We start from the raw sequence: 121,896 nt of genomic DNA on the forward strand, positions 1-121,896 counted from the left end.
GAACGCCGCCAGCTCGAGGAGGAGCTACCAAAAGGCCAATTAATGATAAAGGATGCTGTTAGAGACCCGAATTCCACAGGGCTTAAGTATTAAGCCCCAAAGAAATCAAGGTCCCGGCCATTCTCCTGGCGCTCAGCAATCTCGTTTATTATTTCTCTACAAAGATCTACCACTCTATTTCTCCAGTGTCGCCTGTACCTGACCCACAGTCTCCTGCTCAGTAAGCCATCCTGGTTTGAAACGGGCTTCTCTTTCTCCTGCCCATGCAGGCTTTGGGTCTTCGCAATGACAGCTGGGAATTTGCAAGACCCCCTCCACTGGACTCTCTCACACCACACATTACTCTCCTTGGAACTACTTGTTTATCAGAAGTGTCCTGCTGCCGAGTCTTCTCCTCTTTGGATTAAGACTGAGAGAAGGAATCACATTTTCTCTTTACATTTCTTGCAGGGCCTCACATGGGAGACACCCAGGTTAGATACACTGAGGGACCTGGTAGTTTTATAGTCGGAGTTAGATGACCAAGCAACACCCCTCCCCCACCACACGCCAAGCACAAATTGCGCCCGCCCTTCCTTCAGATGTTCCTGGCATCTTATAACTCGCCCAAAGCCAGATTTATTGCTCCTGCTGTAAAGTGTATCTTCTCTAAGCCTCACTTAAAAGCTACCACTTGGCAGAAGATCAAGTTAGAAGTGCAGGCTAGCAGGTGATGGTGAGGACAGGGAGGGACGGGGCGGGTAGGGTGGAGCAAATAGTTGAAGCTCCGAGAGTTGCCAGCTCAATATTTAACCTAACTCGCAATTTGCTGTGACAATTATGCCACGAACAGAACACCACTACTATGCAAGAATGTTGCTCTCTAATTAAGAGGGCTCTGCATTTCCTAGTCACCCGCACTTTAATAACACACAAAATGAGTCTTGGCTCCGGGAGCTAAAGGTTCCATTAGGAGCACGTGCAGCATATGGCTGTGCACATAGGTTGTGAGTGATGCAGCCCAGTTAAGCCTGCTAACACCTTCAATTCGTCCTCAGATAGAGCCCAGAGAGCTCGGCTCAGGCCCTCACGCCATGAGCCCCATTTGACTGACAGGCATCTTCCCAGAAAGCTTGTGCGTGCCTACACTGCAAATGGCCCTGCTTTCCCACAGCCGGGCTTTCAACCAGGAAGGCTTGGCGTGGGTCTGATCCTTCAAGAGTAACTTTAATAAGGATTTTCACAGAAAGAAAAGTCCATGAGAACAAATCTCCTCTTAAGAGTGTGAGACAGGAATGGGAGCACAAGCCAACAGCCCAATTGCTAGGCTAAGTCGAATATGAGACAAAAGAATATTAATATCTTTCCTACGAAGGAGGATGGTGCCATCTTCTGAATTGATGGGAGTTTTGAAACATGGCTAAGCTGGGCAAACCATTTTAGTTTTTCTTTTCTTAATTAGTGGCTCATTTATGGACGGCTTGCTGCCTGGAGAGCCCATCAGAAGAGAGCTCACTTATAGAGATGTATCCTATAAAACTCTGCACATTTTAAACAAACAGAGCAGGCAGCCAGGGATAGAAGTGGTGGTGATTGGGGTGGGGGTGGAGAGCAAGAGAACAATCATATCTACAGAAGGCTAGCCCTGTACTCCAAGCCTACGTTTAGGGGAGATCAGCTTCCCAAGACAAGCCCATAAGCCTCTAAAATTTTAGGCCAATAGAAATGACCTCTGTACCACAGCTGACTGGAGATATAAATAAACCTCATCATGAGTGGTAGTGTCAATGGTGAGACCAAATGAGAGTCCAATCGGAGTTTCAGTTTTCCTTTCTAAGTCAGGTTGCTCTGGACGCACCTGGAGGTAGGGCATTCGTGAGTAGCTCCTCGGCTCCCTGCAGTGAGAGGCTCCTGTTTTCACAGGCAGCAGCCCATGGGTTGGTTACCTAACCACCAAAAGGAAGCTGCACGGCACACAAGTTAAATATAGGCTGGGTTATCTGCATTTTACAAGCTTCGAGCAAGCTATCTGAAGAAGCTGTCATTTTTAATGACGGCACAAACTTCCAATTACCGACCCAGTAATCCACGAGGGAGCAGGGAGTTTTGGAAAAACGGCTCACCATTATTAAAAGTTTACACAATCATTTTTGAGTTGACTATAAATATTTCACACGAGGCAGGTGGGATTAGGGCCTTTTGGGTGGTTTACTTGAGGCTGCAACAAAGAATGTTTCCTTGAGAATTATACATTCCGAGGTTTGTCAACAGCTGAGGAGTAGCAGTGGTTCCTGGTAATGCAGAAAGGTGATGAAATGGTCAGGTAAGATTGGCTGGTTCCAAGTATCAAATATTCTCCCAAGACCAGCTTCAAGTCACAACTCAAATGACAAATCTTTAAAGGGCCTGAAGAGTTAATATCAATAAGGCTACCCATGGACGAGCACTCCTCACTCACATAGGGACCATCTACCTTCAACACTGTCTCCCAACATGGTTGGGATGCTTTAACAATCAGTGTGGGGTAAGTTAGTTGTGGGTCTCTCCATGTAGACCCAAGTCATGACTGCAGCTTATGTTTTAGCCCCCACCCCCACCCCACTTGAGTCCTTGTTTGTTTTTTTTTTAAGATTTATTTATTATATATGAGTACACTGTAGCTGTCTTCAGACACACCAGAGGAGGGTATCAGATCCCATTACAGATGGTTGTGAGCCACCATGTGGTTGCTGGGAATTGAACTCAGGACCTCTGGAAGAGCAGTCAGTGCTCTAACCACTGAGCCACCTCTCCAGCCTTCCAGTCCTTGTTGACGTCAATCTCCAGTGACCTGGATGCCAACTGAATTTGGATTTTACTGTGATGACTACTGAGTCCTGCTCCGAGTTTTGGGGGACAAGGTGTCTTGATTTAACTGGGCGTGGCGCTGCATGACAGCAATCGCCACACTGGGAGAGGCAGAGGCAGGAAGATGGTGGCATGTTTTGAGGCCAGGCAAGGCTACACAGCAAGAAGGTATCTCGAAGCCAAAAACAGCTTTCTTGATCCAAATCCTGTCGGAGGGTGTGAGGCCTTGGAGGTCAGAGCAAGGTGGTCAAGGAAGACCACTGCCTCTGTCCTTTACTCCACTACTTAATCAGAACCACATCACGGATATCGCTAGATTTTAGGCCTCGGGGGCTGCAGCGTGCATCCAAGAGCTAAGTGGGATAAACTCAAGGGTGGCCCTGAAGACTCCTTCCCCATCCTCCCTGCACTTCTCCATTTACCTGTTCCAAGGATCTGCTTGAATTACCTGCTCGCCTTTGCTGGGCCACAGGCTTAGCGGTTTAGCACTGGGCAGGGCAACAGAGACCCTCAAAGAACAGGAGCACCTGAATGTACTTTCAGCCCTGCAAAGCACCGCTCGGGCCCAGCGGAACCCAGGCGTATGCTAATGAGCCAAAAAGTAGAAGCAGCTGGGAAGAGTGATTCAGCCCCATAAATTTACACATCCACACAGCCAAACCCACTTGAAGAGATCCAAAGCCACTTTTATTGAAATAGCAAAGACGCCTATTCTGGAGTGCTAAGTGTTACAGGAGGGTATGTAAGAGATAATCTCATGTCTTTGATGTGGTGCTAGGGTGATAACCCAGGACCTCATTGCATGCCTGCCAAGGCTACTACCAAGCCACACCCACAACCTCTATTTATACACACCTATGTGTGGAGGTAGGAATAAGAAACGTCCCCTGAAGCCTCACACATCTGCACACATGGTGCCTGGTTGGTGGCACCCTTTGGGGAGGCTGTAGGGTGGAGTCTTGCAGGCCCAAGTATGTCACTGGGCGTGGGACTTGCTCCTCTTCCGGTTAGTTAACTCCGCTTCCTTTGTGTGTGCAGCCAAGATGTGATCTCTGAGGTTCCTGACGCCATGTTTCCCCTCCCATTGTGGACACTTGGCTCTCTAGAACCATAAGCCACAGACTCTTATGTCAGTGGCTTTCAGTTGCGGCATCTTATCACAGCAATGAAAAGAAACTTGTGTGGCAGCCAGCTAGGCAAGGGCTGTGGCCGGCTGTTTGAGATCATGGGTGAGTTTGATTAATTTTATTCACTCACTCACTCACTCACTCACTCACTCACTCATTCATTCATGCGGTAGTGGGAACTGAACCATGTTGTCACTGACACGTGTCTCAGTCCTCCTTGTATCATCTGTTCACTTAAGACAAGGTCTCACTGAGTCACCCAGACTGGTCTTGAGCTTTCGATCCTCCTGCCTCTGCCACAAGGACACAGGATCCCTGGGGTATGGGACAGGGCTAGCAGGTTTTGTTTTCTCTTATCTTTCCAGTGACTGGATTACTTGTGTATAAAAATCGATGGCCTTACTGACTCCCTTCCCTTTAATGAACATGTATTTAGCATCAACTTAATAAATTCACTTGGTAAAGCCATGTTCCCACCCCTTGAATAAAAATAAAACACCAGGGGTTGGGGATTTAGCTCAGTGGTAGAGCTTGCTAGACAAGTGCAAGGCCCTGGGTTTGGTCCCCAGCTCTGGGGGAAAAAACAAACAAACAAACAAACAAACAAAACCCACACCAGAACTCGTTCTCCTAGAGCAGTGGTTCTCAACCTTCCCCTTCCTAGTGCTGGGACCCTTTAATACAGTTCCTCATGTTGTAGTGACCCCCACCATAGAATTATTTCATTGCTACTTTGTAACTGCAACTGTTGCTATGAATTGTGATGTAAATATCTGCACTGCAACCGGTCTTAGGCGACCCCGGTGAAAGGGTCTTTTGACTCCAAAATGACCTGGTCTTGGAGAAAACAATTATTTTCAAATGTGCTTTATAAAAAGCCAAGAGTCAGTGGCTTATCAAGGCTACTACCTACAGAGTAGATTAGGACTGAGGTTACTCAACCCCACTAGGAAGGAAAGGAGAGGGACACTCACTCACACAAACCTGACTTTGAGACGAAGAACAATCAGCCTAAGAGCGACAGAGCAGCCCTTTTAACAAGTAAAGCAGAGAGAGGCAAGTTCCTTTTTCTATAAATAAATCCTTGGCGGGCGGACCACTAAAGGAACACAAGTCAATATAAACCTTTAGACATGGGGCTGCCAAACTTCACTTTTCGACAGTATATTAATTATGTAGTCAATAGCCATGGGTTTCATTAGCGTATTAAATACCACGATCAATATTATTTATACTTTTCGAAGACAGGCCACTCAAGAAAAAAATGGTGGGGGGGGAAGGAGGGGGAACAATTTGACCCTGTAGTTCAAAAAAAAGTCAGAATAGCACACTAGAGATTAGCAAGGGTTTAATGGAAGGCATAAAACACTGGAAATATGGACAGAAATCAGATCCCTGCCTTCATTTTTCTGCCTCTTTTACAATGAGACTGAAGGGAATTCAGAGACTATTTAAAATAAAGGCAAAATGATTAGAGCCCCTCCCCCAACTGCTTAATGCTGGTGTCATGGTGGATGCAGAACAAGCATTGATCTCTAAGTGATAGATGAGAATCAGAGAATCAGAACAGAACAGCGTTTCAAGGCAAAATGTGTCCAAGAGAATTCAAAGAGCGGCGGGCCAGAATCTACCTAGGCAGTCCTTTGAGACCCGAATCCCTCACAGGCGTTAACAGTGGAACGGATTTCCAAGGCAGCCCTGCTGGTGATCTGATTTTTTGAGTACGGAAATCTGTTAAGCACTGTCCCATGGGGGAACCCATCTCTTCTACTCCCCATGGGTTTCTACAGGAAGCTGTGCTAGTTTTGCTCAAGTGGCTGGTGAGGAGGTATGGGGACTGGTTCAGTGACCTCAGATGACATTGCTACTTACTAGCTCTCCTGAACCAGAGGAGGACGGAATGCTGTGAGCAGGAGATATCAAAGACCAACAGTTACTGGACTGAAAGCTAGATCACCATCTCTAACCCGCAATTTGTCAATCTCGAATAGCACTGTGATTTTCTAGTCAATGCTTTGTAAGCAAGGTCAGATAGAGGCTCCATAAAAATTGTCCTGGCTTCCACCAGAGAATCAAGTGTAACTCAATTCCTATCTCCTGAGATTAGGGAAGGGTAAGGAAGGCTGTGTCTCCTAAACCAGTGAGCCTCAAAGTCTGTCTGTCTGTCCTCAGCAAGGTGAGCCATCCACCTAGAAAGATTCCAACAGCTAAGAGTCAGAGATGTAATGCTGGGTTGTAACACTGACAGCTGGGAGCCAGAAACAGGAGGATCAGGACTTCAAGGTAGCTTGGGCTAAAAGATACAACCTTTAAGCTACCCACTTTAAGACTTTGCCTCAACAAAACAAGCCGGGCATGATGGTGGATTCCTGCATTTCTAGTGGATAGGAGGCAAAGGAAAGAACCTAGACCTGAGACCTGCTTGGGTTACACAGGGAAGACTGTATCTCAAAAACAGGACCTCCAAGGAGAAAAGACAGGGTGTGTCAACCTAAAACCACAGAACTGGATTTAATCTGGGAGACTGGTCTATAAGGACTGTTCCAGAGACTTGATCAAATGAAGACAGACAGACAGACACACACTCATACCCGAGAGGTCGAAAGTGAGCCAAACACTAATATTCACCGTGGTCCCTCTGGACAGCAGATACAATGTGACTGGCTGCTGTGGCAAGAGCTGTTACCACCCCCTCCCTTTTCCATCATGACGGATGATACCCTCAAACTGTGAGCCAGTAGAGGCCATTCCTCCGGTAACTTGCTTTTGACAGGTTTTCTGTCATAGCAACAAGAAAAGGAACTAATCACAGGGTGCCGTGATTCCTTGGCTCCACAAAGCCACCACGAGCTTCTGTGCACACATTACAAGCCAGGCCTGCAGCTGCAGGGGACCTGCAACGCTGCCTGGATCCCGGCAGAGATGTTCTGCAGATGCCAAGAGGTGGGCTGCAGCAACCAGAGATAATTAATATGATTAGGAACACACTGAGCAAGCATGCTCTTGCTGAATGAGAAGCCTTGCAGCATAATGACTGTTTTCTTTCTCGCTCACTGTCTCCACGTTTCAAAGCTGGCTTGGTGTTAGACTGCCGTGTAAACATCAGTACAACCCCAGAGGGCTAGGGCGTCAGCATTCCTGGGCTCGATGGCTTTTCCTTTTGTGTTTTCATTTAAAGATGCATTTTAGGGTTACAAACATTAGTATGAATGATCTCCAGGCCTCAGTCTAATCTCTGAGTTTGTAATGAGTTAACATCTTTCCCTAGTGAATATTTATTATGAAGGCTAATTAATTGCTTTCCAGTTACAAGAACCCTTTACAGTCAAAGAAAGTAGGATCACAGATACACTGTTTATTCAAATAAAGCAAGGGAAACAAAGGGCGTCTTTCTTAAACTCTCTCTATTTAACAGAGCTCTAATAAAGGTCCAGGGCCATCTGGTAACCAAACCGAACATTAACTGAGGAAACCGCAGCAGTGCTCTGCCGTGGCCTGGATGTCCCAGTCCCTCCTCTGTCTCTGGCTTTGCCGGATTTACCAAGATCCTGTTATCTTCACACAGGAACTATATTACCAGTAACCGACCCCACCCTGTGGATAATGAGGTAAATTATGCAATTTGGGGTTTGCTTTTCCCCAAGGGGACAGCAAGTCAATGCTTATCAGCCATCCTCAGAAGAGACAATTTTGATTAATATCAGATGCATCTGACTCAGTCTATTAAACCCATTAGACCCTGAAGGATATTCAGATATTAATGATAGGCCTTTGATTAATAATTCCACCCTTCTGCCATTCCAAGCATTAACAAGCATGTGGTACCTCTGCAAAATGGAGCCTTTGATTCTAGGCAGACACACCCTCTAAACACCTGGGTTCTTCCCCGCTCTTACTGCCTCCAGGAGGAACCCAAGACAAAAAGGTGCCACCACTGGAAAAGCAAACTTCAGGTCATATAATTCACCTCATTATCCAGAGTGGGGTCAGTGACCTGTGACATAATTCCTGCGTGACCGACAAAGCTGGAGACAGGAGGGACTGCTGCTACGCTACCTGCCAGCCGAGAGCTGGCACTTCATGAAGGTCTAGACACAGCCCTCTAAGCTCGCTGCCTTTTGCCTATCAAGGAGTCCCAAAAGGGGTGCAGACAGGTTGCCAGTCTCTCCTGAGGATCTTCATTGTCATTGTGGGGCTGTCATATAGGGTGGGGGTGGGAAGGAAGCCATTCTATTTCCGTTCTTTCCTCTCCATCCACCAGCAGTACTTGCTCACATCAAATGTTCTTCCTGATGTTCATGATCAGCCTTTTGCTATAGTCTCTGTAGTCCACGGGCTTCACGTCTATCACAGTGGCCTTAATTCGAGATTCATCCTTTGAAAAGAAAGAAGCTGTTTGTGAGTGGCAGAGCCTGGTGTGGAGCAGTGGAGATAACCTTCTTGGCTTCAGATAGTCCAGCAGGAAGAAGGGAAGTTTAGAACTTCCCAGAGAGAAAGTGCTGTGAATTCCTGGAGATAGGCCAGATCCCCTTCCACAGAGCCTTTCCCCATCCTAGGCACCCTATGCTCAGACCTAGCAATCATCCTGGAGTAGGCTCTGTCTTTATATGGGTGCAATGGGGGCCCAGAGCAGACAGATAACTTGCCCTAAAAGATCGCCTTCATCCAGAAAAGCATCTGTGGTAGCAGGGACTCTGGCTTCTGCTCCAGCTCTGGGCAAGGCTGCCTCTCTGTTCTTCACCTGCCCACACCAGGAGAGAGGAAAACCCTACGATCTCCCTTAGTCCACCTGACTTTCTGACACCATCACAATAATGCTCATTTAACACAACAACCGAAGTATCTATTCACAGGTACTAAGCTGATAATTCAGAATGTGCAAACTTTGTGGCTACAGGAGAGTTGGCAGAACTCCTCCTCAGCTTGTCTCCAGGAACTCAACAGTGTCTTTGAGGCAGAACACGATCCCTAGAGGCACATACGTCTAGCTGGGTGCCATGCGCTTAGTAATTACTAAATGTACTGATGTTTACAAGTATGGTTAGAGCCAGACCTCCTGGGTTGGCCTCTTGGCTCTGCTACTTCCTGGCTTTAGGCTCAGAGTCACTCTGTACACCTCTGTCTCTCCATCGGAAAAATTGGGCAACAGCAGCTCCAACACAGAAGGTGCTATGAGGGTCAACAGAGGACAGATAGCTGGGGCAGGACAGACCGTCCCGAAAGCAGGGTTGATCATGACCATGCAGCTCTGTGATGTCAGGACTAATTTAAACACTTGTCAGAGTTCTTTTACCAGCATGTGGTGTTTGTTTAATACTCTGAGTTTTAGAACCTAAACTGTGGGAAATGAGAGTCCACACACATCATTTTCTGAAAGAAAACAGACAACGAAGATCTCTGAAGGCTGTAATAGAGAAGGCTGGATGGTCTCCTTCAAGTCGGCTTCCACACCACCCCAGTGCAGGCAGTGAGCGGACCTGCCACAGGCCTCACAGCTTTAGGTAAGCCCTGACACTAACATTGAGGTGCTGCTGTGGGCACAAACAGCAAGGTCCCATCACAGCCTCTATCCCAGCGACCTGATTTATTACTTACATTGTAGGTCTCCAGCTTGACTCTGATTCTGAATGTAAATGATCGGAAGTTGGCATTCTGGAAAACCTCTTCAAACGCCTGCTCGTTCTGTAAAAACAACACATGGGGACTACTGGAAAACACCCATTAGACTGCTGAAGAGACTGAGGGGTGAAATCACGTAGGATTGACTGATTTGTAGGTGTTGTTTTATCCCACAAAACTGTTTAAGGAGAACTTTATTAAAGAATGAAACTCCTTACAGAGGAGTACTATTTTCCTTTCAGTATGAACAGGGCTGTACCTGGGAACCCCACCGCCAGCGGACACCCAATTCCAAGGATAATCAAGTTTGCTATGTAAACTGGTTGTTTACACAGACGCATGCACATCCTCCTGCATGCTGAGTCAGCTCTAGATTATTTCTAATACCAAACATAAATACCAGGCGAGCACACAGGGATTGGCCAGTGAACAGCCATGAGGAAAAATAATCTGCACAGGTCAATAATGTGCAATCTACTCCCCAAACATTTCTGACCCTCAGCTGGCTGAATTTGTGGATACGGAGAACAGACTATACTAAACCCACAGAAGCAGAGCCCTGGCTGCCAGTGCCAGCGAACGGAGCACTGCTGCTCAATGGGCAGAGCTCCATGACAGGAAAGGGGAAACATTTTAGAGATGGGAAGTGGAGCCAGAGGCCTGACGACGTGAATATGGCTAATGCCAATATGTATATTCATCCAAAAATGGTTTAAAAAATCCCCACATATAATGTGTGTCATCCCCCCACCCCGCCCCCGGGGCTGGGGACCGAACCCAGGACCTTGCACTTCCTAGGCAAGCGCTCTACCACTGAGCCAAATCCCCAACCCCTAGATAATGTTTTCTTTTTTTTTTTCCCCCGGAGCTGGGGACCGAACCCAGGGCCTTGCAGTTGCTAGGCAAGCGCTCTACCACTGAGCCAAATCCCCAACCCCTACATAATGTTTTCTTTTTTTTTTTTTCCCCCGGAGCTGGGGACCGAACCCAGGGCCTTGCAGTTGCTAGGCAAGCGCTCTACCACTGAGCCAAATCCCCAACCCCTACATAATGTTTTCTTCCCCCCCCCCCCCCCCCCCCCGGAGCTGGGGACTGAACCCAGGGCCTTGCGGTTGCTAGGCAAGCGCTCTACCACTGAGCCAAATCCCCAACCCCTACATAATGTTTTCTCCCCCCCCCCCCCCCCCCCCGGAGCTGGGGACCGAACCCAGGGCCTTGCAGTTGCTAGGCAAGCGCTCTACCACTGAGCCAAATCCCCAACCCCTACATAATGTTTTCTTTTTTTTTTTTCCCCCCCGGAGCTGGGGACCGAACCCAGGGCCTTGCAGTTGCTAGGCAAGCGCTCTACCACTGAGCCAAATCCCCAACCCCTATAATGGTTTTTTATGTGTCTTTTTTCTTCTTTTTTTTCGGAGCTGGGGATGGAACCCAGGGCAAGTGCTCTAACACTGAGCTAAATCCCAACCCCTTTATGTGTCTTTTTATCCCAATTAAAATTTTTAAATACTCTTAGGAACACATTTCTACAATTTGGAATACTTGTGGGGGGAGATATCTGAGCCCCAGCATATCTCCCCAGTGTGAATTAGGAAATGGGTGGGGGAGGCTGGAGAGATGGCTTAGAGGTTAAAAGCACATATTGCTCTTGCAAAGGAAGATGGCCCTTTCCTGGTACCAACTTGGTCGCTCACAACCACCTGGAACTCCAGTTCCAGGGATCTGACAGCATCTCCCGGCCTCCTCAGGCACCAGGCAGGAAAGTGGTCCTATATACCTGCAGGCAAACCACTCGCACGGAAATTAAAAAATAATTAAGTAGTCGCTGGGCCTGGAGGGGCAAGTCTCTAACTCCAGCACGGGGAAACAGGAGATTTGTCAGCTCCAGGTCTTCATAGTAAAAACACTTGTCTCAAAGTAAAACAAAACAAAACAAAAAAGTTAAAAACAAACAAAAAAATCTAAGTAAAATAATTGGAAGAGGCTGGGGAGAGCTGCCTTGACGGTGCATAGGTGCAAAACTGTATTCTGGAGGCTAAAGCAAGAGGATTACAGCCTGGGAAGCCAGCCTCAGCTACACAGGCTGGTCTTGGGCTACAGCATGAGACCCCTGCCTCAAAACAAAAATGTTCACATTATCATATACTTAAGGCTACAAATGCCTTCCTCTTTCCAATCCTTAAATGCTAGTGGATTTTGCTTTTTGAGACAGGGTTTCTCTGTGTTAGCCCTGGCTATCCTGGAACTAACTCTGTAGACCAGGCTGGCCTCTAACTCACAGAGATGTAATTCTTTTTTAAGGTTGGATTTTTCTTTGGAGGTGTGTGGGGTGATACCACTGGGACCTCGGCCCTCCTGTACCATGTTCACTAAGTTGCAGGTTGGCCTTTAACTTGGCTTTCTCCTGCCTCAGACTGCTGAGGCAAAAACCAAACCAAACTAAACCAAGCAAACAAACAAACAAACAAACAAACAAACAAAAAAAAAACCCACACCAAAAAAGTATGAAGTTCAATTTTACATAAAACTAACAGTTCATATAAGCTAAGTACCATGCAGATCACACGGGTATGGAAACAGCTTCATCGTAGACTTCTGTCATTTGAGAAAAGTCATTCTTTGGACTTTTAACATATAAACAAAATAATATGTTAAATCTTAAAACATAAACCAGATACCTCTACTTTTTGGGATCAGGGAGGCAGGGTCGCACGCTGCCCCCAGAACAGCATGGTTCCTGAGGGAAGTCCTGTGCGTCCTCATTCACCAGAACCAAGAACAGCCAACATAAAAAACCCTGTACGGCTGCCCAAGCCTGAGAATCTGATATGAAAATAGAGGGCCAGCAAAACAGATAAAAGGTAGGCTGCTCTTTAACAGTCAATCCCAGTTATCTCTGAGAAAGGACTTCTCGGGACTATTTTCTCAGACCCGTGGATGATCTAAAATAGGAGGGGAGGGCAGAACCAAACAGAACAGAGGGCAGAAAGAGGAAGGAAAGCACGCAAAACAAATGGCAAAACCTTCTTTTATGGCCTTTACAAGCCCCCAACCAATGTGGAGGAAACAGGAGAAGGGGCACTGTATATATAGATACAAATTCCCACGGCCCAGAAAACACGGCTTTACTAACTAGTCTTTTTTCTTTAAACTCAGCAAGTATCTTTCTTATGGTCGGCATAATCCTTACTCTGCATTAAATAAATCTAACACATAAGAAGGCAAATGCAGTAAAGGTGAAATCAGTTATTTTTTAACTGTTTGTTTTGATTGTGTGGTGTGCACGCCAGGCTCACACATGGAGGTCAGAGGACAACTTCACGAAGTGGGTCCTCTCCTTCCATGTCCCAGGGGTCCCAGGGTCCCAGGGATGAACTCGTGTGGTTAGACTTGCTTGCCAAGGGCTTCCCTCACTGAGCTGCCTCAAGGGTCCCAACTCATCTGTTCACTACCTATGTAGTTTTGAGACAGGGTCTTGCTATGCAGTCCAGGCTTTGAACTCACTCTGTACACTAGCCTGGCCTGGAGGTTTGAGTCATCCTCCTGCCTCAGCCCAAGTGCCAGGACAACAGGCAGGAACCATCACTGCAGCAGATAAAATGAAGCCTTCCCCTTAAACCAAAGTTCTTCCTGTGACCTTCACCTGAGAACCGGAAACCAGTGCCTGGATGTGCACTTATACATCTTATTTACTCCAAGGTTTGACTCCACTTTCTGAAAAGGTGTTTATTAGGCTGAGCACACCCACCCCAAGCCATTTCAAACACCTTGTAGCTCCAGAGTGACTGGAAGAAAGCGCACCAGCTCTGATGCATGAGAGACATCGATGGCGGCTGGTGCTTCTGTGCAATGTGCTCTACGGTCCCCAAGGCCATCACCTCACAGGACACACACAGAGGACACAGGTTAAGTTCTCACTCAGTGCAGTGAGAGCGCAGACACCACACCCAAAGCAAGCATGCAACAGCTCAGTGGCACCAGGCAAGCACATCACCATGCTGACAAACACGCAGCCAACCTTCTCTTTGAGTTCCCCAAGGTACACAGTGTTCTGTCCAAGAATGGCCTCCGCGGACTCCTGGAAACACGTCACCCACTGATTCTCCTGAAAATCTGCAATATTTACCTAAAAAGACCACAGCTCTATTATTTCAGCGAGTAAATAACAAAAGGAAGACACAACAAGGAGGGGGGATTATCTTTTCCCACTTAAAGTAATTCCAAGGAGAAAAGGTGTTGCATCATACACAGGCCCATCTCTGTGCTTTGGTTAACAGTCCCCTCATATGAGAAGGTTCACTTTTAGTACAGTATCCAATACATCACAGGGGCTACTCGATACTTTTATCATAAAGCGGGCTGTGTGTCAGGTGCTTCTGACCAAGCGTAGGCTATGGAATGCTCTGAGCACACTTGGGAGGCTATGCTGGGCTAGCATTGTTAAGTGCAGGTAATGCTATGCCAGTCTTATGCCATAGGAAGAAGTTTAAAATGTGGTCTAGCTCAGTCTGTTGGAGATGTGAGTTTAGACCTCAGGAGCTAGGCCAACTCAACTCCCACAGACATAGAAGCACCAGTTAGAGCGGTTCCTTCTTAATGCAAAAGGCTTCACACTGCAAGTTTTTAAATGAGCCTCCATGGTAATAATGGGTTCCTTTCTTTTTATTTTACTGATTTGTTCTCTCCCCTCCTTCACCACGCTTGACATCTTTTAGTTTTTGAGACAGTGTTGTCCAGCAGGGCAAAGCCTTCCTTATTTACAATTTGTCCAGTCCAAATTCATCTGTGACTTCCTCACCACCAACCACACCCTCCAGTGTCATGCCTATGACAGTCAGTCCATGAACACCATAAGGCTTCTCATGATCCACTCTACTCACCGATAAGATCATGCGGTATTTGAAATTGGGAAATTCCCGGTCGCACTTCTCACAGCGGTACAACCCATTCTGCTGGTCAATCACTTTCTTATTGCAGTCCTGGGTCGGGCAGGCCTGGTACATACAGTTCTCTTTGCGAAGAAACACCACTGTTGCCACAGTGCTGAAATAGTCCGCCTGCAGGAGAAAAGGGAGCCGGCATCAGCGGGCTACACAGGTCTGGAACAAGTGACTCAGAGCCGCTCCTCCTTCTAGTGGTGAGTGTGTGCATATTCTAGTCCCATACTCACCGAGCGATTACAGAGTCGCTAACGCTGTGGTTTCAGAAATCACACGTGCTACACGCAAACCCACAGAGGTTACAAACCAGCAGTCAGGCACAGCATTTCCCCTTGTTGGAGACGGCAGCTCACTAGCTAGCCTTGAACTCAGAGAGGTCAGTCTGCCTCTGTCTCTAGAGTGCTTAGCCATAACACCTGGCCACTTAATTCTTTTTACAGTTATTACATACATGTATCCGTGTATATGATGTCCACAAGTATATGAATGCAAGTATGCATGTGTGCACAGGTCAGAGGACAACTTTCAGGAGTCAGTTCTCTTCTTCCACTGTGGGTTTCAGGGAACTCAGGTTTCCAAGATAGCAGAAAAAGTGCCTTTAACAGCTGAGTTATCTTGACACAGAATATTTAAAAATTATTTTTCAAAATTACATTTATTCAATGTGTATATAGTGGTTTTGCATGTATTCATATATACCATAGCATGTGTGTGAGGGCCAGCAGACCAGAGGACAACTTGGTGATCTCCCTTCACCAGGTGAGTGCGGGAGAGCGAACTCAGGCTGTCAGGCTCAGGGGCAGGCACTTTACACTGAGTCACCTTGCTGGCCAAGCACATCATTCCTTACACAGGGATTTCTACCCTTATCCTGAGGGATCGGTAAGCCTTTCCCCAGACCAGCCAGAAAACCCTTTAGGCCCAACGAGCCCTTCAGTCAGTCTCTACTGCCACTCCTCAACCAGCTGCTGTGGGTCAGGACAACCCGAAGACAACATGAAGACAGAAGGTGAACCAGCAAACTCTTACTGGTGGTGACAGACAGCGAGTCACAGCCCTGACAGCGCCTGAACTAAGTAAGTTTGAGAGAATGCAAACATACCCATGACTAAGACCTTCTAAATGGAAAATCCCTGGTAAGTAACCAGCAAGGAACTAAGTCACGGCAGGGGAGATACCTGCTTTTCGATGAACCTTTCACAGAAGCTCTTGTTTTTGTTTATACTCAGTCATGGCAAGTAAACTGCAAAATGCAGGTAGATCCTGAATTCAGAGATAGGCTACCCACTCCCCCAGCCCACGGCCAGGTTCCCACTGTGTAGCCCTGGCTGTCGGTAGAGCTCTCTATACAGACTGAGCTGATATCAAACTCGGAGACCCACTGCCTCCCAAAGTGTTGGGATTAAAGGCATTTGCCACTATGCCTGGCTTACACTGGTTCTTCCAGAGGAGCAAAACCAATTATGGCCATTTAAAGAGACTATGTTAGAAACCAGTTTAGACAGCTTTAGGGCTGTGGGTGTAGCTCAGTGGAAGAGTTTGCTTAGCATGCACGAGCTGTTGGTTTTAACCCTCAGCTCGACAGAACTGAATACATAAGAAGGCTTAGGGGTGGGGATGGAGAGATGAATTAGAGGGTAAGAGCATTGGCTGCTTATGCAGAGACACAAGATCAACTTCCCAGCACCTACATGGTGGCTCACAAACATCTATAACTCCAGTTCCAGGGGATCTGATGTCCTCCTCCTGACATCCTTGGGCACCTGCCACTCATTTAAGCTCACATGCAGGGCCTCAGGCCACTCTGCCGGCTTAAGCGAAGGTGCTGGCTGTCAAGCTGGATGGACTTGAGGTTGGTCCTTGGGACCCACAAGGGCGAGTTTGATTTCTATACACCGAGGTGAAACACTCATGCCTTATCCTACAGTTTTAAAGAGAAAACTGTAGAGAAATAAATTTTAGGAGAGTGCCTAAAGAGCTTCTCTGCATTTCCCGGTTAGACTCAGACTCAGCCTGCTCCCAAGTCTGAGAGCAGACAGGTATTCTGTATTCCTGGTCCTGGCTGTCTACTGGCTGTCTTTAGTTTAAGAGAGCAACTAGGTGAGAAGAAAACAGGAATCTAGCCGACGTTTAATTCTCAGGATGTCCTGTAATAGCATTATAAGTTGCTGTGGATGACAGTGATGGATCGGGCGCACAGTGAAATGAGACAGTGAGGAAGAAAACCTATATTGTACACTATGGCAATAACGGGGCAGCAGCAAGCGGTATTCAGAGTACAATAGAAATAAATGATTCAAACATCCAAGAGAACGCGGTTTGACCAGGTAGGAAGAGGATCACTAAGAACACATTTAAATGGAAGCTGCAACGGAAATGGAATACCAGAGCCAGCCCATGGCAGGGCGGCAGCATGAGAACGGTCTGTTCAAAATCCAACATGGACCTGAGGCCGGCACACACTATCCTGCAAAGCCTGGTTATCACCACCTCCTCAGTATCCAAGAGCTCTCCACACCAGTCCTGCCTCACACCAGCGGCTACAATACATCCCCCGGCACGCATGGTCTCTACACCGGCCATGACTGAAGAGCAGTAACATGGTGCTCTGGAGCGGGCCTCTGGGGTCCCAGTAAGAGCACAGCCCTGAACCAGCACCAGACAATGGGTATAAAGCTCAGCCCTGGCGTTTTCTAGGCCTCTGTGGAGTAAGGGTGTGAGGTACCTTGTCGCCCTGGCCCAGGTTCTCGGATTTAGCTTCATACAAAGTTTTCCAGTTGGTGTTGCTCCCTCCGGTCCCTCCACTCCTGAGATCAGAGATGGAAACTCCATCTAAGGCTTGTCCTTCTGAGTCAAACCTAGGGAGAAAAAAGATATTGCTGATAGGAACTTTACATCCTTCTCAAATGTGTTGTTTGAATACACCAGCTACAAGCTCTGTCCCTCAGCTCTCACCTGGGTCCCAGCACACCCAGTCCACTAAAGAAACGAAATGCCAAAGTACCACAGACCCCTGCTCCAAACTGACAGCCATGAACAAAGTCGGCAACAGCAGGCAACACTGGCAGTCCCCCAGACTTCGAGCCTTCACCCCAATCACCAAAATGCATCAGATGAAAAGGGACATTTTTGTTTAATGAGTCTGCCAAAAATGTTTTCATGGGAGAAAATCTTTTAAGCCTAATCAGTTATAGAATTCAATGTACTTCATCAGAAGGCATTATCTGCTGTGTTAGAGATCTGCATTCTCAGCGAGGATTTGTTTATGGAAATATCAAGGTTAAATTCATTTATATGAAATTATTATTAAAATTGATTATACTTCTTGACCATCTATTGGCTAATCTGAAGGAAACGAGGCCAGGGAGAAGGTAGCAAGGACAGGGTAGTGGCAGAGAACAGTGTGCCTGAGATTAAAGACGCCATCAACTATATGAGTGGTAGGTAATTAAAGCTCCCCCCACAGGACTGACTCCCTAAAAAGAGACTACCCAACAGAGTGGCTGCTGCCCTAGGCCACAATCACCTTCTCATTCTGTCAGGTAAGCAGCCACATCCACCAGAGGACAAGGTCCATAAATCTGTTTCACCACAACTAGCCACACAAGTTTAAGGCTTCAAAAACTTCACACAGGCATTTGCCACCAAAGACAGCTCATAAGGAGTCAACAGAGCCAGGAGACAGGCAGCCGCTCTTACAGTAAAAATCCGCTCTGTCAGTGCCAGGATCTAAACATCTCCAATCCTTGTCTGGGTGGGGTGTGTGCACTGAACTCGTAGATCAATGACGGTATTCTGTTCAGGGGACAGACATGCCTGTTTGTGTTTTCTGTGATCACAGTTACTGACAGTGAAATATTAACTCCTTAATGCGGGCACACAATTAACCTGGAGTTGTGCTCAGAGCCTGGGAGGGAAACCAACCAACGAACCAGACCAATACCATGGTTGTCTCTGGTCATCCTAGGGAATTGTCATACGATGCAATGCTAGCTATCAGCAGTTACACAGACGGACCGACACCACTGAGCATGACATGTGACAGACACCCCAGACGCTCTAAGTATTAATTATTGTTATTGGTTTATATCAGACTCAAAACAAAAACGAGGAGTATGAAATATGAGCTCTTTTTCTCGAGTCCCCTAAACTCTAAGGCACAGCTGGAAACCATACATGTCCACCCTGTGACTACAGCTATTCAGTTTCCTTAAGCTCGGGTTAGGTAAATTACTTTCACCACCTCGATCCTCCCACACGACACTCTGAGGATGGAGTGCTCTTCCAAGGCAGAGTTTAATGCCTTAAAAAGCTCGGTATGGTGTGGAGATTCTAACAAGCTCTCCTCATCCCTTGAGTGCCTTGGGACTAACAATGTAAAGGCAACAAAGAGCCCATTGTTCTCACTGTGCAACAGCCGAGTCAGTGACTGCACAACAGAAGATGTGACCAGCTCCAGAGCCTCACCAGAGTAAGACGGTACATTCTACCCCCACATCAGCTGCCCACAGCGCAAACCGGAGATGCTCTCAGCACTGCTCTCCAGCACGCAGCTGTTAAAACCTTGTCTACCTGGTGGGATCAAGGTCAGCACGCAGCACTTAAGTTCTAATTGCTTTCTCTGACTCTCTAGGTTCATCAGGGGATCGTGGGCTTGTCGGTGTAAGAGGGCTTTCAGGCCACCATCTCCGAAGACATAATGCCTCCAAGAAATATAGGAACCACTTCACTCAATAGCAAAGGCTTGGCAAAAATAGCTTGGCAGAAGCCCACATGCTGACACTATCTAGCTCTCACCAAAGCCTGAACACAAATAACCCCTTAGCTGAGTTCCAAAAACCTACCATCCACGGAGCTTATAGGCCTCTGGGATGTCAGGATTCACAAGGACAGTGCTAGATGATAGGACAGAGAGGCTCCGCCCACCAAAGTCGGACACTCGGGCTCCTTTGATGGCCATCACAGGCTGCCTAGAACCGTCAAACTTGTCAGCCTGCAAAGCAAACACAAACATCATCGGCAAGAACAATGTACCGGATGGTTTTATGGAGAACAGTCAACGAATACAGGGTGAATACAGACAGACTCAGACTCAAGAATCTGCTTAGACTTTGAGGGAAGCTAATCTGTCTCTATATTCCTGAGTGAGCCAGAGTAAGGAGCACTGCACTATGGGAAGCTGCAATCATCTCATACAAGTGGAGGACTTCAAATGCTTGCTGGACAGCACTACTCTCTGAGCTAAAGTCCCACAGCTCAGGAAGACGAGAACCCCACCCCAGGGTTCTGCTCAGTGCAAGGACTCACGTCTTCTCCCCACAGCGTCGCAGTCACCACTTTCCCTGACATGTCCATCAAACAGATATTTCTCTTAGCAACTTCTCTGTTGTTAGACTTCACTGTGATTTTAGTCGCATCTTCATAGCTCTTGCAGATTCCAATTATGTCTGAAACAAAGAACACTTTGTAACAGCTCTCATCAAGGATCCTCTTAAAACATGGCCAAGGGATGAAAGGCAAGCACGCTAGTTGCGATCACCCCAAACACTGGAGACAAAATCACCTCTCTCTACCCTCACCCCTGGACGCACCTACAAGTGAGTCTTTAGACTTGCTCTCTAGGTCACCGATCCCTGTGAAGTCAAACTGAACTGTGGGTAAGTGATGGCCATCTTCGCAGGGAAGGACAGACGTCTCATTATTGAAGGTCATCTCATAGTCATTTTTAACAGCTGAGAACTGTTTGTTAGCGATTTTCAGAGTGCCCTTGGAGAAGTAATACACCTGCAAGAGAGGCCAAGTCAGGGACGCTAGTCAGCCATCAAACCCGTCCCCACGATGCAGCTTTCCGACTGTGCTCATGGCCCTCACTGTTCAGCTTGTCAGCTCAGACTCCACACTGTCTTACCTTGTTCACTTCAATAAGGGGAAAGAACTTGTCCACCTGCTCATTGAAAGCCGTAGCTCTGATTTCACCCTGCAAAAGCAAGGGAGAGCACATCACAACTGCATTGCTTGGCCCTCGCTCTGAACAGCGAGAGCAGGCCATTTTGACAATTAGCATCTTTGGAGCAACAGCCCAAGTATCAAGAGACCCTCCCAGGGCTGCACACATCCCAGAAACCCACACGCAGTTAACACTTTGAAGCCATCAGCTCTGGTAAAACAAGAGAGGCTCAGCTACTTCAGATACCTGATATATATATATATATATATATATATATATATATATATGTATGTATGTATGTATGTATGTATGTATGTATGTATGTATCTCCATCCATCCCTATGGTTACGACTTAACCATCCATGTTAAAACATACAGTAAGGAAGCTTGTAAGATAGTTTGGTAGATAAGGTGCTTACTGTGCAAATCTGGCCACCCTAGTTCAGTCCTTGGAGCCCACGTGAATGTAGAAGGCAATCACCCCACCAAGCTGTTCTCCAGCCTTTGCACATGCGTGTGTGCACACACACTAAAATAATTTACATTTTATCAAAACATTTTTGGAAGAAATAGTTTGATATTCCGATAATGAAAACATAAGGTTCTGGATCCTGAGTGACGGGCTGGAAGCCCACAGGAAGGCGGGCTGAACTCCAATGATTCAGCAGTCTTCCTCACGCCTGCAACCTAAGTGACGGCTTACTTCACAGTCAGGAGCTGGTGCCAAAAATGTTCCAACAAGTCATGCTTTCAAGCTGATTTCACTGTTACTTTTCTGTCAGGCAATATGTTACAGATGGATAAGAAACTTAACTAAATGGCTAAAATCTTACCCAGACAAGCTGCAGGAAATTAGTGTCTGATACTGGTGTCTGCCATGCCACAGCATAACAGGCAGAGGAAGAGGAAGAAGAGGAAGAGGAGGAAGAGGAGGGGAGAAGGAGGGGGAGGAGGAGGAAGAAGAGGGGGGAGAAGAGGAAGAGGAAGAGGAGGAGGAAGGAGAAGAGGAGGAAGAAGCTCCAAAGCTTTGACCTCACTGGCGTCACTGTTTCTTTTATGCCTGGGGTCTTTGCCTGCATATATATATATACACACACACACACACACGCACGCACACACACACACATATATGCATCACTTGAGTGCCTGGTGCCTGAGGGAGACCAGGAGAGGAGCTGGATCACTGAAACTTAAGTCACAGATGGTTATGAGCTACTGTGTTGGTACTGAGAATTGAACCTAGGTTCTCTCAAAGAGCAGCCAGTACTCTTTTTTTTTGGAGCTGGGGACCGGACCCAGGGCCTTGCGCCAAGCACTCTACCACTGAGCTAAATCCCCAACCCTGCAGCCAGTACTCTTAACTGCTGAGTCATCTCTCTGGGCCCTGCATTTGCTTTAAGTAAAGCACAGTGAGTATAAACCGGCAGAAGCCATCGCAGACTAGTTAAAGCTGCATAGCTGCCGCCTGCTTCTGCTGGAGGCAAACGCCCTGCTCTGCAGGTATCACCCCAGGGCTTCGACTGTGCCCCCAGCAATGTAATTAGACTGCAGTCTCTCCAGACAGAGACTATCTACAGTATACTGATGTCTTCTATTGTTACAGATGCTCTCCTGTGGGAGCATTTTATCTGACATCTAGCCCTGTGTCCCAGAGAGCATCAAAGGTCTCCAACAGAAGGAAAGCCACGATGACCACCATGTTTCTTTCTGAGCCCCAAGTCAAGGAGGCCAGCAGCTCCCGAACGGAGGAATGGCACATACTCACACTTTCATCCACAAGTTCTATAGAGAAGAGCTTTCCTTCCCCACGGGAATTGCTCCAGGTACGGATCTGACTTTTGTTGGTGACACGGGCACAAATCGTCCACCTAAAAACCAAACAGCTAACATTAGTGTTTGGAGTCTCTCTCATGTGGAATGAAGGTGAGCAGGAAATCCTCTTCCTGTGGCCTTTCTTCTCTTCTGCAGTCTGTCAATGCTCGCTGCATTTTAATCCAGCTAATTAAAACCCCAAGGTGACATACAGGTTTGACAGTTTACAGAATAAGCAAACAGTAAAATATACCAGGTAGTTTAACACTAACTCATTCTCCTGTCAAATAACTAAATTTATAAGCCCTCTCCCTTCCTCAAAAAACATCACCAAGGCAACAATACCCCTTTAATGAAAGGTTCCAAGGGAAAAAATGCAGTTATACCAGCAATTATATTTTGCTACTATTTCCAATTACAGGAGCTGACACAATCACTATCAATGTCTGCCACATTTCTAGTGCATCCCAAATATAAACACAGGGCTACAAAGCATGGTACCCATGGGCCACCAAAAGGAAGCACCCCAAAATGGTATGACTGTTGAGAGGCTACCAAAAGTGGAGTCCCCAGACCCAAAACCTTGGCCTAGTGCCTACCCTGAGAACAAAACTTGGGGACACTGGTTTCCTTACTTAGAATTTTACAGGGGAGATTATCTCCTCTATTCTACCAAGTATTGCAGGATAAGTAAGATCATAGCTTAAAGAATTCTACAGAAAAAAAAAAAAAGCCCACTAATGTTCACTGTTTTAATTAATTTTTAATGGAAAAAAGTAATATCAAAGAAATCCATGTCTATGGCATATTAATGTGGTTAATACAAATAGGACAGATTATCTTAGCCAAATTAAACCATGGTAACAAGTTTTGGACTAAAAGTCATCTATTTATATGAGATGAAATGCACGCACACACATCCCTTTTTATTCTTAAGCCTACCAAATAACTTTTTAAGCAGTAAATAATTTTAACCTCTAAATTTTAAAAACCAGTGAAACCTCTACAGGCTACAGTAGGACGCCATTTTTGTCAGTCTTCTGGATAAAAATATTAAAGGCTGTCATAATTTGTATTCTTCTTAGAAAATTAAGAAACACACCCTATGCGGTGGTGACCCGAGTTTACACGTAAGTCACACATGAGCACACAGTAACTTCCTAGACCATTTGTACCGAGTCCCACACTCGTCCAGTGCAATAACTCACTTGGATTGGTAAGGGGTGAGGCTGGCGATGGGTACCACTTTGGACTGTGTCCCACTTGTAGGCTGCAGCAGGCCAGTTCCAGCAGGCTTTCCAAACGGCTTTGAGGCCCCGTATGCCTTAGCTACAGTGGAACCTATATAACACAAGAGAAAAAGGACAGTCATTTCCTTTTATTTCTAAGCGCAGGTGCACGCGCCATGGCACGCATCTGGAGGTCAGATGATAATCTCAAAAGGCCACCTTTTGTGAGACAGGCTCCCTTTGTTGTCTTTCCACCACACTTGCCAGGTTAGTGGGCACAAGCGCCCAAGGACTGCCCTGTCTCCACCTCTGACCTCCTAAGGGCACAGTCATTAGAGCTGCTCTACTGCATCTGGCTTTACGTGGGCTCTCAGGATTTGAACGCAGAGCCCCATAGCTGTATAGCCAATTTTATATTCACCAAGCCATCTGCCCTGCTGGACAACCATTTTTTATTTAACTCTCATAAGTTTAGAGTTAATTCTCACTGTGAACATGCCACAGGAAGGCTGGGAGCTGAGGAGCCATGAAGGACACTTATAGCAGTGTCATCTCAACCCTGTCACAGGGAAGGAGCCACTAGGATGGAATCTATAGGGGGGTTCAGCTGGGGTCAGAGACGAAGAACAGTTTTTGGTCAAACAGGGTGGGAGCCTAGTACTGCAACCCCCTCACTTCCTTTGGTCCAAGCTACACGGCTGTTCTCCACACAGCCGCTCTCCACACAGCCGCTCTCCACAGGCCGAGAGCACAAAGCAAAGCCTATCGGCAAGTGAGGTCCTTTACGGGCACACGGTTTACTATGGAGCTTCAGCTTGCAATTCACCAAGTTCTGACTTCAAATTTACCACCTTTATACCAAAATGTCGTTCAAAACGATTTTACTTTTCACTCGTGTGTCTGTGAGTGTATGCCATGTGTGTGGCTGCCTCAGAGGTTCTAAGATCCTCTGGAGCTGGTGGCTGTGAGCCACCTGGCATGGACGCTGGGAATCAAACTCAGGTCCTTTACAAAAGCAGTGTATGCTCCTAACTACTAAGTCACCTCATCTTTCCACTAGGTAGCCGTGGCTGGCTCAAGTGCTGGGCTAAAGGTAAGTACTACTATGCTTGGCTCTTTAAGATTATTTTTTTAAATATAGTCAAGCATGGTGGCACACACCTTTAGCCCCAACACTCAGGAGTCAAAATAAGGCAGATATTTGAGTTCAAGCCCTGCAACCTTGAGCCCCTGGGCAGCACAGTAGAGCTGTCCCTGATGGCATGCACGAGCATGGGTCAGCCGGCCCAGGGGCACTGGCCCAGGACCTGTCTGACCTTTGCTGGATCCAGCATTGGATAAGCTAGCCATGGCATTGAGTGCTTGTTCTGGGGGCCTGGGTGCTGACCGTGCCAACTCAGTTACAACCCAGGCCCAAATTCAGGGCTTTGAGTTGGTCCACCCCAACATCTACCCTATCAATGAACCACTAGAGCATGTGAAGGGGAGTGTCTTACATATTCAAAACTATAGGCTCTCCATGATACAGGACAACAGGCTATCTGAGGAGTCCCAGTGAGGGTTCAGTATTGATAGTGTAGCAGAAGCCAGAGACCTCAAACCAGACCAACGACTTCACTGCAGTGAACATTTGTGAGTGAAGACGTGTGGACGAAAGGGTGCACTCTGGGATACACTGTCACATGCTACAGCTTGCATAGTCACATTTTTTTCTTTTAGCAGAGGTTGCAAGGGTGGAGGGCAGGTACAAGGGAGATGAGTGGGAGCGGTGCATGATGTGAAATTCACAAAGAACCAGTAAGTTAAAAAAGGAAAGAGATGAAAACATAGGAGCCACGGCCAATAACCCTGGCTGGCACTGTGGAGGCAGGTGGGTCTCCATGCCAAAGGAGTGCTCTGTCTAAGGAGGGATGAGAAAAGTGCTACTCGAGCTATAAAGGCAAATGAGAAACGTGGAGAAAGAAGCCAAATGTAACAAGTGCATGGTAGGTGGAAAAAGGTGGAAATTTTAAAAAAATTCACAAAAGGCACAGAATGTAAGGTAAAAACGAGCAACTACCAGACAGAGTATTAAGTAAGAGGAGCACATCTTTGGGTCAGGACAGTGTATTTTAACTAACTACCTTCATAAAATATATTCTACAGTAATTGGAATTACTCTTTGCAATTCTACCATGAATGGAATTTTTTTGTTTTATTTTTGTTTTTTGATATAGTATAGTATCATGTAATCCAAGCTGGCCTTGAACCTGCCATGTAGTGGATGATGGATGACCTTAAACTTCCAATTCCCCAGCCTCTACCTCCCAAGGGCTGGCCTAGGCTACTCTGCCTGACTCATGAAGAGAATTTTGAAACTGATCAGTCTCAGTAAATTTCAAACATTATTCCAATCTTGACCCATAACTGCAATACTCTTACGTCACATCTTACCCACTCCCAAGCTCCCATTCTGCGGTTGGGGCTTGCTGGCTGGTGGTGTCGCTGCAGAGGCTGGGGCAGAGACTGCTTGCTGCTGCGCATGTCCTGGAGATTAAAACAGGCCAATTCAGTGCAAACCCAGTCAAGAGATTTCAACACCAGCAGTAAATACCTTAGGAAACCCCACCTTCAGCTCTTGGAGGAACAGAATGCACCAGAGTGCAGTCCCTGCGTCTGCAAAGGACTCACTCTTTTGTCTGTGTACAGTAAAGGTTGGTTCCATTTAACTTTCAACTGTTCAGAATTGGCAGCTCTGAGTTTTAATGAGGTTCTCCCTAAAGCCTTGCCCAGTTCTCCTTCAAGAACCCGCAGTAAAGCCACTGGGCTGAATCTGTGATACTACCACTATTTCCATAGCAACAAATCGATGTCATCAACAGGACGGTGTGTTCATGGCAGGATCCATCAGAAGAGAAAGCAGGGTGGTAAAGAAAACCTAAAAGCAGTTCAATTGTCTCTCAAGTGCTTTGGCTTCAAAGGGAAAGGAGACATTTAGAAAGGATTCTACCCTTTCCCCCAAACAAAGCAACCTTATTTTGTAACTGACAGCTGGTGGAAAATAGGAGTTGAAAGAGTCTCAGGTACCGTGAAGTGCTAGGGAACTGTCACAGCAGGGAGAGATGAGAACAGAGTTCAGAGGAGCCGTGTCAAGGCAACAGGGAGATAAAAAGGAGGGGAAACGAACACGTCTCTCAAGCAGAAAATAAGAAACGCCACACAGTCAGAGCACGTATTTACCCTTCACCCTTTATACAAATGTTTACGAAGTTGAAGAATGTTAACATTGTAAATTGCCTACCACTATGTTTTAAAATAACGAGTTTATGGGGTTGATTTCATTTCTGTGATTGGCTCTGCAGGCTGAAGCCAGTCTCATCTGGATGCTCACCTAGAGCGCTTGCAGATTACAAAGGCAGTAAAAAAATATGTCCCAGAGCTCCCTAAACACTAAAACTGGTACGCACAGGCAGGAAATCTCCCTTGCCGCTGAGGCTCCTTCTCCAACTGTAAGTTCTACTCCTGCTGGGCTTCCTGAGGTCCTAACTCACGGGGCATGTTACATACCCATTTATTGCATTTTTGGAAAAATCACTCTTAAGTAGCTCAGGGAAATGAGATGTAACTGTGTCATCAGAGACAAATACATTTAGCCTTAAGTTTAAAAGATTAAACAGAACTGATTATGCTATAGTTCTTCTATAGAGAGAAAAACCGAGACACCTGTCTACATAGGGAGGGGCACAGGTAATGAAACCTTGCCTTTATAGCTCAGTCTTTCCATCACCATTGAAGCCATGGTCACCCATTCCAGTTTCAGTCTTAAATGAAGCTGTTTTAAAACCAGCAAGGGAAAAGTAAGTTGCTCAGTGGATAACACTGAAGGGAAGTAGTTAGAAAAGGGTGGACATTCGCCTGCTTCATAAGAACATTTTAAAAAGTAACCTATCTTCCAGCTAAATTCTCTTCTTCTGTAAAAAAGAATGTGCATTTGCTCGCGTGTGTGCCTCATGAATGTGCCTATGTGGAGGTCAGAGAACATCCTGAGGGAGTCAGTTCTTCCCTTCTGCCATAGAGTCCTAGGGATGGAACAAAGGCATCCGGCTTGGGGACAGATGCTTTACCTGCTGAGCTATTTGACAAGCCTTTCTCTCTCTCCTTTTCTACAGTCTCCAAATTACCTAAAGTACAAGTCTCATTTTCAGAGCCATTTCTGCTGCCACATATGCCTGACTGAACTGGACATGGTCACTGGACACACATTCAATTTCTATAAAGATAACTGAGAACTGAGGGCCGAGGAGACGGTTCAGTTGGTAGAGTAAGCACAAAGACCCGAGCTTAGTCCTTCCATGGGCGGCTGGCGAGGTGAGGACAGGCTAGGGAGCAGTAGTCGGGCAGCCCAACCGATGAGCTCCAGGTTCTGTGAAATAGCCTGTGACCATAGAGGATACTGGACATGGATCTTTGGCTCCCTTGACCCAACAGGTACAGACACACATACAAAGATAACTGACCCGAGGAAGCAATGTGGAGCGTCAGAGACAGAAAGTAAAATAGAGTAACCAGGGATGGGCAGAGGTGGCAACTGGAGTGTGGAGTGCATCTGTGGCTTCACTCAGGAAGGACTAAACCACGCGCCTGATTTGCCTGATTTAAAGTCACTGTGCTGTGCCTGTGAGACGGTAAATGGTCCAGTGCAGCAGCACCTGCGTGTAGCCACAGCTACCCAGGAGGCTGAGCCAGAAAAATCATTTGAAGCTGGAGGTCAAGGCCAGCATAGACAGACTCCCTTCTCAAAGTTAAACAGTAACTGTGTATTTCGCTACAATTAAAACATGTATACAACACACGTGGCTTTTCTAACATGTAATTTTCATATGAATTAATTATAATCTTTAGCTGAACATAATAGGATAAGTATCCGACTGATAACAATCTGAGGCTGGGGTGCAGCTCATTGGTAGAGTACCTGCCTAGTATGTGCTAAGCCCGGGCAGGGCCTTGCCTGTAATCCTAGCACTCAGGGGGTAGAGGTAGGAGGAGGACCAGAAATTCAAGGTGTTCCTCCTCAGCTAACGAGGAGTCTGAAGCCAGCCTGGGATTCATGAAACAACAGTATCACAACTACTGGTTTTTTTTGGCATGTTCACTCTGGACCAGGAACAAGAGTTAAGTGCATTATTCCAGTAACTGTCCACACAATGATGGAGACAGCATCTTTAAACACAGCCGAGAAGAGAAAACCTGATATTACTCAGCTCTGTCTGGCTAAGATCATGTACTTCATCATCATGGAGTTAATTTGTAAACAACCAATCCTGGCAGCAATAACTCTAATTATATAGAACATAAGATGTGGTAATTAGGAAAAGCTACTAATCCACTTAATAGAGTAACCTTTATCTCTTGCAAATCTGGTACAAGAGACAGTCCTGAATCAAACGATGGCAAGAATTCCAGAGCATTCTAAATAGCAGCACGTGCCCTTCAATTACCGCGTTGTAACGCAGCAGCTGCCACAAGACCTCAAATCAATCAGTCTACAGCTAAAGAGAAATCCTTCTAAAGCCAAAACTCTTCTACAAAGCAGTAATGTGGGCTCCATTTATAAAAACCTGTTCTGGGTCACCTGCAAATCAAGCCACTCTAGGGAGCTAGATCCTAATTCTTAGGCTCTGCTGGCTACACACTGGCTGGAGCCAGGAGGGAACTAGATTACAGCAGGCTCCGCCCCTCAGGTGACCATGATCATGGAGCTATTTATCATCCTTACACATTAAGGCAAGAGAGCTGTGGGCAGAGAGAAATTCACAAACAAACCCAACTTCCCAAGCAAGCATACGTTCTTAACAAACACAAAGAATAAATAGGCCTGCCATGCTGGTGCACACCTGTAACCCCAGCGTGTGAGAGGCAGAGGCAGGCGGATCTCTGCCAGGAGTTCCAGGCCAGCCTGGTCTATATAGTTACAGGCTATACAGCGAGGCCCTGCCTCAACTCCAAACCACTGAAAACAAATAGAAATATGGATCAATACAGTACTTCTAAGTTCCTACTGTCAGAAAATGGACACAGTTAAGCTGGGTATAATTCCAATATGAATAATACACTACACAGTACTTAGTCTAAGCAAACTATTCTCACCAATAGTGCAAATACACAGGACACACCCACAACACACCCACCCACCCACCACACACACACACTTGCAAGTATGAAGGATTGAAAGTCACCCATGTCTATAGTATGTGCAGCATGAACTGTTTGTAGTTCTATTTCGAACACTGAATCATCTATCTTTGCTCAATAGAGCAGCAGTAGTAAAATATACATTTGCATTTCAATGCATGCTGGACCTCCTACTGCTCTGGGCTGTTGGGTCACTAATGGCCTTCTGATACATAAGAGGTTCTGGACTAGATTCCAGGGGCCGTAAGCCTAACTCTGGTTCTCGGCCTACTCAGAAACCTTTGCCGTGGGGAAGCGCACTGCAACTGTCTCTACAACTAAGACACTGCCACGGTGGTTCAAGCCACAACAATACTGCTTTGGTGACAATGCCAAAAAATATCAAAAAAAGCATAGAGCTCACATCTGAGTCAAAGGACAACACTCCCTATTTTTTGAAGAACTCACAGAAATCAAGAAGAAAAACAAACAAACTAACAAACAGCACAGAAGAAGCCAACAAGTCCACTTCAGAGACCAAAAAACAAAAGCAAAAGCAAAGGGCTCTTAAACATCTCCAAGGACTGACCTCACTCGGATTACAAACTACAGCCCGTATCGTGACACTCCTCTTTACCCCCAATTCCTGAAGACACAGAAGACGCGGCTGGCATGGCTGGGGGACGCTGCAGCAAGCATAGATTAGAGTACCTAACTGTCTGCCGATCACAGGCGCATTCCCAGTTAACCCAGCGGTCATTTCCGCAAAAACACGCACTCTGTCACATTCTGGCCTACCCAGAAAGTGAAGCACGGCTGCTTCCTGTTGGTCTTTTCCCTCTGGCAGTGCTGGGTTCAAACCAGCGTCAAGCAAACATTTAATAGTCAGAGCACGGAGACAGGAGGGTCTAACCACAGAGTTGGTTAAATAACAACAGAGCAGCTGCACAGGAACTGATGAGGGGGTAGAGGGGAGGGAGAAAGGAGAGGGAAGGAGCTGGGGAGGGAGAGGCTGTAAACACCCCCCCCCCCGCCCCCTCATTCAGGATGCAGAGGTGGGTGAACAAGTTTCAGGCTCACCCAGGGCACAAGGTGAAGACTTTATTTCACAAAAATAATTTTTTTTCTTTTCTTTTTTTCGGAGCTGGGGACCGAACCCAGGGCCTTGCGCTTGCTAGGCAAGCGCTCTACCACTGAGCTAAATCCCCAACCCCAAAAATAATTTTTTTAAAGAGGACAGAAAAAAGACAGGGTGGAGAACTAGCTATCTTTTAGGTAAACCATGTCGGGTACAGGAGGAGCATGTGCATTTGGCAAATAGCTCGGGTGGGATAACGAAACCTTAAAGTGTGTTATTTCTAAAGGTAGTGCACCCACTGCCCGCTGTAGTTTTGATGACAAAGTCAAAATTTTATCAGTGCTACTCAAAAATTAAAACAAACACTAATGGTTGTTAAAGAAACAGGGCTGGGGAGACGATGGCTCAGTGGTTAAGAGCACAATGCCATAAGGAGGCTCACAACCATCTGCGCCTCCAAATCCAGGGGAGCCAACGCCCTCTTCTGGCCCCCAAGAGCACTGCATGCACATGGTCCGATCATATACATGCCCACAAAACACTCACACAGAGTTAAATACAAAATGCTATAAAAACCAGATAGAGGATCATCTTAAGATCCTTTCATCTTTTGAGTCAGGGTTTCTCTGTGTAGCCCTGGCTACTCTGGAACTTGCTCTGTAGATCAGGCTGTCCTCCAACTCAGAGATCTGCCTGCCTCTGCCTCCCCAGTGCTAGAATTAAAGGTGTGTGACATCCACATATTACATATATATTATATGTATATAGTATATGTATATATTATATATGTAATATGTGTGGTGATATATGTATATATATATCATATACATATATTCCTTTTTTAAAAGCTTTTTGTTAAGTTTCAATTAAAAAACTACATAGTTTTATAGGCAAACATGATAGTTAAAAGTACCATTATGAAATAAATATCTAATATATACATAAATACACATACATATCATTCTGCAATAGATTTACTCATGCAACTTACAAACTTAAACACAATTTTCACAATAACAAAAAGCTTTGAAATGAAGACTTCTGAAGACATCAGAAACCTGCCCTCGACATCCCAAATGATGGTTTCGTCTCTTTGTGTAAGGTTCATCAGTGTTGGCGAGTGTCCAAGTCTGTACAGAGGATCTCTTCTCTACCACCTCCCGCTTGTTCCCCTTGAGGCAGGGTTTCTCTCTGGACCCAGGGCTCCTGTTCCTTGGCTGGGCTACAAGCCAGCAAGTTCCAGCAATCCTCCTGGCTACTTTTTTTGAAGCCAATGTTATAAGTGTGTGTGAGCACCAGGCTTGTTACATGGCTGCTGGAACTCTGGTCTTCAATATTAGGCATCAAGAGCTCTTAACTGCTAAGCCATCTTTCTACCCTGATTAGAATTTCTTTTTTTTTTTTTCTTTTTTCTTTTTTTCGGAGCTGGGGACCGAACCCAGGGCCTTGCGCTTGCTAGGCAAGCGCTCTACCACTGAGCTAAATCCCCAACCCCATGATTAGAATTTCTTGAAGCAACAGAAACTTACAGATGGTCAGACTGCGCCTGCATGCGCGCGCGCGCGCACACACACACACACACACACACACACACACACACACACACAAGTGACCATTGTGAAAAGGGAAGTGGGGTGGGGAACTGTAAAAAATGAGGGGTCAGGAAGGATTGAACACAGTGTCCTCTGGCAAGACAGGGCCTCTGCCCTCATCAACTCTTGGTGGCTATGGCTTCCTACACAAAACTGTTGTGGTTTGCCCTGAAGTTTATCTGTATTTTGATGCTAATTCCACAGCCCCAAGGACAGCTGCCTAGTCACTCAGGAATCAGGTGACTTCACCAGAACCTCCCCATTGAATCTGTAAAGTACAGGTGAGGGGCAGGTACAGGATAGAAGGAGGCCTGTCATTGGAGGAGATGGAAGGACGGGAGAGAAGTTTGAAGAAAGGAGGAGACAGGAGAGAGGAGATGGTGAGAAGCCATGGCTGGTGATGTTAAGATTGTGCTCTGTGTATTTACAGGTTGTTATTAATGTTCCTAAGGGATGGATGGTACCGGGCTTTGTATGTTTAAGTGGGCAATTATATCTTATCAATTGGATCTAAGATTATTGTGTTGTGTGTTCTTTTATGTGAGGGTCTGAGTGTAGGAAAAGTGTGCAGCTGGGATATGTTTCTGCTAAGATAACTAGCAGATATCTTGGGGCACCGCGGTGCTGGACCCAGCGAGGTAAAAGACACCAATACTTTTTTTATTTTTATATTTTTACAACAACAAAAAACCATGCCAGGGACAATTCTAACATGGAGGCGGGATGGGCTCTTGAGGTCCTATTATTAATGAGAAGCTGTAGGGAGCTGATGGATTCTAAAGTAGGGGGAATCAATTTTCTTTATGGGTATGGGCCCTGGTAGGCCAGCCATGCTCTGGTGAATGGTCCCACACCCATGAGTGTATGTGGACAGCATAAATTGGACCTGGCAAGTCAATAAAAAAAAAAGAAGTCCCCCTCCACCACTCATTGTTGGGAGCCATCCCGCACTTAAGGCAGGAAGACACTAGCTGCCAAGAGGACAAAAGTCTCTGGAATTGATCAACTCTAGGCTCTGCTTGTTATGAAAAGTGGAAAGTACCCACTGGGATAGAAGCAGACTCTGAGGTGATCAGGACAGGACAAAGTGAGATTGAGGGAATCTGAACGATAATACTATGCATGCTGGTCCAAACTGGTGCCCATCACTACAACGGCAGTAACTGAATTGGGCACAATATTCAGAAAACAGAAAAAACTACAGAGTATGCACACTGGCTATCATCAACCCAGGTGACTCTGGCCATTATTCCATTATTAGAAGTAAGCTACACTGGAGAAAAGGCAACGAAAAGTTCTTATTTAACACACTTCCCAGACTGTGCTTTAAAAAAAAAAAAAAAAAAAAAAAAAGCCAGGCATGGGGTGCATGCTTTTAATCCTAGCACCAAGGAGGCAGGGGCAGGTGGATCTGTGAGTTCCAGGTCAGCCTAGACTACAGAGTGGGTTCCAGGACAGCCAGGCAACAGAGAAGCTCTGTCTCAAAAAAGACAGCCTGAGAAGAAAGGAAGTGGATCTGAATGCCAGCGTTACTAAATGACACAGCCAGGAAAGATGGGTGTAATCAAAGAAAATGCCAGAAATGGCAAGTATGAACAAATAAACACAAGTTTTAAATAATCATTTAAAGCTTTAAATAATCACTGTGTTGGTTGGCTCATGCTTGTTATCCAAATGACAAAACTAAAGCAGGGGCAGCCTGAATTTAAGGCCAGCCTGGACTAGAGTGAGACATTGCTTTAAAAGAAGCAATAGATACAGGCTAAACATGAATCAAAGTAAGTGGAGTTTGAGGGAGGGAGGGAGGCCATGAATTTAAAGTCAAGTCTGAAGTTGGACCTGGGCAGCACACACCTCTAAACCCAGCCCGCAAGGCCCGAAGTAAGAAGGCTGAACTGAAAGCCATCTCAGATCAAAGCACAGGCACAACCTCTTACAACCCGTCTAAACAAAACTGTCAGCGTTATGACAGAGAGGCCGACAGGCATACCACAAAGACTGGGAAGGAGAAACAGGATTCTTGCACTACGTTTTACAAATTTACAGCTGAGCCCAGTGACAGGCTGTGATAAGGTAAAAACATGCACACTGCAAACACACAGCACAGCCAGAGTGACAGGGTCACAGCAACAAACCAACAGACAGTAAGAAACACAGGAAACAGGGAAGAAGGCACAGAGAAACATTAACCCACAATTACGGTCAGAGGTTCCAGTGTTCCTCCCAACTGACAGAGAAAACCAGGAAGAATGTATCTGAAACACTGTACCAGTACACATATTCTTTCCAAGTGTAGACATCGTTTACCAAAAGGTATTATAATCTGAAGCACAAACATAACACTGTAAGTTAAGAATTTGAGACATGTTGAGAATTTAACAGAAGTTGAGACATCAAACACACATGTTGTTTGATCCTAAAGGAATTAAATTATCGGTAACAGAAAAGATCTTTACCAAGTCTCCACCTTTATAAACCAAATACACTTGTATCAGAAGTGTTGTCTGAGCCAGGCAGGGTGGCACAGTGGTGGCTGAGACAGCAGGATCAAATCTGAAGAAGCCCCTGGGTCCAGGGAGCATGAGTGAATCCACTAAACATTAAGTAAGGGAGAGGGATTCTACATGAACCCAGAAAATGCAGACATGAACGTTCTCCAGACAACCTGTAAGGTCAGTACCACTAACATACCAGAACCAAACTGACTCAGGGGGCGAAGAGATGGCTCAGCGGCTAAGAGCAGGCATTGCTCTTGCAGAGGACCTGAGTTCAGTTCCCAGCACCCCCACATCAGGCAGTTCACCCGTCTGTACCAGAGACCTTAAACTTTTCTGTCCTTGAAGCACAGACACACATATAAAGATAACTAAAAATAATAAAAATAAATTAAAAAACCCCATCTCTCATAGACAGGACATGCAAAAAAAAAATTGAAGGCAATCTAATCAGGTGGACTCAGTGGAGCAAATCCAAATGTGTGAAAAGGATGACGCCAGGCACTGGAGACCCGTCCCAGGAACCCTGGCACAAGGCCTGTAACACTAGTACTTGGGAAGCAGAGGCAGGAAGATCAGGAGTACACGGTCATCCTTAATTACAAAGGGTTGAAGTCGGCCTTGTGAGCCAGCACTGTGAGCCGGTGTGGTGGCTCACATCTGTAACCCCACCACTCCACCACTCAGGAGGCTGCAACAGGAAGCTGAAGGCCAATAAGAGCCACTTAGAAATAAATAAAAACATAAAAGAGGGTTGGGGGATTTAGTTCAGTGGTAGAGCGCTTGCCTAGCAAGCGCAAGGCCCTGGGTTCGGTCCCCAGCTCTGAAAAAAAGAAAAACAAACAAACAAAAAACAAACAAACAAACAAAAAACCACCATAAAAGATAAAACCTAAGAAAAGACACTTCCGGGGCTGAGGAGGTGCTCAGGCAGTAAGGCACTTGTCATTCAAGCATAAGAGCCCAAGTTCAGATCCCTGGGGCTTCCAGGTCAGGAGACCCTCTCTAGAAATAAGGAATCAAGAGGAAGTCATGACTTTGGTCTCTAGCCCTATGCACACACACAAGCACAGATACATAGAGGTTCACAAATGCCACAAACGGAAGAATGCACCCGCATTATCAGAACATTTCAGTCAACTCTTAGACAGAACCATTATACTTTATAATTTATCCATGTATCATTTATCCTGATTTATCCATGTATCATTTCTTCAGTAGTAACAAAAAACAGGATAACCTACTTTTTAGACTCCTCCCATCACTGTTTTATTAAGACTACTAAGTGACAAGGTAGCAAGCATTATGGATCTAAAAAGCAATATCCAACCGAGAGATACAACCTATAAAGAGGATTTTACCTTCATTATAGGGCACTGGATTCCCAATCTTTACTCCAACTTCGCCAGCAGATTTCACAACTTCCAAGTCCATCAAAATAACTACTCTCCTACAAAGACAGACACAAGTTAGAATTAGGAACTCAAGAGCCTTTCAGATGAGTTACAAAGTTCACTTTAATAGTTGTCTCGCTAAAACTGCATCCTTCATCAGCTTTTTCTCATTCTTGAATAACTTGAGAAGTGTTCATTCCTAAGTGGACTCTTCACTTATTCTTTCCTCACATCTTCAAATTTTTGTTTTTAATTTATTATAGTGGTATTCATTTCCTATCTAGTCCCTTAATTAAAATAGCATACCTTGCTACGTGCCATTATCTTCATGGAGGCACCGATACAATTTAGATTATTATTTACAAAATCCTAATACACAAAAAGATAACCTGTTTTCAGAACTATGTACTTATCCAAATCATTAATTTTTCCCAGTGAGAAACAATTATAGCAGTAGACATTTTAAATTTTTAATTATTGGGGGCTAAGAAACAGTGTAGTTGGTGGAGCCCTGGGACTTGCTGGGCCATCAGCCTAACATAACCAGCAGGTTCCGGGCCAACGTACATATCTGAAACACACAGGTACAGGTGCTTGTGCATGTGTGCACACACCCCTATGCTTTCTGAAATGCTTACAGGCTTCCTTTACATGATCTGTCTCAACTGTGCTATCCTCTCCAGCTCGTCTCACAGTCTCAAGCTTGCTGCACTCTAGGCCAGCGGTTTTGTCTCAGTTCCTGGCACATGCTACACTTCCTTCTGCCACTAAGCCTACACACGGTCCTCTGACTGCATCCCTCCCTCCCCTCATTCTGCTTCATCTAATATGTACTTTTTAGCTCTTATCACAAACTTGGAATTGAACCAGGGGCTTATTCATGCTAGGCGAATGCTCTACCACAGAGCTATACCCCTCCAACGCCCATCTCAAATATCATTTCAAAAGGCATTTTCTTGGTATCTTGTTTAGACCAGGTTTCTTTGTCGTTCTGCAGCCATGACTTCATTCCTTCGGAACACTTGTCTTAGTTTTAAGTTCTATATTAATTAGTGACTGTTTTTCTTTCTCTCTGCTAGACTGCACTTTCAATAAAGGCAGGTAGCCAGCCACAGTGCTTAATTAAGCAAAAGATGTCATTCAATACATACTAGGACAAGATGCCGTAATGTCACCTGCAGATAAAGAACTACTGGTGTCAGCAGACAGCTCAAGGGCTAAAGTGCTTGGGCACGCTGAGTGTGAGCTCTGGAGTTCTGATGCCCAGAACCCACATAAATGCAATATGCATGTGGCAACCCACCTCTAATTCCTTCTTTCAGATAGCAGTTCTCCAGAGCAAGCTAGCTAGCAAGACAAGCCACAGCAGAGAGCTCCGGGCTTGACTGAGACCCTGCCTCCAGAGGAGTTAACTCCCAATCGAGAGGATGAGGACTCCCAAATCTCAGGCTAGCATGTTCATGTACAAATGTCAACACATTCACACACATGAAAACTGGGGAGAAAAAAAAAAGAATTGCTTTGAAGATCACATAATGGCAGGCAGGGGGGCTGACAGAAGAGGTGGACCAAGGGAAAGCCATGCTCGTGGCAGTGGGAAGGGTGGGTGGGTGGGTCTGAGCAAGGGGTCAGCAGTCACAGCACTTTACTGTCTGCAGGCTCGGCTGCCGAATGCCAGGCTTGGTCATACAGAATTTTTCAGTATGTTCTATCCATACTGTAAAGTTAACCTATCAGGATGTGATGGCTTGCATATGCTTGGCCCAGGGAGTGGCACTATTAGAAGGTGTGGCCTTGTTGGAGAAAATGTGTCACTGTGAGGTGGGCTTGGAGTCCCTCCTCCTAGCTGCCTGAGGATGCTCAGTCTGTTCCTGCCTGGCTTTGGGTGAAGATGTAGAACTCAGCTCCTCCTGCACCATGCCTGCCTAGATGCTGCCATGCTCCCGCCTTGATGATACTGGACTGAACCTCTGAACCTGTAAGCCAGCCCCAATTAAATGTTGTCGTCCTTTATAAGACTTACATTGGTCATGGTGTCTGTTCACAGCAATAAAACCCTAACTAAGGCACCGGGTTATGCTTTTTCAATGAAATAAGCCTAAAAAAGTGGTCTGCTACTGAGGACTGGATAAAGATGACCTATTAGATATCTGCCACAGGTGGTGATGCATGCCTGAATTCCAACCTTGGGAGCAAGGACTGCCTCGGATGCTATGAGTCAGAGGCCAGCCCCAGCAACCTAGTATCATGCCTCAGAGTTCAAAAATAAAACAAAACTAAACAAAAAAGAAACATTAACAAGCAAAACAAAACAAAACAAAACTGTCAAGGGCTAGAGAGACTGCACAGCAGTTAAGATTGAGTTTTGTCCCCAGCACCAAGCAAGTCACAACTGCCTTTAACCCTAACTCCAGGGGATAGCTCTGGCTTCAAAGGGCACTCCAGCCCCTACCAACAAACACACATACGCATAACTACAGAGACTCATACACATAAGTAAAAATAACTTAATAATAATGTCTTCTAAAAATTACATCTTGGGGCCTGGAGAACTAGCATTCGATGCTCTTCCAGAGGGCCTGGGTTTGGTTCCCAGATCGCACATTGTAGCTCACAACCATCTGCAACTCCAGTTACAGCTCTGTGGACACCAGACACACGTGGTGCACATACACTCAGGCAAATCATCCATAAACATAAAATTATAAAATTGTATTCTATCTTGTAATACATATACATATTAAATGAAATACAGCAAGGTGAGGATGACAGCATATTGAAAGAACACAGCAAAGTCATTTTACAGAGAACATAGGTGCCCGCTACAAGGACACCCTCAGCAAAACAGAGACGATGGGAAACTGTAAGGATTAGAGACAAATGGCCTGCTGTTGCAGAAAATAAACAGAGGGGAAGAGATACAAGGAGAAAAACACAAGTGGTAGAAGGTTTCCAGACCACCAACCTATTACTATGTAAATTTACTCTGGATCCTAACTCAAATATGAATGTACACACAAATGTGCATATATAAGCATTTATACATCATATATGGGTGGTTGGAAACAGAACCCTAACTGGGTATTTACTTTAGGTGTAAATGGTACGGACCTATTTTCCATTTGAGTGTGGGGGTGTACAGTATGTGTACAAGCCAGAGATAAGACACCGGTAAGCTGGGCATCTTCTATTACTCTCTCCCATATTATTTTAAAAAATTTTTTTTGGATCGGCGCTGTGGCTGGCTACCTCTTTCCTATGGTCGCTGCCACCTCGCCTGCATTGGAGCCCGAATTTTCTTGCAGTGATCTCCCCTGGCTGTCCTCCTGTCCTTGCCGTCTTGGTGCTCAGACAACCGTGGACGGTTGTAAAGAAGAAAGCCCTGTTCTTTCTGTTACAACGAAGCGTTTTAATTGCAATCCTGATCTTTAAGAACTTGAAGTAAAGTGTGAGGACAGTGGAGAGAAGGTTCCTACAGTCCTGTGTGTTTGCAATTTTCCTGTAAGGATTGTGTTGGAAGTCATGAAAGGATGTCTTTTGTCGAGTGACCAATTATGGGACATGATAACAAGGAAAATCAACGTGTACGAAACATACTAGATATTTCAAAGGAAGCGGAAGAGCTGGAGGCCAGCAGACTGTACGAGGACAGCGGCTACTCATCATTCACACAGAGTGACTGTGAGGGTAGCATCCTTTATCCTGGAGAATTTCAGAAATAGACGCCAGGCCTGTCTGCTGCTCACAGAGCATCCCAACAAAAACCTGCTAACTGTGCTGCATTTCAAAAGAGTGGTTTGCTCAACGTTAAAAAAGAATGGCAAGCAAAACTCTAAAGTGGATCGAGAAAAGCGGAAAAGTTATCGTCAGTGGAAACTTTAGATTGCAAAATATAATTGGCAAGAAAACGGGCCTGGAACACCTAGTTATCAGGCTAAGCTCACCCAGAGGGAATTTATACTCCTGTTAGCTAATATTTTGACAAAGCTCAGCGGCATAGACTTAATAAATTTGTCTAAAGTGAGTAGAATTTGGAAGATAATAAAAAGCGATAAAGGAGCGTTCCAGCAATATAGCAAAGCCATGAGAGAATGAGTCACCAGAAGCAATAAGTGGTCACTACACGCTTCAACCAGAGGCTGTGTCGTGGGGAACACTGCACTAACTTCTGTTCAAAAGTCATCGACCTGGGCACCTCCCAAAAAAGATGTCCAAGTCAAGTTCTCCAGTCTGTGTGGTCAGAAGGGTTCTGCCTACAGCTGGCACAATGAGTTCCTGGAGGTGGCAAAGACACTGAAAAACAATTGAAGTCTCAAAGCCTGTGTTCGCTGTAATTTCCCTGCAAAATATGACCATTTAGACTGAGCAGTCTGCAAATGGGAAAGTTGTAAATTTGAATATTGTACAAAGTGTCTGTGCGTTTACCATAACAAATACTGTTCGAATGGCAAGAACCTAAAAACCAGCTTTAAAATGGGTCCTCTGCCTGTAACTAAAGAGAGTAAAAGTAAAAAGAACTTACAAAGATTGTGACCTTTTAGTTGATCAACTGTAGATCGAAAGGGCTACTTTTTTTAAAAAAAAATCCAATTTTAACTTAAGAAAGTAAACGTAATGATGATGCCTTTTGTGACTGGAGGACACACAGCCTCTTAAAATAATCACAGCCTAATGTTTAAACAGATTAACTGTCCATAAAACACCAAGATTGACTTATTTTATGCAAAATAAAGTGTAGAATCTATTTGTAGTTAGATGCTAAGATAAAACTGGACTTTTTGGCAAAGGAAGGTTGTGGTTTTTTTTTTAATGGAGTCTTGCAAACAGATGTGCTTCAGGGTTAGCCTCTGAGATGTGCTTTATCAAATTTGTATCATGCTCCTATCAACTTGAGACTGTCGATTTAAATATTAGTCAATTTAAAGTTTTGTCAATATGAGCTTTTCAGTGTTAAGTATCCTTTGTAGAGTCCTATTTCTAAAGTCTATTTTAATGTTTTTATATCTGTAAATATCTTTTTTATGTGCCAAAGAAAATAAATAACACACATAATTTGGTTTTGTTACAATAAAATTGTTAGAGGTTTAAAAAATTTTCATTCACTCATAGACAGCTACTCTCTAAGCAGCCCTGGCTGCCCTGAAATCCCTATGTAGGCTACGCTGGTCTCACATTCAGAGATCCACTTGCCTCTCCTTTCCAATGCTGGGTCTAAAGGCCAGTGTCACTACGCCCAGTGTTTTACATTTATTTACTTAGTGTGTGTGTCTGTGCACACTTGTGCTTTGGTACACAAGTGGAGGTCTGAAAAGAACTTACAGGAGCGGATTCTACAGTGTGGGATCCAGGGAATCAAGCCCAAGGCTTCAGGCTTGATGACAAGTGCCTTCTCCTTCTAAGCCACCTCACCAGCCCCTTTGCCTTAATTTTTTTTATTATTTCTGAGAGTCTCAGTAGGTGGTACCTCTGGCTGTCCTGCACCTTGACCTGTAGGCCAGGCTGATGGTCACGGAGGCCAGCCTGCCTCTGCCTCTCAAGCACTAAAATAAAGGTGTGTGCCACTATGCCCAGCCCCTCATCTTTTTTCTATACAGGATGTCCGAGTCCAGAGCTCACCAATGGGCAGATTTGCTGCCATAAGCTCTCCCTATCCACCTGCCTCCCAGCTTCCATCTAGCGTCAGAGCTACAGATTAGTGCCACCCTGCCCAGCTTTTTACATGGGTGGTGGGGATTCCAATTCTGGTTGTCATGCTTGTGAGGCAAGCACATGTCTAACCCTGCTGTCTTCCCAGCCCAGTACTAGTTTTGTTAAAGAGAGTTCATTACTATAAAACAAACCAACAACAACAATGAAACCCCTAAAACATCTCTATCTATGGAATAACGTATCTGATACTTACTCCAAAATTATCAGGAGTATATATGAGAAAACAGAGACAGAGCAAGGTCATAATCTGAAGCCATGTGCATGGTTATAATGGGACTCAACTCTACTGTGCTGTCTGTCTACTTTTATAAATGTTCACAATCATGCAAAATATAAGACAGATTTGAAAATAGGGAAAGGAAGCTAAGAGGATTATTTTTTAAGGCAGGATTTATTACGTAAGAATGAAAAAGCAGTTCAATATTAATCTGTTAAAATAATTCACACTATTAAAGGATTAAAAATAATATGATTATATCAAGTTGTAGTAAAAGCTCTTCAAAAATTCCAAGAGCCATTCCCATAAAACCCCAAGCAACTTAAGGACCTAAAAGTTGTGAGCATGATAAAGTGCATGTACTTCACAAGATAAATGACACCGAACACAGAAACCAAAGGCACTTCTATCACCAGTCAGGTAGGGGAAGGCCTCGCTGGCACAGCACTATCAGAGCCATGGAGAACAATCAGGCCTGGTGAGACAGCTCAGTGGGCATAAGCATTCGATGCACAGACTGCACACCTGAATCTGATCCCTGAAAGCTATAGCGGAAGGAGAGGACCAACTCCTGACCCTGTCATCTGATCCCCACACATACATGGTACACACAGCACACACACCCCCTTCCCAATGATTAAAAAAAATTAATTATGTTATAGCCTAATACAAATAAATATACATCTCATAATAAAGAGATAATTGTCTAAAAAACCCAAGGCTTTAAATGGTAAGATATCATATTCTTGGATGAAAAGATCTAATGTCAAATAATCAATTTAATGCAATTATGTATATTCAGGAGACCTCTGCTTGGCTTCTGAACTCGATAACACTCTTACAATTCATATGGAAGAAAAAACCATGAAAACCGCCGAACATTATCAGAATGCTTCGCAGATGGTATCTTGGCAGCACATACGTCTAAGGGCTATGAAAACTGTAGCTCAGTTGGGGATTTAGCTCAGTGGTAGAGCACTTGCCTAGCAAGCGCAAGGCCCTGGGTTCGGTCCCCAGCTCCAAAAAAAAGAAAAAAAAATTATAAAAAAAAAACAAAACAAAAAACAAAAAAACTGTAGCTCATCCATGCCTTGCTAGGGAGAAGGCGGATGGGTATAGCTACTTGGGAAAATAATCTGGTAATTCTTCATTAATTAAATCATACAGTCAGAACCTGAACTAGCAACTTCTCTTCTAGGTACATTTACCCTCGGCATCGACACCACCAATACATCGCTCCTAGCAGAATGTGCACTTGGATGAAGGCAGTATCTGCATTTAATTGATATCCTCTTATAGGCTTTAAATTATCTCTAGATTACTTACAATAGTCAAGATGATGAAAATTAGGTTACGCTGTATTATTTGGGGCCTAACGAGAAAATGTGCTTGTTCAGTTCAGATGCAGTATCTCCCCTGAATACTTCTCATCAGTCACCATTTGAATACCCGGACCAAGAATCCGCAGAAAGAGGGCCGACCACATAAAAACTTGTCCACGAATATTCAGTGTGTTATTCGAAATGCAAACAGTGGGAACAACCCAAAAGCCCAGAAACTGAAAAACAAGCAGAATGTGCTGGGCCTAGAGGCCTAGATCTGTAATCCCAACTAAGGTTGAGGCAGGAGGATCTCAAATTCAAGGTCAGCCTAGACAACTTAGCAAGACCTTGTCTCAAAACAAAAAGAGGCTGAGGATGTAGCTCGGTGTAGAGCATCTGTCTAGCGTGTGTGCGGACCCCAGTACCACAAAGAAAAAAAAAAAACCAATAAGCAAAATGTGATCTGTCTACACAACAGGATGTTACAGCCATAGAGGGGAGGGACACAGTAACACATCTATAACAGCTGAAAATACGACGGTAAATAAAGAAGTGTCACAAAGCACAGGTAACGCATGGCTCCACTTACATGGAATGTTCTAGACAAATCTACAGAAATGAGAAGATCTGTGAGCCCCTGGCACTCAAGAGGTTTGGGATTGGGAGCTAAAGGGTACCAGGTTTCTGGGATTATGGGGGTAAGAAGATGTTCTAAGCTTAACTGTGAAAATGACTATTCAAAACTGAAGTGTTCAAAATCATACTTTTAGAAACTGTCAGTGACACATGAACACAGAGGGATGGGGAGAGGAAAGTGGCAAATTCAGGACACCAGTCTCTTCTCTACGTCTGCTGCCAACCATCGATTTTCCACCGTTATCAGAGAGCTTTTCGGTTTGTCTCATCGTATTTGCTGCTTTTGGTAGAATCTCAATATAGTGAGATATGAGGCTGGCCTCCTCCTTACTATGGCTGAGGATGGCTTTGAACTTCTAATCCTCTGCTCCCACCTCCCAGATTGTGGGATTACAGGGGTGGACCACTCTGCCCAGCAAGCACACTACCAACTGAGCCACACCCAGCCTTATCCGTAATCTTTGCCGAAAGTAAAGCAGAAGACATAACGCAGCACTAGCCTGCCTGCCTACCGTGAGGCCCTAGGCTAAATGCCCAGCACCTGTGGAAAAGTAAAACACTCCCGACTCAGGGATGAGTATGTAGTTTTGTGTACAAAGCCCTGCATTCAATATCCAGCACTGTGCATATCAGGCAGGCTTACTGAGGATCCGAGCTTAAGGTCATCCTTAGATAAGTTAGAGACCAGACTGAGCTGTATTAGATGAGACACTTTCTCATAAACAAAATAAATAAAAAATAATTAAAACTACTGACCAAACTCTATGCCTTCCATAGTTTATTCCACACTCTGAATAAAATACTCTCACTGGCCCTTTAAGTATTGCCCATTTGGAAAAACACCCAAGTTACATTCTTTGCTCACGTCATATGCAAAAGCAAACCTCACGGCAAGTATGAAAATGCAGTCTTAGGTTTGGTCAGCAAGCCTCTCCAGCATTAGGATTCAGAGGTCATAATGCAGAGAGTGGACAAATGCAAATACAGATTTATACCACAAAATACCATACACAAACAAACCAAGTTAGAATGGGTAAATATGTAAAACAGACAACAGAGTTAATATGCCCGAGTTACTAAGAGCTTCAGTAAATAAATAAAAAAATAACGGTCACAGTACCAGGGGCTGGAGAGCTGGCTTGGAGGTTAAAGGCACTGGCTGCTCTTCCAGAGGATCCAGGTTTGATTCCCAGCAACCACATGACACTCATATAACCATCTATAATTCCAGTGCCAGAGGATCAAGTGTCTTCTTGTGCAGCCCATAGATACCAGGCAAACACATGGTACACAGACATATATGTAGCAGACAAAAACCATCATATACATAAAACTTGGAAAAACAAAAAGCATATCAGATTTTTTTTTTAAAGAACAAAGTAGGAGCTGGAGAGACAGCTCAGTGGGAGCACCTGTGCAAGCATGAGTTTGGATGCCCAGCAGCTCTCATCTGAAAAGCTAACTAACTGGTGGTGCCTGTTATCCAAGTCGAGAAAGGTCGGAGGCAGGGCGGACGGAGCACTTTGACCACCCGCCTAGTCAAAAAAAACCAGTGATCTCTGGGCCAGTGAGAGATTCACAAGGGAATAAGAGTTACAGAGGACGACATCAGGGTTCTATGAGTGTGTGAAGGGTGCACACCACACACACACATTCTTGTTTTTAATTTACAAACATTACAATATGTCTCAGTGGGTAAAAACACCTGCCGTGCAAGCCTGGTACCAGAGCTCAGTCCCTGGCAAGCTGGAAGGAGAGAACCAACTCCTAAGCTGTGCAGCATGGCAAGTGCTCGTGCATGTGTGCGCTCTCCCACAGCCATGTCCTAGCAGCCAGAAGCACTGCTTGTAGCACTCGGGAGAGCCTGGGGTGGAAGATACTGGATCCCAGGCAGGCGAGTTGGCAAGAAGATTGCCTTGCCTAGACAACGGCAGAACAAACATCACATCTGCACAGCCGTCCGGGACTGTTCATATTAACCATGTACAGATGAGAGGAAATGGCACAGGAACAACTCAACACACAGGGTATGAAATGAAAGGAACGAGGCACACAAAGGACAAGGAACCTGGCATACGAGAAAGCCTAAGCGGGGAGTGGTACTTCCCAGAAGGGAGTCATAAAATAGACTGAATTCATTAAAGCAAGAGCCAAAGATAAACGGAGAGTCAGCTCAAAAACCCACAGGAAACAGGGCAAAATAACACTCATCTGACAGTTGATACTACAGCAGGCAAATCTCGGGACGCCCCTGAAGGGGTCTTTGGACTAGGTGAACGGAGGTGGGAAGACCCCCGTAAATGTGGGCGACACCCTCTTTGGACTGAGACCCCAGACTGGATAACAGGGAGCAAGTGAGTTGAGTGCCAGTACCCAGTGCTTCCGGCTACCTGCGGTGGCTGCAGTGTGACGAGGTGCTTCATGTCAGGCCACACCCTCACACTGTGAACCAAAATACCCCGCTCTCTACATTGCCTTTACCAGGTATTTGTTCATACCAACGAAAGAGGTAACCAATACAACATATAAGACCTAAAGGCAAACACGAATCTTGCATGTTTGATTTTGAAGCTCACGGGCCAGCTGTGCATAATGCTAGGTCTGCTGGCTAAGGGTGACAGTACAAACACCTATAATCCTGGCTGCTGTGGCAGCAGCAAAAGCACAAATGAAAGGCCAGCCAGGGTGGCATAGCGACTGACTCAAACTGACGAAAGTGGGAGGCATACAGAAAACCAGTAGATTAGTAGAGGGCTTCCTTCCTACTATGCAAGAAGCCCCAGGTTTCATCCCCTGTAGTGGAAGAGAGAACTAAGAATACAGAAGTCTACTGTGGAAAGGTACTGCTAGGTCACACAGAAACATCATTCAAGTGTCTTGGGGAGGGCATGTGAGGATCACTTCCTGATGATTATGTATCTACTGCAGTATCTTGTACTGTCGTGTTGGTATGTGCTCCTCCTCCTACTGCGCCAAGAAACCACACTGAGTTCGTGCAAGGAACTGACCTAACTAGACAGCTCTCAGAAGGACTACAAGAAATACACAAACTATAAACTTGAAATTCTCAAAGTATACTGGGTCCACTGAGAATTGAATATGCACATTTTTAGATCATAGGTTCTTTTGCTGGGGAGCAAACACAGGTTTCTGGGTGTCTGAGTGCATTTGTGCAGGACACGTGTCTGTGGACGTGCATGTGGAGGCCAGAGGTCAACTTGAGGTGACAGTGCTCAGGAGTCACCCTCCTTGTTTTTTTCTTTGTCTTGAGACAAAGTCTCATGCAGTCCAGGCTGGCTTAGAGTTTGCTATATACATAGGTGGCCTTGCTTTTCATATCCTACTGTCAACCAAAGAACACTGGGATGACAAACGTACACCCGGTTTTTGGTGCTGCTGACCACACCCAGAGCAGCGTGAGTGTGAGGAAAGAGCTTCGATCCCCAGCCTGTCTTTCCTTTATGCATTCACTGTGTGCACATGTAGATCCGTGCACAAAGGTCAGAGGAAAGCCGATTCTCTTCTGCCTCCAAGTGGGTCTCAGGACCCTCTCAGCTTGCAGAAACCAGCTTTACCCACTGACCCACCTACCTTATTTCTTGAGACAGCCATTCACTGAGACCTGGGTATTCCCAATTAGGCTAGGCTGGCAAACCAGGAAACCCCAGAGCTCCACCTCTCCCTGACTCCTGCCCCTACTAGGATTATGAACCCTTGCCTCTGTACCCGGCTTTTGGGATCAAACTCAGATCTTCATAGTTGCCCGGCAAGCAGTTTATCATCAGAGCTATTATTGTCTTCAGCCTGCTAAAGATCAGGGTTTTAACATACCAAAACTCCCCTTTAAGAATTGCTTAGGCGTTGGGGATTTAGCTCAGTGGTAGAGCACTTGCCTAGCAAGTGCAAGGCCCTGGGTTCGGTCCCCAGCTCCGGGAAAAAAAAAAAAAATTATTGCTTAAAGATTCCTGTAAAAGACTTCTAATTACAGCAAGGAAATAGAGACAGTAAGATCTTTGAGTTCTAGAACAGATTACCTAGTGAAGAAAGAGAAAGAAAAGAAGGAAAGAGAGAAAGAGGAGAGGCATAGATATAAACAAACAAGCAAACAGGAAGCATAGCCACAGAGGCGAAGGTAAGCAATAGGAAATGTGTAGGCGGCCTGAGTAAACCGTGACGATAAAGAACAAGATCAGGGGGCTGGGGATTTAGCTCAGCGGTAGAGCGCTTGCCTAGGAAGCGCAAGGCCCTGGGTTCGGTCCCCAGCTCCGAAAAAAAGAAAAGAAAAGAAAAAAAAAAAAAAAAAAAAAAGAACAAGATCAGGGCTAGGGTGTAGCTCAGCAGGGCACTGCTTGCCTAGAGGTCCTACTACCCGCAGCTCTTCAACAAAACATGTAGCTCATGACAGACAGAAGAAAGCACAGTAAATAGACACGCACGCACGCACATACACACAAAGGTACTGGAAAAGAGGTGGCTCAGTGCCTAAGAGCACAACACCCACAAGGCTGCTCACCACTACCCCTTTTAATTCCAGCACTCAGGAGGAAGAAACAGGCAGATCTGTTAGAGGTCCGCCTGATCTACATTGTGAGTTCCAGCTAGCCAGGGCTACAGTGAGATCTTGCCTCAAAAATAAAATAAAATAAAGAATTTAAAAATTAACACCAAGTATAAACTTATCAATCAAATCTTAAATTGACTTTTATAAGAGATATTAAAAATTGACAACAGAAAGGCTGAATGTTAAAATTAGAATACAGACATAGCAAGTTAATATGAAATCAAAGAAAAAAAAGTGTTTCAAAATACTCAGGTAATAGGGCTGGAGAAGATAGCTCAATGGTTAAGAGCACTGGATGCTCTTCCAAAGGACTCCAGTTCAATTCCCAACACCAACATGGCAGCTCACAACTGTCCATAATTCCAGTCCCAGGAGAGTCAACACTCTCACACAAACATAACATAAAAATAAGTAAATAAATGAACTGGAAAAGTGTTTCAAAATATACAGGTAATAGGGCTGGAGAGATGGCTCAGTGGTTAAGAGCACTGGCTGCTCTTTTGGAGGTCCTGGGTTCAATTCCCAGCACCTACACAGCAGCTCACAACTGTCTCTAACTGTAGTCCTGAGGGATCTGATGCCCTCTTCTGGTGTGCAGACATACAAGTAGACAAAAACCGCATACATAAAGGTTACACACACACACACACAATATAACACACACTGATTTAACTTCTTCAGCACTGAAACATTTACCACACTGATTCCCATGAGGTTTTGGTCCCATTCTATCATGGGAAATAAAAAAATTAGAAAAAAAAATATAAACCTCTCCCTAAAATAAAGTTTTATGTCATTTTTTTTTAAAAATGGAAATAACAGTTCTGCTCACGCTGTATTTCTAGCATGTAACATCTTGCAAGTACTTAGCCATATTTCATATCAGCTCAACACAGTTACTACCGAAGACTCAAGATCGCAAAAAAAGCAACCAGACTGGATAATTAACCATTTCTTCTGTAGTAGTAAGTGACCTCTTCCTTGAAAGATATTACAGTAACGCTGAAGAAACCAGAAATAGGTAGAATTATACATTCTACTTTAACCTGTTCTGAGATTTCCAACTTATTTCTTCTGTTATTTCTCCCTTGACCCCCATGTTAGGCGGAGTTCAGCTGGAGCTCTTCACTGCCTTTTAAAGCCCCTACCTTCCACGTGCAGTTCCTGTTCTACAGTGCAAGCCAATGGACGAGGAGGAGCATACCTTCCGTCCTTCAGGGTGTTGACGATGAAGCGGTGGACCTGGCAGACACAGTTGCTGGCCAGCTGGCCCCCCTCGACCAGGGCGTTCAGCTGCGTGGCCAGCATGAAGGCTGCAAAAGCAGAGAGAGCAGCTCAGTCTCCAAGCCCTGCCTTAGCCTGCAAGCTCATCCTGAGGAGAACTATTAAATACAGCTGTTGAAACTCCTCAGACGCTGCAGAGAGGAAAGTGGCCTCAATCCACCCTGTGTCAAAACCTGCAGCCACTCCTAAATGCTGTTTCTCAAAGTCTCCAAATCATTTTTACTGTCATTCTAGTTTCTGGGGGAAATGAAGGCAATTCTTTCTAGGTCTTTAGCGCCATGACTAGAGACAGCAGGCAAATATTCCAGGAAGGGACCCCACCTTCTTTCTAAAGCTTCTAGGACAGAAATAAAACTCCTAAAAAGGAAGAACAGGGCAGCTCACCCATGACACCAACAAAATGTCAATACTATCCTCAGGGAAATTAATCAAAGACAACATACACCACCAGTTAGAGAAAACTAATTAAGCTGAATAGCAGCTTTCCGGTGTAGCTGGTTTACTGTCAGAACGCTCTCTGTCGGCCGCAACTCTGCGTGAACCAAGCCCGCAGCCAGTGTGGGCTTCAGGGGCTCCAAACGCTGCAATCAGAGGGTAGGGGATGCTGCTGTCATTTAAGCATTCCCAAAGCCTAGATTTATTCATCATACTCACAGGAAAGCGTGTTCAACCCATCACTCATAAGCAGTCGATACCGCGGTGGACTATTCCCTGTAGTAATGGGACGGATGTTCTAGAAAAGTTGATAGAAAAGTTGATTCATTAAGCAGGCTCTCCCTAAGGGTAAGCAAAGCTAAGTGGCAGGAGACGGGGTTTGCCATTAGTCTAAGACAAGATGAACTGCTTGCCCATCCTCCTGACACCCAAATACAAATGAAAGAACACTGGATTGAGCTAACATTATTAAAAACAATATAAACTGAAACATCAATAATCATGTGTTCTTTCTCCTGTATGTCAAAACAGTGAGATGGCACCTAACACATGAAAGGACTATTTAGGGAACATGCTGGAAATATGAAGTAAAATTAAAAATGGAAAGGAAAACAATTTGCCTAAAGCGGCTCACAGAAGCAGAGAGAATAGCAACATGTGGACGTACAGATCTGGGGCAGAGCAGACATGGACTCAGTCGGAAAGGGTGGGGCAGCCTCTGAAGGAAGTGAATTAGGTAAACAGAGCCTGAAGGGGACTGGCCCTGGAGTGGTTACCATCTATACCTCCTGTCTCAGTCTGCAGGAATGATCCTAGAGTCTCTCATCTACTGACATCTGAAATTCACATTATGTTTTAGAGCCCATTAAATGAAGGGTCGATTAACTAAAAGAAATTTAAGCGGGGTGGTGGTGGTATAGGCCTTTTAATCCCAGTACTTGGGAGGCAGAGGCAGGTGGATCTCTGAGTTCAAGGCCAGCCTGGTCTATAGCGGGAGTTCCAGGACAGCCAGAGATATGTCTCGGAAAAAAAACAAAACAAAACAAAATTAAAAGCTCATCAAAAACAAACAAACAAACACAAAAAACCAACAAAAAAAAACTTAATAGTATCTGTTGGTGAATGAGTATGTGTGTTAGAGAGAGGGGCGGGAAATGGTGTTCTGGAATTTGAGAGAGAGAGAGAGAGAGAGAGAGAGAGTGAGTGTGTGTGTGTGTGTTTCTGGGAAGTAGACAAAACCGTATGTCTTCCATCAAATGCAATATTTAATTATCTATTAGTTGAACATGTTCATTCTATTTAACACACATGCAGGTACTTACAATGACTTGAAGAACGGGTTTTATGGATGTATCTCCCTGCTGCATTATGGCCTGAAAAAGAAAAACAGATTCTTATAAAAAAAAATTTAAAAACAATAAATCACAGGTAATATTGTCCTAAGAGCGTGCCCAGCAAGGGCCATCATGACGGCTCAGGGGCCAAAGACCCTCTCCAGAAGAAACCAGTAGAAAAGCCTTAATTAAATAATTTGTCCAATGACAAGCCAGCAAAGTGCCAGTTTTCAAAGACTGCACATATTTGTTGCCAAATATGTTGCACTGCTTTCTTGTGGAAACAGGAATATTCGAACACTTATATTCACTACCTCAAGCTTTGTTGTGTTTTTCTTTGAATTTGTTTACTGGTTTAAGACAGGGTCTCACGAAGCCCAAGCTGGCCTTAAGTCTGCCAAGTTCCTAAGGATGACTTTGAACTTCTGATCCTCCTCCTAGCTGCCAACACTTAAGATTTTTCTCCTGAAATCAGTGATAATATTAACATAACGGGGTGGGGTGCTCCTGCCATGTATTCCTAGTTGTTGACTTTGAAATCTTGCTGTCTCAGCCTCCGGTGTTGGGATTACTTCTGTCTAAATAAAACATATCGAACATGGAAGACGTATAAAGTGTAATGAGCCAATACATGATAAAAGAAACACACAGCTGAACATGGTCACACCGCCTATAAATCTCAATAATCACGAGGCTGAGGCAAGACCGAGTTCAAGACCAGGTTAAGCTATAACATAGGACTCCAGAAAACAGAGCTATTGTCTTAGTCAGGGTTCCTATTCCTACACAAACATCATGACCAAGAAGCACGTTGGGGAGGAAAGGGTTTATTCAGCTTACACTTCCACACTGCTGTTCATCACCAAAGGAAGTCAGGACTGGAACTCAAGCAGGTCAGGAAGCAGGAGCTGATGCAGAGGCCATGGAGGGATGTTACTTATTGGCTTGCTCAGCTTGCTCTTTTATACCAATCCAGGGATGGCACCACCCACAGTGGGCTGGGTCCTCCCTCCTTGATCACTAGTTGAGAAAATGCCTTACAGCTGGGTCTCATGGAGGCATTTCCTCCACTGAGGCTCCTTTCTCTGTGTTAACTCCAGCTTGTGTCAAGTTGACACACAAAACCGGCCAGTACACCTATATACTCAACTGATTTTGTCAAGCTTGACAAAATATCTCAACGGAACAAACGTGGTATAACAAATCACCACACATACAAAAAGTAAACTCAAGGGCTAGGCTATTTGCTTGGCAAAGTTTAGTGACTGAGATTGATCCCCAGAACCTGTGCTTTAAAAAGCCATGCATCGGGCTGGGGAGATGGCTCAGCGGTTAAGAGCACAGACTGCTCTTCCAGAGGTCCTGAGTTCAAATCCCAGCAACCACACGGTGGCTCACAACTATCTGGAATGGGATCTGATGCCCTCTTCTGGTGTGTCTGAAGACAGTGACAGTGTACCCACCTACATAAATAAATAAAATCTTAAAAAAAAAAAAAAAAAAAAAAAGCCATGCATGGTGGCACATGCTTATAACTCCACTGCTGGGGAAGTAAGGACAAGCAGAAACCTGGCACTCACTGGCTGACCAGTGAACTTGAGGCCAGCCAAAGGCTATATAGTGAGCCCCTTCCTCGGAGGGACAGGAGATCATTAAAAGATGAAGTCAGAGAAATGGCTTAGGGGTAACAGTGCTTACTGCCAAGCCATGTGATCTAAATTTGAACCACATGGTGGGAGAGAAGCAAGTAGACCCCTGACCTCTACCCAAGTTCAGTGGCACCCGGATACCCACACTCACATAAGTACATGTTTAAAAAAAAAAAAACAAAAAACAAACAAACAAAAAAACCCAGAAAGGCAAGATGGAAGTGTAGCTCAGTGGTTGAGCTCTTGTCTGGCAGAGTCTCTGTGCCTGATCCTTAAAAACTTAAATGAAAAAGCAACACAGTTTAATGAGAAAATAGTTGAGGTATTTATATTTAACAGAAGACAAAAAAATTCTCCCAGTTCATTAATGCTTCAACCCAAGTATTTGTTCTTCGGGACCTATTCCTGGTCTGCAGCTTATGTCAGCCTAGAGCTCCTGATCCCCTGCTGCTCCAGCACTGGGATGATAGTCACGTGCTGCCACATTCCAGAATAAACCCAAATTCAAGGGATCGAAAGATACGGACACTTCACAAGATACACAAATAGACAACCAAGACACGGAAGGATGCTCAGTGTCATTCCTAATCAGCAAAGTACAAATGAAAGCACGGTGAGCCAGCATCACATTTTACACAGTCACCAGCATAGCAAAACCCAGAAAGGGACAACACAAAGCACTGGCAACTGCAGTTTTCATAAACACCGCGGAAAAGCGGGCCATTTCTGATCAAATTAAGCATTCAGTTACCATACGACCTAGCCATTGCACTCTCAGATATTTATCTGTAAATATCTGGATTACTCTGCATGTACAAGAAATTTAATACATATTACATAATTTATGTATATATTATGAATAATTTACATGTAATATATTTAAATATTTATATGCATAAAGATCTGTATATAAATGTTCGAAGCATCTTCGTTTATAATAGCCATATATATAAAAAGGCTGTAGCCCCAGCTACTTGGCAGGCAGAAACAGGAAATGACTGAGGCCAGAAGTTCAAAGCCAATCTGTATAGCAGAGACTGCTTTAAAAAAACAAAAAAAACAACCCAACCAAAGCAAAACCGATAAACTCACTATGTAGCTAAGTACCAATCCTCCTCCTCCTCTTCCTCCTCCCCCCACCCCCTCCCTCTCAAGTGCTGAGATCACTGGCCTGGACCAACCAACAAATTACTTTTGTGCAGTGCTAGGCACGGAGCCCAGGGTTTCATGCAAACTAGGCAATACAAACTGAGCTATGGCCTTGGACTTTTTTAATTGGTTTTCTTTTTAGACAGAATCTTACTACGCAGTCTCAACTTTCAAATTCTGCCGTAAGAGTTCTTGGTTTATGGAAATGTTCCACTGAACCCAGCCGGATGATTGTTTGCTGTTGTTTCTTAATCTGTATTCATCGAGTGTGTACCTAGGTCAGAGGACAACTTGTAGAACTCAGTCTCTTCTTTCCACTGTGTAGGTCCTGGGGCTCGGACTCTGAGTCTCAGGCTAGGTGGTAGGTGCTTTACTGAGCCATCTTTTTCTTTGAAAAGTTGTTTCTGGCCTGGTGTGATAGCTCACACCTGTAATCCCACCAGGAGGAAGAGGGAGGAGGACTAACAGACATGGAAGACAGCCTGGGCTATAGTGAGGCAAAGGCCATATACTCACTACATGGCAAGACCCTGTTTTAAAACACTGGGCAAAGCGGAACAAAAGTCAATTTCATATAAAGTCAATAAGTTTGTTAAAGTTCCATTTAACTATAAAACCACACGCAGACTGTTACTTGTTTTTAATTTAAAAAGTATCATAAATAAGGAAAATTTTTCTTTAGAACATCTCATAACATGTACACTTAAAAAGTACTTTAGGGGCTGGAGAAATGGCTTAGCAGTTAAGAACACTGGCTGCCCTTCCAAAGGACTGGAGTTCAATTCCAAGTACCCACCTAGCAAGCAATTCCCACAACTGTCTGTAATTCCAATTCTAGGGGATCTGCTCCCCTCACATAGACATATAGGCAGGCAGAACACCAACGTACATGAAATAATAAATAACCAACTTTTTTTTTTTAAGTACTTGAAATTGGGGCTGTAGAAATGGCTGAAGGATTAAAAACATTGGCTGCTCTTCCCAGAGGACCTGAGTTCAATTCCCAGCACTCAAATGGTGGCTCACAACTGTCTCTAATAAGGCCATCTGACACCCTCTTCAGGTGTGCAGATGTACATATAGACAAAACATCCATATACATAAAACACATAAGTGAATTTCTTCATGTGTACGAGGAGCTGGTAGTGGTGCTTCCCTTTAATGCCAGCACTCCAGAGGCAGAGGCAGGTTGATCTGCGTTCCAGGCTAGCCTAGTCTACAAGGGGAGTTCCAGGACAGCTGGGGCTACACAGAGAAACCCTGTCTGCCATGGGCACCTTGCCCCATCTTTGCACCTTAACATATTTGACTGTAAAATCTGATGTTTATAAAAAATAAGAACTGACATCAGAAGTCAAGAATATTAATTTCCTTGTCTTTTTCTTTTGATAGCTGAATTATGTAAGATAAACAGGATGGGATAGCCAGAGATATAGTTTAGCGGTAGAGTGCTTGCCTAGCATACACATCTGTGGTGCTGGGTTTGATCTCAAACTCCTGGGAACAGCCAGTAATTAGAGCCTTGTACTTCTACTTATCACAACAGTTACAGTTTAAAACTTTGGGTCTTTCATTTTCCACTGTTTGTCTAACCATAGGGGCCTGAAGCTTTTGTGCTGACACTTTTGTTATCTAATCATCAGGTAACCAGGGGTCTCTACACTCCATCACCAACAACACATGTAAAACAAAACAAAACACTATGGATCCCTGCATGGTGGAACATCGTTAGCGGGAGGCAAAGGCAGGTGGATCTCTTGAGTTCAACACCATGCTGGTCTACATAGCAAGTTCCAGGACAGCTAGGATAGTCTTTAAAAAAAAAAAAAAAGAAAAAAAAGAAAAAACAAAACAAAAACCCCCATTTTATTTATGAACAAAACATGTAAAGAAAGGAAGGAAAAAAAAAACCCTCAGCTTTATCTACTTCAACCAATGTTGGAAATAGCTTTCTTTCTAAAAATAAATAAATAAATAAAAATATATAATATATACACACACATATATTTTAAAGAAAACTCAGCACATTATTCAAATAACCCTATAAACATTCTTTATAAAGGAATTATTTGTAGTTGTCTTACGGTGGCAGCTATGTTAATCAGGACAATTCAGGCATCACATCCCAAGTTTCAGCATTTCTACAGCCCTACCCTACTCAAATATCCTTTGATTCTGACAAGTGTTTCCCTCTTTCTTCTTCTAAGCCGGTTCTTTTCTCCCTTCTACTTCTGTCCCCTGCTTTCCATTGCTTTACTCACTCATACAACTAGCAAACACTATTTGGGTGCCTAACACTTGCTAGATATTAGGGATCTCACCTAAAGGGACTGAAAGCAGCTGCAGGGCTCAGTCTTTACAATCTCCCACAGGAGATACAAAGTAGCTAATATTTACCAAATAAACAATTACATCTGTGATTACCAGCTGCACTAGCAGCTACTGAACACAAAATTTAGGACCTCAGTCCTCCACCTAGCCCCCTTGCTCGGCTTTAACCTCATTTTTCAGACAAGGGAAAAAGTTTGGAATGTTGCCCAAAGCCATACCTAAGTGAACAAAAAGGAGTTGTCTCAAAATGTGTGGTTCACCAACCAACTCAGTAACACCTGAGCTGAAACAGGAACGCTGGTAGCAAAATAAATTGAAACAAGGATCAATGGCCTCTAGAGCAAGAATACATTTTGTTTTAGAAGATTAACAAGGCCTGGCAAGGAGACTGTGGGAAGAGAGTGTACTGACTGAAACTGACTAGTTCAGGCAACAAATGACTATTCCAGTGTGGATGGAAAGTTAAGTGTGGAGTTAAAATATACTTCAATTGGTGACCGACTAGGCATCCAGAGTCAGGCACAATGATACTGTGGGTAAAGGTGCCTGCTGTGTAAGCCCAGCTACCTGAGTTCAATCCACAGAATACACAGAAAAGTGGGGAGAGAAGCAACTTCCCAAAGTTGTCCTCTGGCATCCAACACATATGCACCATCCCCACCACGGCATGCATACGTACTCAAGTATACATAATACATACACACATACACATTATTTTTAAAATACAGCCTTAGGGTTTGCTCTGATATATGTTCAACTGAAAATGACTGAGGATAGAGGGCAGATCGAAGGCAGCTCTGCAGGAAGAAATTATGAGACACAGACATGCAGGTGAGGGACTGACTATAAGCTAGTCTTCAGAGGGCCTTGGGTCAACAAAAATTCAGAGAAGTTTGCAAGTGAGACAAGGAAAGAGCAGTCAACGTGAATCACAGAACTCAAGCAAGAGAGGAGTGTTAGCAGAAAGAAGCAGCAGCCAACAAGCCCAAACAATTAGGTCGGCTAAATTGTCTTCCGATTTGGCTACTGGGAGGCCACTGGTGACTTCGGCCAGCGTTTTCTCTCGTGACTAGAGAAATGCCTAGTAGCAGTGAAGAGTTACGAGGAGGTAAAGAAGTCAAACAGCCGAAAACAAACAAGTCCAGAAAAGTTTGGAGGTGACGGAGAAAGGGAGGAAAAGGAGGCCACCGATGGTAGACAGAGGCATGTTTATTTGTCTTGTTTTCTTAGGTAGAAAAAAAGTAAGCTCGTCTGCTAGGATCAGGATGCCTCCTGCGGAAGTCTTTAGAGACCCGGGGCGGCATCCCCTGCGGTCGCATAATTTCCTCCCTGATGCTCTCCCGATCAACAGCGGCTCCCTCCCCCTGTCCTCTTTGCATCACTCCAAACCCGCACTGCTAGGGCCATCGACCCCACTCCTGAATGTCTCCTTACCGCAATGGCCCCCTCGCTCAGGTGTCCCACCATGGCTGCACCGCTAACTCCCGCGCTCGCGCTCCTGCACCGCCCCAGCTTCTTTGCCGGGGTCCCGCGGGCTGCTCAACGATTGGCTAAAGGAACTGTGCGTGCAGCTCCGCCCCCAACGTGCGCGCGGTGCGAGGGGCGGGCCTAGATGCCGACAGCCACCTCATTGGCTACCGCGCGGCGGGCGGAGCACGTGACCCGCCCGAGGCCGGGTTCGAGGCCTAGTGGCGGGATGGCGGGACCTGAGGGCGGGGCAATGTTTCGCGGTACGCCTGTGTCTGCGCGTTGTCCCTGAGTTGGTCCCAAGCCAGCTGTCGGAAGTTTGCATGCCTATTCGTTTGGCGGATACACAGAATAGCAACCCAGTGGACAGTCGGATTTCTTCCCTGGTAACTGCTGCTAAATATAGTCAAAGCAGTGACCTCGATCCTTCATTCACGCAGTGCGTGCCCGGCGTCCGTGCCAGGCCCAGAGCTTGGCACTGTGGGATAAACAAGGTAAATCAGACTCAATCTCCGCCCTTAGAAGATCGTAGTTCCACCTGAGATTTGTGGCAGCGTGGAGCCCAGCCTCATGGTTGGTACACGCGATATGGGCCACACATGTGGTGGAGTTCCAGAGTGAGGGTAAAAAAAAGTCAATGAGGCTTTGAGAGGAGATGCGGATTGAACTGAGTTAAGTATGTGTGGAAATTTGTCAGGTGGATCCCAGTGAGGGTAATAATGTTCCTAAAAGCCTATGGCCTATGTAAAACTACTGGAGAGCCTGGCTTGCTGGCTCTCGTCTGTAATCCCAGCCTTTCGGAGTGGAGGCAGCAGAAGTTCAAGGTCATCCTCAACAAGACCGTTGAGTTCCAGGTCAGCCTGGACTAAATGAGACCCTGAAAAATAAAAATTTGGGGGGTTGGGGATTTAGCTCAGTGGTAGAGCGCTTGCCTAGCAACCGCAAGGCCCTGGGTTCGGTCCCCAGCTCCGAAAAAAAAAAAAAAAAACAAAAATTTGGGAGCCTGTCGTGGTGGTACTCAAGAGGTAAAAGCAGGCAGATCTCTGAGTTCGAAACCAGGAAGATGATGATGATGATGATGATGAGTTCGAAACCAGGAAGAAGATGATGATGGTGATGATGATGATGATGAGTTCGAAACCAGGAAGATGATGATGATGATGATGATGATGACGACGACGACGACGACGACGACGACGACGACGACAACAACAGCAATAATAGTGAAGAGAGACTATAAACTGAAAGAAAGACCTGGAAATGGAAACAGAAAACTGAACAATCTTAAGAAATGAAAATATGTATCTTCATAGTTGCTGGAGTGAGTGAAAAGTCTGGAAGGCTTTGGGCAACTAGGGTAAACAGGTCTAGGACTAGAATAGTAGCCATCTACTGGTATGTGAGCCCTATTTGTACAACCACTGCCTACCATAGTTTCTCCATGTCTTCCAAACTGGGTGACAGGACTTGGTCGGACGAAATCTCGATTTACTAGAGTTGTGTGTGCATTGAGAGGAAGCTGAACCCTTATGTTCTAACTTTACAGAGCTAAGGCAGCATGGATCTGCCAGTGGATGAGTGGAAATTCTACCTACTTGAGAAGTGGGCTTTACTTCCGAAGTCTGTGCAGGTCACAATTTCTACAGCAGAGACTCTGAGCGACATCTTTCTTCACTCCTCTTCCCTTCTTCAGTAAGTGAATGGAAACCAGGGAAATTCTGATCTGGAAAATGTTTTGTCTGGTCATTTGGTCTGAATACCTCTTTTTTTGAAGTAAAGAGTGGCTTTATATTTTTTATATTATGGGGCATTTAGCAGTTATTGTTTGTTTTCACATTTCTTCCTAGTCTGTGATTAGAGAATGGGTAGGCATAACTATTTTCCTCTTTTGAACTGTGTTATACCTCAGTAATTTAGTATCTTGCTGTAGTCGCTATCACTCAAAGGATGTGGTGCAGACTGTGTAGCTGCCCACAGAAACTCATTAAGTACTAACGATGAGAAAAAACCCTAGAAATCATATAGTCGAGCCCCAGAAATTTCCAAATTCTATGGACTACATTCACTGGTAAGAGAGGCATTTTATATCACAACCTGGTATATGTATACATGTGTAGAAAACACTGGAGTTTCCCAAATTTCATTCATTCAGCAAATATTTTTAATTTTTTAATCATCTGGAATTGAAATACAATTACATCATTTCCCCCTTTCCTCCCTCCAGTCTTCCTATGTACTCCTTCCCACTTTGCTCTCTCTCAAATTCATGGCCTCTTTTTTTAAGTTGTGTGTGTATGTGTATTGCTAATTACAGTCTGCCCGGTCCATGTAATGTTCCTTGTGTGTATATGACTTCAGGACTGATCATTTTGGGTTGGATAATCAACCTGGGGAGTGGGGGTTGAGGGTAGAGGAGTGTTCCCTGGGGAAGACTATTACCTCCCCCCAGCATTCCTTAGTTCGTATAGTTCTTTGTCTAACGATAGGCCCCTGTAAAATGTTTTCCCCCTTTCTGTTAACCTGTGTAAACAAGAGCTTCAGGCCTTGCTGAGACTTAGAGGTAAAGCCTCCCTGACATTCCCTGACATTTCTATGAGATGCAGTTTCACAACTGACTTCTGTTCCTCTGGCTCTTAGAATCTCTACTTCCTCTTCCTGAGCCTTAGGTGCGGAGCACCACACGATTGCATGCTCAGTAAATATTATTGCTCTGTGGCAATCAGGAATATTAATCCCTGCAGTCTGGAGGCAGAGGCAGGTAGAGCTCTGTGAGTTCAGGGCCAGGCTGGTCTATGTAGAAAATTGCAGGACAGCAAGCAGCCAGGGCAATATATTGAGAGACACTGTCTCAAAAAAAGAAATGATTGTTTCAGCAGCATATGTACTCAGAATTGGAACAAAAAGGGTCAAACAACAAAGGTCACCAGGAAAGGATGTAAATGGGGATGTGCCAAGCAGATTCAGGCAATAGCAGGAGAGGCAGCCCGTCTGCTTAGGCTTCTGACCCACAGGACTGTGAGGATAAGAAGTGGCTGTTGTTTGGAGCTACTCAGCTTGGGTAGTTTGTTGAACAGCAACAGAAAACTATTTGGCAGAGGCTTGAGTGTGATGTGGGCTGATTGTATTTTCAAAGAGAGATGAGCAAACTAAACCTGTAGGATAAAGCCATCCAATTGTATGTTTTCCTCTTAGGACCATGGCTAAGAAAGGCTTTTACCAGATAAACATTTGTAGTTGATTTTAAGATAACTATACAAGGCACTGGCCTTGAACCTTAATTAAACAAAAAGGACATTTTTTTTTTCCTTTTTTAAATAAAAAAAGAGCCAGTGAGCTGGCTCAGGAAGTAAAATGCTTGCCTTCCTAAGATGCAAGCCTGACCACCTACTATTGCAAACCTGACCACCTACTGTGCAAGCTTGATGCCAAGTTCAATTTCTAGGTCCCACACAAAGGTGGAAGCAGAAATCCAATCCCATAGAGTTGTACTCCGACCTCCACACACATGCTGTGGAGTATGATTGCACACACAAACACCAATAATAATAATAATAATAATAATAATAATAATAATAATAATTTAAAAAGAAACAAATCGGGGCTGGGGATTTAGCTCAGTGGTAGAGCGCTTACCTAGGAAGCGCAAGGCCCTGGGTTCGATCCCCAGCTCCGAAAAAAAGAACCAAAAAAAAAAAAAAGAAACAAATCCCACCGTTATCATTAGTAGACTTAAATTAAAAAAAAATTATACTCTTATATTTTTTAGTTTTGTCAAGAGGTTTTAGAAGTCTATTACTATACGAGTAACTATAATTAAGATTTACTTCTTGGGCTGGAGAGATGGCTTAGCGGTTAAGAGCACCCGACTACTCTTCCAGAGGACCTGAGTTCAATTCCCAGCAACCACATGGTGGCTCACAACCATCTGTAAAGAGATCCGATTCCCTCTTCTGGTGTAGGTGAAGACAGCTACAGTGTACTTATATATAATAAGTGAATAAATCTTTAAAAAAAAATATTTACTTCTTGGCTTGCAAAACCTAAGTACTCTAGCCTTCTACATGGAAAGTTTGCCGAGCACTGATTTTTCTTCTTAATGATTTCCTGTTTAAATTTCTTTTTACTTCTGTGTGTGTGTGTGTGTGTGTGTGTGTACCATGTGCATGAATGTACATGCTCAGTTAACATGTGGTGGTCAGAGAATAGCTTTGGGGAACTGATTCTTTCCTGCTACCCTGTGGGTTCTAGGGATTAAACTCAGATAGGTCATCAGTGATGGCAGGAGTCCCACCAGAGCTGACCAGTCTCACTGGTCCGGAGCCCTGTTGTAAAGAACCGCCTGTCTGCTGTGTAAAGGATAGACAGCCGGAGGAGCCAGGGTAGAAGTAGAAAAGCCTATAAGGCAACCCCAATAAGAGATGGACTTAGGCCAGCCTGAGTGTAGTTAGGGAAGGAAGAAGCACTGGGACTCCGAGGTAGATTTAATAGCAGTTCTTTAGATGAGAAGTGTTATGTTGTGGAGTGTGAGAAGTAAAACTGACCCCAGGGAGAAGGGAGGAGGGTGACATTGCTAAACCGCCAATGGGGGAAGAAGAGCCACACTTCCTGGCTGAGTTGCCTGTGTCCCAGTGGTGATGTCTAAATATGTTTGGAATTTAAGAGAGAGACCTAGGATAGAGAAACAAACCTGGGGGATCTCTGTGGCATTTAGAGCCATAAAACTGACTAAGCCACCAAGCGAGAATGTGCGGATGCTTACTGCACGTGCTGTACTGTGACAGTATGCCTTCTGCTTGCTCATTTTGAAATGCTAATCAGAACCCACTAAATTAATTTCATGACCCACTGAATCATGACCTGCAATTTGAAAAAAGCTGAAAGATGTCTACAGCAGACTATGAGATCTGTGGGTCCCCTTTACAGAATTCCAGAACCGGTTGAAGTTGAGGAAAGCATGGCTAATAGGCAAACTTTTGGCTAGGTAAATTATTCTGGTTTACTAACAGAAACATGTCATAAATAAACAGGAATCTCTTGACTGTTTGGTACATTGGTGGGAATAGTTAAAGAGGAGGGTTTGTCTGACTGTAATAGAGGAGTTCCTTAAGACTCTAGCCTGGGCTCTCTCCCCCGTGCACTTTGTATCCTCAGCGGAAGTGCTTGCGTTCAGTCCCATGTCTTCAGTCTTCCCTGGAATGGCTCTAAAGTGGATCTCAAGTCCTGACCACTTTTCTGAGTCTCAAATTTATAAATCTAGCATATCCAGAAACAAACACATGATCTTAACATCAAAATCAGATTCCTTTCCAGTAGTCCCTATCCCAGTGAATTACAACCCTCTTAGGTTTAGTTCCAAAGCTGGAAATTATGGCCTGTTCTAAGCTTCACTTCTATTGCTGTGATAAAATATCTTAGCATAAAGCAACTTGGAAGAGGACAAGGTTTATTTGCCTTGCAATTCCAGGGTACAGTCCATGTTTCCCAGGAAGCCAAGGCAGCATCACATCCACAGTCAGGAACAGAGAGAGAATAAACACATGGATCCTGGCTTGCTTGCCTGCTGGCTCTTAGCAAGCTTTCTCTTCTTAGACTTCCTAAGACCTCTGCTCAGGGAGTGGTGCTGCTCACAGTGGGCTTGGTCTTTCCATATGAATCAATAATCAGCTCGCCTTCAGCCCACCCAGGTGTGCAGTCACTTCATTGAGACTCTCTCCGGGGTTGGGGATTTGGCTCAGCGGTAGAGCGCTTGCCTAGCAAGCGCAAGGCCCTGGGTTCGGTCCCCAGCTCCGAAAAAGAAAAAAAAAGAGACCCTCTCCGATGATTCTTGGTTATGTCAAATTGACGATTGAAGTTCCCAGAAACTGGCTGATTATGTTTTCTCTTCCCTTGCACTCTGTATTAAATATATTTTTCTTTCTTTTTTTTTTTTAATAATTTCTACAGTAGATATTGATGCCAGATTTTTTTACATTTGGTAAATAGGATTTCTGCTTCCTGGTAGGATATGATAGGTCACAGCAGTCAATAATACTCCTAAGGCAACTTAAAAAAACTAAAAAAATTCTACCATAACAAGCACATTTTAAAGACATCAGATAGCAGCAAGGTCTTGATGGAATAAAATTTCTGAAGGGAAATACTGCTTCTTAGCAATCATTAGCCATTTTCTTTCCTGAGGATAAACTGCAGACCAAGGAATGAGGACCAGCAAAGTGACCACTGGAGGAGACAGAAGTCACCAGAGCTCTTGCAGTCAGTTAGGTCTCATGTGATGGATTGACAAATGGGCAAATTCAATGCCAGAGTACAAAATCAGTTTTCCCCAGTTTTCAGGCATGGAAAGTCAACTAAAAAGGCAGAATGAACCTGCAGTCCTACAGTGTTGAGAAGCAAATTCCCATGGCCAGAAGGGACACTTTTAGCCTTAGCAAACACAAATGATCTCTCTGTCAAGACATTTGCCACATGTCTGTGATATGACAGCCACAGATCCAAGTTTAGGAACTCCTAAGACCAAAACCTGGAGACCTAAAGAAAGAAGAGTTCTTTCTAGGCTCTCAAACTAAAGCTCAGGAGGACCACTTCCAAGGACTAAAAGACTAGCTATACTGAAGTCTGCGGTGTTTCGGTTTTTAAGACAGGATTTTTTCATGTTGCACAGGCTGGCCTCAGGTTAGATGTTCCTGCCTTGACTTCACTAGTGCTAGCAGAAGGAAGCTTGCTGCATCAGCATGAAGACATTGAGTTCAAAAGCCTGGCACCCACATGTTAGAATTCTCTAAAGAAGTAGAGCTGATGGAATGGATATATGGTTTTGGTTTTGTTGAAACAGGTTTACTTTGTATATCTCTGGCTGTCCTGGAATTTACTCCATAGACCAGACTGTCCTGGAACTGCACAGACCAAACTGGCCTCAAACTCAGAGATCTGCCTTCCTCTGCCTCCTGAGTGCTGGGAGTAAAAGTGTGCTACACACCCAGCTGAATATATGTATTTAAACGGGATTGGCTTACATAGTATAGTCTGGGTAGTCCAACAGTAGCTGTCTGACACTGAAAGACTGAGAAGAGGCTGAGAAGCCGTACCTGCTGAGTCCATGGGGCTCAGCTGTGCCAGTCTGGCACTGAAAGCCTGGAGAATTCCTGGATTGCTGCTGGTCTTCAGTCTAGGTCGGAACCTGGAAGAAGTTCCAGGAATGCCTCACCGACAGACTCATAATCCAAACAGAGGCTGAGACAGGAACATCAAGAGTTTGAGGCCATGGGCTGGTGAAATGGCTCCACATTTACATTTTACATCACATAGATGGCCAGAAGACTTTGGGGGTCAGGATGGAAAGCCATGATCTGAATATAACTTATCACCCCAAAGGTGCATGTGATTTTAGTTGATGGATCCAACCTTTAAGAGGTGACTGGGTGAGGATCTTGGTGGAAGCTTTCATGATGCTATAATTCTTGTATTCCGCATAACTACAAGATCAGTCACAGGGGGATAATGCCAGGTTCCACGGCCATTTGAGCAGTAGTTTAGCCTTCTTAGGCATTGGCTACTACAGAAGTGGCCGTTGAATGTCTGAGCAGTTGGACATTGGCTACTACAGAAGTGGCCATTGAATGCCTGAGGAGTTGGGAAGGCTGAAATGGATCCAGGATAAACAACTTGATGGGCGGCTCTGAGAGCAGTGTACCCTGGTGCTCATTTCTCCAGGGAAAGTTTTCCAAATATTTCTATATCCCTGGGCACTTGGAAAGATATTGCAATTCCAGAACTGTCCTTAAAGGAACATTTTTGGTATTGTCCTTACTACAAAGTACTCTTGGGTTTCTGTTGTAGTGGTTGTTACTGTTACTGTTGCTTAATTCATTTCTATTTTTTTAAAGCAGTTCACACTATGTAGCCCTCCCTGTCTGGCCATGTGATCTCAAACTGATAATCACCCTGCTTCAGCTTCTGGAGTGGTGGATTGTAGGCATGCGTGACCATGTGCAGCTGTAGATTTCTTTCTTTTCTATTATATCTAGTTTTTACTTGTGGGAGGCATATGTGTGGAGGTCAGGGTACAGGTAACTTATAGGAATTGGTCCTCTCTTCCCACTGTGTGTGTCCCCAGGGATCAAACTACAGTTGTCCATCTTTTGGGGAAGCACTTTCATATGTCGAGCCATCTCACTAGCCCCAATTTTGTAGTTTGGTTTGGATTGAGGAGAGCTGTTTGGTTGTTTGGGGTCATAGGGATTGAACCCAAAGCCTCAGAAATGCTTTTTTTTTTTTTTTTTTTTTTGGTTCTTTTTTTCGGAGCTGGGGACCGAACCCAGGGCCTTGCACTTCCTAGGCAAGCGCTCTACCACTGAGCTAAATCCCCAACCCCTTTTTTTAAAATAATGTTTTGGTTTTGATTGCTTTAAGACAGGTTCTCACTATGTAACTCTGGCCCTTCTAGAGCTATATAGACCAGGCTTGCCTTGAACTCACAGAGATCAACCTGCTTCTCTCTTCTTATAAGTGCTGGAATTAACAGTGTCCAACACTCCTGACCAGCATTAATCTTTTTAACAACTGTGGTTTTCTTGACCACATCTTGGGATGCACTTCTATTGAGATGTGTTCCTTGTATTTTTATCCCCTACAAACTGGTGGTTTGATACTTTGTTCCTAGTTGGTAGTATTCTTTTAACAAACTGTAGATCCATTAAGATGTAGGGCCTGGGGGTTGGGGATTTAGCTCAGTGGTAGAGCGCTTGCCTAGCAAGCGCAAGGCCCTGGGTTCGGTCCCCAGCTCTGAAAAAAAGAAAAAAAAAAAAAAAAAAAGATGTAGGGCCTGGCTGACAGAGGTAGGTCAGTTGGTAGGCCTGTCAGGCTGTAGGCAGCTGTTTTCTGTCCTCTCCCACACCCTCCTGCCGGCAGGGTGAGCTGTTCCATCTTGTCTTCCCTGAAGTTGATGAAGGAGCCCTCTGAACCCATGAGGCAGAATACATTTTCCTCTGAAGTAGTTTCCAGCAGGTTTTTGGTCACAGCAACACAAAAGCTAACTATAAAACTAAGTTGTATATGAAGAACCCCCTTACTGCCAAAGCTGTCCTTTCTACTCTGCTTTTTTTTTTAATTTTTTAAAAAGATTTTACTTATTTATTTATTTATTTATTTTATATATGCTGAGTTCACTGTAGTTGTCTTCAGACACACCAGAAGAGGGCATCAGATCCCATTACAGTTTTGAAACTGGAACATTTGTTTTATGACCGATTGAAATCCTCAAGATGATCTGGATGCTGCAACAGCTGCCCCCTTGGTTTAGGTGTTGTTCCTTCACGGAATCCATGTCTGAATCTTCGGTAGACAATCTGTAGGTGCCTCATCCGACCAGTCCCGGTAGTGTTTCGCCTCTTAGCCTTGGCACTCCAGTTATATTTTCTCTTGTGCTTGGCAGGGTAGCCACATTTGCCGCAGGTCGACTTCTGAAGGTGGTAGGCCTTGGAGCCACAGCGGCGGCACAGCGTGTGCGTCTTATTGCGCTTTCCAAAGGATGACGTTCCTTTCGTCATCTTGCTTCTACTGGTGAGGCCAAAGAGCTCATTGCAGTGTATTAATCCATTGCTTTTAAGCTCAGCCTTCCTCAGTCTCAAGGCATGACAAAATGTAGTCAAGTTCTGCATCACAGTGTCACAGGAATGACTCCAATCCAATCCCGAGAAAGTGCTCATTCCCATCTGAAACCTCAGGAGCCCATCCTTAGGTCTCTGCACTCTGTTCACCACATAGTAGCCAGGTGTTTCAGGATAGTTGATCAAACTGTGAACCCCAAAACTGTGTTATTTATGGGGAAAAAAACCTGTTTCTAGTTAGAGTGTCGCTTAGCCTTAGCACACACCTTTACTCTCTGGCTGGAAAACAGGCACAACTTTAGTGCTCACCTTTAACTTGAAACAGTGAAGGTAAAGTTGGTTTGTAGAAGGAAGCACCCCTGTTTGAAAGTGATGTCTAGTTGGGTGGCAGACAAAGTGATGAAACAGAGAAAGATTTGACAAAATAGGATATACCCAACTCTCAGGAAAAAAGAGAGGAAAGGGAAGCTACTTAAGGTAGAGACAAGCAGCACAAGGAGAGAGGACCATACAGGAATACAGTAGTGTTCATGGAGATCCATGCAGTAGATTTGAGAGGGAGAGTTTAGCAGCACAGAGAGAGAGAAGGAGGCAGTTTTACCAGGAGAGCTTTACAGAGAAGGGTGGAAGAGAGAACAAGCTAGACACAGGTAAAGACAAAACTAGCAAGAGAATAGAAAGGAGACGGGAGATTAAAAAAGATTGCTAGAGTTAGTTTGAGGGCAAGCAAAGCAATTCAGAGGCCAAGAGAAAAGACAGATTATGAATAAATCAGCTGGGAGAGGAGTTTGAGCCAGAACAGCCTAGTTGAACCAGCCAGCTAGGGTTCAGAAAAAAAAAAAAAAAAACAAGAAAGGGTGATCTCTGTAGCAAGTCCCAGAGGCCAGAACGCTCTAGGCTTAGATTAGATTGTATGAAGCTAGAAGGGCTGGGCCTAAGTTAGCTGCTGGAGGCAGTAAGCCCCAAGGTGACAACTACATCAGTCAAATAAATACTATCACAGCCAGGGAGCAGAGGAAAGGAAGGACCAAGGATGAGGTAGGCTCTTCAAGGACATGCTCTGGTAACAAACCTCCTCCAGTTAGGTCTCACCTTGTTTTGTTTCTGTCTCCTGGAAATGTTGCCTTCAGATTATTATCTCTCAGTTGATTAATCCATTGATTAGATCAGAGCATTCCTGATCTAGCCTGGTCTAGTCGCTTCCTAAGAGTGTATCTCTGAATCTGTGTTGAGCCTCCCCCTCAGGAGTTTGGGGAACTTTTCATTTGTAGACCATAACACTGTGCTCCTTCTTTTCAAAGATATATAGTCAGAGAGCTTTCTAGTCCTTCTGTGTGTTTGCACGTTTGTACATAAATACATTATATCTTTTTCTCTATTCTCTATTCAATTACATTGTGTGTGTTGTTCTAGAGGGCTTTTCAACATCACACCTTAATCTTCTTAATAGTCATGTGATAGAACTAGAATAATAGAGTTATGTCCCAATTTAGTTGTTCTTTTTTCTACTGATGAGCAATTAAGCACTTTTTGGTGTTGTTTGGTTTTGTTTCACTATTGTAAATAGTGCTTCAGTAAACAATCTTTATGTGTGTTTTTCAGCACATAAGAAATTCAGATAGACTCTTAGACAGAGAATTGCTCCACCCATGGCTATGGGCATCATAAAATGAATAGATAGCGCCATATGTGCTCAGAAAGCCTTTGTCAGCTCACCATAAACAGTGCATGAGAGATGCTCCCAATGTTCCAAAGCAGCACTTCTTCCCTGGATTTGGTCCCCAGGACCACTACATATAAAATGAACAAAGGCAAAAAAGGCTGGTGTTTAATCCACAGTTTTCTGACCACAAGTGAAATAATATTCCTTTTCTGCCATTACGGCCCATTTGTATTTCCTCTGTTCAATTTGTGTCCTTTATCTATTTTGTTAGTGGGACATCTTACATCTGTCTAAGTCTGGCTGCTTAAATATTTGATATACTTCACTATATATGTTACTAATGTTTCTGTTTTTTTTTTTTAATCTTAAAATTTAATGGTGTCTTTCATTGCACAGTCAGCCATCCATATCCACATGTCCTGCATACCTAGGTTCATGCAACCTTTAGATGAAAAAATTTAAGCATGGGAATGAATCCCAGCAACTTCTCAAGAGCCAAACTTGAATTGCATCACACTGGACTGAGTTCATGTACCTGTCATGTGTAGGCACACCCACTTAGAACTTCCCGCTTGACACACATCCTCTAGACAGCACTCCGTGTCTGAACATTATTTCCTGCATCTGATTTTGTTTTTTAACTTTTTGTGTCTGAATATTTTATCTGCATGTGTTGTCGTGTACCATGTGCATGTCAGGTGTCCATGGAGGCTGGGAAAAGTTGACAGATTCCCCAGGACTGGAGTTATAGAAAGTTGTGAGCCACAACATGGGGGGTGGGAATTGAACCCAGGTGCTCTGAAACAGCATCCAATGCTCTTAACCATCTCCGTGGCCCTTTATTCTCTTCATTTGTTATAGCTTAGGTAGGTAGCCTTAGGATGCATCTGTACTGGACATGTATAGGCTCTTTTGTCATTAGGCACTGGGCCTTACAACATAACAACTATGTATATAGATATGGTATTTATATTATCTTAGCTATTGTAAGTAGTATATGGGGCCAATGGTAGAGATCTTACCTAGCATATGTAAAAGCCTGGGCTTAGTCTCCAGCACCATCACCCCCAACCCCACCATCCCTCACACATGTATAGACATGATGTGAAGAATAAACAAGAATGTTCAAGTTACATGCAACTACTATACCATATTATATAGGGATTTAAGCACTGGCAAATTGTGTGTGTATGCGTGTGTGTGTGTGTGTGTGTATTCACACAAACATCTATTATTTGGGCTGGGTTGTGGTTTTTTGAGTGTATTTTTTTAGGTTTATTTTGCATATGTCTGTGCATCACATGAGTGTCTCGTGCCTACAGACATTAGCAAAGGGCATTAGATCCCCTGGAACTGGAGTTACAGATAATTGTATGTACTGGGAACTGAACCCAGGTCCTCTGCAAGAGCAATAACTGCTCTTAACTGTTGGTCAATCTTTCTAGTCTCTTGGTTTGTTGGTTAGTTGGTTGGTTTTTTGGTTTGTTGTGTTTGTTTTTGTTTTTTGGGGCCAAGTTTTTCTATGTAAACCTGTTGCAGAACTTGCTGTGTAAAACAGGCTGAATTTGAACCCATAGTAATCCTGCCTCTGCCTCTCTAGTACTTAAACTATAGGTATGTGTCACCATATCCAACTTTGGTGTTTAAGATAAGGTTTTGCTATGTAGTCCTTGCTGGTCTGGTATTTGTCATATAGCCCAGGCTGACCTCAAACTCATGGCCATCCTCCTCCTTCAGCCTCAAACACTGGGATTACTAGTGTGTACCACATGGCTGACTTGTCATTTTCCTTTACAGCTTCTGAATTATATGTCTTGATTATAATCTATTCTACATCAAGATTATAAAAGTGTATTTTCTTCTAATGTTTTATACTTTCTTTTTTTTTTCTTTTCTTTTTTTCAGAGTTGGGGACCAAACCCAGGGCCTTGTGCTTGCTAGGCAAGCGCTCTACCACTGAGCTAAATCCCCAACCCCATTTTATACTTTCAACTCTTAAATCCATCTGAAAATTTTCTAGCTCATTGACATATAACTAGTAGATAAAAATTATGTGTACCTAAGGTGTTGTCTTAGTCAGTGTTCTACTGCTGCAATGAGACACCATGAACCAAGGCAACCCTTATACAAGAAAACATGTATCTAATGGCTTGCTTACAGTCTTAGAGACTTTAGTCCATTATCATCGTGGCAGGGAGTGTGGTGGCATGAAGGCAATGGTGCTGGAGAAGGAGCTGAGAACTTTACATCCTGATCTACACGTAGGGGAGGGAGGAGGGAGGGGGATTCTGGGCCTGGTGTGAGCTTTTGAAACCTCAGAGCCTACTCTCAGTGACACACCTCCTCCAACAAGGCTATATCTCCTAATCCTTCTCAAACAGTTCCATTCCCTGGTGACTAAGCAATGAAGTCCATTCTCCTTCAGACCACAATGTGATATTACAATATGCATATACATCTGAAATTAATGCCATATATAATGGATCAGTTTTTGTCAACATGACACATACCTAGACATAAAGGAAAGGTAATCTGAATTGAGGAATTGCCTTCAATGGATTAGCTGCGGACATGCCTGTGGGAGCGTTTTCTTGATCCATTGCTGTAGGAGGGCGTCTTCTACTGTGGGCAGCCCTACACCTAGGCAGGCGATCATGAGAAGAATGGTAGCTGTATACGCCTGGGAACAAGGCTCCAGCAGCCTTCTTCCAGTTCCTGCCTCCAGATCCAGCTTAATGAGCTCCAATCCCGACTTTACTCAGTGATACACATTTATCAACCCTTTCCTGCCCGGGTTGCTGCTATCACTGTTTTACCATAGCAGCAGAGAGCAAACTAGGATGGTATTTACCTTTTTTTTTTTTTTTTTTTTTGAGGAAGACAGTTTTGTACAGCATTTATTGAATGACCCATCTTTTCCCCAGTGCTTCAAGATGCCGATCTTACTGACGTTACTGCTTACTTTTTAAATTTGTTTACAGAGTCTGCGTGCCAAAACAAAGATCTAATTACTATGACTTCATTCATTTTATAACTCTTTGAGTTTCAGCTTAACAAAAACCCAGCTCAAATTTGAAATTTGTAACTATGAAACTAAAATTTTCAAAAGCAGATATATATTTTCAGGCTAGCTTGTACATCGAGGCTTGGACATGCCGTCAGACTCCATATTTATTCAACAACCAACAGACTTTGCATTTGGTAATACTGCACCCATACTTAGCCCAGGATATACTCATAGATTACTAGCCCTAGAGAAGAAGACCTTCTTTCTGGAGAATTTCATTGAAACGTTCTGGGAAGTCCTTATTTTATTTTTCAAAAAAGGGTCTCACCATGTAGCCCTTGCTGTCTGGGAACTCACTTTGTAGATCAGGCTGGCCTTGAACACATGAAAGTCTTCCTGCTTCTGCCTCCTGAGTATTTGGAGTAAAGGTGTTGGCCACTATGCCCAGCCTTGGGAATAGATTGGCCTAACCTTGATCTCTCACGTTTCACTTTGGTCAAAGATGCTCAGTTTCATTTTTGATGGCCCAAACTTCATATGTTCTAGAGGTCAACCCTGTTTCTTCTCAAGGAACAGTGTCCCCACTGAGATTTACTAGTAGAAGGAAAGGAGCACTCAAAAAGCAGGGAGCCCTCCCATACAAGTGTGATTTCTTAGCTAATAATGAAGCCGGGATGCACACAGCACAGCCATTATGGTTTTCAGAGCCTTTGTCATGCCATGGACATTTGCCCATGTGAACTTTAGAACTGGCTTGTTGTGTTTCATAAAAAGTGTTGTTGGGTCCTTGATTGGGATTGTGTTAAATTTATAGATTCATTTAGGGAGAGCTGACAACTTTACAATATTAAGTGTTTTCATCCGCAGCAAAGGTTTTCTTGCCACTTACTTGGGCTTTCTTTTATGTCCTTAAGTAAAGGTTTATAGTTTTCTTTATATCAGTCTTGCACATTTCCTGTTAGATTTATTTTTACTTGTAAGGTTTCCTTGGTTGGTATTGTGTATAAACATTTTCTCCCAATTACATACCATAATTGATGGTTAGGAGTATAAATAAAAGGTAGAATTTTTTTAAATTGCTATATGAATGACTGTTTCACCATTCTTCAACATCATTTCATTTTTATGGCACTCTACTTGGCATGTTTAGGTTAAATGATGATATCTGTACAGAGTATTCCTCTGATCCAGTAGTTGCACATCTTACTTTTTAACTTTCATAATGTAGACACACATCTACACTGTGTTGAGTACTAATACACATTTAAGTATTTACCATAGACTTATAGTATGCAGCGTGCTTCAGTTCAAGGAAGTTGCCCTATGTTCCTAACACTAACATTTTTCATCACAAATATACATTGACCTTTATCAAATTTTAAAAGATATTTTGAGAGAAATGATCATCTTTCTTAATCTTTTAGTGTAAGATTTTCTATAATGATAGTTATAAATAATATTAACCTACATATCTCTTCTATTCTCCTTGTTGACTCTTAGAATCAGAGTGTGATCGTCTCAGAATGAACCAGGAGCTTCTTCTCTGTCTCTCTGCTCTTGTCACTTATATAAAGTAAGGATGCTGTGTATATCTGCCAGCTAGGCCTTACGTACAAAGGGTGCCCATCACGACTTTCCAAAACAGTTCTTGCCACATTCGAACTGTAATATTGTTATCCAAGAGAATATCTTCACTCCCAGTGATGGCTAAAAATATCTAAAGGTAAACACTGGTGATTGCTGTATTTGTTGTTGCTGCTGCTGCTGCTCCTCTTTCTTTTCTATTCTTTTTTTGAGGCATGATTTTACTATGTAGCCCTAGCTAGCCTGTAACTTACTATGTAAATCAGGCTAGCCTCTGTCTCCTGAGTGCTGGTATTAAAGGTGCATACCACCACATCCAGCTACATTTTCTTTGAGATGATTAGGAAAACATAAACATAAATATAGATGAATGCTAGTTACAAAATTGTCACTTCCAGTCAAACTTTGTACCTAGTCTAAGGCCAAAGTAAGGATTTCCCACTTTGCAAGCTGGCTCCATTAGGAGGCTTTTCTTCTCTTGGTCTCACTAAATAGGAGGGAGAGAGAGTGGAGGGAAGGAGGAGAGAAAGGGGTTGGGAAGTGGGAGGTAGTTTGAATGAGAATACGCAGTAGGCTCATATATTTAAATATTTGGTCCCCAGTTGGTAGAACCGTTTAGAAAGATTAGGAAGTTTGTCTTAGGAGCTTTGAGGTTTCACAATTTCATGCCAAATCCAGTCTCTCAAAGAGAGTGAGAGAGGGGGATCTGTCTCTCTCTGCCTGCAACATGTAGAGTTCTCAGCTACTACGCTAGTGCCAAGCCTGTGTGCTTCCCACCACGATGTTCAGGAGTTAACTGTAAGCAAGCCTCCAGTCAAATGCTTTCTTTTATACTTAACCTTGGTCGTGGTATCTCTTCGCAACAATAGTAACCTGTAGTGGTTCCAATATGCTTGGACCAGGGAATGGCACTTTTAGGAAGTGTGGCCTTGTTGGAGTGGGTGTTTCACTGTGGGGGTGTGCAGTAAGACCCTTGTCCTAACCACATGAGGTGGCCTTCAGATGGAGATGTAGAACTCTCAGCTCCTCCTGCTCCATGTCTGCCTGGATATTGCCCTGTTCCCACCTTGATGACAACAGACTGAACCTCTGAACCTGTAAGTCATCCCCAATTAAATGTTGTCCTTATAAGAGTTGCTTTGGGGGTTGGGGATTTAGCTCAGTGGTAGAGCGCTTGCCTAGCAAGCACAAGGCCCTTGGTTCGGTCCCCAGCTCCGAAAAAAAGAAAAGAAAGGAAAAAAAAAAAAAAAGAGTTGCTTTGGTCATGGTATATGTTCACAGCAGTAAAACCTCAACATAACCCTAAGACAATGAATGAGGAAGGGTGTTGTATGGCATCCTTATCTCTAAAAGCTCACCTAGCATAGAAAACTCATGAAAGCTAGAAACCTAGAGTTCACTGCACAACCTACAGGTAGCTCAACAGGAAGGGGAGTGTCCCTTGGAGCCAGCCCAGTGGGTCTGAGCCTCTTCTGTGCAGCTAGGCAGCTGAACTGACCTGACAGTGTCTCTCTCCAATCCTTACAGCTTCTATATGCATAAGGAAGGAGGCACCTGGTGCCTCCAGTCAGTTTCACACACTTACTAGAGCTGCTGCGTCGTGTACTTCCTGTGTTTAGCAAGCTTCTCTGTAGGATAGACTATTTCACCTCCATGCAACATCCTGTGTTTCAGGAGCTTTCCACCAAGGTAGACGTTTTCCTCTGAAGAAATTGCTACACATCAGAGGTTAAGACTCGAGGAAGGGCTGGAGAGATGGCTCAGTGGTTAAGAGCACAGAGGTCCTGAGTTCAATTCCCAGCAACCACATGGTGGCTCACAACCATCTGTAATGGGATCTGATACCCTCTTCTGGTGTGTCTGAAGACAGCTACAGTGTACTCACATACATGAAATAAATAAATAAATAAATAAATAAATAAATAAATAAATAAATAAATAAATAAATCTATCTTAAAAAGGGGGGCGGCTGGAGAGATGGCTCAGCGGTTAAGAGGTTAAGAGCACCGACTGCTCTTCCAGAGGTCCTGAGTTCAATTCCCAGCAACCACATGGTGGCTCACAACCATCTGTAAAGAGATCCGATGCCCTCTTCTGGTGTGTCTGAAGACAGCTACAGTGTACTTATATATAATAAATGAATAAATCTTTAAAAAAAAAAAGACTTGAGGAAGGAGAAATTTAGCTCTTTGTATACTAGTTACAAGCCATATGGAAAAGGATGAAATTAGACTTTTATACAATATACAAAATTAAGTGAAACAAACATTACAAACTTAAAGAGCTAAAACTATAAATCTCTTAAAAGAAACTTTGTGACTGGGTTTGGCAGTGATTACTGGATGTGTCAATAGTATAGCCATTAAAAGAAAAAATAAACTCGGCTTTATCCAGATTAAACTGTTGAGAATCAAAAGAGTATCAAAAGAATAAAAACACAGCCCCAAGTGGAAGCCCAAAAAGGGAAGCAAATACTTTTTAATCATTTCATCAGAGTATTAATATCCAGAGTTAATGAAGAACTCCTACAACGCAACAACAATTTTAAACTCCAATTCAAACAAGCAAATAACTTGAATCAACATCTCCAAAGACGATGATACACAAACAGCCAATAAACATATGAAATTATGCCTTTCAACATTAATGATCAGGGAAATGCAAATCAACACTGAGATAAGATACCACTTCATGGTCGTTAGACAGCTGTTACTCAAAAACAAAAACAGAAATGGTGGTGAAGATGTGTAGAAGTGGGAACCCTTCTCATAGCCAGTGGGAATGTAAAATGATACAACCATTGTGGAAAATTGCTTGAAAGTTAGAGAATTATTGTATGATTCAGTAATCCCACTTCTGGGTTTATACCCCAAAGAACCAAAAGCAGGATGTGAGCAGATACTTGCACACCAGTGTTAATAGCAGCATTATCCACAGTAGTCAGAAGCGGAAAACACATTGTCTTAGTCAGTGTTTTATTACTATGAAGAGACCATGGCCACGGCAACTCTTATAAAGGGAAGCATTTAATTGGCTCTGGGTTACAGTTTCAGAGGGTTAGTTCATTGTCATCATTGAGGGGAGCATGGTGGCATGCAGTGTCAGAGCAGCCTCCCACTGGAGAACAAGCTGAGGTAGAACAGAGTAGAATGAAGGCTATAAAGACTGATGATCCCTGGCCTTATAATCTTACTACTTGTGCATTAATAAGCACTGGCTTCTTATTTCTCTAGTTCAAGGACCTTTTGCTGGCCAGGCAAGACGCCTAGAGTTCGTTAACTCTTTGTGAACTAGAGAGAGAGAAAAGAAAAAGAAGAAAGGGGGAATTCAAGCACATACCTAGACATATGCACACACCCATTCTGACCAGAACCCAACCACTTGTCTCATCAACTCCACGTGTTCATGCATACTTTATACATACACATATACCCCTACATGTATGTAAGTATGTATGTATGTATGTATGTATGTATGTATAGATACACACACATATATACACATGCACACACATATATATATATGTATGTATGTGGATATACACACACCCACATATATTGGTGGGTGGATGAGGCAGAGGCCCAGATGCCACCATCTTATTTCTTTTCTCTCAGCCATTTTATACCTGTATAAACAAAAGTTCTTTAGAAAATTACCTCATAGATAAAATGTTATACAAAAGGAGAGTTACAGAAGGATGTTGATAGTTAGGTTCAAAGTTGTGTTACATTTTATAAGCTCATTATAAGCTCAAAACAACAGTTTCACATGGCCTCTGTACAGTCTGATCTAGGCCTAGAATGTTTTAAGCCTCTGAGACTTACTGCTGAATAAGCTCACCTTTTCTAGTTCTTCCTGAATTCTGTTGGCTAGTTTAACCCAGCTGTTGTTGCTCAAACTCCTCTCCAAGATGACTGATTCAGCTTGACTTCTCTCAGTTTCTGACTAAAATGCTCTGCTTAGCCTGCTACCAATGCTGGCAATCTGTCCTACTCTTCTGGCTCTTTCCCATTCTCTGGCTCGTTCTGTCTTCACCTTCCTATCTCTGCAACCTGTCTCTGTACAGATGCCTCAATAAAACCTCCTCTCTCTCCCTCCTCTCTCCCTCTGCAATGCTCCCTCTTATGCTGCCTCTCTTTCCTCTCTGCTCGTGTGAGAGTTGGGCACACTATTCTGTCAGATATTTCTCTGACTCGTCACTTTATCTGCCTCTTAATTAGACATCACTTTCAAACATGGATGCTTCCTTTTGCAAACTAACTTTACCTTCATTGTTTGGGATTAAAAGTATGTATTAAGGGCATGTCTGAATTCCAGCCAGATCACATAGACTTAGAAGGTCTTTGGATGTGATCAGAGCAGCCTTGTTGCTGGAACCTCAAAGTGACACACTTCCTCCAACAAGGCCACTCCTACTCCAATAAGGCCACACCTTCTAATCCCTCTCAAGTAGTGCTGCTCCATGACTAAACATTCAACTATATGAGCCTATAGTGTCTATTTTTATTTAAACTACTATACATAAATGTATACAAATACATGAATGAATAATGAAATATTATTCAGTCATTTTTTAAATACTGAAATTCTGTGATGTGCTGGTGTATATTAAAACTTGAAAATTTTTTATCAAGTGAAATAAACCAACCTTAAAACAGACAGATATGCTCTATTCAGCAAGGCTTGGTTCTGGAAACCTGAAAAACAGACATGTGTAGAGAAAAGCTGTTAGGGTACTCTGTGTTCTCACTGATGGACAGGTATCTACTATGCCACAGCCTGGAAACTCCGTTCATTTATTGTGTACAGCATAAGTGGGCAGGTTAGCTAGTCTTGGTGGGCAGTCTTTGTAGAGGAGCAGTATGGGGTTACAGTCATCCCAGAGGAGAGAGCTGTGGTTTCTAGTTTTTAGACATACTATCAGCATCCTCACAGGACCAGAGAAAGGCTTTGCAAATCCCCATAGGTCTGAAGTACAGACGTGTCAACAGAACATGTTCATTCAGGACTTCATCCACTCCCCCACAGTATTTTATGATCCCTTTATATAAGGAACCTGTAAGAGGGACAGCAGAATGGCTCTGTAGGCAAAGGCACTTGCCATGCAAGTCTAACAACCTGAGCTTAATCCCTAGAACCCACAGTGGGAGCAGAGAACCAACTCCTAAAACCTGTCCCCTGACATCCACATGCGTGCCATGGCATATATTACATGCTTATACATGCATACATGCATGCACAAAATAAATAAACTTAAAAAAAAAAGAAGAAGAAGACAGCAGTGATAGCCAGAGGTGGTGGTGCAGGCCTTTAATTCCAGCACTGAGGAGGCAGAGGCAGGCAGATCATTGAGTTCAAGACCAGCCTGGTCTACAGAGTGAGTTCTAAGACAATACAGAGCAACCTTGCCTCAAAAGAACAAAACGAAACAAAAGACATCAGTGATGGTTACACAATATGATAAATGTGCATAATTATGTACTTAAGTGTTGATTAATATGTATCATATAATAAAAGCTTGCCTGTTCTGTGTTAATAGTAAGAATTATTTCTACTGTGTGTGTGTGTGTGTGTGTGTGTGTGTGTGTGTGTGTGTGTGTGTGTGTGTGTGTGGTGTATGAGATTCATACAGGTGTGTATGCCTGTGTGCGCATGTAACATGGAGGCTAGTGGAGGGTGTCAGGTTCTCTACCTGTTTTTTTCTGTTTTAATAATGATTTAGCCTGGCAATGGTAGTTTATGCTTTAATTTCAGGACTTGGGAAACAGAGGCAGGTAGATCTCTGATTTCAAGGAGAGCCTTGTCTACAGAGTAAGTTACAGGACAGCCAGGGCTACACAGAGAAACCCTGTTTTAAAACACCCCCCAATAATAATTTTATAAATTTAATTATAAAATACCTTGGAAATAATATAAACATCATACACTAAATTTAACCAGACCCAAAGTCTATACAACTCAGTAAACTTCTATACAATTACACTAGGCTCTCAGGACTGAAGCTGTGGAGTTCACATTAAACTTTATACTTCCGGGGCCGGAGAGATGGCTCAGCGGTGAAGAGCACTGACTGCTCTTCCAGAGGTCCTGAGTTCAAATCCCAGCAACCACATGGTGGCTCACAAACGTCTGCAACTCAAGTTCCTGGGAATCTGACACCCTCAAACACACCAGTGCACATAAAATAAAAATAAATAAATTATTTTAAAGATGTATACTGTTATGCTCACTTCAGCTACACACATATTAAAATATACACTCTCAGCCACAGTGATAGGGAGTGATATTTGTTCTGATACTCAGGAGGCAGAGGCAGGAAGGTCTCTCTGACTTTTAAGCCATCCTGTTCTACATAATGAGACTCAAAACAGCCAGAGCTACATAGAGAAGCCCTGTTGCAAACAAAGCAAAACAAAACAAAATTTATACTTTTATTATCAAATTTATTTTATGTACTTATCTACCACCACCACAAAAAAAAAATGCATGCCAGAGTTGGAATATACCCTCTGTGACACATATCAAAGAAACACATTCTGTTCCTTTGAGGAAAGGTATCATCTTGAACATGGAGCTGCTTCCTCCCCATCCCCTACCCAGTATGGAGACTGGCTCCAGTGACCCCTACTGTCTTTGCTCTGACTCTTTGCTGGAGCTAAGGCACGGGCAGGACCATACCTACTGCTGGTGCTCATATTGGCATAGGGTGAGGAGATGGGGTGTGTGTGTGTGTGTGTGTGTGTGTGTGTGTGTGTGTGTGTGTGCATATGTGTGCATGCATGCGTGCGTTCGTGTGTGTAAAGGTACTTGCTGTCAAACCTGATGATATAAATTCAGTTCCTGGGACCCACATGTTACTAAGAGGAAACTGACCCTGAAAGTTGTCTTTTGCCCTCTGCATATGCACTGTGGCATACACATGACCTATAGAAGCAAATCTTTAAAGAGGGCAAGTTGTAGTTTTAATTGTGATTCCTTCTCTGGCTGAAGTTACTTAAGAGAAGCTTTACTTTTTCTTGTCATTTTTGGGGGGTGAGGGGGTTTGTTTGGTGGGGTTTTTTTTTGGTTTTTTTTTTTTTGTTGTTTTGCTTTTTTGTTTTTTGAGACTGTCTCACTGTGTGTATTTAGCTGGCCTGAATTTTTTTTTAAAAATTTATTTATTTTGTGGATTTGAGTACACTGTAGCCATCTTCAGACATACCAAAAGAAGGCATCAGATCTCATTACAGATGGTTGTGAGCCACCATGTGGTTGTTGGGATTTGAACTCAGGACCTCTGGAAGAGCAGTCAGTGTTCATTAGCTGCTGAGCTCTCTCTCCAGCCCCTGGCCTGAAATTCTTATATAAACCAGACTGGCCTCAGAGTCACAGAAATCTACCTGCCTCTGCCTCTGCCTCCTGAGTGTTGGAATTAAAGGTGTATACCACCACACCTAGTATCTTGTCTCTTTTGTTCTTACTTTTATTATTCATATTCTACTTTGTGGTATTGTGGTAAAAAAATATGATGAAGTTTATATAATATAATTTCTCCTGATTTGAAAATATAATATTTGATATGATAAATATACGTAGTTTTTATTTATATGTAAAATTATAAGTAAAACATTTATGGGACTGAAGAGAGTCAGTGGCTAAGAGGCTTTGCTGCTTTTCTTTCTTTTGGGGGTGGGGTAGAGATAGTTTGAGGCAGGTTATCTCTGTGTAGTCCTGGTTGTCATAGATTTGCTTTTGTAGACTATGCTGGCCTTGAACTCAAAAAAGTCTTTCTGCTTCTGCTTTCCAAGTACTGGGACTAAAGGCGTGTGTCACCACTGCCACCCAGCTTTTGCTGCTCTTACTTCCCAGCACCCTGTAACTCCAGCTCCAGGAAATCCAACATCCTCTTCTAATCTCTGTGGAAACTTATACACACATGCACATACGTGCACATAAAAAAATAAAAAATAGGGCTGGAGAGGTGGCTCAGCAATTAAAAGCACTGACTGCTCTTCTAGAGGTCCTGAGTTCAAATCCCAACAACCACATGGTGGCTTACAACCATCTGTAATGACATCTGATGCCTTCTTCTAGTGTGTCTGAAGACAGCTACAGTGTGCTTATAATAAATAAATAGGGGTTGGGGATTTAGCTCAGTGGTAGAGCACTTGCCTAGGAAGCTCAAGGCCCTGGGTTCGGTCCCCAGCTCCGAAAAAAAGAACCAATAAATAAATAAATAAATAAATCTTTAAAATAAATAAACAAATCTTTATAAATAAATAAATAAATAAATAGCCTTTTACCAGCATTTAGGAGGTTGAGGAAGGAGGCTTGTAGGTTTGAAGCCTGCATGTGTTAGATGCAAAGACACGTTGAGAAGAAAATTGAAGCTGGGAGTAGTAGCACATGCCTTTTAAGTTGCCAACAATCCCTGGGTGCATCACAGAGGACGACAAGTTGTAAAGTGGACATGAAGAGGTGTTAGCCCTTATGCAGTCTGCAAGGACATTACACAGGAAGTCCTATGCTGTGTTTGCAAGTAAACCTAAAATTATTTCAAGCTAAAAAGGTTGTATTGCACTTCATTTTTAAATTTATTTTTATTTTATGTATATGATTGTTTTGCCTACATGTACGTATGCTCACTGTGTGCATGCCTGGTGCCTATGGAAGCCAGGGGAGTGATACTGGATCCCTTGGAACTAGAGGTATGGCTGGTGGAAGCTTCTGTTTTGGTGTTGGGAGCTGAAACACAGAGCTATCTCTCCAGCCCTCATATATTATCTATCCACTTACTGTGAGACAAGATATCGCTGTGTTTCCTTGACTGTTATGGAATTTACTATGTAGACCAGAGTGACCTCAAACACACAGAGATTCCCCTGCTTCTGCCTCCCACATTCTGTGGTTAAAGGCATGCACCACCACACTCAGCAAGTTTTTTTTTTAATTATTTGATTTTTTTGTGGTTATGTGTGTACACATTGATGTAGAAATCAGAAGACGGGGTTGGGGATTTAGCTCAGTGGTAGAGCGCTTGCTAGGCCCTGGGTTCGGTCCCCAGCTCCGGAAAAAAAAAAAAAAAAAAAAAAAAAAAGAAATCAGAAGACATCTTGTAGGAGTTCTCCTACCATCATGTGGATGCCATTCAAGTTCAGGTTGCAAATTTGGTAACAGATGCCTTTGTAAGTTGAGCCACTAGTCCCCCCCCCCTACATACTTTTAATATCCTTTGTGTAGTGTGGGTGGTGTGTGTGTGTGTGTGTGTGTGTGTGTGTGTGTGTGTGTGTGTGTGTGTGTGTGTGTGTTATGTGCCCATGTGTTTGGAGAATAAAAGCTTACTGTCTTGCTCAGGCTAACGTCCAACTGATGGTAATCCTACTGTTTCAGTCTCTTGATGGCTGGGATGGTGTAGGTCTGAACCATGCCCAATCCTCACTTTTTCTGCAGTTTATTTTTATGTTTTTAATTGTGTATATGTTTCTGTATGTGGAGATGCGCACATAAGTGCAGATACTCACAGAAGTCAGAGATGTAAGATGCCCTTGGAGCTAAAGCTGCAGATGGCTGTGAGCCATCTGATGTGAACACCAAGTGAACTCGGTCCTCTGGGCCACCTTGCTAGCCTACAACTAGAATTCCAGTGTATGCAGTTAACTGCTCAGCCACCCCCTCAGCTCTCCTCAGTATTTTCAACATAGTGTAAACTGGAGAGCACTCCTTGGTGCAAAGATTCTGTGTAATTTATCATTGTTGGACTGTGTGGTCCAAGTGATGATTCATTGACCACGGAGTATGAGATAGAGTCAGACATTAGCACTCTCTGCTCTGAGTGGGTCTCCCTGTCCCTGTGTCTCTGAGATCAGGGAGGATTCCCCTATTGGATCACGTAGTGCATAGAGCCCTGTGTGCACTACGCTCTCAGCCACTTGTTGCCATTTCAAGTACAGAGACTCCAGAGTCTTCCTTGGACTAACAGGTTTCTCTGTTTTGTTTCCCTCTTTCTTCACAAAGACCTGAGGACGAGATGTTCTTGAAGCAACTTTCTAGTAGTTGCTCCGTGGAAAAGGACTCTGGTGCTCCCCTTTTCTACAGAGAAGAAGGAAACAAAAGGTTCCAAGAGAAGGAGTATATGGGTGCTGCAGTGCTGTACTCTAAGGTAACCCGCGTCCCACCAGCAGGTGGATGAGACAGAAGGTGGAGTCAGAGTGCAGCTCATAGAGTGCAGCTCATAGAGTGCAGCTCATAGCCAACCGATTGCTTTGCTTGGCTGGTTGGTTGGGTGGTTTGCTTTTTTGTTTCTTCTTGTTAGTAGGTCGTATTGGACTTGGGGAAAATACAGTAGAATTCTATTGTTGATTATATTCGCAAACAAAAGATAAGTTTATATGTCCTGAATTTCGGCAAGATTCTTCCCATATTCCTTCAAACCCATAGTAGCAACAAGCTTATTGGCCCTTTGCCAGGGATTCTCACTGAATTGCACACCACTTGTCTGAAGAACTGATGAAAATTTTAGCTTGATAGTTCTAATTTAGTGAATAGCTAGATTTTTAGCTAGCCACCTTGCTAGCTTACAGCTAGAATGACTTTGGCTGAGCATGGTGGCACTTGCCTTTAGTTCCAGCACTCAGGAAGCAGAGGCAGGTGAATCTCTGAGTTCAAGACCAGCCTGGTCTACATAACAAGTTCCAGTCTGGCCAGGGATATGTAGTGAGACCCTGTCTCAATAAAGTAAGCAACCAGAATGACTTAGATATTGCTTTAAGAAAGAAAGAAAAGAAGGAAGGAAAGAAAGAAAGAAAGAAAGAAAGAAAGGAAAGAAGGAAGGAAAGGAAGAAAGAAAGAAAGGAAGAAAGGAAGAAAGAAAGAAAATGAGTGAATTTGCTATAGCTTAGTCAAGCTATATTTTCTTGGTCATATGTTAACATATTGCTATTAATAACAATCAACAGATACTTTACACTAACCATGACAAACTATATGTTTTAATTATTATTTTATATGTATGAGTTTTCACCTACATATATGTGCACCACATGTATGGTTGGTGCCCAAGAAGCCCAGAAGATGGCATCATATTCCCTGGAACTAGAGTTACAGATTGTATGTGGGTTCTGGGAATCGAACCCATGTTCTCTGGAAGAATAGCCAGTGTTCTTAACTGCAGACTTATCTCTTCAGGCTTTTAGCACTGTGTTACTCTTACTGACTGGCTTCCATGGAACCCTGAGAAATTTCCTTATATTGCTTTTTCAGAGATCTCTATGGGCTTAAAGCAAAAATATGCCAAACTCTTGATCTGAGGTTTTATATATTAAAAGAATGGAATGAGCCTAGTAGGTTGACACACTCCTATGATCCAAGTTTCAGGAAAGGAAGAAGGTCAGAAGTGGAAGGCTAGCCAGTCTTAGCTTTGTAACAAGGTTGAGGCTAGACCCTGTCTAGAAGGAGAGAAAGAAATGTAAGGTAAAAGTGAGGTGTAGCTCCAAGCTATACAACTTGCCTGGCAAGCATGATAGCCAAGGTTTTTGTTCCCAGCCTTGGGGCTGAGAGTGCTGTACATGTCCCGCATCTTTAAAAGTCAGTATTCAACCCTTGGAATTAACTTTCCTAAAAATATCAAAGCTACAACATTCACTCTACAAACATGTAAAAGCCCTTCTTTGTAATGGTGTCAGAAAGTATTTGGCTTCAGTCTTATGCCTTTACATCCTAAACATTATCCCATGGAAAGTTGCTCAGTGAAAATGGGTAAAAATAAGAAAGGAGGGCCGGAGAGATCCTCAGGACTTGAGAGCACTTGCTGCCCTGACAGAGACCCTGGCAGGAGGTGGGACTCCCCACTGCAGGGAGTCCAAAACTCTCTTCTGGCCTCCACAGGCACCCACATTCACACACACACATACCACACACATACACATAATTTTAAAAGTAAAATAAATCTTTTAAAATGAGTTTGACACCAGCCTGGGCTACACAAGACCTTGTCTCAAGAAGAAAAGTGATGAAGGCTTGCTGTGGATGGAGAGGAGATGCACTTCCTATTCCGTGAAGCTGGTATTTTGGTGATTATGGTGCTTTGCAATTTTATAGAGAGCTGCTATTTTCTTTCTTTTTTAAAGTAATGCTTGTTGTTTTGTCTGTAAAAGTAATAAATGTTACTTTGGAAAATATAGAGAAGTATAAAGAGTAAAAAAAAAAAGTCATAACCAGTGATAAGTACTGTTAACATTTCTGCCTCTATCTGGCCAGCCAGAGCTTTTCCTGTGAGGATGTGTTTTTCTTTTACAAAATGGGGATAATGCTGCACTTACTGTTTTGTAACCTACTCTTTCCCTCCAACGATTTATTCTACCCATTTTCTCACAGTATTAAATTTTCTGCTCCAAGTAATTTTCCATAGCTAACTCTGTGTTCTATTACAGAGAAGAAATGTACTTATTTTAAGATCTAATATTGGCATATTATTTGGCATTATGATGCTATAATAAGCCTCTTTCTGTATAAATATTTATGTACAACTAATTTTTTGTTCACGATGAATTAGTAGAAGAGCAAAGTACTGGGTCAGAGAGAATATATCCAAGCCTTCGAGAGTGATACAAAGCAAATAAATAAAATACATATAATATATTAAATTTTAAGAATTGAGGACATAGATCGGTGTTATAATGCTTACCTACCATGCATGAAGCTCTGGCTTCAAAACCTAGCACCCTACCGCAAAACATTTGCTCTGTCTTGCTAAATTGTACTGCTCGTTATCAGACTACTGTGTACTTCCACTAGCGACATAATGAGCATGTTCTTTTTTTTTTGGTTCTTTTTTTTGGAGCTGGGGACCGAACCCAGGGCCTTGCGCTTCCTAGGTAAGCGCTCTACCACTGAGCTAAATCCCCAGCCCCAATGAGAATGTTCTTTATCCCACTCCTTTGTCAGGTAATCTGTTCTTGGTTTTATTTTTCAGTGCCAAATTGATGGGTGAAAAAGTACTTCAGCTAGCCTAGAACACACAGAGAACTCCCTTATGGACTCAAGTTTTATTATCCTTTTATGATCTCTAGAGTTTTGGTTTCATGAGTTTGTTTGTTTATTTTTTTTTTCTTTTTTTCGGAGCTGGGGACCGAACCCAGGGCCTTGCGCTTCCTAGGCAAGCGCTCTACCACTGAGCCAAATCCCCAACCCCTGATTGTTTATTTTTTATTCGTTTGTTTTGTTTTACTTTTTCTTATTCATTTTTTTATTTCTTTATTTTTTGTCTTTATTTTTTTTATGACTGGTTCCATGTGGCCAAGGATAGCCTAAACTTTGTAGCAGAAGCTGGCTTTGAATTTCTGATCTACCTTTCTCTACCTCCCAAGTGCTGGGATTAAGGCACATGCCACCACAGCCAACAATGCCTAGGTTTCTTTATTGGAGTTAGAATGGAATTCCTCCAGCATTACTTTTACTCTTCATAGTTTCTTCCAGAGTTATTACACTTTCATTTGTTACGTTACGAGTTTGGTCTATTTACACTGGACTTGGTGGCAAAGGCCTGTAATCCAGCTACTTAAGAAATTGAGGCAGCGGGATCAGGTGAGCTTGGATGAACTGACAGAAGTGGCAGAAGTTGTGTCTGACCCTGCTGTGGTCAGTGTTGGATCTTTATTTCCTCGTTGATCTTCGGAGGCTTGCTGAAGGGAAGTAGGTGGAGCAGAGGGCTCAGTATTTTCCCTAATTCTGTTCAGTCTTTAGTAGCAGATCCTCATTATCTAAGATGCTGAGTCCCATTCATCCCTGTGACTGGCTCCTTGTTTTTCAGGGAGTGTCACATTCCAGGCCTAACACTGAGGACATTTCATTGTGCTATGCCAATCGCTCTGCCGCCCTCTTCCATCTGGGTCAGCATGAAGTGAGTATTGAAGTACCGAGGGCCCTGCCTGTGGCTCCAGTGGAAAATGAGCTCCTCTCGGTTTGTCTGCACACACTGACATTAGTTAGCTTGGAAACGCTCATATCCACCCAGACCCATTGTTTCTTCTGACTCATGTCACCTCTCATAATTGACCACAACAAATAGTGTTAGTTGACAAGAAAAAACTATGGCATTGTCCACAGGGCATGGATTGGATCCAATAGACCAGTACTCCTCGGTGTCCATATCAGCCAGATGTGCTGCTAATGGCATTTTAGATTCCAAATGTGTCCAGATATTACCTTGTTCATTGCTTCTTCTAAATAAGCTAGGCACAAAGACTGGAAAGATGGCTTGATGGCTCTTCCAGAGGCTGGGTTTGATTCCCAGCCCTGACATAGCAGCTCACCACAGGCTGTAGCTTCATTTCCAAGGGGTGTAACATCCTATTCTGGCCTCTACAGGCAGAAAGCACAGACAGACATGCAGGCAAAAGACATACACACAGAATAGCAGTTTGAGAGAAGATATTAAAGAATTAGGCCATGCTTTAGATTCCCCTCTGATGACACAGCTCTTCTGAAGTAACCATGGGCAGTATGAAAGTAAAAGGTGCCCAGCTCCGCCCAGGAGCAGCAGTGAGGCGCTTACCGTGAGTGGCTTCCTCCCTGTCCTCTAATTGCTGCAACAACAACTGTGGAGCATTCTGTCCATGGATTGTAAGTCAGGAAATAACAAAAATTAGATCTATGACCAGGCACTGGTGCATGCCTATAATCCCAGCACTCAGGAGGCAGAGACAGGTGGATCTCTGTCAATTAGAGGCTAGCCTGGTCTACGGAGGGAGTCTAGGCAGCCAGGGCTATACAGAGAAATTCCATCTCAAAAAACAAACTGTTTTAGGAAGATACCTGTGAGCTATCTGACATGTGTAATAGAGGTGTCTAAGGACAGGCTCTAAAATATCCCACATGTATGCCTTTTTACAGAAATTGGTTACACACTGGAGTTAAGGACTATTGGAATAGTTGAATGTTCACACTCACTGCCCTTCAAATTAAGCAGAAAACAAGGATCTATCTGGGCCTGGTGATACACAACTATAATTCTAACATGTAGAAGGCTGAGGCATGCTATGTGTTTGTGGCTAACCTGAACTACATAGTCAATACTGGATAGTCAGAGGGCTGCAGACCTACTAAAACCTGAAAAACAAAAAAAAAGTAATAATCTGGGATTTTTTTTCCTTCTTTTAAAGCATAGAGTGTTGCAGAATGTCTTTGATTTTGTTCAGATGGCTGCAGAATCTAGAAAAGTTGCAGCTGCCATCGCCGCTGCTGCCACTGCTGCTGCTGCCACTGCTGCTGCTGCCACTGCTACTATTAGCCTGTGTGTTTATCAGTTTTGTGGTATGCTTTAGCTGTGCTGTCAGCTTTAGAATAACATATCCCAGTTTACCTTTTTAAATTGGCCCTGTACAGAAATTAACAGCCATATCAGTCTAGACACATTAAACTCCATTTTTCCACTTATATAGAAGTAATGCACTGTATTAAATATTCAGTCTTATCCACATGGGTTTGACTACAGAAACTAACAAAGTATTCTCTAAATAATGAAAAAAGATCCAAGAATCCGACCGTAGGGCCTAAGAACTTAGACTCCTAAGGACAAGTGGAGAAAAACTTAGGAAGAATTCATCCCTTCATCACTCCCTATATTGATCATCTGTTTTACTTCTAATAATAATGATCATTTATTGAACATATCCAGGAGTTCCTTTCATCACTTTAGATATATAATTTATCTTATCCTAAAAGGGTCTACTGATGAATCAGCTCTTTTTCAGATGAGAAACAAAGACATTGAAAACCTAACTTGCCTGTGTAAGATCACACCTTGCCTCTTACTCACTCAGTGAATATTCCTTTTTCTTGAGACAGAATCTCACTATGTGGTTCTGGTTGTTCTCAAGCTCAATATATATACCAGTCCAGGCTTGTCTCAAACTCACAGAGATCCGACAGTCTCTGCCTCCCAAGTGCTAGGATTAAATGCATGCGTCACCAAGCCCAGCAAAACCTACCTTCTTAATTTTCTAAGACTTTCTCCTCTTAAAAAAATGGAACTATTGGGCTGGAGAAATGGTTCAGTGGTTAAGAGCACTGACTGCTCTTCCAGAGGTCCTGAGTTCAATTCCCAGCAACCACATGGTGGTTCACAACCATCTAATGGGGTCTAGTGCCCTCTTCTGGTGTGTCTGAAGACAGGAACAGTGTACTTATATAAAATAAATAAATAAATCTTTTTTAAAAAAAATGGAACTATTGAGCCGGTAGTGGTGAGACAGGCTTAATCTTTAATCTCAGCACTTGGGAGGCAAAGTATAACTGTCACTCAATCAAAAGATCATACAGGAGCTGAGATCAATTCCCAGCATTAGGAGGGGAGGGAAGGAGATGAATGGGAGGGAAGGAGGAAGGAAAAGAGAAAAAGGAAAGATCATGAAACAGAACCCAGGATGTAATTTAAGGCCTAAGCTCTCGGCTGAAGTTGCCCACTCTCCATGGTCCTTTACATGCCCATGGTTTTTCGTCTTCAGCACATAGTGAAGAGTAGAGACCACGGGTCATCCTGAATTTCCTTTTGTTTTCAGGCATGTCTTAAAGACATAGTGAGAGCAGGTATGCATGGGTATCCTGAAAGACTGCAGCCCAAGTTGATGATTCGTAAGACAGAATGCCTGGTGAACCTGGGGAGACTCCAGGAGGCAAGACAGACCATCAGTGATCTGGAAAACAGCCTCACTACCAAGCCAACCCTGATGCCTTCCTCTCATCAGATTCTGCAGAGGAATGTCCAGCAGCTAAAAATGAAGATCCAAGAAAAGGAGACTCTCCCAGAATCTTTCCCTGCAGCTCTCACCAAAGCCTTGGAGGATATGGCCCTGGGGGAAGAGAACAAACAGATTTCTGGGGCGTCCCTCTCTGTCAGCTTATGCACAGACCCTCTGAAAGGCCGCCATCTAGTTGCCACAAAAGACATTCTCCCAGGAGAACTCCTGGTGAAGGAAGATGCTTTTGTAAGTGTCCTTAACCCAGGAGAAATGCCACCACTGCGTCATTGCCTAGAGAACAAGTGGGATACTAGAGTTACCAGTGCAGACCTCTACTGTCACCGATGTCTGAGGCATACTTTGGCCACAGTACCCTGTGGTGGCTGTAGCTATGCCAAGTATTGTAGCCAGGAATGCGTGCAGCAGGCGTGGGACCACTACCATAGCACAGAGTGCTCTCTGGGGGGGCTACTCCTCACACTCGGGGTCTTCTGCCACGTTGCCCTGAGGATGACTCTTTTAGCCAGATTTGAAGATGTGGACAGAGTTATAAGGATGATTTGTGACAAGACTGGTCGCAAAGATACCTGTTTACCCGAAAGCAAGGATCTGGTCAAAACATTTGGTTACACAAATCAGGGGGAGAGTGAAGAGAACAGCGAAACATGTGAACCCTCCATTCCTGGATGTAATGTCAATGGGAAGTATGAAAATAATTATGATGCTGTCCTCAGCCTTCTGCCCCATACTGAAAAACACAGCCCAGAACACAAATTCATCTGTGCAGTCAGTGTCTCCGCACTGTGCAGACAGCTCAAAGCTACCAGCTTGCAGGCCCAAACCACGGGCTTAAAGTCCCCCAGGCTGAAAGCAGTGACTCCAGGGCTGTGTACAGATTTGACTGTTTGGGGAGTAGCCATGCTGCAACACATGCTACAGCTGCAGTGTAATGCCCAGGCGATCACCTCCATATGCTACGCCGGTAAGTCATGAGTGTGGTTTTTTACTTGCATTATTGGTATTCCAAGAGCTAATGTTTAAGGAGAAAAAACTATAAAGGAAGATTAGCATCAAACAAATCAGTGACCTAAAGGAAAGCACAGCTGTCCTATGTATCATCATGCTGTTGAGAAGCTGTGAGCACACACAGAGCTTGCGAGCTCCAGACAGGATGACTAGGAGTTCAAGACAACTGTAGTCTGAACTATGTGAGCACTTGTCTCCTAAAAACTTGTGGTGACAACACATTCCTTTAATTCTAGCCCTCAAGAGGCGAAGGCAGGCAGATCTCTGAATCTAACCTAGTCTATACAATATAGTGAGATCTCCACCAGGTTACATAGTGAGATCCTGTTTCAAATAAATAAATTAACAACACTAACAGTAAATTAATTAAAAATTTAAAACTAGAGTATTTTTAAACTTTTATCCATTTCGAGTCCATGAGTCAGTTCTCTTCTACCTTGTGTGTCTTAGAGATCAAACTCAAGTTGTTAGGCTTAGGAGCAAGCACTTTTACTTCTTGAGCCATCTCCCCAACCATCTAGTGTTCTTATTAAGTGGTTTTCATTTATCAAAAAATGCCTTTGAGGGCCTGGGAAGACGGCTCGGCGGTATCGCACATGCTGTGGGAGCATGAAGACTGGAGTTCAAATCCCTGGTAACTTCCTGTGTGTGGTGGGAAGTGATCATCCTCCATAGGCAAGCACATGCCTGGGCCCTCAGACATGCACAAAGAAGAGAACATTCTCTTTAAGGTGGTGTTGTTGTTTTGGGGGTTTTTGTTTTATTTTTTGCCCCCCCCAAACCCCCATTGTACTCCTTTAATCTCAACACCTAGGACAAAGAGGCAGGAGGATCTTTGTGAATTGGAGTTCAGCTTGGTCTACATAGCAAGCTCCATACCAACCAGGACTACATAGACAGACCCTGTCTCAAACAAAGAAAAATATTTATTTTATATGTTTGAGTGTTTTGCCTGCATGTATGTTTGTGTACCACATGTATGTCTGGTGCCTGGGGAGGCCAGAAGAGGGAATCAGTTTCCCTGGAACTGGAGCTCCAGACACTTATGTCTGAGAGCTAGGAATCAAACTGAGGTCCTCTGGAAGAGCAGCAAGTATGGCTTAATTGCTGGGCCATCTCCCCATCTCCTTTTCTAGTTAATTATGCTGAAAGGGAAGAAGGTAGATGTTGCCTAAACCTAGGATTTATTTACAGATTAATACTCTGTCAGCCTAACTAAACTACAGAAGCTTACTCCTCAGACTTCATATTACATTGTCCAGATTTTGCCATCCTTGTGTGTGTGTGTGTGTGTGTGTGTGTGTGTGTGTGTACAGATCATCTTAATTTAACTGCCAATTTATACAATATGTAGGTGTTCTTTGTGACATGGATTTTTTTCCCCCATCTTAAAGCAGTAGGATTTGAAAACTAGCATTTATGTGGCCCATGGTTCTATTAAATCACATTTCCAGTTAGTCTCTGAGGTATGTACTTTGGGATCTAGCTGCGGTTCTGTGTCTTACACTTGTCCCTCTCAGGATATCCAGACACTGCTGCACACTGGGCTGGAAGGGTGAAGTGGTCCAGGATGAGTGGAATTCTGCAGCATCCCTGTCCAGCTGGGCATGAATGCTGGGGGGCAGGAAGGGATGGGGGAGAAGGCCTTTTCCAAGGACCTTCTTAGTGTTACAGCTCTTTTAGGTGAAGACCTTCTCCGACGATCTTATCTTGTGCATATTTTTTTATTCAGGATGAGCTTGTATGCATATACTTTATTTGAGGTAAATCAAGGGTTATATAGTTTTAGGGAAGGGGATAGGACTATCCAGGGTGGGCAAAGTTCATTGGCTAAAAGCTAAGTACTGAGATGCCTCATTAGCATGGGGAAGCTTTCCAGGTCTCAGGTGCTTGCTGAACAGGTTCCTTAGGGGGTTGGGAGGGTGGCTGCAATTTCACCAAGGTCATGTATGGCAGAGGGTATGGGGGTTTCAGGCTCCCCAGACAAAGTCAGAGAAGGAGGAGCCCTGGTAAAAGAAGTCCCCCATTTTGAGCCGAGCTTCAGAAGGCTATCAAGACAATGAGAAACTTTGACATTAATTAATTAGCAGGGCCCAACAAGTGTCTGTATTCTTTTCTGCCTTCTTTGACTCTTTGAGCCACTGCTACAAAAAATCCAAATCTGGGCCAGGAAGATGGCTCAGCAGGTAAAGGTGTTTGCCTCTAAGCCTGAAGACCTGAGTTGTTTTGATTGGGTTTGGTTTGGTTTATGTTTTTTTGAGACAGGGTTTCTCTGCATAGCTCTGGGTATCCTGGAACTTACTCTGTAGACCAGGCTCAACTTGTAGAAAGGTCACAGTACATGTATCCAGGTTAGGAGTCAACTTTTCAGGAGTGGAGTCTGTCCTTCTACCTGATTTTGAGGCACAGTCTCTCTTGTTCCTGCCCCCTACACTTTGTACATGATCTTTAAGACAGTTATTCTGTTTCCACCTCCCATTTTGCCCTAGGCATGCTGGGCTCAATGATACCAGTCACCACATAAGCATGGGCACCAGAAGAGGGCATCTGGCTTACATGGAAAGTTACCATTTTGCTAGCCCCAGAAAATGTATTTTCAACAGGTGTGGTGGTACACAATTCCAGCATTCAGGAGACAGAGGCAGGTAAATCTCTGAGTTCAAAGCTAACCTGATGTGCAGATCAAGTTCCAGTATAACCAAGGCTACCCAGAGAAACCCTGTCTTGAAAACAAACAGAAGAGCCTTCTGTGTTCTGTTCACAAAGGTGACTGCTATAACAGTAATGGGCGTATTTGCGCTTGCCAAGAATGACAAATAGCATGACACCCTTAGTCCCAGCACTCGGGAGACAGAGGCAGAAGGATCTGTGTGAATTCGAGTGTCTACCAAGTGAGTTCAGCACAGCAAGCGCTGTTACACAGAGAAACCCTGTCTCAAAAAAACAAAAGCAAAAAAAAAAAAAAGTTACAAGTAAACCAGGGTATTGGTGTTAATGTGAAATAACAGAACTCAAGACATCTAAGAAAACCAAGGGATTTATTTCATAAAGGAGACTTTCCATCCTGAGATACGTGTAGGGCCTGATGCTTGCCTAGCAGCTGGACCACACCCACACCCTCTTCATGAAACTTCATAAATGCACACTACCAAACGTACTATCATGATAGAAGTGACAGTCTATATCCTCTCTAGAAGTTAAATAAAGATACCATTTTGTGTATGACATTGGCAGTGTCATTTTGTTGATGTCCTGATTAGTTTTTGTTAACCGGATACAAACCTAGACATGTCTTGGAAGAAGGAACCTTAAATGAGAAGACGCCTCCATAAGATTGGCCTGTGGGCACATTAATGACTGATGTGGAAGGGCACTGTGGATGCTGCCACCCTGGGATATCTAAAACACAGGCTGAGCAAACCACAACGCAGCATTCCTCTATGATTTCTGCTTTAGTTCCTGTCTCTAGGTTCCTACCTTGACTTCCCTCAGTGAAGGCTTGTTACATGAGAGTTGTAAGAGGAAATAAACCCTTTCCTCCCCAGGTAGTTTTTGGTCATGATGTTGTATCTCAACAATGGAAGCCCTAACTAAGATAGTTGGTTTTCTTTTTAATTACATGTTTAATGCATTTTAGATTGGGATGTTTTTAAATGGCCATGGCATATAATGTAAAAATAAGTGCTTACAAATCACCATGTGCCCTTGTCCTAAATTATGTCAAAATTTCCATACAGCTAGTATGGACATGAGTCACATGCTTACAGTCTCAGCACTCATGAGCCTGAAGCAGAGGCAGGAGGAGGCCAGCCTGGTCTAATAATAACAGCAGTAATAATCTCATATATAGAACTAGACGAGGCCACTCCAAAGACAATAGGACAGAACCATTGGCCCTGCCTAATTGTATTTTAAATGACTGTCCTTGTCTCTTATAATTTTCAGCTTCTAATTTTTCATAACTACCATGTATTCCTTCTGTAATTTTAATTAGTTTTTTAATAACAGAAGCAATCTAGGTGCTAAGAATATTTTCATATGAACAGTTTTAAGGCACTTGATACATACCTCAGATTTGCCCTCCAGGTGAGTCGTACCAATTACACACCACCAGCAATGTTCGCTTCCTTTTTTCCTATTTTCCTACCATTTGATTCTGTTTCAGTCTATTCAGAGTTCTGATCTTGTTATATCCCTTTTTATTGTTTCCTTGGGTTCCGACACCTCCCAGTTTAGTGTTCTCATTGAATTTCATTAGCAGCTGTTTCATTAGTAGCACAGAAGAAGGATTACAGTGTTAACTAGGATAGACTTTGACAAAGAACTATAAGAACGTATCTTATTATCTTTGCATAAATTCTTTTTAATCAAAGTTCCTCAAAAGCCTCTCTCTGTTCCCATCCCAAGGCGTAGGTCTGGCCACTGATGAGCCCAGACCGTGGTGCAGGTGTGTGTGGTTCTGTCCCTGTGGGGAGGGCACATCTGTGATGTATCAGAATTCCTGTCTACCAAGCCTTGCTGAGGCTCTGTGTGGCTCTGAGTTAGCTAGCTGCCCTTTGCTTTCCCTTGATTACCTGACACCTACACACTTCTCATTCTGCAGACCAGTTATCAGGGTAGCTATGTCCTGGAAGTATGAATGAGTCCTTATGTTGTTTTTCTTTTACTTAAATCCCATTTGAAATGCACCAGGGACACTTAAATCCAAGGTACACTTTTGCTAAAGAATCACTCACTTTTTTTATATACAAAATGTCACCTATTAGCTGCGGCTGATGCAGTCATCTATATTCTCTCTTCCTGTTATCCACTAATAGGTGACTAGTGCGAAATATTGAGTAATGTTTAAGAATCAATACTCAATTCTTTAGAAATAATTAGAGAGACATTCAACTCTGACACCAGCACCCTACTCAGTTCCTGAGCCTTCCTCTGCTGGAGGATAATCTATAAATAACTCACGAGGCTGACATTACTCACTGTATTGCAGTCATTTTTCTGAGAAAATTTTAGCAACTGTTCTAATAGAGCCTGCCAGTTATCAGTAGTTGAGAATGCAAGTCAACTTTTAATTATGCAGACGCTGATTATTCAGACGACAAATTGTTGGTGCGTGCACAGCTCCTTCCTGCTGCCTACCTTTAACCGTTCTCAGTGCTCATTAGCACATGTTCCAGAAGGTAGGCATGGGAGGCGTGGACAGGCACTCAAACCAGCTAAGCACTTGGAGAAGCTCTGATGAAAGATGTTAATGCAGTTTGTAGAATTATTAACTAAAATTGAGTCATTTGGATTCCCTGTGAATTGTATTTACATGCCCTGTTCCTGTCCCCCATAGCAACAGATAATAGGATTGTCTGCAGAAAGACAACATAATTCTTATATTTAATTTTTTTCCTTTGTCAAACATTTTCACATGATGGTTCGTGGTGTTTTCTTTGTTCATTACATTTGTATCCAGACTGGTTACTTCTGATAAGCGATTAGTTAGGATTCTGGGCATGAGGACAATGACACCATAGTTATCTGATCGTTTCCCACTTTTTTAGAAAATCGTTTCCCTTTAAGTATCAGTGTTTTGCACATTTCATCCAGTTATTGGAAATATTATTTCCCTCTTGCTTAAACCAAGGCTATGATCATAATTTAAGCTTTTCTAGGTAGCAAATCTTACATATATATCCTACCTATTCCTGGTGTGTATTTGCCTATTACAAAAACCATTGTAAGTATTCAGTCCTCCTCGGAGCCTCTGGAAATGCTGTGTCTGTGATGAACCTGGAGTGGGACTGGCATTTTGTTTGCCCCAGGGCTGTTGTGCTTCACAGAGCTGTTTTCTGCCTCCTCTAGTTTATCACGGTCTTGCCAGTCTTGCCGTTGCTAGAAAACCCTGCTGTGTGTTCCCCAGTGGAGGTTCTCTGCGGCTGAACTTCTTTGGCCTGAGCAGCTATATAACCAGTTAGCATTTTGTTTGAGGAACACTAGGCTGTTACAGCTTGGGTCTTGCGTGTCACCTTGACCACTGTTAACTGGGGGTGGGGTGGGGAGCAGAGTGGGAGGAAACCTCCCCAACTCCTCTTCTGCCTGTTTTGGTTTGATTTTGTTTGGTTTTGTTTAAGCCAAGATCACTTATTATGGCCCAGCCTGATCCTTTCTTCCCAGCCTCTCAAATACTAGAATTACAAGCATGCGTCCCTCAGCTTACCTTTCCTTTGCTTTTTTTCCAAATAGATTTTGCCATAGCAACAGAAATCTAACCTAACTAAGTATAGCCGTGCACATGGTATGAAGAGCTCACATATGTGCGAATGGAGGTTCATGGAGACCAGCATCACTGCCGAGAGGGCCCCTTTTTCCTTTTAGATTTGCACTTGTCTTGCTGGCTGACTGTATGTACTACAAAGAGGTTGTCTGGGACATAAGATTACTTTGAATAAAACATACACAGACGGTATGCAGAGCAGCTTCCAAAAATTTTAGACAAAGGACAAGATGAAGAAGGCTGTGGGTTTTGTGTATACTCCTAAGGCTGCATAAGTAAATAAAGTGAGCTGCACTAACAGGACATTCATTCCAATAGCCATCCAAAGAGTAGTTAAACCAAAGCACTTGGACTTCAAACATCTTGGGGAGATAATCTTTGGAGTGTTATATAGTTCTGCGTCCTGCGAGCATTATGAAGCTGTCTAGAAAGCACCCTACTGGAGTCCCTTTTTGATTATTTTTTTATAAATTCTAATCTTGGGGTTTTGAGTGGCTCACAGCATAATGGTTAGGTTCCAGTGGACTTTTCATGTGCTCATTCACTTTGCTTCCTGGGGACCAGAGTTTGCTGTGAGCCATGCTCCATCTGATTTACATTGGATCCGGCTGTGGAGCCATGACTCAGATGGGCTTCAGGCCCAGCTGCTCAGTTCATCTTCTAAGGAATAGATGACAAGGACAGGACAAATGTCCTGATGCATATTTCCTTCTGTTCTTGTACTTCCAGGGTCTAAAGAGAGCATCATTACCAACAGCAGGCAGGTACGCCTTGCCACAGGCGTCTTTCCTGTTGTCAGCCTCCTGAACCACTCCTGCAGTCCCAACACCAGTGTGTCCTTCACTAGCACTGTCGCCACCATCCGGGCAGCACAGCAGATCGCAAAAGGACAAGAGATTCTGCACTGCTACGGTGAGCCAGCCTTTATTTCCACTGCCCTGCTGTGCCTCACAGGAAAAGAATAGGGGACAGGAATCAGCAAGTACTGGGCGGGTGCCTCCACTAATCCTCTGACTCTTTCCTGGAAAAGGCAATGCATCCTTAGGCCAATGCAAAAGGTCTCTGGCTGTAATAAAAAGGTCTGTTGTGGGCCATGAACCATGAACCACCATGCTGAAGCCTTGTAGACTGCCCCTCCCGAAAATTAGTGAGGAGCACCTTCTTGGCTTCTCTTCCCTCCTGTCCCAGCAGCTTGGAAACTTAGCCACTTCCCCCTGTGTTTTGTTGTTGTTTTTGAGATGATAGGAGATAGTACCCAGCCCCACAAGATAAGCAAGTGTCTATCACTGAGCCAGAGCCCCACCCCAGTACCATCTCAGTCACATGACGACCTCTGTTGAGTAGGCTCTGACTGTCTTGATGTGAATGGGAACTGAGGGTAATCTCTCTCCAGGGCCTCATGAGAGCCGGATGGGTGTTGCTGAGAGGCAGCAGAGGCTGAGTTCTCAGTACTTCTTTGACTGCAGCTGTCCAGCCTGTCACGCTGAGACACTGAGAGCAGCTGCGGCACCCAGGTGGGAAGCCTTCTGTTGTAACACTTGCAGAGTGCCCATGCAGGTAAATCTTCCCTACTGTTTCCAGGGGTCAGTGCTCCAGCTAAAGGTTGTCAGTCACTTGGAGAAACCACCCAGGGTATATAGCAGGCACTATCACTGCTTCTATTCCTGTAAGTCATCTACATGTCCCCTGACCCTACAAACCACCACAGGTTGGATTTCCTAATATTTTCCTTATAAACGACACAAAATCTTAACTTACCCAAAGGGACAACAACAACAAACTATAAATTTTTTTGCCCAAATAAGTCATCAAAAGTTCTGTATCGGGGGCTGGAGAGATGGCTCAGCAGCTAAGAGCGTTAACCGCTCTTCCAGAGGTCCTGAGTTCAATTCCCAGCAACCACATGGTGGCTCACAACCATCTGTAAATGGGATCCAATGCCCTCTTCTCGAATGCATGAAGACAGCTACAGTGTACTTGTATAAATAAAATAAGTAAATCTTAAAAAAAAAAAAAAAAAAAAAAAAAAAAAAAAAAAACCCAAAAGTTCTGTATGAGGCTTGGTGCTTGGTAGCTCAGGCCTGTAATCCTAGCACCCAGGAGGCTGAGGAAGAAGGATCTCAAGTCTGAGGCCAATCTTAAGTGACATAAGAGAACTGTTCCAAGGAGCTGTTTCAGATGCAGCTTAATCCAGGGACTCAAATCATGGATTTTCTGTCTGCTCAGTTCCATCTCTCTGAACTGGCTTCATCAGACACACTCTGTAGTAACCACTGGGAAATCCGACCCACATAGTTTTCCAGAAGAAAGAGCCACAGTGGAGAGCATGAGAGCAGACCCTTAGAAAAGTGTTAATACCCAGTAATGGAGTAGACACTGGGGTCTCCAACATTCATGCCTCAGTGGAAAATGTTCTCCACACCAGAGCGTGGCTTTCTCATTAGGAATACAGTAAGTAGAATTGGCTGTGTTGAGAAGCTAAAATTGTAAACCCAAGGGTCAAATATGAAACCTTCCCTAGCCCTTTTTTTTTGTTTTGTTTTGTTGTTTAGGAAGGGTCTCACTGTGTAGCCTTGGCTGGCCTGCCCTCTGCCTCCCAGGTGTGCCACCATGCTGGGCCTGAGCACCCTGTGCATTAGAGTTCCCTCACTCTTGAGACAGGCTTCCACTGTGTATCCCCAACTAACCTAGAGTTCACTTCAGATCTCAAACTCGAGATCCCTGTGTCCCAGCTTCTCAAGTACAGTGATATTTATAGGCCTATACCTGGCTTTCTCCGATAGATTCTTAGTAAGATGATTATCCTTTGAGCCGTATCTCCTGCTGCTGCTTCTTCTTCCTCCCTTCCTTCCCCTGCAGGGTTGATCTAGAACTTATTCCATAGCTCTGACTGGCCTTGGACTTGCCATCCTACTGCCTTTAGCTTTCAAGTGCCACTTTACTGCAGTGTGTCACCACGCTTTCTGTGTTTGTTAGTTGTTTGTTTTTGAGACCGCATTTCTCTGTGTACCCCTGGCTGTCCTAGAACTCACTCTGTAGACTAGACTGCCCTCAAATTCATCTGCCTGCCTCTGCCTCTGCCTCCAGAGTGTAGGATCAAAGGTGTACGCTACCAACACCCATCCAGCTTTCTATATTGGTTTTCTTATAGCTTTTTAAAATATCTATTATACATGTGTTCATCAAAAAAAAGGCCTGGTCCCAAAGAGATGAGAGGGGCTGCTAAGGAGAAAGGATTACCAACTCTGTCAGTTCCGTCCAAAGGAAACCTCAGAGTGGGGTCAGCTACTGCCTTCATTAGCATTCCTATCAGACCAAATTCACTCAGGCCTTGTTTGCATGTGTTACTGCAGAAGTCTCGTTCTTATCATGTACATGCAACATGCAGTATTGATAACTGTTCTAGCTTAGGAATAAAAATGGAACTGACTTCCACAGGGAAATGATGTGCTGAGCTGTAGCAACGAATCTTGCACAAACTCTGTCAGCAGGGACCGACTGGTCTCCCGCCTGCAGGACCTTCAGCAACAGGTTCACACAGCCCAGAAGCTTCTCAGGAGTGATAGACCAGGTGAGACTGGCTCCCTCGCCCTAAGCCTCAGCCCTTCCCTTGTTTATTCTGGTATCACCTTGCCTTACTGAGCAGTCCTCAATAAATGATTGAGGACTTGAATTTAATTATCCCAGCACCTGCCACAAGATGGCTGTGTAGGCCAGTGAGAACAGACTTTGACCAGCAGTTACTCTGGTGCTCCAGATAGTTCTGGCAGCTTAAGCACCAGAAAGGCTGTCTGATCTCCATGGGCTTTGTCCTATGTCATCATCGTAACCCCAGCTTAACAACCTAAGCTCCTGAAAGTTGCTCTGCCCTCAGCAGCAGTGAGTCCTGAGTCCTGCTCGCAGCTGGTGGTGTGGCTCAGGAGTAGAGCTTGGTAGCTAGCCTGATCTGAGAGAGGGAGGGAAGGACTCCTCTCTTTTCAGAAAGGGATTTGCAGAACTTGATTTTAGAGCCTGACATGGTAGGAATCTATTTTGACTATTTTAGCCTTGATTCTTAAGTAGACCTTTAGCCTAAAGTCAAGAAAACCAATGATTACAGGAGAAATGTACAGGTGTTTGTACTGGAAAATGGATATTAGGAGCCCAGGGTAAATTTGGGGAGGCCTCATCTAATACCTTTTTCTACTGAAACAGAAAACATAAGCAACCAACAGCTTCCCTGAAATGTGGGTTATTGACTCAGTGAGATAAAGGGGCATTTCCACTTTGACCAGCCTATAAAGACCTTGCGGCCTGTTCTCTCATGTCCAGGACTAGGTCTATATCTGTTGTGAGACATTTTCCTTTGAATACATAGAGCAAGCCATTCAGCAGTTGTTGGAGTGCCAGAGGGCTGCTGAGAACTTCTTGTCAGCAGAGCACACCGTGCTGGGAGAAATTGAAGACGGCCTGGCCCAGGCCTATGCTACCTTAGGTATGGCCACAGTTCTCCCTCCGTGCCGTGTGCTCAGTACGACCCTTGCCTCATCTGTTTGTTTCTCTCTTGCCGTCTAAATCTGCACTCTTCTCCTCCCATTCTGTTTTCCTCACCCTCAGAGCCTTGGACTAATGGTGTTTCTTTTCTGAAATGAGACATTTTTCTTCTCACAGGCGACTGGCGACAGTCTGCTGCCCATGTACAGAAGAGTCTCCAGGTGATTGAGGCTCGCCATGGGCCATCCAGTGTTGAAATTGGCCATGAGCTCTTCAAACTGGCCCAAGTCTTGTTCAATGGGTAGGTCTTTCCTTCTCTTCGTGTCTGGCCAGGGTACACAGTGCTTTGTGTTTTACTAGGCGCTTCTGTGTGTGGCTTTTTGCTACAGTGCTTTAAAGCACTTTGAAACTTCTATTTCCTTCTTAGGACAGATCTTTGCCCTCTGTTTCACTGATGGACTTTAAGCTTTGAATTTCCTCCTGAGAGATGTGGAGAAAGCCGTTAGGTCTGCGTTGAGCCTCCCAGGGAGGACTTCCAGGCAACCTCTCCCGACTCTAGCATTCCTCCCTGCTTAATCACAAGGGAGCTTGGTTGGCTCAGCCCCAGCTCTCTTAACTCCAGGGCTCTGCCTTTCCCCTGGTTTGCCTCCTATTCCTTTTAAAGCAGTTGTTTTCAACCAGAAGGGTTTTGCTTTCAAATGGCATTTGGCAATGTCTGGAGACGGCTTTGACTGTGATGGCTCGAGGGGAGGGTACTGCCAGCATCTAGTGGGTAAAGGCTAGACCTACAGTGCACAGGACAGCCTCACAGTGGAGAGGTCCTAGTTAGTTATGTGAAGGCTGAAAATCCCTGCCAGAGACTGAAATAAGAAGCTGAGGGAACTACTCAGTTGGTGGCATGCATAAGGCCCTAGTTCTGTCCCTAGCTCTGCACAAAAAGTAGAATACAAGGAAGAGTAGTGCCGATGAGCTGGTTCCTCACCCAGTGTGCCACGGAGGTCACTCGATGTGAAGTATATCCCCAATCCAGTATTGTGTGACTACCATACCTCCAACCTTGATAAAATCTCATGGTAAGAGAAAGGGTTTGAAGCATATTACCTGATACCCAGACATTGAAACAGCATGTTTGGTCAGAGAGAAAGAAGGACCTGAGAGCCGAGGTCAAGGTTAGAGAGAGGGAGTCAGTCAGGTTAGACACGGGCACTCCAAAATGAACACCTCTATATAAAGCTTTTAAAAAAGGTTTTGAATTTGCCCATTTTTCTCAGGATCCTGGAGTCTATTACACACATACACAGTTTTCTCAAGTATGCTTTGCAGTATGTTCGTGAAAGTTTCTTATCTCTACTTTCAGATGGTGAGACCCTAGAGGGCCAAGGAACTCAGACCCTTCATGCCCTCCATAAGCCCCTGGAGGATGCAGTGAACCTCTGTACAGAAAGGAGTCAGCTTTTGTTTAGACTGAGGGAGTGAACTGACAGGCTTCCCTTTCTTGCTTCAGGTTGGCAGTGCCTGAAGCTCTGGATGCCATATGGAAGGCAGAAAAGATCCTGTTGGTGCACTGTGGCCCTGAGAGTGATGAGGTCCAGGAGCTCCGGGAGATGAGGTCCTGCTTACTGGACTCGTCCTTCACCCCTGTGCGGCCCTTAGTGTAGAGTGTGCATTCTCACCCTCCAGAAAGGAGCTCTATGGTGAGTTAGAGATTCTGTTGGCTTGGAGCTCTCAGCAGAAAGGACGGGACCTACCCAACTGACCCTAGCCTAGTGTCTAGCATAGGGAGCACTGGCAAACAGATTGAGACACTCACCTGGGTTGCTGGCTGCTGCTTGCAGGAGTTAACTGCCCTCTGACGGAAGCCCCATTCCCAGAAAAGACTAAATCCAGCATCTGTAGAGGCGGATGCTTTAAAGAGTTGTCGCCATGTGCAGGCAGCTGATGCTAGCCTGGGGTTTTCATCTCACTATGCTGGATCTGTGTCCCTAGAACATTCCTGTGGTGTCTAGTAGTAATGAAGTGCTGTGTTCCACTCCAGTGGGAACTTCAACTCTTAGTCTTGTGTTGTAACTGAAAAATAATATATAGCAAGAAATCAGTATGACTTCTTTACTCAAGAGACACACAATTCCACTTACAATATCCTGCTTCCTTAAATTCTTCATTAAGAAGAGGCTAGTGGTGATGTGTAATTTGTGAATGGAAAAATAAATATGGATCTGCCTTACTATTGGGTAGTTTCTTGGGATGGCAACTCTGTATTTGTTTCCTACCAGTGTCCTAGTTCTTACTCTGTGGCTTTCATGAGTCTTCCTGGCACTCGCTGTCCAAGCACTGATGCAAGTCAGTCTTGGAGGCCTGACTTCATGACATGAAGGCTTCCTTGTTAGCACACCTAAAGCAGACTGCTCGGCTTGCTTTATTTGCACACAGAATCTCACTCTGTAAGCTGGTCTAGCCTCAAACATATCCTCCTGCCTCAGCCTTCCAAGTACTAGGTTTACAGGCAAAGTCTACCTTGCCCAGCTTGAGATTGCTTCTTACTACCTCCTCAGGCTGACACATGAAGTACAAACTATGTGAGCACAACGAATGGCCAAGAGTCTGCAGGGCACGCCAAGAGGAGCTGAGAGTCTGCAGGGCACGCCAAGGTGTCGTCACTGGTAGACTGAGGCTCGTGGGTACATCTCCAGATGCCCCTGAGTGCTGTGGTTGTGGGCACTGTTGCTGAGGGTTTCTAACTGAGACAGAGGGTAGGATGGCTGCCCCTTTCCCCAGGGATGGGCAGTGGTAGTCCAGACCACCAGGAACAGACAGACAGCTATAGGGTTTTCTGATTCGTACTTATTACATTATTACTGGCGACCAGTTTGCTTGGATGAATTAATGAGAAGAAGACTCAAGTCCATACACTCTGCCTTTTAGAACTTGCCCATCCTAGCCATGCCCAAGAAGTAGCAGTTGGTTACCATGGCATTACAAGCAGGAAGTAAATAGCCCTGAAGACGCCTGGCAGTGACTTTTTAGGAAGCTGGGTGTCAAACATTTGGGACTGGGAAATGGGCAGCATTTGGTTCTCCTGCTGTCTATTAACTTACCCTGATAAGGAGGTGACCTGAAAAGTTTGTTTTGGGTAGAGCTTCTTCAGGAAAAAGTTTAGTCCTTCAGACAACTCTATGGTTATTCCATTCCAAACACATGCCATGTGTTTTGTTCCTAAAAGACCTGTCACACTTTGTAAAGTAGGTGCTCTTCCTCAAAAGATATGTTTAGCAGTTTACATAGCGGGCCTTATTTTATGCATGGAAGCTTTTTGTAGGTGCTTGGTAAGATGTCTCAGTGCTAGAAGTCCTGGGTTTAATTCTCAGCAGCTAACAGCTATCTTATTCCAGTTCCTGGAATCTGATGCCCTCTTCTGGCCTCTGTGAGCACTGCATGTACATGGTGCACAGACAAATGCAGGCAAAACACTCATCATATTACGTAAAACAGAATTCAAAACTCTCATTGTCTTGTATGACCCGAACTTGAGAATACCTGTGCTTGTATTAAAATCTAGTGTAACACACCTGTAGTCTCAGCACTCAGAAGGCTGAGACTAGATCGTCAGGAGTGAGGGCAGTCTGGGCTCAGAAGGCTAAAAGGTGTCTTAGCAGCTAAGAGCACACACTGCCTTTCCAGAGAGCCTCATTTCAGCTGCTAATACCCACACTGAGTGATTCATAGCTACCTGTAACTCCAGGTAACTGAGATCTAACACCTGTGGCCTGCATAAGCACCTATACTCAATTACACATACAGAGAGAGAGAGAGAGATAATTTTAAGAAAATAAGGATAAAACAAAACTATGTATTTGGTAAGGTGGTACACACTTTTAAACCTAGCATTCAGGAGGCAGAGACAGACAGCTTTCATTGAGTTCTAGGCTAGCCTAGTCTACATAAATGAGTTCTAGGGCAGCCAGGGCTGCATAGTGAGATCCTGTCAGTAGGTGGATGGGTGGGTGGGCAGATGGACAGAAGGACAGACAGACAGATAGATGGGCTAGAGAGGTGGCAGATAAGCATATACTGGTTTTACAGGGAATCCAAGTTCAATTCCTAGCCTCTGTGTCAAGCAGCTCAAACCACCAATAACTCCTGCGCCAAGAAGATCTGATGCTTCTGACCTCCACACGCACTTACGCTCATGCGTGTGTCCACACCCAGACACATACATATGCATATGACTAAAAAATATAAATACTTTCTTAAAAATAAAACCATGCTGGGTATAATGGCACATGCCTGTAGTCCTAGCATGTAGGAAATAGAGGTTGGAGGATCAGGAGTTCAGTGCCATTCAGAGCTACATGAGACCCTGTCTCAAAAAATAGGCACCAGGGCCAGGTGTGGTGTTGCATACTCTTAATCCCAGAATTCAGGAGGCAAAAGCAGATGGACATCTGAGTATGAGGCCAGCTTTGTCTACATAGCCAATTCCAGGCTAGCCAGGTACATCATAAGAATAAATAGGCCCAGTTGGTCAAATGTAGCTTGCCCTTCAAACACAAGAACCCAAAGTCAACCCCAGAAACCATGTAAAAAGAAGCAAGGTATGGTGGCCCTTGCTTATAATGCAGCATTGTCAAGGTGGAGACAGAGGGTCCATGGGGCTCACTGGCCAGCCAGCCAGCCTACTTAGTATGCTCCAGGCCAGTGAAAGACTGTCTGAAAAAACAAAGGACAAACAAACAAAAACAGATCAGGAAGAGGCAACATGGTGGCTCAAGGGAAAAGATAGTTGCCACACAAGCCTGGCAACCCGAAATCCTCAGGGGCCACATAAAGGTGTGAGGAGAGAACCAGCTCCACAGAACTGTCTCCTGACCGCCGTGTTTGCGTTGTGGTGTGTGCACATGCACGTGCATGTGTGTACACACATTTGTATACATGCATATGCATTCAAATAATAATTTAAAATGTTATGTGTATGGGTGTTTTGCCTACATGCATATCTGAGCACCACCTGTGCGCAATGCCTGTGAAGGCCAGAAGAGGGCATCAGATCTCCTGGAACTGGAGTTAACACAGGGTTGTTAGCCACCGTGCGGGTACTGGGAACGAGACCATGGGTTCTCTAAAAGAGGCTCTTTTTTTTTTTTTTTTTTTCTTTTTTTTTTTCAGAGCTGGGGACCAAACCCAGGGCCTTGCGTTTGCTAGGCAAGCGCTCTACCACTGAGCTAAATCCCCAACTCCTAAAAGAGGCTCTTAATGCCTGAGCCATCTCTCCATTCCCTCAAAAATATTTATTTCTGGGGCTGGAGAGATGGCTCAGCGGTTAAGAGCAGTGACTGCTCTTCCAGAGGTCCTGAGTTCAATTCCCAGCAACCACATGGTGGCTCACAACCATCTGTAATGGGATCTGATGTTCCCTTCTGGTGTGTCTGAAGACAGTTCAATGTATTCGTATATATATAAAATAAATAAATCTTTAAAAACAACTGATAGAAAGGTTAATGCAACAACATGGAAAAGAGAGAAAAATATTACATATTTCTTTAACTTCCAAGTTTTTATTTTGTTTTGTTTGTTGTGTGTTTGTTTGTTTGTTTGTTTGTTTGTTTTTGAGACAGGGTTGGCCTCAAACTCACTGACATCAGCCTGCCTCTGCCTCCCAAGTGCTGGGATTCAAAGCAGGCGCCACCACCACTACCTGACTCATTTCTTTAACTTTCAAAAGTAGATATCTCCTGAGAAATGACACCCAGCACTGTCTTCTGGCCCCTCCACGACCCCATGTACAAACACATGCCTGCATAAACACACATGAATACATAAGTAACCTGGTCTGGCTGTTTTGGAATATATGCTATGATTTGGATTGGTCCCCCGAGGCACTATTGGAAGATAGTAGAACTGTTAGGGCTTAGGCCTCGTGGGGAAGGACCATGGGTAAAGAGGCATCCAACCAAGGAAAGTCCAGTTACAAGTGTGTAAATTCATAGGGACCAGTTTCTCTCCATACTAAACATAGCTTCAAACAGGAGAAGGAAGAAGCGAAAATTAAGGAAAAGCTCTTTTATTGCAGAGGCTACATTGAAGCTATCGGCCACCTTCCTGGAATGTGTAATCAGTCCTCCCTCCCTCTGGGGTTTTCTGTAGCGCACTGGGACATTAAGTGCTGCTGGGGTCCAGGATTCTGCCTATGAAGAGGAGGGCCCCCGTGTCCGTGTCCCTCAGAACAAAGATGAACGGTCGGTTAAGGTGATAGTCGAGCGGGAAGGTGAGGCGGACAGGCTGGAGGTCTGGGTTAGAGCTGGTCCCTGCCCCCTCCTCATTCCACTCAAAAGCTGCCCTGTGTTCCACTTGGGTGAGCTTCACAGGTTTGCCGGTAATCTTGCTGAAGTCAGGGGACTCAAACAAGGACTGTAGCTCTGTGAAGATTGAGAGAGATTCCATTAGCGCGCACACACACACACACACACACACACACACACACACACACACACACACGTACACGTACACCAAGGACTGAGTCTATTGGGAAGGTGGTTCTTTGTTTCCCTCCCCTGTAATAGTGTCACATGTTCTCTAAGCCACCCTACAAAGTCTTGGGACTCGGTTCTGTCAGCAAGGTGGAAGGCTCCAAGACTCAGCCCCAAGAGCTAAGTGGCCTTGCAAACATACTCATGTCCTGCAAAGAGTTGGTAACGTCGCCTTCATAGCTCAGCTTCAGCTTGGGGACAGTCAGCACAGCTTGGATAGTCTTCAGTTCTCGGTCAATGTCATGAACGAACTCAGAGGTGAGGCTCTCCTCTATCATGGTCAAGTTCTGGGTCACCGTCAGGGGCAGGAAGAAGATGATACTCATGCTTCCTGTCAAAGGCAGCTGGGCAATCTAGTGCAACAGAGATGCATGTAGTTTAGTCCTGAGCCAGGAAAACCCTACACACCAACAGTTGCCTTCCCCTCTCCTGTGATGGGGCTCTATGTAGACTAAGCTGGCCTCACGCTTATAGAGACCCACCTGCTTCTGCCTCTCAAGTGCTGGTATTAAAGGCATGTGTCACCACTGCCCCACCATTTCAAGCACTTAGATTTCCAAAGAAACCATAGCCTAGAAAAGGTTAATAAGTACTGATTTAGAAAAGAAAGAAATCAGGTACACTTAGAGCTGTAGAATGTCAGCGTGTGGCATTTGTGACAAGTTGTCAAAACTTTGCTCCAAATTCTAAAGAGAGAAGCTGTCAAAAGGCGTGGGCTAGAACTGTAGCTCCCTTGCTTAATGTGTGAGGCTGTGTGTTTGATCCCCAGGACTCTGGGATTGAACACAATAAACTCATGTGTTTGAATGCTTACCCCATGGGGAATGACATTGTTATGAGGTGTGGCCTTGTTGGATGTGTGAACTGTGTCAACTTGCCGAGGGTAGAAAGAGAGCCTCCTCCTGGCTGTCTACAGAAGACATAGTTTCCTAGCTGCCTTCAGATCAAGATGTAGAACTCTAGGCTCCTCCAGCACCAAGTCAGCCTGCACAATGCCATGCTTCCCACCATGATGGTAATGAACTGAACCTCTGAAACTGTAAGCCAGCCCCAATTAAATGTTTGCCTTTATAAGAGTTGCCTTGGTCATGGTGTCTCTTCACAGCAATAAAAGCCTAACTAAAACACATTCCTAAAATACCAGCATCTGGGAGGTAGCGTTAAGATCAGAAGTACAAAGTCATCCTCAACTATTATGTTTGAGGCCAGCATGGGCCACACAAGGCTCTGTCTCAAAGAGAAAGAAATGAATGAATAAATAAACATTTGAGTGTCAGTCTTTTCCTTTCTTGCTTTGTTTTTTGGCGGTACCAAGGATTAAATCCGGGGCGCCTTGCACTCTCCACTGAGGTATACCCTGTGAATACCTAGTCTGTTTGTTTCTTTGTCTGTTTGTTATGTATATGAGTCGTAGCTTACATATCTGTCTATATACCACAGACTTGCCTGGTATCTGGAGAGGCCAGAAAAGGATGTTAGATGCCCTGGAACTAGGATTACAAATGGTTGTGAGCTGCCCTGTGGTGCCGAGAGTTGAGCCTAATGCTGTAAAAGAGCAGCCAGTACTCTTGTTGGTTCTGCTGGGGGTGGAGCTGGGGTTGGTTGGTTGGTTGGATTTTTTTGAGACAGGGTTTCTCTATGTAGCCTTGGCTGTCCTGGAACTCACTCTGTAGGCTCAGACTCAGAAATCTGCCTGTCCCTGCCTCCCAAGTGCTGGGATTCAAAGGTGTGTGACACCACCTCCAGGAAAGCAGCCAGTACCCTTAACCACTGAGCCATCATTCCAGCCCATTTTTGTGTTTTGAGATGGTCTCAGTACAACTCAGACTGGGCTCTTGATCACCCTCCCTCAGCCACCTGACTGCTGGGGTTACAGGTGTGTGTCGCTGTCCTCAACTCTGAGTGCCAAATCTTGAAAACCCATTTTCATGACTGATCCTTAGAACAAACCCTGGGAGAATGAGTTCTGATAACTACTTCTCACTCCTCTTCAAGAAAAGGAAAGCCCCAGAAACGTTACCAACCTGCCCAAAGCCACACAGCAAAATTCAGACAGCCTGCAGACCTCAGTGACCATCCGTTCCACACCCACCCTGCCCCTCTCTCCCGCCACCTCCCTCCCTACAAACCTTGCAGTTGAGATCAGAGTCCAAGCCATATCGTAAGATGGCCTTAGGGTCTGACATCATGGGGACTCTCACAGTCCTGTCCTCGTCCAAGTGAAAATCCTGGAGGGTCGTCTTTCTCGAGTCAAACTTGGTTGCCCACTGCCCTGGAGGGAAATAGATGGCGCATCCTGAGCCACTATCACCAGAAAGGCCACAGGACCACACTGTGTCTCCACTGGCCAAAGCAACCTGAGCCATCAGCAGGAAGAGCACAAGAGCTGCTGGGTCCCAGCATGTGTGGTGCAGACCACAGGCTCCGTGAACTACAGGTGCTGGCTCTCCTCCCTAGCCCACTCAGAAATAAGTGTGTTCTCTCTCTTAGATCACCAAGCTCCTGCCTTTAACATGCTGCTGTATGCCTGCTCTCCCATCCCCTGCAGACCTGGAGTAGGAAGACCCAGGGCTTTCCTCTAGGTTAGGAACCTATTACTCCATAAGATGGTCACAAAGCAATTTAAAATGGAAATTGGTCAAACCATTCCTGCCCCAAGCCCTTTCCTGAATAAAACAGATCTCAGATGAGGCCTGTGGAAGGGTCCCCTGACACACGACCACTGCCTAGAAGGATGTTAACAGACAGGTAAGTGACAGCAGTTCCTGACCAGGGGTGGGATTCCAGGAGTATATGGCTGCTCTGAGAGCAAGACAGCATGTACTATAGTGTGTCTGAGAGGTAGATGTGTAATCCTTAAAGACGAGGAGACAGGCTCAGGAGAAACCTACATAGGGTTCAATCATGGGGAAGAACCAGGGTTAAACCTGGTCTGATTAAGCTAGAGATGTGTGTCCAGCCCCACGCAGTCATTTCACTGGTCAGATAATTCAGAAACACTTAGGTCCTTTGTCCATATGCTACAAGCACGTGTGACTTTCAGATCTTCCTCTGGCCTAGTACCTGCATTCATGTTCACCCCCAACACACACACACACACACACACACACACACACACACACACACACACACACACTGCCCTCCCTTGGCCAAAGACAAATGGGGAAGCCCCTCACCCTTGAAGTAAGCCACGCCAAGGAGGAGGATGCTGAGGGCACTGGGCATTTCCCTTGTAGACCGGGCAATTTTCCCTTTCATCTGGGCCTGCACCCAGTTGTTAATCTCCTGAAGGTCTATGCGAGGGTTGCCAGTGAGGATTCGGGGCCTGGTCCCATATGACTTCTCCAGAGGAGCAACAAAGCTGGATTTTACTCGAAGTTCTTGGGAGGAAACAGATCAAAGATGAGAGCTGAACCAGTACCCTCACTTTGAAAGCATGCCAGACCCCCAACTTCCTGCCCAGCATCTTCTCCTGACTTGCTGGGGCACCTGCCGGCTTTGCCCAAACCCTGGCTGGGGAACAATGGATCCCACCTGTTGCTTTCCCCTCCCTGTCACTGCCCTCCCAGACCCTCCTGCTGTCTCCCACAGCCCACTTCCTCCTTCTGTTCCTCTGTGGTCTCACAGGCCCTTTCCTGCCCACCAGTGCCAGGCCTGGCCTGAGCACACACAGTCTATTGTTTAGACAGCATGGAGCATACAGGCAACCCAGGCCAGAAAAGCCACTGAGTGCCAGGCATAATGGTGTGTGCCTGGACTTCAGAAGCAGAGGCAGCATTAAGAGTTGGGGGTAGGGGTTGGGGATTTAGCTCAGTGGTAGAGCGCTTGCCTAGCAAGCGCAAGGCCCTGGGTTCGGTCCCCAGCTCCGAAAAAAAGGAAAAAAAAAAAAAGAGTTGGGGGACCAGCTAGGACTTCATAGACTTTGGGGCATGGGGGTACTAACTCCTCTCAAACACAATTCTGGAGGCACTCTTGAAGTTCTTCTCAGGGGCAGTAACAGAGGCAAGGAGCTCCTTGTAGGTGCTGTGGATGTCAGGATTGTTGATCAAGTCGTAGTAGAGAGCCCGGTGAATGACAGACTCTGTTCGCTGTTCAGCTCCTGCCAGAGAGAAAAGGCCGGCAAATTTCATAACTGCCTATGGGGCCCACATCAGGGATATCAGACACCAATCTTGTCCTCTAGGAGCCTGGGGAGGCCGATACTGCAGATGTTCTAGCTGGACAAGAGCCTCAGGGCACAGAAAGAAATAATGGTCTCATTGCTAGGAAAATCTCTGATAGGCCAAGATCATCAGACCTACAGAGAGAAGAGCAGAACATGGTCCCGAAGTTCTGTCTTAACCTACACTGTTCTGAGGAGAAACCCAGGTCTGCTCGTGGCAGGTGTGCCCCTAGAACCTGGTTAAATGACTAAAACACAATAGGAGGCCACCTAAGGAGCCAAGGGTTGAGTGCCACTTACAAAGTGGTAGGGATTGTGTTGTGTAGCCCCCACCGCCGCCCCTTTCCTGCTCCCCTGGCAGCAGAGGTATGGAGACTCTGAGTATGGGAAATTCAGGTCGACCTGCAGCCCTCTTCCGTTGACACTCACCCAGGGAAAGGGCCGAGAGGGCCGTGGCCACGCTGAGAGGAGACAGCAGAATGTTGCCGGTTGAGACAGCACCGGATCTCAGGCGGTAGAGATCGTAGCCGAAGTTGGAAACAGCTGCTGCCAACTTGTTCACGGGGGCCTTGAAGAAGGGGTCATCCTCCTCCACTACGGGCTCCCCGGTGCTGTCAGGGGCTGGGGAATCCTGGGATAGCATACAAGGACCAACAGGGGGACACAGTGAATGGTACCCCCTCCTGGTTGGGGTTGTCCTCTGGTCCCCAAGGCCATTAGTCTGAGGTCAGGATGAGTGTGTGCTCTCTGACTACATAACCTCTGTGCTGGGAGGTGGGGAGCAGGTGGGGGCAACACAAAAGGCTTGCCAGCCTCAAACTGTGACCTGAGAGCCTGAAGCCTGGCCTACTTTAAAATAAAAACAGTAGGGCCAGGGAGATGGCTTAGTTGATGAAAGTACCAGAGTGCAAGTATGAGGACCTGGATTTAGCTCCCAGAAGCCATGGGAAAAGAGCTGGACACAGGGGTGCACACTTATAATTCCATGACTGGGGAGGAGGTAATGGGCAGGCCCTGAGTCTGTGTCTGAGTCTGTGTCTGTGTCTGTGTCTGTGTCTGTGTCTGTGGTGTCTGTGTCTGAGTCTGTGTCTGTGTCTGTGGTGTCTGTGTCTGTGTCTGTGGTGTCTGTGGTGTCTGTGTCTGTGTCTGTGTCGTCTGTGTCTGTGTCTGAGTCTGTGTCTGTGTCTGTGTCGTCTGTGTCTGAGTCTGTGTCTGTGTCGTCTGTGTCTGAGTCTGTGTCTGTGTCTGTGGTGTCTGTGTCTGTGTCTGTGGTGTCTGTGTCTGTGTCTGAGTCTGTGTCTGTGTCTGTGGTGTCTGTGTCTGTGTCTGTGGTGTCTGTGTCTGTGTCTGAGTCTGTGTCTGAGTCTGTGTCTGTGTCGTCTGTGTCTGAGTCTGTGTCTGTGTCGTCTGTGTCTGAGTCTGTGTCTGTGTCGTCTGTGTCTGAGTCTGTGTCTGTGTCTGTGGTGTCTGTGTCTGTGTCTGTGGTGTCTGTGTCTGTGTCTGAGTCTGTGTCTGTGTCTGTGGTGTCTGTGTCTGTGTCTGTGGTGTCTGTGTCTGTGTCTGAGTCTGTGTCTGAGTCTGTGTCTGTGTCGTCTGTGTCTGAGTCTGTGTCTGTGGTGTCTGTGTCTGTGTCTGTGTCTGTGTCTGTGTCTGTGGTGTCTGTGTCTGTGTCTGTGTCTGAGTCTGTGTCTGTGGTGTCTGTGTCTGTGTCTGTGGTGTCTGTGGTGTCTGTGTCTGTGTCTGTGATGTCTGTGGTGTCTGTGGTGTCTGTGTCGTCTGTGTCTGTGTCTGAGTCTGTGTCTGTGTCTGTGTCTGTGTCTGTGGTGTCTGTGGTGTCTGTGTCTGTGTCGTCTGTGTCTGTGTCTGTGGTGTCTGTGTCTGTGTCTGTGTCTGTGTCGTCTGTGTCTGAGTCTGTGTCTGTGTCTGTGTCTGTGTCTGTGTCTGTGGTGTCTGTGTCTGAGTCTGTGTCTGTGTCTGTGTCGTCTGTGTCTGTGTCTGTGTCGTCTGTGTCTGAGTCTGTGTCTGTGTCGTCTGTGTCTGAGTCTGTGTCTGTGTCTGTGGTGTCTGTGTCTGTGTCTGTGGTGTCTGTGTCTGTGTCTGAGTCTGTGTCTGTGTCTGTGGTGTCTGTGTCTGTGTCTGTGGTGTCTGTGTCTGTGTCTGAGTCTGTGTCTGAGTCTGTGTCTGTGTCGTCTGTGTCTGAGTCTGTGTCTGTGTCGTCTGTGTCTGAGTCTGTGTCTGTGTCGTCTGTGTCTGAGTCTGTGTCTGTGTCTGTGGTGTCTGTGTCTGTGTCTGTGGTGTCTGTGTCTGTGTCTGAGTCTGTGTCTGTGTCTGTGGTGTCTGTGTCTGTGTCTGTGGTGTCTGTGTCTGTGTCTGAGTCTGTGTCTGAGTCTGTGTCTGTGTCGTCTGTGTCTGAGTCTGTGTCTGTGGTGTCTGTGTCTGTGTCTGTGTCTGTGTCTGTGTCTGTGGTGTCTGTGTCTGTGTCTGTGTCTGAGTCTGTGTCTGTGGTGTCTGTGTCTGTGTCTGTGGTGTCTGTGGTGTCTGTGTCTGTGTCTGTGATGTCTGTGGTGTCTGTGGTGTCTGTGTCGTCTGTGTCTGTGTCTGAGTCTGTGTCTGTGTCTGTGTCTGTGTCTGTGGTGTCTGTGGTGTCTGTGTCTGTGTCGTCTGTGTCTGTGTCTGTGGTGTCTGTGTCTGTGTCTGTGTCTGTGTCGTCTGTGTCTGAGTCTGTGTCTGTGTCTGTGTCTGTGTCTGTGTCTGTGGTGTCTGTGTCTGAGTCTGTGTCTGTGTCTGTGTCGTCTGTGTCTGTGTCTGTGTCTGTGTCTGAGTCTGTGTCTGAGTCTGTCTGTGTCTGTGTCTGAGTCTGTGTCTGTGGTGTCTGTGTCTGTGTCTGTGGTGTCTGAGTCTGTGTCTGTGTCTGTGTCTGTGTCTGCATCTGTCTTCCTTCCTCCCTCCCTCCTCCCCTCCCTCCCTTCCTTCCTCCCTCCCTCCTTCCCTGTGAAGGGGACCTCCCCACCACCAAAGAAACCTGTCCTCAGACCACACTTCCCTACTCAGCTTGCTGACTGGTTCTAGTCTGCCTAGGTTCTGCTGTGATGCCCTCCCTTTCTTTCCTGACAAGCCATCTCCTCTGACTGGACCTGAGGGGGATTTGTAGTTTTCTGATCTGTTTTCGGTGTCAGCCTCTTCCTTGTGAGCTAGCTGCGGTTGCTAGGGACATTCTGCTTTTTGTTTTGTTTCCAGGGCTTTGGATCAATGCTGGACTCTTACATACATTAGGCAAGTGCTTGGCTACTGAGCTGTGTCTCCCGTCCCTGTTGCTTTTTGGTTTGGAGGATTCGTTTTTTAGTTTTGTGTTTGTTTTTGTGTTTGGTTTGGTTGGTTGGTTGGTTGGTTTGTTTGTTTGTTTGTTTGTTTTGAGACAGGATCTCACTATGTGGTTCTAGCTGTCTTGGGACTCACTCTGTAGACCAGGCTGGCCTTAGATTCACAGAAATCCCCCTGCCTCTGCCTCCCGAGTGCTGGGATTTTTATATTTCAATTCATACCTACCAACCTCAGAGTAAGTGCTCATAGACAGAGCTCAGTAATACAGCATGGGTGTAGCATGTGTGAGGTCTTGGGTTTCACCCCCAACAGAGAAGGGGGAGTTAGAGGTGAGGAATAAGTGAATGGCCAGTGGCAAGACAGTATTGTCTAAAGTTACTAAGTCCTAATCCGAACTTAGAGCCCACAACCCAGGTCTAATATGCCCAGCTGCCTCGTCCCTTGTGTGACACAACCCTACCCCTATGTCCCCTGTATAGTGGCAGCTTCTCCAGATCCTGAAAGGAGAGGGAAGATATTCTTGTCTTGCTGCCAAAGTAACCAAGGCCTAGAAGCGTGAAGGCCAGAGTCCACCCTGAACCCAGGGCTGCCTTCCTGTGCTGTCTCTTCTGCTGGCTGCTGAGAAGGAGCTGGGAGAGCTGCTGTCCCACCGACCCACCCTACTGACCTGAGAGCTGTCAGGGACATTCTGGCTGCTGCCGTGCCCAAGCAGGGCTCCAGTCCAGAGGAGTAGCACCAGGGTCTGCATCCCAGAACTACAAGAGAAACAAGAGAGCAAGCAACTCCCCTCACCCACACCCTGCCCTGGCACTGCACACTGCACAGGGACAGGGGTCAGGCAGGCTGAGCCCTTCCCTTCCCTCCAGCTCTCAGCCCGAAGTGGACCCTTAGCTTGAGGCTTGCCCTCCCTAACCTGCCCCTGTGATCCACCGTGAGCTGTACCTCCATGGTGGTTCCTATCAGGAGACCCACCTTCCGATCTAAGCTGCAGAGCAGTGAAGACCCAGCCGCAGACTCTAAAGGCCTCAAGAAAATGCTCTAGCACAAACACACACCAAGGCTTTTCCGTGGAGGCACACAGTCAGCTCATTCAGTAGGGTTTGGGAGCAGAGCCCAGGTCACAGACTTACAGAACATCTGGTCTAGTCCTGCAGTCCACCAATAGTTGTCTGACCAAAGCCTATGGTAAAGATACTTGGTCCTATTTCTTTGCCCCCCCCCAACACACACACACCTTTTTTAGTTAGGTTCTTGTGTATGTAGCCCAGGCTAGCCTTGAAGTTGCAACTACTGTCCTCCATTTTCCTCCTGAGTACTGCAATTCTAGGTATGAGCCACCATGCCTGGCTTGACTCCCTTCTTCTATTCCAAGAGCAACTCTTAGTTAGGAGAATGTGAACTAGGGTCGCACTGCCTGGGATCAAACCTTGACTCTGGGTCTTCATAGCTATCTAAAGAATAAAGCTCTCGGGGTTGGGGATTTAGCTCAGTGGTAGAGCACTTGCCTAGCAAGTGCAAGGCCCTGGGTTCGGTCCCCAGATCCGAAAAAAAGAAAAGAAAAAAAAAAAAAGAATAAAGCTCTCCTTGTGTATGGTGTGGTGTGGTGTGGTATGGTGTGGTGTGGTGTGGTGTGGTATGGTGTAGTGTGGTGTGGTATGGTGTAGTGTGGTGTGGTGTGGTATGGTATGGTGTGGTGTGGTGTGGTGTGGTGTGGTGTGGTATGGTGTAGTGTGGTGTGGTATGGTGTGGTGTGGTATGGTGTAGTGTGGTGTGGTGTGGTGTAGTGTGGTATGGTGTGGTGTGGTATGGTGTGGTGTGGTGTGGTGTGGTATGGTGTGGTATGGTGTGGTGTGGTGTGGTGTGGTATGGTGTGGTGTGGTGTGGTGTGGTGTGGTGTGGTATGGTGTAGTGTGGTGTGGTATGGTGTGGTGTGGTATGGTGTAGTGTGGTGTGGTGTGGTATGGTGTGGTGTGGTGTGGTGTAGTGTGGTATGGTGTGGTATGGTATGGTATGGTGTGGTATGGTGTAGTGTGGTGTGGTGTGGTATGGTGTGTTGTATGGTGTGGTGTGGTATGGTGTGGTGTGGTGTGGTTTGGTGTGGTGTGGTGTGGTATGGTGTGGTGTGGTGTGCTGTGGTATGGTGTGGTATGGTATGGTATGGTGTGGTACACAAGTTCTCTGCCTATAGTATAGTAGTATTGACTTACTTCTACTAGGGTTAAATTTTAGAATCTCTCTCTCTTTCTCTCTCTCTCTCTCTCTCTCTCTCTCTCTCTCTCTTCTTTTTGAGGATTTCTTACTATATTTAGGCTAGCCTTGAACATGTGAACCTCTTGCCTCTGCCTCCCAAGTGCTGAGGTTACAGCATGCACAGTCACATCTGCCTAGACAATGTCTTAGCAGCCTTTAGCTGCACCAGGGGTCAGGAAGCCCTCAACTGCCCCTTCAGGTGGCTTCTCTTGTGAAGGGCCATGTTGTCTTCCCCTTCCTAGCATGGAAACAGCTCTTCATCCCAGAGCCACCCCTCTTTCAGGTTAAGGACACCAGTGGGGCCTCCCATTTCTCTCTATGTCCCTAAGCAGTGCCCTTTCCTGCTCACACTCCGGCCTGGGGCTTGGACTGCAGACAAAATGGAAACCTGGGCTATGTCCTCACACATCATCCCTGTGCTCCCTGGAGTCAGGTCTCGGAGAGGGGGACAGGGTCCACAAGTCAGAAAAGACCACTGGCTGTCCTCTGGGACACTAGACCACTGGGTGCCCTAGCACACACCCTCAGTCACACCCCCTCTGCTCTATCACTGACTTTTCTGACTTCGCAGAAAAAAAAATTGATCTAAGAAGTTAGGAGTCTGCTGTCGTCATTGGCTACAGTCCTTAAAATTAAATCAGCTCATCCACGGGACAGCTGAAGCGCATGAAGGGCTGTGAGGGAAAGACTCTGCTTTAGGCAGCACCGCCTACAGGAACCAACCTGGATCTTTCTAACCCTCATCTATAGCAGACCTCCCGTGGGAACTTTAGGGACCTCTGTGTTCTTGTCCAGGAGCACTGCCACCCAGCTGCTCAGGGAGGAAATCCATGAGCACAGAGAAAGCAATGCAGACAGAACTAGGCCTATTGCCCTCCCTTCCCGGCCCCACCCACCACAGTCAGCAGCCTCCCTCAGCTGAGCCTCAAGAGGCTGATTTATCAGGGAGGTGCACAGAAAGGCACCCTGGTCCCTCTGGGTAGATAACAACCGAGAAGGGAGGAGATGGTCACCCTGGCATCCTCTTCCAGGAAGTGAGGTACACTTGCAGGTGGGATCTCCTGGAGTCCCTCCAGGGACTAAGTCACAGATCTTTGCTACCACATGGTTAGGCTGAGGACTGATTCTGAGGTGGGAAACCTGGTGTGCATGGGGAGGCACAGAGGTCCAAGGCTGGCCCAAGAGCTATAAGCAGGGACAGGTGCTAGGGGATGTCTGGATGCTCCAAGCCAAGCCATGGGGAGTAAAGGAAGGGGAGACCCTAAAGAGCAGAAAGCAGGGTTTTGCAGCAGGGGCTGCACGGGACACCTGCAAGGCCCTGGCTTCAATAACTGGGTTGGTAGGCAGCCATTGGCTAGCCAGAGGCACCGAGACAGTGATGCCATCCTGTCCAAAGGGCAGTGTTCAAGCCCGATTTCTAGGCTACAGTTGGAGGAGGGTATGAGGAGGGGGTAAAGATTCTCCCCTCTGAGCCAAGGTCAGCCTTCCCATGCACCCCAAATCAAGAAGCACAGAAACTGGGATGGTGTGGTCTCACATGCAAGCTGAGAGGACAAATGGGAGCCAGTACATGTGTTTCAGATTAAACCCAGTCGGGAGACAAACATGACGCTCCTCCTCCTCCCAGAGCCAAGCTGCCTTCCAGCCACATGGCAGTGACCATGTGGACAGTGCAGGGGAGGACACCTCTCTCTCCACTGACTCGAGAACTGTTTTCCAGGGGTCCAATCTGGCTGGCTCATGGCTACCCCACTCACCCCCTGAGAATGTTTTTTTTTTTTTTTTTTTTGGTGGTGGTGGTGGGTTTTTTTTTCCCCTGAAATCTTGGAATCTGAATCAGCCTTGAAACACCCTTAATTGTACCTCCCAATACCCCAGAAAGGCCAGCCCTGGAGAACAGAACTCTCTGGTCCCCACCCATCCCCCTCAGCCTCGGGGCTGAACTGATGGGCAGCTAAGGTCCAGACAGTGGCTGGCTCTTGGAAAGCCTGTCTCTTCTTTGACTCAGACCACTCCCTACCGTGGCTGGCCTCAGGAGGGAAAAGGGCTTCAGGAGGGCAGCCAGACCCCACAAACCAGCTAGGCTAAATGGTGCTTATTGTTTGCAAGAGGTCATGACCTCATTTGTCTCCCAGCTCACTTGGTAAGAGAGTAGGTGGAAGCTGGACAGAGAGCCTAGCAGACACCCCGTCCCATCAGGACTGGGGCACAGATGGCTCTGAAAAGCAGCAATCTGGATGGAGCCAGGCTGGGCTGCAGGGAGATCACCTTCCTCGCTCACTGCAGAAGCAACTCCAGGGCGAACCCTGCCTGTAAGACTATAGCCCCTTTGGGGTACTGCTGAGTCCAGTCTCAGAGCTTAGCTCCCTGCCTCCCACCACCAACCACCACACTGTTACCCAACTCCATTCAAAACAGTGGTGTATAGTGAGTGGCTGATAGAGTCCTGGTCCTCTGCTCCCCAATTCTGTCTTCCCTGTCATCTATTCACCTTGGTTCCAAAACTGTAGGGGCTACTATAACCCTACCTCCATCTCCTTGCACCCCTCTTTTCTGCTCTCTGGGGTGTCCCTGTCACTCCCAGTCCCTCTAGCCAGGGAGCCTCTCCCATATCTGTCTTCCCCAGGCTAGACCAGGAGCTGCCTTACCTGTGATCTGCTGCGCTCCTCTCACAGCCTGCACTCTGAGGGGCTCCAGGAAGCAGCTAAGGGAGTAGCTGCCTCAACCCAGCGTCCAACAGGCTTCAGATTACAGCTACTCCTTTCTTAAAGTGACCTGACTCCATTTGGAATCTGTGATTGCATCACTGTCTGGTGTTAACTTTAACCCACTGCTGCCCTTCCACCATGTGGCCCCAAGACCACGCATTCACAACACCCTCCTCTTCCACCACATCTCCCTTGGGCCTTTGTCCCTCATCCTTGGAACCCTCCACATAATGGCTAACTTCAGGGGCACTTAGGTCATCCTGGGGTAGGTCGTGAGGCTGAACTTGAACATCTGA

The 121,896-nt window shown here is 44.8% G+C and overlaps 3 protein-coding genes and 2 pseudogenes across 7 annotated transcripts; 2 read left to right on the forward strand and 3 right to left on the reverse strand.

Annotated features, from left to right (window-relative positions):
• Window positions 1–7,288: 7,288 nt before the first annotated feature.
• Rpa1 (replication protein A1) lies at window positions 7,289–58,393 on the reverse strand. Of its 4 annotated transcripts, NM_001394069.1 has the most exon segments (17): window positions 7,289–8,328; window positions 9,549–9,635; window positions 13,588–13,695; window positions 14,450–14,626; window positions 17,235–17,367; window positions 19,354–19,502; window positions 19,817–19,956; window positions 20,101–20,293; window positions 20,418–20,486; window positions 22,222–22,324; window positions 23,477–23,609; window positions 25,931–26,023; window positions 36,174–36,262; window positions 49,856–49,964; window positions 50,590–50,668; window positions 51,693–51,743; window positions 58,268–58,393. In NM_001394069.1, coding segments are annotated over 17 exon segments (1,845 nt in total). In that variant the 5' UTR covers window positions 58,301–58,393; the 3' UTR covers window positions 7,289–8,229.
• Fbxo5-ps1 (F-box protein 5, pseudogene 1) lies at window positions 39,060–40,739 on the forward strand (annotated as a pseudogene).
• Window positions 58,394–58,501: 108 nt separating the features above from the next.
• Window positions 58,502–104,866, forward strand: Smyd4 (SET and MYND domain containing 4). 2 transcript variants are annotated; one of them, XM_087570567.1, is made up of 12 exons: window positions 58,502–58,794; window positions 59,398–59,621; window positions 59,847–59,992; window positions 84,153–84,297; window positions 87,946–88,035; window positions 90,695–91,856; window positions 98,892–99,074; window positions 99,556–99,719; window positions 101,601–101,733; window positions 102,520–102,636; window positions 102,813–102,936; window positions 104,140–104,859. In XM_087570567.1, the coding sequence occupies exons 3-12, from the start codon at window positions 59,859–59,861 to the stop codon at window positions 104,291–104,293; spliced, it is 2,406 nt and encodes an 801-aa protein (XP_087426693.1). In that variant the 5' UTR covers window positions 58,502–58,794; window positions 59,398–59,621; window positions 59,847–59,858; the 3' UTR covers window positions 104,294–104,859.
• On the reverse strand, window positions 67,485–67,873 carry LOC148002966 (large ribosomal subunit protein eL37-like; annotated as a pseudogene).
• A 3,811-nt stretch (window positions 104,867–108,677) lies between the features above and the next one.
• Window positions 108,678–121,577, reverse strand: Serpinf1 (serpin family F member 1). Its single transcript, NM_177927.2, has 8 exons — window positions 121,541–121,577; window positions 117,310–117,397; window positions 113,751–113,952; window positions 113,103–113,258; window positions 112,336–112,539; window positions 111,289–111,431; window positions 109,302–109,512; window positions 108,678–109,048 (listed from the first exon to the last, which is right to left on the reverse strand). Exons 2-8 carry the CDS (start codon window positions 117,388–117,390, stop codon window positions 108,789–108,791), a joined length of 1,257 nt encoding a protein of 418 aa, NP_808788.1. The 5' UTR covers window positions 117,391–117,397; window positions 121,541–121,577; the 3' UTR covers window positions 108,678–108,788.
• Between the last annotated feature and the right edge of the window lie 319 nt (window positions 121,578–121,896).

Source organism: Rattus norvegicus, chromosome 10 (assembly GCF_021556685.1).
Source record: "Rattus norvegicus strain SHRSP/BbbUtx chromosome 10, alternate assembly SHRSP_T2T, whole genome shotgun sequence".
NCBI classification, from domain to species: domain Eukaryota; kingdom Metazoa; phylum Chordata; class Mammalia; order Rodentia; family Muridae; genus Rattus; species Rattus norvegicus.

Excerpts from the sequence above, each read along its gene's own strand:
- Serpinf1 (NM_177927.2), bottom strand. The coding sequence starts at position 117,390 with ATGCAGACCCTGGTGCTACTCCTCTGGACTGGAGCCCTGCTTGGGCAC. Across the intron at positions 113,953-117,309 it reads ATGTCCCTGACAGCTCTCAG|GATTCCCCAGCCCCTGACAG; the intron begins GTCAGTAGGGTG and ends ATGCTATCCCAG. Across the intron at positions 109,513-111,288 it reads ACTCTGATCTCAACTGCAAG|ATTGCCCAGCTGCCTTTGAC; the intron begins GTTTGTAGGGAG and ends CTGTTGCACTAG.
- Smyd4 (XM_087570567.1), top strand. The coding sequence starts at position 59,859 with ATGGATCTGCCAGTGGATGAGTGGAAATTCTACCTACTTGAGAAGTGG. Across the intron at positions 91,857-98,891 it reads CACCTCCATATGCTACGCCG|GGTCTAAAGAGAGCATCATT; the intron begins GTAAGTCATGAG and ends TTGTACTTCCAG. Across the intron at positions 99,075-99,555 it reads AGAGATTCTGCACTGCTACG|GGCCTCATGAGAGCCGGATG; the intron begins GTGAGCCAGCCT and ends ATCTCTCTCCAG.
- Rpa1 (XM_087570565.1), bottom strand. The coding sequence starts at position 30,689 with ATGAGGGGGCGGGGGGGGGGGTGTTTACAGCCTCTCCCTCCCCAGCTC. Across the intron at positions 13,696-14,449 it reads AATACCGCATGATCTTATCG|GTAAATATTGCAGATTTTCA; the intron begins GTGAGTAGAGTG and ends TGGTCTTTTTAG. Across the intron at positions 8,329-9,548 it reads TCAAGCTGGAGACCTACAAT|GATGAATCTCGAATTAAGGC; the intron begins GTAAGTAATAAA and ends TTCTTTTCAAAG.